Raw genomic sequence first — 121,896 nt, 5'->3', positions numbered from 1 at the left:
GCTGTTTTTGTGGGGGGGCGGTTCCTACAATATGTCACAGAGTACACAACAAATATCATCATGTGACTGTGTGGCTGTTATTAACATTGTGGCTTTGGTTCTCCACTAGCTAGAGAGGACATTAAGAGTTTGGTTCTGACAGAGGCAAACAGGCATCCATCCAAACCACCCAACAGAAATCTGAACCTCCTGTACAAAACAAAACAGCTGCCATGTCCAAACTGCTTTCAGTGGCTGATTTACAGTGGACAAAATAGATTCCACCTCTATTTACAGAGCTACAAACCTTGTAACAGTGTTCCCAAACTGATGAACCCAAAAGGAAAATCCAACAGATGAGTTTTATAAAGCACATAGATCAAACAAAAAAATAAAATTCCTATAAAATCATGCAGGAAAAGGCTTTAGTATCAGTTTGGGAGTAGGTCGTTAAAGGGAACGAAGTCCAATTTTCCAGGAAGAAAAAAAGAAAAGAAATCAACAATAACGCATCAACGCGTGTCGGCAAAGTTCACATACTGATCTGCAAAATTACAATGTGATTGCAAAAGGATTCTGAGAGAAGCGAAATACCAATAGACTACAAACACAATCAAACTGGTTTGCATGAAATCACAATCTGTGACGACCGCGGTAATGTGGAAAAACAATCGTAGGACACGAGTTTCCCTTGTTTCAAAGGAGTCGATAGTGGTAGAGAACTTTTATTTCCCCTTAATTGGAAATGGAAATAAACAGCAACAGCAGAAACAAACCAACAGCCGACTGAATTTCCAATAAAAATGCAATTGCCTCAAACAATATTTCATTTGTCTCCAATGTGGTTAGATGCTTCCAATGGCTCTGGTGGCTGTTAAAAAACACTTTGCCTTCTTGAGCTTGCTTATTTTTTTGAAGACATTTTGTTCGTTGTTTTTACTCTTCTTCTTTTCTCCCCACTGTCTACCATCAGCAGGATGACTTGTGACCTGAAGGTCAACCAATCACATCTGTGGTATTCCACTAGATGAGAGGTCTGTAGCTGAGGGTCCAAAGAGGAGAATTTGATCCACAATTTTCCACTGCATTCTTGGAAAAAAAAGAAAAAGAAAAAAAAAGAAATCCCACACCTTGTTATTTTTACATTATAGTTGCATACGACCTGTATGCATTTCTTGTCTGTGGATATTGCTGTGCAATGCTGCCAGTTCTCAGTGTTCTCCTAGATGTTACAGTGATTCAGAAAAGAAGAAAATATCCGGGACGGACGTACAGTATTTTGGCTGGACATGCCGGTGGTGACTTTGCAGACGGGGGGGTTCTGATTCAGTACAATGTTATGAGGCATAGAAGTACTGCCCTCAGGGGAAGGGGGGAGGTTAAAAAGTCCAGTCCACATGAAGTCAAGGATCTGTTGGGCTTTTTTTTCCCTCTTCTTTTGTTTTACTGCGAGGGTTGTGGCGCCGTGCTCTCGGGCTTGCTATCCTGGGCGGCGGGGGCTTTGCTGCTCCAAGGGGCGTTGTTGCCCAGAGCTGGGGAACTATTAAAGTCGTCTTCGTCATCCAGGCCATTGGTGGCATCGTACTGTGTGTTCTCCAGACGGGTGATCAAACGCTCATCCTCGTCCCCAAACTCGCCGCCCATCAGGGTCGGCTCGCCTACCACCATCACGTCCTTAAGAAAGAGAGAGAAGAAGAGAGGAAGGTATATGATATTTTTTATTCTGAAAACAGAAAAACACATAATTTGTCTTTTTTTCCTCCTGGCTTTTCCAAAGGTAACAACATATTTAAACTGTCCCGTCAGCTGGGTCACTTTATCAGTCACTTTTTAATTGCGTGCTTCCTTTCACGCCCTGAATATTCACATTACCATACAATGGGTTCACTGCTGTATATAAGCAGGGGTGCATTTTGGCTAGACCACTGTAAAATTTGTAGCTTATCCAATGGGAGTTTGAACAGGTTTATCACAGAGATAAGAGATACATGCATACAAATATAAAGCAAGCCCTAAATACACTTATAGTACATGCAAATATTATTGCAAAAAGCCACAAAATTCACTGCATCATCCTTCCGTCAACTGTTTTATTTTTTTTTATTATTGCTGTGTGTAATTTTTGTCCTCTTTTTGTTCTTCTTCTTTTTTCTTTTTATTAACTAACTCATCCATTTGTTAATTTCACTCATTTACATTCTTTAAAGCAGTCTCTAACTAGTTTTGAAGTCTGGCTTACAAATATAATTAACTTTTACACAGGGAGCCGTGGAATGTTTTTGGTTTTGTGCAGGGCCAGCTGTATTTAGCCTTGGGGTGATTCAGAATTAATATGCTAAAGTGAGTGAGAAATCACCAGAGAAGAAATTAATGCATATCTGTTTCATCTAATTCTCAGACCAAAGCACCATCTGAATATCAAATGAACGCAGATCCAACCGAAAAGACCTTATAATAACATTTTCATTACTTCAAATAAATGATTATGTATGTTGTCTGTTTCCCATAATTAGAATTTAATCAATGACATTTTAAAACAGAGGGTTAAAAAAAGCAAGAGGTCATAAAAATAAATATTTAGTTGTACTCTAGACCAGACTTTATCATAATTTTTGTTTGAAGAAGGTATGCCCGGTTGCTCTATGATGGTAGAGGTACAGTGTGTGTTTTTCTGCTTCAATTATCATCCCTTTCTTCCGATCTAAAGACAGTACATGTGTGCTCTTCAGTGGGGGTTTTTGGACAGACGCTGGCATATTAAGTGATCTAATTTCTCTAAGCACCCCATGCAAAGGAAACATTCCCATCCAGATAGGAGATTCCTCCAGTGCCTAAGCATCTGTACCCATCCCAATCAATGCTCATCATGTAAGACATATTTCACAGAGATGGCCCTCCCACGGGGGGTCAAGGAATTAAAGGAGAAAGATTTATCTATTATCCACTGATATCGGTGACTGTTGTGATGTGAAGGAATCCTGATGGAGGGGGATGCCCCATGTGTGAGCTTGCATTTTGTCACGTTGCTAAGTTCATCCTCACTTTGACTAAACATAATCACTGGAGTGGAATCTGTGAATCACTGTGAATACTGATCAGTAGGTTCTGAATCAATCACAGGTTTATTTATTTGTGCATCTTTCTAAGTCTTTGTGTCTCGCTTTGGCTGCCTAAGCATCCCCCGACTGGCGAGCCCCAACAACATCCATCGTAACCTGGGAAAAAGCTGTTCAGTTAAATGGAGCACATGCTTCACTGGCCATGTGTGTCAACGTTGCCCTGCTTAAGAGATCTCGCTCTCCTCAGCCATCTCCTCTGCAGCACACATACAAAGGACAAACAGTACACTGGCACACAAACCTAGATAAGCTTACGTGGCGATCGTGGCTTAAGAGTTGGGAGTTCGCCTTGTAATCGGAAGGTTGCCGGTTCGAGCCCCGGCTTGGACAGTCTCGGTCGTTGTGTCCTTGGGCAAGACACTTCACCCGTTGCCTACTGGTGGTGGTCAGAGGGCCCGGTGGCGCCAGTGTCCGGCAGCCTCGCCTCTGTCAGTGCGCCCCAGGGTGGCTGTGGCTACAATGTAGCTGCCATCACCAGTGTATGAATGTGTGCGTGAATGGGTGGGTGACTGGATATGTAAAGCGCTTTGGGGTCCTTAGGGACTAGTAAAGCGCTATATAAATACAGGCCATTTACCATTTACCATACAATCGCACACCTGAACATAAACACAGTCAGTCGGATGCAGATTAGTCCTGTAGGTGAAGTACACAACACACACACAAGCCTCTGGCTACAGACCCGAATCACACAGAGCAGAGAGCACCCATATGGAAAAGATATATATAAATCTTATAAAGTTTGTATCTGTCTTGTGTGAAACTTGTATGAAAAGCATATAAGTGTGAAAACAGATATAAGATCCCTTGAAAAATTATATAATGAAACTTGTATGTTTTGGATACTTACTAAAACAATGTATGAAAGTAATGCGAAAGTGGCCACTTTCATGAGTAAATCATGTAAGCCTTATATGATTTACTCATGAAAGTGGCCACTTTCATGAGTAATCACATATAAGTTTTTACTATTTCTTTTCTGTATGGGCAAACACACGATCACACGCAGCAATCATTGATGTAAACATACAAATAAAACTAGACAACTTAGCACACCCTACAACTACCCACGTAAAACACACGCAATCTTTGATGGGAAGCACCAATGAGGAGAGGCAGTTTATTTATCCAAGACATCCCCAAAACCCCCCCAGCGACCACTTCTACACCCCACTATGCCTTAATCAGGCTAATTAATTTAGGTGAGCTTTTCAACTAAATGACAATATCCACACTGATTTGTCAATTTGCATAGCTAATTAAGTCATTAGCTAAAAACGTGCTGATTGCCAACAAGCCTTGCATTCACCATCTGTTCCTGTGAGGAGGCCTGTCAACCTACCTCTGGCCAATTTTGGGCACCCCCCCTCAAAAAAAAGAAAAAAATCCCTCGGGTGATAACAGCTGGTGGCTAGTCTGAGACTGGGGAGCACTAATTGTGAGCTAATTAATAGTGTCTACTTGTCTACTCATCTCGTTAAGAGTTAGCTTTCGCAGTAGCTAAGCGGTGAGGTTTTGAATAGGCCGACTCAGGGATGAACGCCTCCCTGCTCCCTTCATTCACTGAGCAGTGTCATTACCATATTTTTACAGAGATTAGCTGTGTGGAGCGTAGAGAACATATTTTCTCCACAGGCCTCCGAAACAACAAGTGTGATTTAGATGGGATAGTGATGCCAACAACAGGATAAGAAGACACAACTGTCCCTTAAAGCAACAAAGATAAGAACACAGCATGAAGTAAGACAATAATGTTACCAGATCCCTGTTCCTTCTCTATTTAAATATAACGTACGTTTCATGACTATATTTATTTTCCCTGATGCTACATTAAAAAAGGGGGAAAAAGACGAAAGCCTTTAATTCCCTCTAAAGCATTGAGATCATTTACTGTTATTAAAAACATGCATGACATAAATAAGTCACAAATGTATTGTTATGTTAAAAAAAAACCTTAAGTTTTAGCTTTATTATTATTATTATTTTCAGTGGTGGATAAATACACATTGGGTAGGTGCGTGAATATAAGAAGTATTTATTATAATTAAATAGGGCTGACCCAAGCTTTGGATTCATAGATACTTTTGAATGTTCACTGTAGATTTTCTCATGTGTACAATTCTGCCGTCAGACAAATGGATTTATTAAACAACATACTCAAATTCCAAATTATCAGTAAAGATGTGTATAAAACACTCATCAGAGTTACTTCTGTTATGTCTCACGTCTATGGCACTTCAAATTCCTTTCTCATTGCAGAACTTTGAATGTTATGCTCAAATTCTCTTCAGTTACAGCTCTGTTGTTTATATACATTGGACAGACTTCGCATTAAGGCTTTACTCTACGATATGTCTTCTATAATATGCTCCCTATGTGACAATCTTACAATGAGAACTAACTGGGGATTGCTGTTTGAGATGCCTGCTGGGCAAAGAAGGAACATGTGCGCAAAACTTAATTTAAACCACTAGAGGTCAGTGTTGCTCATTCCATGAACACACCACCCCAACACGCCACCACCTTCCTTCCCCCACACCTCCTCTTCTCCAGCCACTGGTAACCCCCCTTCCCCTTGTGAGGGTCCACTCCTTATTGTTATTGGGCTCACGTAGGCTTGTGTTCAGCCACAAACGAACAACTTCTCAGACAAAGACAGCAGGCGCACAACATATGTAACCAGCATGTTACCAGCCACGCTGCCAGTCTTTAAGAGGCGTGTGAATGCACGACATGAGTGGTACGGATGGTGTATGCGTGTGTGCGCGTCTGTGTGTGTTTATGTGTGTACGTGTGGGTGGGAAGGAGGTGGTGGGGGCAGTAGTGATGGAGTAGAGAGTGTGCATGAGAGGGAGGATGGGGTTGGGGGGGTGGAGGGTGTATACAGATATCGGTAATAATGAGAGCTGGCACAGAGCCACGCTGCCTTCTAGAGAGAAAACAATTTGCGTGTGCTTTGTGTATATGTGTGTGAGTTGTACATTATGTATGTGCGAGATGGAGGGAAGGAGGTAAAAGAGGAGAGCGAGGGCAACAAAACTAAAAAGACGGCTAACCACAGGACAGAATATAGAGGGTCAATACAGCGTGAGCGTGTGTAGAGGTGACCCAGAGTTTGTTCCTTATACAAGAGTAAAATTAGAATAACAAGAAAAACAAGAAAAGCAGCATTAAAAAAAAACACAACAACCCTGCATAAACTGAGAGGCAGCCAGTCGATCCGGCATTGAAATCATTCAACCTAATGGGATGTAAAGTTTCTACAAGTTCTATAATGTCCCTTTATTCAACCCTGTATCCTAGAAATGACTTGCATTTACTTCAAATAGTTTTTAATTAGTGAATTTGCCATTGTGCAAAGAATGTTTATGGAGGACCTTTCATTTGCTTTTTTTCCCTTTACAATATGCAACCGTGGAATAATACATGTCTCTACTTGTAGTTTGAAAGGACCCTTGAACTTTTTTGTGGTTATATTTTGCCGACTTAAAGGTCTTGGTAAAAGTCAGAAAAAGATTACGATCTTTGTCAAATACTGAAAAAGCCAAAAGAAACACCACGTTTACTGCATGTTTACTTTATTAAAATTACACTGAAACGATTTTATTTCTGAAGTGTTTTTGTTGCTTAAACTTAACCACAGACACTCTCCAGTGTCCTGCACTTTATACACCACTTTGTGTGTAGTGCTTACATGCATGAGTTTCCTACACTGCAAAAAAACATCCCTAAGAAGCATAATAAAGATTTTTATGGTTTCTTTCGAAGCAAGCAGCAGTATATAAACATCTTTTCTGGGAGATCTGGTTGTTGTTCCGCACATGCTGTATAGAAAAGCATTAGAACCTCAAATTTCCCATTAAGCAGTATTAGTCCTACGTACAAGACAGCCACACATTAATGGTAACCGGCGACACTTTAATGTCAATAAATTCCTTTTATGTTTGGAATTGGCGCATTCTCAACGGCACTGAAATGTGTGTTGAAAAACAGTGCACCAGTGTGGCTACAGAACAGTAAATTGGATGCTGTAGTGTAAATATAATACAGTGTGTGCATAATAAGCAGTGTATGGAATGACAGTGCAGCCTTTGCAGACTCTCACAATGGCATTGAATCCTCGAGGGGAGTGCCAAGCATGTGGTGTGATACTCAGCTGTTTAAGAGGCTATTTAACCTCTAACTGTGTCAAGTGGCCTTTTATGGAAACCTGTAGCTAAATCAGGCATTCATACACAATTGTAATTAGTTTCACACTGAGTAAAGGTGTTCAAAGTTGATCTGAAAGCTGTTTTCTTTTTAAGTTTTGGACATAAGTTTTATATCTGTAGTGTAAAAACGATTAAATGTATATGTAATGTAATGTGTTAATAACACATATTTGAATATGCAGCATGTTTGTTATTGGTTACATTGTTTCTTTTCATTTTAGATGCTTCTTGTTTTAATTGTGTTAATTTAATTTACATTGGCTTATCAATATTTCTGATATTTTCCATTTACTGGTGCTTAAAGTTTATTGTTTAACAAAAAGGTGAAAAAGTTAGTAAGTCAAGAGTATGTATTAAAAAATAACTGTTCTAAAGCAGCTACAGTATAGTTCTATAGTATATGGATGTTGGCATCAGCTTCAGTAATCCCACATCTGCTGGACTTCAGGGATTTAAACAAGAAACCTCATTCAAAGGAGAGCAATCAGTATCCTTAAGTTTTTTCTTGGTTCTTGTTTGTTTATGTCTTCGTTACATTTATGTGAAAGCAAGTACAGCTAGCCACCAGTCCTCTGGACAGCTGTGAGTTCAGGTTCTTGCTCAAGGGCATTTCAAGCGTGGTGGCTGAGAGAGGGCAAAGTGTCACCTACCCCACCCACATTTTCCCATTTGGTCCTGATATTCAAGCCTTTTTTTTTCCTTTTTAAACCTCCAGGCTTCAGCCACTTGGTTAAGCAACAGGGTCAGCTGGGTCTTTTCGAACATGCGTATTCTGACAAGAATAAAGTTTACTCTGAGATACTGAATACTCAAGAAAAATTAAGTATGCAGCTACAAAACATGATACAACCCACGGCAAAAAAAAAAAAAGCAGCAGAAGAGTGTCATTCACCTTTTTTACTTGTTTTTCATAAACCTGCTCTTGTACTGTATTTTATGTATTTTCTCTTTATCTTTTGGGGCCACATGTTTTCATTCACGTCCCACAGGGTTTCTTTGTCTCAGAACCGAGACTTTAGTTCCTTTGTTACCCTCATTTGCGCAAATAATCTAAGCTTAATAGCTGCACTAGCATTCAGAATTTCCTGTTTGTTACCCTCTAAACTTGCATGTGAAGACTTCGCAACAAAAAAAAAAAAAAAAAGAGGAGGGAAAGTGGAGCTGATGCTTACAGGTACCTGACTGGAGAGGCTGAAGTTGGTGGCCGGGCTGCGTTTCTTGCTTGCAGTGGTGCCCACACTGCTATTGGCGCTGCTGGCTGAGTTCTTCCGTTTCCTCCTCTTCGTGGTTGTCTGTCGGGCAGGCTCAGCTTTGGCGCGACCAGCAAAGAGAAACAGAGGCCATGCCAAGAACATAATGCATACAGACGGAGACAAGGTGTAGGGGTGTGCGCAGTATGCAGTGTGCATGTATATATGTGTGTGGGGTCAAACAGTAGACGCTTTGACTGTCAGAGTTACATGCAGATACAGAAAAAACATGGACAGAAATGTTTAAAAGGCCAGAGTACATGCACGCATGCAGAAAGAACACATGCAAAAACGGGCTATGCAAATTCTACAGAACCCATGCTTTGTTTTCTTCTGAGGTGAAACCACACGAGTGTTAACATCTTCCAAGACATGCACTAGTAAGAAAGAACCCCTTTTTTATTTGCATAAATGCTCAACAATGGACCCTGATGCTCATCGTAATGTAAATTTGTTAATGATTTCGGCACAGCACCGACTGTGGTGTTCCTCAATCGCACGAACCAGATTAAAACTGCTCTAGTGAGGCAGAAAGCCCATCTGTGTTTGTCTCACTAAATATGCTTTTATGTATGCATTCTTGCACATTCGTCTGAATTGCTGAGCACGAGTGTGTATAGTTTTAATCACTCTGTTTTAGAATGGTTTAACATGCATCATCTAACCTGTATCTTTTTTTTTTAATTCAGTACAGGTATGAGGACTATTTTATTGACATGCAGTTGAGCATCCATGAAAAACTTGCACACAAAATATATTTCAGTGCATCCCGGTGAGCACCAGGGTGCTGTTTTCTTTTAAGGCTGCAGACAATAGACAATGTAAGAGAGAAGATACCTTTTTTGTGATTTGTGGGAAATATTTCCGTTTTGAAGTTCTGTGGGTGTCCAGCTGAAACCGGAGCCAAAATCAGTTTTATTTTACTCAGAAAGTTGGATCATTTCTTAAACAATTTAAGACAAAAGAAGACCAGACCAGAGATGACGACACAGAAAAGGGAGAGAAATAACTGAACATTCAATGCCACACAGATGCTATTGAACCACTGTGCACCACTGTGCAAACTAAATGAAATATATTATTCTACTAATGAGCCATACACGAGTCCTGAAAGTGCAATTAAATTATTAAACCATTATTATTAAAAAAGATATAAAGCACTGGCACAGGTTAAATAGAGATCTTAGTGTTTCTAGTATTAACAAAATAATTTATGTAGTGCATAATTTATGAATACAAGATTTTGCAAATCCTGCCAACATTTGTTAGAAAACATTATTCCTTTTAATCTCAAGAGAGAGAAGAAAACACTGCTATGATCTTCAAACAGATGTCTGAAAATGAAATACATTTTTTGAGGTTCTTACTAATCACACCAAGGGAGATGCTTTCATATTCAGTTATAACAACCAGCGACTCATGATACAAACAAAACTGAAACTATAAATCAGAGGCAAAACAAGAGGAATTTTTATCAGTCTTTCTTCTCTTTTGATTCCTGACTTTGACAGACGTGTGTGCAAAAAAACAGAAAGAAAGGAAAAGCGGGCCCATTGTCAGAGACAATCATTTCTGTTATCCGACTGGTTTCCTCCGATGCTGAACCAGTGACGCACTAAAATCGCTTCCATTTCCACCAAAAGGATTTATCAGAGCATAAATGCGCCCGTGGCTTCCTTCCTGGCTAAATCCCAACCAGTTTCCAAGCTGGAGAAGAATTGCAGGAAAAGGAGAATAACACGCAACCAATAAGGAAAACCCCAATTCCAGCTAAACTGCAAAGATCAGGCAACTGTGATGTCAAAATAAAGACAGATGGTGAAACGGACTCAGAGCCCTGACCTCAAGGAAGAATCAGACTTAATTTTTACACGGCGGTTCAGAGCCAGCACTCCCACATAAACGCTACCAAGCCAAATAACACAATAAACATATATAAATAACTCTATTTGGTATATGATGAATCTTTAGCAGCTACGGGGGATTTCATATTAAGCTGTATTTTTATACCATGAGCACAATTAACTATCAATACAGGAGTCTGTTTTTTTCCCTAAGACTTTATATTCATAAAATGCCTTCTGTTTTTTTCCCCTCTCTGTTTTCTTTTTTCTTTTCTTTGAAGAACGTCGTCGACGCTGGGGAGCCGCTGGCCAGGGAGCTGGATCTACTAGTTTGATTACACCCAGCACTCTTAATTAAAGTTACACAGGTCTGAGTCAAAGGCTTTTTGACTGGTGTTGGTTTTTAAAGACATCTCGTCACGCCTCGCTAAGCATTGCTGTAATTTGCAGCCACTCCGATGTGTCCAAACCCCCCCCCCCCCCTTCCCAAAAAAACCTCGGCTTACTCCTTCTCTCCAGCTTAAGAACCACACAGCCAATTTAAGCCTGGTACTTTTCAGAAACCACCCTGCAAACATCAATCATAGAAAGCTAAGAGGCTCGTTAAGATTGGCAAGGCTGAGATTCAAGAGGCAACCCTGAATTCTGATTAATTTCATATACCTGACAGGCAAAACATATTTATGGGATTAAGACATATAATGGCAAATTTGGGAACATAAATGATGCAATGAAAACACATTCTGAGTGAAAATATTCAGATTCCCACACAGAGAGTGACGGGCTGGAATTAAAAGCTGTTAAAAGGAAGAATCTTAAAAGCTCAGTAGAGGAAACAATTAGATCTTGGGCTTGGATCTGAACATTTAAGAAGATGTTGTCATTATCCAATCTAGTTAATGCCACTTGGAACATCAAATGTTCACTTTCAATTAATTATTATTACATGAACTGCACAGTAAAACAGCTTTAACTGAAAACACATTCTTCTAAATCTGTGTATAAGGTAATGGGTAGTTACCTGGTGGGGCTACCATTCTCTGCCATTTTTGGAATAGGCATGTCTTGAGACAGTCCCGGGGGCTGAGGTTGTAGGTCTTGTGCCTTGACATGAGCTCCTGCATGGGCTCCAGGATGACACACAACTGCAAACACAATAGCACAAGCCACACACTTCGTTAGAGGAGACAGACACTGTCATCTTAATGCCGCTGCTGTTCTTATTAAGGTAAAAAGAACAAACAAACATAAAAATTATGAGTTTGTTGTCTAATTAATCATGCACATACAGATTGGGAGTTATTCATTAGGCAGTAAATCTAGGTTTTATGGATACTATTAATATAGTACCTTTAGAAAACAGGTTACTATTAGAAAGTGTTTCACAGAGAAACAGAATGATGTGCAGGGTAAGGCTTTTAAATATAAGCAGTCTTTGTTGAGCTGTTTATAATTCATAGAAAATTCAAATTCATGCACACAAACTTGGACATGTGTGTGTCTGAGTGTTTCTGCTTTAGACACAGCCAACTCAGACTGGCCTCATCGTTCCCACACTGTCCTCCAACAATATTCTGCTCTTAAGGAGACTTTAAGTACAGTATTCATCTAGGGGAAAACTGTAAATCTCTGGTGATATCTTGTAGGAGGAATCAGGGGTCGTCTTGTCATTTTAAATACATCAGGATAAGCTTATCCAGATAACATCTGGATAGCATTACAAGTTGGTCAGCCCAACTTGTTCAGCAGCAGTAACCATCCAGATGCTTGTTGGTGTAGCTGGAGGACAGCCATTGGCCAGTTGCAGGCCTGCCTGCATTAAACCAATCACAGGAAAATACTAGGATCAAACTCCAGTCAGCTAGCCTGGTTCATATCCTCTAACTGAATAAAACGGTTCTGTTTTTCTGACTCACTTTTGTCTGTCTAGGAAAAATTGAGCATTAAACGTTCTGCAACATCCATCCATCTATTTTTGTAAACTGCTTATCAAACTTGGGGTCACAGGGAGGCTGAAAGGCAGGTAAACCCTGGTAAGGTCACCAGTTAATCACAGGGCTAACAAAGAGAGATAGAGAGCCATTCAAGCTCACGTTCACACTGACGGCCAAATTAAAATTATCAGTTAATCTAACAAACTAGTCAAAATGTTAAAACTGGTTAATTTCTACATGGAATATTTTTGTTCTTTACTTCTCAGGACTAGCTGACTCTGGAGGTTGCACATGCAGGTGCTATGTGGAATAGATCCCCTCTGGTGGTGTTGCAATTTGCAGCCACGGAGTGCACTGCTTATAAGAACTTGAAATTGTCTTAAGTGAAATAGATGTTCTCCTGACACAGGCTACAATTAGATTCTGACCTTATATTACATTCTGGTCTGAAAAATCTACCCCGCAGAACAACTTGAGGCTGATTCAAAAACACAATACTTAATTGCCATCTTTAACACGTTCACATAAGCACTTTCCGATCAAGGCCTGCATCAACACAGTGGCACAATTTGCTTTTGAAAACTGATAAATGAAAAGAATTTTTGTCCCTCCTAGGGAAAAAGGGTTTTGTTTGAGTTAGGGCATCACAAAGTTTGACTACAATAACTACAATAACTTTTTGGTTAAAGTTAGAGAACAATGATGAACGTTGTTAACAAAAAACAGAGTAAGCAGGAAATAGAAAATACATTAAAAGTGAGCGACATGGCAATAAAAGTATAATAATTAAAAAAAATAACCTGTTTTCTATGCCAGTTGTGTTGTTGGTGGAATACAGAAGAAGAAAAAAAATCACAATTACAGTGCTTTGGTAATTGGGTAGAGCAATTTGGAGACAAAGCTAGAGAGGTGAGGCTGAGGTGGAGTGGACATGTGTACAGGAGAGATAGTGGCTATATTTGGAAAAGGATGTTGAAGACAGAGATATCATGTAGAAAAGAGAGAAGGCTGGTAAATATAGTGAAATGCAGAAGGTGGTGTGACCGACAAGGATGCTAGGGATAGGATGAGATGGAGACAGATCATGAAAGAAGGGAAAAAAGAATTAAGTATTGAAGTATTTTGGTTAATATTATAATCTTGATCGCTCACATTATTCTCGACAAACGTGTGTTTACTGGACATTGAAAAATGGGTGTTTTTACATGGTACTTTCATAAACTTAACTTTAAATGTAAGAGATAAATGAAAAAAAGAGGTGGATGTGGGGGTGTACACAAGGTTTTCACTGGGATTTAGGAGCAGACAAGGGGGTGTTTTTGAGCTTAAAACCTGTCTTGTAAGCTGGCCTGCAGACCTTCACTTTGGAGACAGACCGGGGCTAGACAAAAGCAGAATACTTAATAAACAAGTAACATAATATTTACTCATATGCTTTGATATCAACGTGTTTCATGCCTTACTTCCACGTATGGTTTGACTTGTACACATGACTTATTACACATTCATATTTTCAGACACGTGTTTTTAAAATGCAGGGAATTCCGTTCTGAGCATAATGAAGTCCTTGCCAAAGAGACAGGATGTGCAGAGCTGTCAGCACAGCAGTCACAAGTAGAGCTGAAGTAACAACCAACCAAAAGTAGACGCCAGAGAGAGACGCCAAATGAACTTTTTCAAGATATTTCTTGTTGATCAAAAGCTCATGTTGGCTTGAGCTAAACTAAACAGTGAAACAGCTTGGACTTTCAGGGAGAGTTGAAAAGTGCCCCAGGGTATGCTCAATCTAAAACAAAAAAAAAACCAAAGCAAAATGAGAGCATCATAGGAAAATATTTTATCTCTTGTTTTATCTAATTTATTTTGTTTTCAATATCACAATCAAACATCCAAATTATATATTAGAGCCAATTAATTGCTCGGTTATAACTGATGCTGTAGAGAATGAATTCACACTGGCTACCACGCAGGTAGCTAGTGTATCCACTTCTTACTTTAACAGAGATGTACATAAAATGTATCCATTTTCTTGTAGTATGAATTGTCATTTTTTCAGCCACAATGATCAGTTGGCACTCTGAACTCTTTTAATGAAACTATACAGCTAAAGTTAAAACTCAAACATAAAAGCATAACTTTCATGGATTCAAGCTTTTAAAACTTATTTTGTGTAAAGTTACCAAACTTTAAAGCATTTTTAAATCAAATTTTACTGTTGATCCTACAAGTGTTTTTTATGTCCTGAAGACCGATGAAGTGCCCATCTCCCAATTTATTTAGATAGCAACTTTAAAGTAATTGCCCACATAACTGCTTAGAGGTGTTAGCAAGATGGCTACGGAGTGGCGAAAACTGCCTCTAGGACTCTACTGCTGGAGTTATATACCATAAAATTGCTTCTACAGGTTCTAATTCCTATCAATGTTCATAGCTAGATGGTTTTATCTATATAACACAATCATATGCTGCCACTGGACATTTACTGAAACAACTGCTGCTAGCTTTTGTTCCAAGATGCATTTAGGAAGACTGAAGTAACACATTTCACAACATGCTAGAATCATACAACAAATAATGTCTTCAGTCTGGTGTCAGTCATTTGGGCCACTGCAGCTTCATAACTATAGTGCTGCCAACCGGAAAACGAATAGTTGTTTCTACTGTATCCCAATAAGATTGTGATACAAGGTGAAAACTGCTGCAGTCAAAGTAGGCGTGGCCTAGTAGGTTGCTCAAGGGCACTCTAACAGTCATTACTGAGAGAAAGGAGACTGTTAATCATTCACTGCATGCTCAAATGATCTCATGTGACCTTCAGCATCACACCATTCCTGCTATTCTGATGTCAATTCTAATCAACATGCTCATCCCATCTTCAGATGTACTGTACAGCAACACAGAATAAAAAAAGAAGAAGAAAAACTAAGAAAAGTTTAAAGTTTGAAGGAGATTTTTATCACGGGCTGTATGTGTTATCTACACTGCTCCTTTGATTACAATAGCTTTGGAGGCTTTTATTCAAGTCGACAGCAATACCAGGAATCATGTTTTACCATGATGGATATTCAAACCACTGACCAGACAGGGGCTTTAAACTTAGTCATTCTAACAACCATAGACTCAGCTGCTAACGCCAAATTATCCTACATAAACATAACCACGTCTGTTGCTTTTCCCTCTGTTAGGACGGCAGTGTTTTGATGCCATGCCGCTCGAGGTAAAGTGAACATCCCTGTAGCAGACTAATCCCATGTTCTCCTCTGATAGTTCCCTTCTGACACAGTAATATCCCTCCCCAGCTCAGCCAACAAGCCCTGGCTCTCAGCCTGAAAACAAGGGCTATTTTCAGGCTGAATAGTAGGAAGTCGGCAGCTCCAATACATGGAAAGGCTTAAATACTCCAAATGAAAAAAAAAGAAAGTGTGTGTGTGTGCCTCTGTGAGTAAGAGAAAGGCCGGTTGTAACCCCTAAGCCAGGAAACTGTCAGTCTCTTTAGAAGGACTGATAAACACTGGGAAAGGTCTTTTCCAGACACACATTATTGCTAGTTTAATGTGAGGAAAGGGTGTATTTTACCTTGACACCTTCAGATAACAGTAAGGGGAAAATATCATTTGCAAAGTGAAAAATAGTGACTACACAGCAGTGATTCCCAACCTGAATATCAGGACTGCTACAAGAGGTCAGACAATGAATCTAAAGGGATCGTAAGACGGTTAATTGGGTGTTGGAAAGAAAGGAAATCAGTTGGCAGTTGTTCTTGTGAAAAATAAGAAATGAAACTGTCTAATAAAAGCAACCTAAAAATCACATTTATCAGCTGAAATGGGATCATAAATCTATGCACCTATAGAAAACAGACAGATTCACCGCTACAGGATAAATGAGTCTTCAGCCTTCCTGACGCCCCTTTAAACCGAAAATTTCTCGCAAATATTACTATTTAACACATGAAATAATGTGCAGCTTGTTTTCATTATTACTGAAATTCAATTAAACCTCAAAACAACGCTAAATCATTTGTTGTGTTTCACATTTTCTGTTCCATTTGAAATAAAACCACACTGTATTCTGAAATACATCTGAGGTTCGGAGGGCTGACACAGTTCGAGTCAAGCTGTGACTGTTTAGACACAAACAGCTTAACCTCTTCCATGAAATGCATGGTGTCAGCAAACAGAAAGCAAGACACAATCGTTGTTTCATTTGCCAAGCACTGACCAAATGAATCAACAAAACAGAGAAAGACCAGAAACTAAAGCTTTAGCAACTAATTACAGATACTTGATTTTTTTTTTCTTTTTCAGCCACATAGCAGCTACTTTCTGTATCGACAATCATTGTTATAGAAAAACAAAAACAGTCACCCTGCTCCCTCTCACCCCCTCTGTGTGTCTTTCTTCACTCAGTTATTATAAGCAGCGGAGGTGCCGTTCCCTGATTCGCGCGCCATTTCACAATTATGAGTCTCAACAAGGAGCGTTCATTAACGTTATGCTAATTTTCTGTATCCAATTAATTCTTCCCTCTCCCCGTCTCTCTCCCGCTCGCTCTTGTTCTCCCATTTGGAAATCGTAGCTGTCAGTCAACTGTGGTGTCGAAAAACACAAACAGAGCGTTGTGAAATAATCACTAATGTATTCAGTCGGCTTATACTTCCCATTTCCGTAAATTATATTGCTGCGGTCAGGTACAAAAACACGTATATGCAGACAGTAAAGAATAAATAAGTACTTCTTTTTGTTTTGATGCCATGCACTTTTGAAATTATACGCTTAAGTTTCACTGTGTTCAGCACATAAATAACAGCAGCAGCTAGTAAAAAAAAGAGAAAATAGGTACATTTGCACTAACAGTATAACTGAGGAGTGGAAACAATGTCTAGAAATGATGTTCAAGTCAAACTTATATATTCAAACAGTCAATATATCTGCAAATAGAAAAGATTAATCGTAGCCCGTATAATGTAATAGTGCCAAAAGATCACATTAACGATGACAAAACATGAATATATAAGTTTATTCAGTCTAAGCATACAAGATACTTAGAAATTATGAGAAACATGAATTACTGTGTTTAAATATGGACAAGAATTGCTCCTCAGTGCGCATCAAGTGTGACAAGATGAGAAGAAAAACAAAAAGCAGAATGACAGTCATAGACATTGTCAGACAGACACACATTCATACACACACACACACACACACACACACACACAGTACTTACCCTGAGGTAGTTGAGGGTGAAGTTGGTCAAGCCCATGCGAGTGATGTTTTTGGACAGTTGTTCCAGCACCTGAGGGTCTTGTGCCTAAAGTTAGCAACAGAGAAATGAAAAGTAAAAACGAGTTATATAAAGTATAGTTTTACTTTATATCTATACACACACACACACACACACACACACACACACACACACACACACACACACACACACACACACACTTAATTTTTATGTTTGTAATCCACAAAACGAATTATCTACAACCAATTAGGCTAATTGGCATTCACTGGTTATGCACAATCGACACCCTCCAGTCATAAATACACCTACTTAACACTGTTACTACAGTTGTGCCCTGAACCTGAATAGAAGCTTTTTTTGGATTTCATTTCACACTCTTGTCAATTTGTGAGCTAATTAATCAGTATTACTTTGTCATTTCATTAAAATTTAGACACCGTTCCGTTTTATTCTATCTTGAGTGGGTTTGATGATGTTCCTCGACGTATGTATAACGGCCCGGCCTGGAGAGAACATTTACAAAAATAATGAGAACTGTCTGAAAGCTATAGCCAAAATCTGCAGATGCAATCCATAATTTATACTTTTATGAACTGCGTATATGTACAGAGTGATCAAGATGTCAATACGTGCACAAAAGATTAAGGACTGACCCCATACAAATCATTAGAAAAACTGAAATACAGCTATAATGTTACAGTATGAGTAGGAGGGAAGAAAAGATCTTAAATGAGAAGAAAGTTAAAAACAAAAAGCCAAACAGCAATTATATGAGGGCGTCTAAAAACACACGATTATTCGCTAAGCTTGTTTGCCACACCACGAGTGAGCATTCAAATCATAAAAAGCTGAAGGTATCGACAGAGCAAAATATAGCCCAGCCTGAGCAGAAGCAGTGAGCATAGTTGCATTTGGAGCCTCATGAAAAATGCATAATTCTATCTCCAGTCACATCTCTGTGTGGAGCAAGTCAAGAGGGAAGCGAGGGAGTCCTTTTGTACCATCAGCAGACCAACATGAGTGACAGGGGGACTGAACTAGTGCACATTATTGGCAGCCAGCGGATTGCCATCTGAATTACTTCACTCATCAAGCAGAATTAGGCTGAGTGTACTGTATACAAGTTTGTCTTGGCATCTCTTGTGCAGAGATGTTTCAACAATTTGTGTAGTAGTTAAATGCTGGCACATATGGTGCAGGGATGACAGAGGCACTCAGTTCAAGAGGCCACACAAACAACAGAGTACAAATTCGGAGCCACATACTCAGAATTTAAAATGCGTGGCAGTGGTCCAAATATAAAAGTTTAAACAATGAAGAAAATGTCAGTGGGTATGTGCAGCAAACTTAAAGTGAGAGGACACAGGACGCTGCTCAGCAGTGGGGAAACCTAATCTACTGAAGCACTTAAAATGCTAAAATACTCCTTGTAGATTAAGACAAATGATGACCTCATAAAATATCACACGACCAGGCCGTGCTTGCTGTGCTTAAATCTATCTTTGATGCAACTTCCATAATTATTATGATGCTTCACTGTACTATAAGTTTTGTTATTTTGCCTTTTAAAAAACTGTTTGCGTTCTTCCTATCGTGTATATGTCCCAGGTTTATGTTATTTAAAGGCATATCTAGGAAAGGCCATTGCAAATAAACTTTTAGACTCTCTAAATAACACAACAATAAATAACAAACAGTAAAAAAGACAAAGTGTGCACACATTGAAGCAAAATCTTTTAGGTAACAGCCCAAATTTGTTAAAAATAAAAGGAAAAAGAAGAAAAAGAAAATCATAATATGTATTCAAAGACGGGAAACTCTTCACAGTATTTGGATCCAATTTAAGACAGGTATGTGTGCCTGAAGAAAATACGACTGATTGAGACGTTGCCTTTGTAGGAATGCTTTAAGAATTAAAATTATTAAATAGGAGCCAAATGGTGTGCAAATGTTTTTTTTCCCCTTTTGAAACCAGGGATTGAGTAAAGGGGGGGACCTGGGGTGACAGTGTCCCACTATTTAATCTTAAATAATATTACATGCAGTGAAAGCCTATTAGTTACCAGCAGTATGGACTCCCTCCATGCACATCACAGTGGGTTAGTCTACTGCTTGACATGTTCTAACTCCATTGCTTTGCAAACCCTCAACAAAGGATATTTACTTCTACTAAAATTACAATTCTTTACTTTTGTAACCAAAAATATATTTAAATAGTTCATTCTTTTTGCTTGGTTTTTATTTCTAGTAAAAATGTCAAATGTACAAAAAACCTCCCAGAAACACCCCTGCTTGTAATGCCACAGTGTAATTGTGTATTCTGACTATGTATAGTCTTACTTAAGATCCAAATACTTTTTCTACCATGCTCTCTCCAGTTGCAGAAGATATTAGGACTGTCTCTATTAATTTTACTCAAACAATGCACTGTATCAAAACACACAGTGCATATAGTATATGTCTCCTTATGCACTATAGATTCTGCAATAGCCATTTCATGGGAGTTACTGTGCATTTATGAGTTGTCCCCACAATATTTGCATTATTGTATATTTGTCATACTCCCACAACATGGACATTTACTTTCCACCAGTGATGCAAGTCCATTTATTCATTGATTGTAATTAGTTATGAGTTGCCTTTATTTTAAAAGAACATTTCCATTTTTATCGTCCCTTATTTCTTCAGCAAAAAAAAACATTTATCAGACAAATATTTGCTGATTTCACTGATAAAATTGCAAGCTACTGTAGATTAATGTATTACAATTAAAGATCAATCCAAAAAAGCTGATGCAAATTATTATAATAGAACTCAAAAGTTTCCAGATGTAGTTTTAAACACAGTGGCCATACATAAATCTGTCCTTGACGAGGCATAACAACAAAATGATGTTTTGATTATTTATAATACAGCACTGTTTATAGGGTCCGCTTGGTATGATGGGTACAATTACTCCTAACTCTGTATGAATATGTGTCTGTCCCGAGTATTTCAACAGTGGAGATGGAACATATTGAAAACTAAATGATCAGGATACGACGGTGCTTTTTAAAACATACATTTCAATCTAAACTAGAAACAAACAACTTCATCAACCAGTTTCTGAAGATTTAGTTTCACTGCTGGCAGTCACGATGGCGGAACAAGACCTGAATAATAAGCTGATACATCTGTCACTCAAGTAAATGAGTGCCCTCTGTAATGGCACTCCTAAAAGCCATCATTAAAACAAACACATGAATAAAAGTACAAGTAAAATTTAAGCAAAAAGAAACAGAAAAAAGAGAAAGGTTTGCTTCTGATAGCTTCTGCATTGAGTGGACTTTGCAGGAACTTTAAATTACAGCTTTAAAGATTTTGCAGAAGAATTGAGGGGAATTTTGTTGGCTTCATTATTATCATCTTTCTGAACTGCACGCACGAAAACTGAGACACACCTGGGTCCCAGTGATTACTGGTGTACCCACCTTTATCCTGCTAAATTCTAGCAAACTATTAATTCAGGTTTTAAAAGCCTTTAGTGTACTTCTTTGTGCTTGTCTGCACTGGTTAACTTAAGTTGAAATACACCTTTTAGATGTTGCTGAACTTGATCTTATTTCTACGTAAACACATTTAGATGTACAGCCTGTACATACTTATAGTTATAGAATATTCATAACATACTTCATACTGTGTACACTATAACATACCATAATAGACCCATTTCTGTAATATCTATATTATTGCGAATATATATTGTAATATATCTATATCATGGCTAAAGCCCTTCTGGATGGATGCAAACTGTACGTTTCCCTGTACCTGTGACATGTGCAATGACAATAAAGTTGAATTCTATTCTATTCTATATTTGATTTGATCAGTTGGTGGGGAATGGTTAATATTAATTGCTGGCCAACTTCTAAAAATTACGCTAAGAACAAACTTTATTTCTTTTCCAAATTCTTCCTCACGAGAAATGAGAGAAAAAAGCAGCAGTAGCTCAGCTCACTTCGAAACATGGTTCTACTACATCTGTACTAGTATCTACAGTTTCAGCTTTCCTATTCTGACTCCCATGTGCCTGTATCTGCTTTCATTAGTCCAGGCAGTGATCAAAAGAGCGAACTCACACTCACACACAAATCACCAAAGATCTGGCCAGAACCCACAATACCCCACAATATCCCACTCTCCAGGAATTAAAGTGAATACCCAGAGGGGCCAATTTATTGGTGAGTGAAATTCATATGAAGATTTGGCCAAAAAAAAAAAAAAGAGTTTGCCGCTTACGTACACCTTTAGCTCCAATGTGTAAAAAGAGAATGTTAAAGTAATGAATCCCATTTTACTTATCAAACAAATGGGAGATGGCCAATGTATCACAAATGTAAATATCACTGATGAAAAGGAAAATCCGCAAATACCCACTATAACTTTTGCTTTAATAACAATTTTCTTTAAGAGGAAACACGAAACCTTTAAACACCCCTGACTTCATCCATTAATGGTGGCTTTTATCATTAAGACATGCTCCTTACAACCTTTTTTCAGACATGACATTAACAGAAAGAGCAACATGCGCGTGTGATATTTAGTATTTCATATGTGTATGGAGGCAGCATCACTGATGTTAAGACAGCGGGGATTGAAAACTTTAATGATCTGAAGGAAAACAGTGCACTCTGTTCCCTCACAGCTAGATTTTAAAACTTGTTTTGCCACTGAAGATGTCATTAATGACCACAGTGGGTGCGATGGATGCTCGGCTCACAATTCTCTCATCAATTAGGTGGAAAACTATGCTGTCTGTTGTTAAGTCCAGAATGAAAATGGCTTTTTTTTCCTTAGCGAAAGTAAGAAAAAAATCAAGGGACTTTTTAAGATTAAAGTCATAAACTTTCTAGAAAACACTTGCCAGTTTACAAGAAAGCAAAGGGAAATTTATGAGGGAAAAAGGGAACATTTGTATCTGTTCATGGTTAATATGGAAAGAAACTCATAAGAAAAAAGCAAAGAGAAGTTATACACACACACACACACACACACACACACATATACATATATATATATATATATATATACATATATACACATATATACACATATATATCTATATGTGTATATACATATATACACATATACACACATATATATCTATATGTGTATATATATCTATATGTGTATATACATATATACACATATACACACATATACATACATATATATACACATATATATACACATATATATACACATATATATATACACACATATATACACATATATACATACACATATATACACATATATACATACACATATATACACATATATACATACACATATATACATATACACATATATATATACACATATATACATATACATATATATATATATACATATACATATATACATATACATATATACATATATACATATACATATATACATATACATATATACATATACATATATACATATACATATATACATATATACATATACATATATACATATATATACATATATCAGAATCAGAATCAGAATACTTTATTGATCCCTGGGGGAAATTATTTTTTGTTACAGTGCTCCATTTTAAACCAACATTAAGACAAGACAGACAATACGCTAACTAAGAATAGTACAATATATACATATATATACATACATACATACATACATACATAAGTCACTTATAAATAAATATTTGGAAAAGAAACATGTGTAGCTGTAGCAGCAAACAGTGTGTTAAGTGGATGCGTTGTACAGGGAGATGGCCACAGGCAGGAATGATTTCCTGTGTCGTTCAGTGGTGCTTTTCGGTAATTTCAGTCTCTCACTGAACGAGCTCCTGTGGCTGACCAACATGTCATGGAGTGGGTGGGAGGTGTTATCCAACATTGTCTTTATCTTGGACAGCATCCGCCTCTCCGACACCACCTTGAGGGAGTCCAGCTCCATCCCCACAACATTGCTGGCCTTACGGATCAGTTTATTAAGTCTGTTGGCATCTGCGACCCTCAGCCTGCTCCCCCAGCATGCAACAGCATAGAGGATCGCACTGGCCACAACAGACTCATAGAAAATATATATATATACATATATATACACATATATATATACATATATATACATAAAAAAACACCCAGCACGCCCCTGCGGGCGGTTTATCCTTCAAGCTCGGGTCCTCTACCAGAGGCCTGGGAGCTTGAGGGTCCTGCGCAGTATCTTAGCTGTTCCCAGGACTGCGCTCTTCTGGACAGAGATCTCCGATGTTATTCCCGGGATCTGCTGGAGCCACTCGCCTAGCTTGGGAGTCACCGCACCTAGTGCTCCGATTACCACGGGGACCACCGTTACCTTCACCCTCCACATCCTCTCGAGCTCTTCTCTGAGCCCTTGGTATTTCTCCAGCTTCTCGTGTTCCTTCTTCCTGATATTGCTGTCATTCGGAACCGCTACATCGATCACTACGGCCGTCTGCTTCTGTTTGTCTACCACCACTATGTCCGGTTGGTTAGCCACCACCATTTTGTCCGTCTGTATCTGGAAGTCCCACAGGATCTTAGCTCGGTCATTCTCCACCACCCTTGGGGGCATCTCCCATTTTGACCTCGGGACTTCCAGGTTATACTCGGCACAGATGTTCCTGTACACTATGCCGGCCACTTGGTTATGGCGTTCCATGTATGCCTTGCCTGCTAGCATCTTGCACCCTCCTGTTATGTGCTGGATTGTCTCTGGGGCATCTTTACACAGCCTGCACCTGGGGTCTTGCCTGGTGTGATAGACCCCAGCCTCTATGGATCTTGTACTCAGAGCTTGTTCTTGTGCTGCCATGATTAGTGCCTCTGTGCTGTCTTTCAGTCCAGCTTTGTCCAGCCACTGGTAGGATTTCTGGATATCAGCCACCTCCTCTATCTGCCGGTGGTACATACCGTGCAGGGGCCTGTCCTTCCATGATGGTTCCTCGTCTCCCTCCTCTTTCTTGGGTTTCTGCTGCCTGAAGTATTCACTGAGCACTCGGTCAGTTGGGGCCATCTTCCCAATGTATTCTTGGATGTTCCTTGTCTCATCCTGGACTGTGGTGCTGACACTCACCAGTCCCCGGCCCCCTTCCTTCCGCTTAGCGTACAGCCTCAGGGTGCTGGACTTGGGGTGAAACCCTCCATGCATGGTAAGGAGCTATCTTGTCTTTATGTCAGTGGCTTCTATTTCCTCCTTTGGCCAGCCTATTACCCCAGCAGGGTACCTGATCACGGGCAGGGCGTACGTGTTGATGGCCCGGATCTTGTTCTTACCATTCAGCTGACTCCTCAGGACTTGCCTGACCCTCTGCAGGTACTTGGTGGTTGCAGCCTTTCTAGCGGCCTCTTCATGGTTCCCATTTGCCTGCGGGATCCCCAGGTACTTGTAACTGTCCTCTATGTCTGCAATGTTGCCTTCTGGTAGTTCAATCCCCTCAGTTCTGACTACCTTCCCTCTCTTTGATACCATCCGACTACACTTCTCCAGTCCGAACGACATTCCAATGTCATTGCTGTATAGCCTGGTAGTGTGGATCAGTGAATCGATGTCTCGTTCACTCTTGGCATACAGCTTGATGTCATCCATGTACAGGAGGTGGCTGACAACTGCTCCGTTCCGTAGTCGGTATCCGTAGCCAGTCTTGTTAATGATCTCACTGAGGGGGTTCAGGCCTATGCAGAACAGCAGTGGGGACAGAGCATCTCCTTGGTAGATCCCGCACTTGATGGTGACTTGTGCTATGGGCTTGGAGTTGGCCTCTAGTGTTGTACGCCACATCCCCATTGAGTTCCTGATGAAGGCTCTTAGGGTCCCATTGATCTTGTATAATTCTAGGCATTCCAGTATCCAGCTGTGGGGCATTGAGTCATAGGCCTTCTTGTAATCAATCCAGGCAGTGCACAGGTTTGTCAGTCTGGTCTTGCAGTCTCGGCTGATTGTTCTGTCTACCAGTAGCTGGTGTTTTGCGCCTCTGGTATTCTTGCCAATTCCTTTCTGTGTCCCGCTCATGTATTGACCCATGTGCCTGTTCATCTTAGCCGATATGATGCCTGACAGGAGCTTCCATGTAGTACTGAGGCAGGTTATTGGTCGGTAGTTGGAGGGGACCGGTCCCTTCTTGGGGTCCTTGGGGATCAGGACCGTCCGGCCTTCAGTTAGCCATTCCGGGTGTCTCTCGTTAACTAGCAGCTGGTTCATTTGTGCTGCCAGACGCTCGTGGAGTGCAGTCAGCTTCTTCAGCCAGTAGGCGTGAACCATGTCGGGCCCTGGTGCTGTCCAACTCTTCATACTGGAGACCCTTTCTTGGATATCTGCCACTGTGATGGTTACTGGACCCTGTTCAGGGAGGTCGCTGTGGTCTGCCCTCAGATCCTCTAGCCACTGAGCATTGCCGTTATGGGTTGCATCCTTCTCCCATATGCTCTTCCAGTATTGCTCCGTCTCCAGCCTTGGTGGTGCTGTTCTCTTATTGTTCCCTTGCCACTGAGAGTACACCTTTGCTACACACACACACACACACACACACACACACACACACACACACACACACACATATATACATATATATATATATATATATATACATATACATATACATATATATATATATACATATATATATATATATATATATATATATATATATATATATATATATATTTTTTTTTTTTTTTTAATATATGTTTATATGTATATAAAAATTAGTTTTTTTTCTCTGACTTTTTTCTGCTTTTTGCCCAATTTTTCTTTCCTTTTGTGCCTCTAATACACAGTTGTCAGTCTGAAATGCATTTTCTTCACCTTTTTTCCCCTGCTTTCAAAATGCTGGAAAAAACACAGACTTATCTAATGTTATAAGCAAAAGATGGAATAAAATGGAACACATTATGACACTGACCTTTAATTCCTCTTTCAATGTTCAACCTTGCCCTGCTGTGTTCAAATTAAACATGTGGAGCGTTTTCGTTAATGTTAGTTTGTAAGACTTCTACTATAACTCTGACCTGAAATTGACCAGGTGTGTCTTCCTATGGAGATAAATATGTAGAATCACATTCATGTAAAGATGAGCATGTCTGGGAGGTGCCTAAGAGAGCTTTACAAATCTTGGGCCCTTAAAACATATAAAAGCCTCATTGTATAACGCTGAAGCTAGTATTCAGGCGTACATCATTTGGCTTTGTTTATTTGTGAAATCTCTTGTTTTTACGCTGCTAAGTACAATTTCAGTTCAAATTCATTTGGCAACAGAAGACCTTCTGCTCGCTCCAGCTATACTCCACAGCTCCAGTTACTAAATGTGTGTTACACTTAGTGGAATTAAGCAGATTATTCATTCGACCTTGTTTTTTTTTTCCCTCTCTCTCTCTCTCTCTCTCCTTTTTCAGACAAGGGCCCTTTTTTTTTTATCCTTGGTGGCCTTTGATGTCTGCAAATAAATTGGTTTGCAAAAATCCTTCCAAACTGCTTTGTTGGCGTTTAAATTTCATATGCTCATGAACAGCTTCTAAAAAGTGTCTCAGCAGAGTGCAGGGACCCTCGTTAGTATTCAAAAAGTGACACCTAAAACGGGCACATGTGGGGGGTTTTGTCGCGTGTTAATGATGTCAAACTCACATGCATGGCCAGGATACTGCGGGGGATGAGCTCTCGGTACTGCCGGATGGTAAAGTGCCACGTCTTGATCCTCATCAGATCATCAAAGGCAAACTCCAGTATCAAGCGACCCTCTGTACAAACCTGGAAAAAGATCACATAGTTAGTGTTACTTTATATTTTTCCTCAGCCTGATATCTCTTTCAATAATCTTGAACAGGTTGGCAGGCAACAACCAGCCGATTTGGACACGAACGAAAAACAGGAATCGATGTTTATTGGCCAGGAATGATTTTGATTTAACAAAAAAATTAAAAAAAATTAAATGCTGGAAGTGTTTTGTCTCATTTTTGGAATTCGTTCAAGGACTTTGTAGTATGTTGCGAGCCATTATGCGTCCAACATTTACTCAGCTCGCTTCCCTCATTCACAGCATCTGTCCTTGGGCCTCTCAACCATCCAGCTATTTCTAAAATGTGAAAATAAACGTAATCTGGAGAGGGGTGTGTTTACGCCAGAGACAAAAGAACTTCAGGTCAGAGAGAGTTGCCAATTAGGAGGAGACAGAGAGAGAGCGAGAGAGAGAGCGGGGGAAAAAAACATTTTTTCGCCCCTTTAGCTGAATTCAGCGCTTGCCGGGGCCCTTGCGCTTCTCCCGTATTTTGTTGCTGTGACAACCAGGCAAAGAGAGGAGAGAGAGAGAGAAATGGAGAGACAGACAGAGCGAGGGGGGGGGGGGGGAATCAGCTGATTAGTTGGCATGGCAACAGCAAAGATGTAATCCCACCAGACACACTCTAATCAATGCCCCCAGCGCAGATGGTCTCCTGAGGATCAACAAGAAAGAGGCTAGCGGCCATACTGCACCCCCAGCCCTTCACTACCACCACCACAACCTCCCCTTCCAGTTCCCACCCACCCACCCACCTCTGCTGGTCACGTGCCAACACACTCAGTTAAAGAAGCATAAATAGAAGCTCAATTGCACAAAAAACAATAAGAAAACTCCCTGAATGCAGAGCTGCTTCTCTGCTGTCTTAACTAAACATGTGGCTAATGCATAATGTGCAACCAACCCAACCAAAGGGGATTACAATATTCCAGTTTAGAAAAAGTTTCATTTTAGATTGAAAGACCCATAATGCATGTGTGATGGGAATAAATGAAAAATATGTACAACATACACTATTGTGGCGAATCTGCTTAGCCAAAAAAATGGATCGGACATCAATTGTAGAAACGATAGTCTTTATATAAGGCTTCAAAAAGGGGAATGTACAACAAATAAACTGCTCGACATCAGAGCAACATATAATGGCTTCCCGAAAACTTTCTTTTGCTAGCTAAACCCAGAGTAACTTTCGTCTACCACAAAGGATTCTGGGAAACACAGTTTTCTAATGAAAATACCTGTTAAATGCTCTCTTTTAGCAGAAAATTAAATCTATAATTAACAGCTCTCACTAAACATGTGGCTAACACTTAAATCACTTACAAAATAACCAAAATTCTGTTATCAAACAATAAACTGCAATAAAGTTACAGCATACACAATTTCTGAATATGGAAAAAAAAACACTCCACACTTTTGTCCCGGATTATAAACTTCTGGTATGCTTTCATTTCTGAAACTGTACATTAATATGCATGTTGAACTACAGTTTTGTTTTCATATTTGGCTTGACCCCTGACTTTAAAAAAAAAACATTTTTCTCTAACTTTATACTCTTTTTCTCCAATTTCATAAGAGCATAAACAACTGACAGAAACAAGCTTTTAGATCTTCATGCAGACTTTGGTTTGTGGATAGTTTGCACTTCAATCCACTTGTTAAGGGGCACAGTGCATGAAGTCAGACCTGCCATGATTAGTGTGTACTCAAGGAATAACTAAGATGAAGTATTTACTGGATTGTAAATATTCTTCTATTTACGCTTACTGGTTGCTGAGCTGCAATACTGGATTTCTTGATGTGTCTTCTTCTGCATAAAAAAGAAATTATTTATTTATTTCATTTTAAAATTTGGTTTTAATTTACTCAAACAAGACCAAACTCTTGGTCTGTGTCTATGCTCCAAATTGGTCTTAAACCTTATATAGTAAATGAAAAACTTGTGATTTTCTTTCAGTGATTGACACAACTGTCACAAAAATGCTGATACAGTGGTTTTATGTGTAAACGCGTTTAAGGGATCTGCATCGTTTGATAATAGGCTTGTCTGGGCTAGATAAGATTAGATTTGACTACAGAAATGTTTGGAAATAATCTGTGGTGTTTAATGGACAGTGACAACTCTCTTTATTTATTTAAGTTTAATTCCAACAGCAGTTTGTCCAGTGGCTGACCTTAGAGTTGAAAGGGAAAGCAGGGACACATCACAGCACGTAACAGACTGAAATAAAAATAGCTTCAAATAGAAGTAAAACTATGTATTTGCAAATTTAGGGATTATATTTACATTTTAGGATAAACTGATGTCTTCCATAAAGATTTAAAATAGACAGATTTAAAAAAAAAAACGTTCTTGATTACCTAAAAATGCAGTTATGTGACCAACTTTCCTAACTCATTTAACTTTTGACATATACTGTATCACATTTTATTTTACTTTAAAACTACAGACATTGAATAAGTGTTAAAAAAAAAGTATATCGAAAATACACTTCCTACCACATAAGTCCAAAGTAATTAATCACTGACCTCTAGGTACCCAGACCATTTGGCATTATGAGTATGACAGTTGTAAACTGCCTCTTTAAACTGCTGCTAAATGTTAAAAAAAGAACAAAAAACAAACAAAAAAAAAAAACCCCTCATAAATGTTACCTTTGGTCTTTTCTTTCTTTTCCTCCTTTGAAATAAAATGCATCATTGTCACTCTGTAGCATATAGGTTTTTACCCCCTGGGCTTATGAAACCTATTAAAAGCCCAAATATTATATATAATAGGCCAATTTGAGGGAAACGGGTATCTCTTTTACATCATTCCTGGGAGTCTGCTTTTAGTAGATTTGTGTAATTTACCCACCAGCAGTTAAATAACTTGAATTGTGTTTACTAGTGAGCTGGTATCTTCTGATGCGTTCCAGGTGCTGTAGCCTACAGTGAAATAACAATGCACTATTGATTCTTTTTTCCATAGTGCCAACAGTGAGTGTCCTTAGCACTGCATCTACTATTGCTCCTATTTCTCTCTGCAAGCTTTCTGCCTCCCTGAAACTGATAAATAAATTGGTAAGCTGCCTAAATCAGAACCAGAATAGGAATCCCGTTAATTGCCAAGCGCAATAAATGCGCAGGAATTTATCTTAGTGGCACTGGTGCAGAGACGCTATATTAACCACAAATGCAACCAAGGAAGGCTTTCTTTTTTCCCACAGATTCCAGAATAGATTCAATCATACAAAGCTATTTATTTCACCATAGTGAAAGTCAATCGGTTAAAATCTAATATTTCTCAGCATGGTTGTAACCATTTATTTTTAGCCAAAAAGTGTTCCCTTATGAAAACTAAAAGAAGGAAAATCCCCTTAAATTAAAAAGTGGTCCATTAAATGGTACGGCCCCTCGCAGAGAGTCCCCATTGATTTAAGAGCAGAGTCATAAATCTTCCACACAACGGGGCTGAGATCAGGGGATCTCCAGCTCAAAAGAGCAAGAAAGAATAACAACGTCCTGCTGCCGAGACAATATTCAATACTGTACCCTAACCTGGCAATCATTAATAACAGAGGAGCTGAAGGTCATTAAATCGATTAATATAAGACCTGATAACTACTTCTGGTGAATATGAACAAGATCAGAGCTGGCTAAAGTAAAATATATTTTAGCAACAAACTGCTGACATTGGTTATAGTTCTCTAACTCAACATGATTAGTAACTACTGAGAAGTCTGTAGAAATGCTGTTAGTAATAACGTACACGTGAATAAAGTGTGTTATATTATATGTTAAGTCTGCATAAGAAATAAATCAGTCACTCAGAAACTGCCTCCTATATAAATATCTACTGGGATTATTAATTTTCTACTACAGCTACTACAACATTTAGTCATTTTGTTGACATTTTAAAGACCGCGTGATTGATCAATTAATCAAAAACGAAAATGATCAGCAATTACAGCCTTAAAGTAAAACATATACTCTAATGTTGCCCCAGGATATTTTAATATTCTCCATGAAAATTATAATCACCTTCCAACTGTGGGCCTAATTTAATAGCTGAAATTAACTTTTAAATCAACAAACACATTTTATTTATGATAATTATGACATGTGTGCTGCAGATTATAGTTTAAACTTAAGAACAGCATTTCATTGGGATCTCTCAGTGGCTTTGCTATTAAGAGGTAACTGCAGTACTGTCAGTTTGACTGCTGGCTAGTTGTGATATCCCCTCCTATTCTATCCCCATGTTCCCTGACTGCCTCTTCTGGCTTTGAATAGAGGTTGAAATGTATATAATCTCATGGACCCTGGTGAAAAAAGTACAGAGGTGAATAAAATGTAATGGAAAAAAAACCTTTGCAAATTTATTATAGTAATCATCATGAAATTAAAACTTGAGATGTTAAATACTGTAAATGTAAAATCCCAGTTAAAGATGGCAGGTGCAAAAAATACCAACTAGTGCAAAAAAAAAAGGCTCTAAACCAACGCTGAAAGGGTAAAGATAGAGGAAATTGAAGAGAATTGAAGAAAAGATTATCCATCAAGCTAATGAGCAACATGCATTAGTGTGCATTACTGTACATACCACTGGTAATATAAACACCTGTGAAGGCACCATTAAGCCTCAGTGGTATACAATATATACATTTATAAATACATGCTGTCCCAAAGAAAACACTTTTTTCCAGGAAAGTCCTTGCTTATTATAGGAAGACCATCGCAAACCACATTCTACATATAACCTGCATAAAATCGACTTATATATATTTTATACAGCAGATTAATTCTGCCGTTCCACAAAAAGGTCAGTAGGTGGCACTACAACAAGCTAGTGTTTATGAACTTGAGTCTATCGTTTGAGCTCATGGTTGACGACATAAAGTTGAGTTTTACTCCTTTGCTTGTTGGGATAGAAGGATGCTTTTTGTTTTGATGCTGATGTACTTCTTTTTTGGATTATGAATCTCCAGTGAATTAACTAACTGGGTTAGCACAGCAAGCATTAGCAGTAATTTTGTGTGGTTCACAAAATTACACTCTATCACAAACCAATCGGAGATGTTTATCTTAAACTGTAGAAACTAGTTTTTGAGTTTTATTTTCTGTCCTAGTATAAGTGGTCTTTGGGTAAGTATCATCGCAAAACACATTTGTATTTTCCCTCTTTTTGCAATGAGATGCATTCTAACATTTCAGTGAGAACTGGATTATTGTGGCTATTGTTCACAAAAGTGTATATTATTTGCCTATGGATATGATTCTTAGTCCAGTTCACTGAATTCATTATAGACTGAATTACGTTGTTGCATATGAAGAGCAAGAGAAACATGGTCACTAATGGTGATGAAGTTGCTGTACAATACAAATACAATACAGGATATTTTCACTGCCTTGTTCAGGTTTCCTTTTTTAAATGGAGTCTGTTTCTAAGTGACGAGTTCATCCAATTGTAGCAAGCCAGGATTCAACATCCCCAGCCATGATGCACCCAACTTATTTGATAGTGACAGCTGCGTTGCCTCTGGACAAATAAGCTTATGAGATCTTAATACAACACACTACCCAAGTAGTACTAACAACAACATAACTGTCTACACACACACACCACACACTTGAACTGAAGAAACTGAAGATAACGCTGAACCTTAATGACTTGAGTATATGACTCTTGAACACCTTTAGTGTTATAGTGTATACAGTGTCACATATGCATATTTCAGCAGCATTGATCCATAATAGTGCATCCAATTGAAGCATTAAGTTGCATTAAAAAAGTTCCAATTTAGAATTTTTTTCCCGTTGAATTCAGAGTTAGCACTCACAAAGTTGTAGCATCCGTACCAAACCTGACTTTAAAGTCTACGATAGCAGCAGAACACATAAACTGTAAATAACTGTTGCATATTCATGACTTGCAAACCTGACCTCCCTCTCCCAAGTCACTTTCTCTAGCTCTTCCAAGGGGGAACACTGAGGGATTCCCAAGCCAGGAGGTCTCTTGGGTCAGCTCCAGGGTCTTTCTGGTACAACATACCCAAAACACCTTGACTAGATGTGCCTAGGAGGCATCCTAATCAGATACCTGAACCATCTCAATTGGTTCCCTTTGATGTGTAAGAGTAGTATTTTGTGACTGGCTGGGATCCTCACCCTATCTTTAAGGGAGACCCCAGCGACCCTTTGGATGAAGCTGTTCCTTCCACTTGAACAGATGCCCATAGGTATAGATAAGAAACTAGACCATTGTGTAAACAGACAATCTTACTTTTACTATACTCATCCATCCAGTACATTATTAGCACACAACTCAAAGCCAACATTAATGATATTATGGGGCTGCATGAGCGTACATGTCACTGGTAATAGGAACATTTGTGAAGGCACCAATAATGCTCTGTGATACACAGTACGTATATAAGATTTGGAATAATATGTGCTGTGTTCAGCTATGTTCTTGTCTACTATATCAAAACTACATTCTACATACATTTCAGCAGCATAAAGCCACAATAGTGCAATAATCAATTTGAAGTGAGAGGTCCTAAATCCTGAGTGCTCAATCACAATTTTCAACTGGGATGCTCCCATAAGTCAGATATACCACTCGGAGAGTCGCAGGAACCCTGACTTTGCAAACCATCTTGTCTGCGGGTAGAGACAAATTCAAGCCAACATTAAAATAATCACAGAAAAGCGTCTAAAGAGGCATTACCAACACATTTATATGTAAGTACATATTAGCCACCTAGCTTAATCATTTGGCATAGAAGCACCCTGAAATGTACCTTCCACGGTCACCAGCAACTTAAACATAAATATATCATCGCCCCCTGCTGGTACTGCAAATTCTGCATGCTTGTCAATTTCACGCATTGGAGAGGCAAAGCAAGCGTGTCTATGACACCCTTTGGCGTGATATCGTGTTGCACTGGATAACGATCAACATCTGATTCCTGAGATAAAAGGAATGTGACATTAGATAGTGCGGGTGCTTAAATAGTCCAGACCTGTAACACACTGAAAACATTTGATGCATTATGAAGCAGAACGCATGTTGAGCTGAAAATCTATATCAAGTAAGAATGAACAATACAAACCCTCATCAGTTCCCAAACCCTTACATAATCCAGTATTGTTAAAAGAAGCGGTGACACAGGGGTACACAAACTCCTGTCCCAACTATTTTAGGTAGGTTGCTGGAGTCGCATTAAAAATATTTATTTTTTACATGCAGTTGTTTGTTTTTATTTATGATTTACAAAATTTCAGATTTTTTGGGACATATTTTCAGAACCATAGTAACCATCAGTAACCATTAACTATTCATTCTGTTGTTTAACAACAACCATTATTAAATAAATAAATAAAGGCATCGATAAATGGATATTGATAGATATGCACAATTAATACATACAATTATAAGAAACGTGCGGTAGACACTGCTGGCCACATTCAAAGCAAAGCATATATCAGGAATAACACATCAGCTAGTCAATTTCTCACCAAGGAAAAAAAAAATCCACTCAGGGAATTAAATTTACTTCAGCTGAGATCACTGTGTCACGAACTCGCCTTTTCGCCTTTTGCTGTTCGCTCACCTCCCAGCATGCACAAACCCCCAGCTGGGCACCGGTAACAAGGGCCGTGCCCCCGGAGCTAACACAGACTGGTCAGGGAAAGCGAGGCCTGCAGAGAGTGAATAGAGGTGCTGGGATACCTGGGGTGGCTCGGAGGTTGGGAGTTCTTGGTCAAATTGGCACCCTGTGTCACCTTGTCAACACCTCGCTGCTTTGTGGGCCCGCCACAGAGTGTCCACCAGCCCCTGGAGAAAGCCACCCACTCTAGTGTCCTGCTAGCCCAACCCGTTCGTTAGTCTGTAGCACCACACGAGATTAGCAACAACACAAAGGTAAAGAAAAAAAAAAGAACACATGAATTCATTAAACTGTACTAAGCTTGTTCAAATACTGCTGCCTGCTCTTTTTTCATCACAGATTGTCCACATTATGATCAAATGTAATCATTAAACAATACGTAGTGAGTGTAATTGGTCATTTATTGCTGCAATAGTAAGTAATTTATCTAATATTTCAAAACAATATGTTAAGCAAAATACTACATTTAGGTTTCCATATAAATCCACTTGTAAGTTATACACAATGGGTTATGTCTCAGTTGATATCAGTGGTTTGACAGCCACACTAATACTCTATGGGTCATGTTGATGCAAAACAGTCACAGAAGTACTGGAGCGAACAATCAACAGTGTCTGAAACAAAATACAAACCATCTATGAGAACAAATTCCCATTTAGGAGCCGTGCACTTTAACCATCTTACCTGCGGGTAAAGCCAAATTTAGAACACATACAATCCTGGAAATGCTGCATGTACCTTAAGAATGAAGGAAAATGCAATTCAACCCGAGAAGCCTGTGTGCAACCTCAGTTCATAATTTTAATATTTAGGTTTTTAATAACAATAGGCATTAAACAGACCTGGAAGTTTATTTAATACAGTAACTGTCGGATTCACTGGGGCACAACAGAAACCCCAGGAGGCTAACCATGGACCACTACATCACTAGTTTTTGTTCAGCAAAGGATATTTGGTTTGTTTTTGTTGTTTGTTTATCCAATTTTCTGTTATCTATCTACTATTTAGTCTACAATGAAAAGAACGAAATGCCCCTGAAAGCATTCATTCTGATCATCTTACTCTTTCATTTTAGTGACTACTCATCAATTATATTTGTAACTACAGTGTTTTTATTTCTGTTTGGGAAGATGACCGAAACTATGAAAACAAGAAGAAATTTTTAATAAAGCAAAGCAAAATTATTCTTTCATTGTGCTCAAAATTAGAAATTTTGAAAGACAGAGAGAGGTAGCAGCAGGAAAGGAAAGAGACAGATATAGGCAGAGAGAGCGAGAGGGAGAGCAAGAGAGCGAGTTGGGAGCTGGGGATGATTTCTCTAGGGATGAGGGGTGTGTGTGTGTGTGTGGGGGGGGGGGGGGGGGGGGTGCAGGGGTAGGGGGGTGGTGGGTGAGTGAGAGAGAGAGAGATGTGGAGTAGAGAGCAAAAGGAGAATGAGCGAGCCAGCAAGCCAGGGAGGAGGATGAGAGACGGGGGGGAGGAGGAGGGTGGAGAGGGATGGTGGGGAGGAGGGTGGTTGTGGTAGAGGAAAGCGAGGCGAGGCAGAGCTGATTGAGATTCGGGCCTCCAGAGCTGCAGGCTTGCTGCTGCTGCTGCTGGGAGCTCAGGGAGAACACGCTCAGTTATTGGAATTTTTTTTCTAATGAATTAATTCTTCTCATCCAATTTAGGTGAAGATGAAAAGAGAGCAGCGCTGCAAGCATCAAATTTAGCTTTTTGTTGACCGGGCCGGGGCAGTTCTGTTCCCGTTCTGTATGGTTAATATTGGACACTTGTAATATATTTTGTTTTTGGGTGGGGTGGGGGGGTGTTGTTGGTGTTATTCTTTTTGAAAAGACTTGTTTACAGAACTGCAGAAAAACATTAAAAGATATTTCCTGTATGTGTTACTGGGATTGTTTACTCATTTACTAATATAATAACACAAAGAGACCCCCTCAACCTACACCCAACCTCCACTCAGCCACTAACCCCTACATGAATACAAAATTGACTGAAACACTGGGCTCATGTGCCCCCTCGCTACAAACTTAAATGCAGGCAGTCTTGCATGTTAATGTACTCCAACATAGCACACAAGCAATTAAACCAGGTTTCTTCATGCAATGTTTATACACTCTACCTATGCAAACATAACTTTTTTTATAGATAGGACATGTGTTTTTTTGCCCCCTTTCTTCCTGCAAAACACTAGTATGCTTAATAACTTGATCCTATCATTAAAGTTTTATTTATAAAATGATGTGCTGTAGATGTGAGCAGCTGTCAGTAGGGCTGGGCGATATGGCCTAAAATTCATATCGCGATATAATTTGAAGCATGTGCGGTAACGATATATATTGCGATATATTCTTTTCTTCTGTATAACGTATTTTCCACACTATAAAGCACACTTAAAATCCTTTAATTTTCTCAAAATCTCAAAAACATTTTGGCGTGCAGAAATCTGTTAAAAAATGTTTTAGTACAACTTTGGTAAGCCGCACTGCTTGATGGATTGTCAGAGCATTACGGCTGCCATAGTGAGGAGCTTTGCGGAGTAATCTGGGTCCAAAAAGGTCCCAAAGTCAAACGAACACAGAGTTAAGAACGGTCTAAATTCTTTAATTTTTAATAAAATCATCAGTGTTGCTGCTTTACCAGGTGTAACAATTACGTTTAACATCCAGGCATCCATGAAAACAGAAGTTATTAAATTTAACGGAGTTAGAAGTTAACAGGAAGTTAGCTCGCTAGTTTCCACCTAAACATGACATACCATGTTCTGACTGAGAGATTTTTGAAACTAAGTAAAACGTACAGCTCTGCTACCACTTCCAACATAAATGAAGACAGGAAACTAAACAGCAGTGGCGTTTGCAGGGTTACTGAAGTTGGACTACCTGGTATATAATGTTGTGCTACGTGATTGCTAGCAACACAGGTATGTTAGCATAACATTAGCACAGTGAAGCTGGAGGATGAACGCCAACTTTTTTCCACTTGATAAAAGTTAACGTGAGGGATTCTGGTGGTCAGGGACAAATGCAATCGCATAGCAGGATGCTATACACGGGGCAAACGTCAGTCAGGAGAACAACTGAGATCATTCATCCACAACACAAGGTTAGTTATTAAAATACTGCAACATAGAGCAGCTGCGAGAGAATTCAGCATTAATGTATCAATGTTACGGAAGTGGAGGAAGAGCAGTTTTTGGCTTTCCCCATATTTCAAAAGTGCTTCATCTCTTTGCTATGACTGTCTGCATAATTTGCAGATGATAATTGTTGTAGCCACTGCGATGCTTTCGACCAAAACAGGCGCAGCTTGATGACATCATGAAGCGGTATAGTCAAAATCTCTATTGTTGACCAAATTTATATAGTTTCTATCGTATATTGTTTCTATCGCCCACCCCTAGCTGTCAGCAATGAGACTATCCACGGTTTTTTAAATTATTGCTTTTTATGGCGCAGTGGCTGCTGGTTTACTTTACTTGAGGTATATGTTGAAGCACAGATAGAGCCAGTACTGGTGGGACTGCGATGGCCTCAGTGAAACAAGTGTAATCAAAAAAATGAGGCATGCCTTGGTTACATCAAACTACATCTGCCAGCGACACCCCACAAGAGTCTTTCTGCAGGATGGTGGAGTGATGTGAAAGTCAAGTGAATTCTGATTTGTCAGTTCACCGTGAGGTCGCACTGCAAAAAAAGAAAAAAGAAAGATTGTATCTGATTTGGGTGCGTACAGACTGTGGGGTTGCAGCAATCTTGTCAGTTCACTGCAAACCGCACAGTGCAACATGGATCTACTCGTGCAGGACGTCAAGTTTGATGTATGCAGACTCTATGATGATAATAAGTACTGAATGATAGCCAACACGCGCATCTGTTATTTCTCGGCTATTTGTTTCCAGGCTACATCCTTATTGTTGCAGTCACGATAACAGCTGGAGAACACATCATACAAACAAGGCTGCTGCTGCCACAACTCAACTAGAGTTTCTTCTTTGTTCGAGTCCAAACATTTTATTTTCTCCATTGTACTGCCATTTATTTAATATGGGTTTGTTCTGTTTTGTTTTTTTTCTTTTCTTTTTTTCTTCCCAAGTGCCTTGGGAAGTTGGCCAGTGCATCATATCCATATCGTACTAGATTCTTCCTGGTTGGTTAGTAGACGCAGGACTTGGCAGCAGTCACGCTATGAGGTGTTCATTTCTGGCACTGTCAGAGTTTAGGATTTTTTTAGTCACAAGACTGTTAAAACAGCCAACTTTGAACTTCTTTCTCTCCATGATGCAGGAGCATTGCTTTGGAGACACTACCAAAGATAAAATTATGATTCTTTCACATCCATCAGCTTTTGACTGAGCCAGCCCAAAATTGTAGTGTACACCTGGCTTAAGGATTGCATATGAAAGTGGGCCAAATCAAAACATCACTGTCATTGTGTTATTTGCACTGTCAGGAAAAACAGATCTGAGTCAAAATGAGCCAAAAAACCAGCTTTTAGGCCACAACTGTCAGCAATCTGAATATAGACCAAGATATGTCTGATGGCTTATTGGAAAAATACATTATTTATCCAATCCCATGTGATTTGGGGCTGCTAGCTAACCACCTGTTTGTTAGTGAAGAACCCCAGTAGTTCAGTGATATGAAAATCTGTATATTTGCTAATGTTCAGTAATTTCTCTTTACAAGTGAGAAAGGGAAGGTGGAAGTGGATGTTAGTAAAACTAAAAGCAGTTCAATCAACTTAAAAAAAATGTTTCTAACAGAGCATTCAATATTATTAAATGTTTTTGTGTAAACAATATCATAATGTAGAATCATAAATGTGATCATATTAGTTTATTCCTGACTCTCAGTCAACTTTCAGAGAGCCCTGGCAAATTATCTTGCTCAATCAAACTGACAGGATACTATCAAAGCAGTTTCTATAGGTTATACATTTATGCAAAAGTTGAAACTACTTGAAATTGAAATGACATAATACTATTGTATGTCACTTAGCATTAAAGAAAATCCATGTCAAACTATTTGAAGGGTTTTCTCAATTCAACTTAACAGCTAAATGCAAAACATCAAAAGATAAATCAATGCCTTATTATTAGGAAAAAGATTACCCAAAGCCAATAAAGTCTGTGAAATTGTGAAGTCTACTTGTTCTTAAAGCTAAAAGAAATCTATGCCCATTGGCAGATTATGTTTATTTCTTTTTAGAAAATAATTTGCTTAATTCACCCTTTAGCCTAACAGCCTCTGGCAGATCACAAAGCTTAATTTTGCGCTCTGCACAATACACACACTGACACACACACCCACGAGTGAGTGTATGCTGTCAAGTCCTGAAAACAAGAGGGCGTATAGCTGTTTAATGTCAGAACAATCCGGTCTGGTGCTTCAGCTCAGGGTTCATGGTACAGGGAACATGGAATCCCTTTAGCTCGGCTGCTCTGCGCTGACAAGCTATCTGGCCTCAGATTCATTTAGACAGTCAGCAGAAGAACACTAAGAGTCAGCGAGCCATCTAGATCAGACTGTGGTGAAGCAGATATTCACTCCAGCTCACAAGGGATTTCTCTCCCACAAGACAAAAGCAGCTGAGCTCATCTTTAGTGCTTTCAGAAGACCTTGGTGTCAGGTTGGGATTATTTCACCTGTGCAATTTGTGTTTCCTGTTACTGCGAACTAAACTTTACTCTTCAAAAGTCTTATTCATGTCCCCCTAGCAATATCTTCGGAGCATCTGGAGGATTAGGAATCCAGCATTAATATGAGCAATACCAGTAGATTTTGAGGTCTAGAAGTGAAAAGAGTAAATATGAGCATATTTGATATTTACAGTAGCTTGGAGATATCTGGCCTAAGAAAATTCATGTAAGGTGCATGTTTAGACAGGTATAAAATATGTCATATTATTAAAGCTGCACTTTTGAGTAATGAATGTGTAAGATTTAATATTCACATCTAAGCACATATCCACTAAAACAGGACACAACTGCAGGATTCCTCTAAAAAATTAAAGAAAAAGAAAAAAAGCTACGAATCGACTGACTGATAGTGAAAATAATTTGCTGACTCACTCAGACTGGCCCTTGGTGCGGCTCTGCTCACCCACCATCTAAAAAAAGCTGTTTTAATTCGTCTCCTTTTAAGGGCACCTTTCTTTTAGACCAAATTTCCTCAGTTGCACCTCATAAGCAAAACATATGAACAGCAGATATGTCTGCCTGAGATGACCACATTAGGATATCCACTTTTCTAGTCAATGTATGAAAACAAGAGTAGAAAAAAAACTGTTGATATCTTTAGAGTATTGGAGTGTTTAGAGCAGTTTCTACCTCACAGAATTGATGGTACCTGCAAATATAATTACTTCATGACTTGACACTTTTATCATGTTGAGTTTGGGCATCAACCATTCTGCCAGTTGCCATATGACAGAAAATAAGGACAAGCATATTAAGTTACTTCAATTTCAAGTTACTGTAACTAAAATGTCACACAATCTTTAATATTTTTCCCACAGATATCAGAGATGAACACTTGAAATCTATGCAAACTAAGTGGATAACCCATAAATTCATCATATAATTAATTCCACAGCATAAACAGTAAAGCCCCCAGATGTGACTTCAAAACCCATGTACAACATGAAAGTGGATAAAGGGGGAAAAAAAGACTCAAAGGGTGTAAATGAATTTGATCTTTAACCAGTTAAGTGGCTCGCCTGGGCCATTATCATAGCCTGTGATCAATTATTCATGTTGGGAGAAGCTCAGGGGTCAGGTGTTACCTTTGTAAACATTGGTTTCCCGTGCTGGGTGACCATGGTGCACTGATCACAGTCCAGGGTAATGCAGGAGTTGTGGAACGACTCCTTGGAGTGTTTAAGGATGTAGTGGAGCTCAGTGACCCCTCCCTCAAAGACTGTGCTGAAATAACGGGGGATCAACGTCCGGCCGATTGCTGCGAGGAAACAAAAGAGAGGACAGAGCTGAAAAATACAGTCAGAGCCCAAATATGAAATGCCGAGTGGTGGAGATAGGGAAAAATATACGGCTATTACTGTAGACTATAATGCTATTGCTACCATCACTCTGTCTATACTTGCAACTGCATAATTTATAGACTCCTACTCTTATACTGTATGCAGCATATAATGTACAGGCTATACATTATATGACTTTTCTGCTGCTAGTTTCAATGTATATGCATTATACAACAGCTTCTGTATAGATACTACCAGAACCACTCCCTTTTCTAAAAAGGGATAATTAGCTTGTTTGTTTCTTGCCATGAGGTAGATGAGAAGATTGATGCTACTCTTAAATCTGTCAGTTACTGAGCTGGAGCGGTGAGACAATTAGCTTAACTTAGCATAAATACTTGAACCAGCAGGAAGCAAGAATCCTGGCTGTGTGCAAAGTTCAAAAGCTCTTAAACCACAAATTAGGTTAACGTTTTATCTACACACTTGTGTTTGCATACAGATTAAACAAATCAGATACAGTCTATCAATTAATAAACTTTAGATGGGCATTAAGCATTGGTTTTGGGGACATCTTTGCTTTTACTTTGGCAGGAAAACTGGGGATGGAGACAAAAAATGTAGGAGAGAGTGCAGGAAAAGAACATGCAGCACATGGTGCCAGACTGACAGTCAAACTGGATCCAGTGCTCAGAGCATATGGAGGGCTGCTGTATGAACCCCAACCACTCGGCATTCGGGTCAATCCACCAGGCACTATGTTCGAACTTTGAACAGAGCCAGCTTGGATGATTTGCTTTTCTTCAAACCTCACAATAAGGTAATCTAATCAACTCCTGGCTGAACACATGTACAGCGGTATCAATTTTCTTAACTCATTTTCAGAGAGAAAGTGGGAAAACTGACAACTGTTCTTTTAATTTGATGACTATGAGCATGGATTCCTTCAAAACCATTTTATAATTTCACAAAAGAATGCAAACCTCTTGGATATCACATGCGTAAACCCAAGCAATCACCCAAAACCTTTGCTTTGTTGCTTTGTTTTAATTTGATACTATCTGATATCACCGCTCTGAATGCTATAAATACTCATACACCAGCAAAGAAGGTGTGATCAGACTGTGAGATAACTTCAAATTCAAATTCAAATTTTATTTGTCACACACACACAACCATACACAGTATGGCATGGGGGTGAAATGCTTGTAGCTGTACAATGCCCGACCATTAAATGACAGAAGAAAAGTTTTACAATATTTACAATTTACAGTTTACTACAAAAATTTACAAATTAACTTAAGAATTTACAGTAAAGAATGTGCAAATAGCAGAAGAAATTATAAAGATAAGGATTATAAATTATAGGAATTATGGATTATAGGAAATGTGTGGTGACGTGTGTGAGAGTCCAGTCTTATAGTGACGTGTTTGGGAGAGTCCAGTCCTACACCTGGTTCAGGCCCCGAATAGCCTGGGGGAAGAAGCTCCTCCTCATTCTCTCTGTTTTGGCCTTAAGGGAGCGGAAGCGCTTCCCAGACCTCAACAGTGAGAAGAGTCCATTGTTGGGATGGGAGAGATCCATCATAATCTTCCTAGCTTTGGACTTGGTGTAGATGGACAGCAGGTCAGGGAGCTCTGATTGAATGATGCGTTCGGCTGAGCGCACCACCCTTTGCAGATCTCGTCTGTCCTGCTTGGTGCTGTTCCCAAACCAGGTGCAGATGTTTGCCATCAGGACGCTCTCGATGGTGCAGGAGTAGAAGTTCTTGAGCACCTTCAGTGGCAGATGGAAGTCTCTAAGTCTTCTGAGGAAGAAGAGACGCTGACGGGCTTTCTTAACCAGGGTGTTGATGTGACAGGACCATGACAGGTCCTGAGTGATGTGGACACCCAGGTATCGGAAACTGTCCACTCTCTCCACTGGCGTGCCACTGATGATGAGGGGTTTGTAATTCCTCGCCTGCTTTGTAGTGAAGTCCACGATCAGCTCCTTAGTCTTGCTGATGTTTAGGAGGAGGTTATTCTCCTGGCACCAGGTCTCCAGGTTCCTAATCTCCTCCAGGTAGGCGGTCTCGATGTTGTCGGAGATCAGGCCCACAACAGCAGTGTCGTCAGCAAACTTGACAATGGAGGTGGTGTCTGATGTGGCTACTAGGGGTGCAACGATATTCGTATCGATATTGAACCGTTCGATACAGTGCTTTCGGTTCGGTACGCATATGTATCGAACAATACAACATTTGTAATTTCTTTTATCAATTTTCCTTCTGACGATGCTGTCTGTGTTGAGCGCTCAGTGAATCTGTGTTCGACTACTCCGCCTAGGCTGCACTGTCGAGCGCAGATCCACTGAGCGCTCAACACAGACAGCATAGTCAGAAGGAAGAGCGCAGGGCACCTCCCCCACCCTCATTCAGTTCTGGCGTTTGGAATTATTTTGGTTTTCATGTGACGTATGACCCTGAAGGTAAGCGAGTCATGGACTAAAGTAAAACAGTATGTTGGATGTGCCATGCAATGCTCAATTACATTGGTGTGAACTAGTGTGCTAGCACAGTTAGCTCGTTAACGTGTTGGCCGTCTAGCCCCATGCACGGAGCGATCGGCGGTAGCTCGTTAACGGAGATTTGCCGTGTTGTGGCGTTAAGGTCATTTCAACGAGATTAACCTGAAAGCACTAGCGGGAACACAACGAATATGACTGCACATTTACGCCGACATCATCCTAGTGCAAAGACAAGTGGAAGCAGACAAAAAAAAGCAAGCATGCTACTAACTTTAGCCGAGTCATTTAGACAGCTGTTAGCACATGATTCTCCTTATGCTGCTGAGAATATAGCCCAGAAGAAGCGGATAGTATAGCTTTTATTTTGGAAAGAGCCATTTCTCTGTAATAAACTCTCTTTTCCAAAGATGAGTGATTCCTCAATCAGATACAGGGCTTGCAATATCGCTAGCCCGACGTCCCGGAGCTAGCGATTTTTTCAGTCGGGCTACCAAAATCTATCTCATCCCTGCCCGTCGGGCTATTGTAGGAAAAATATATGTCAATGCTTTTGCATTCTTTCAGAAATGTAGCTGGGTAATTATGTCATTGGCATCGGTGAGCCACTGTCAATATGTGACATATTGAAATCGCATTTGAATTTGCGCTTGTTTTTTTGCTTTCACTTTGCAATCGTGTGAACTGTGTATAGAGAGCGACAGCACTGATCTGTGAGTGATGATAATTTGTGCACCAATTCCTCTGACATCGTCTTATTAATCGTTAGCTTACTATGCAAACATGACAAGTGAAATCTCCCGCAGCAAGCTTAAACATGTGAGAGGTTGATCGCGCAGAGAATCGCTGAGCTTATGTGAGTGAGTGTGTAAAAGCATTTCAGTTCTGCTGAGCCAAATAAGACAGGTCAGGGTGAAGAAGTGACAGCCAAAGAAAAGCTTACCACAAAACGGAGAAGTTATGACAAATCAGACTATAAGGCAAAAAGAAAGTGCAGCTTTATGGTTTCATGGACAAAAGAATTTCTGTGGCTGCAATATGACGAGCTAAATAACCAGGGCTGCACATAAGTGGTCCGCAGGTGCGCATTCGCTGTCAAAATAAAAAACACGCACAAGGGTTAGGGTTAAATTTAAAAACTGTACTTTTGAGTTAAAATATATATTTATAATTTTAATAAATGACAAATTAAAAATGCATGAACATTTTTTTGTATCGAAAAAATATCGAACCGTGACACCAAAGTATCGAACCGAACCGAACCGTGAATTTTGTGTATCGTTGCACCCCTAGTGGCTACACAGTCATAACTTTACTTATTAACAATATGAGTGTATTTTTGTGGGACCAAGCTACTAAAGATATATGTTTGTACTTATTTAAAGATAAATATAAGGTACAGATAGAAGACACTGGTTACATTACTTGTTACTGGGCTGAAATGTGATAAAGAAATTTTCTTTTTATCACAAAGTTCTGTGCAAAACTACGGACAACCTTACAGCTTCCGTAGGAATTAGTAGCAGACAGGTGCTGCTGGTCAACACGATTAATTGATTATCAGGAATTGTGACCAGCTCTGTAAAAGCAGAACTATTCCAAACCTTCTCGGATTACTTTTGTCTTTGATAAGAAGAAAGCATTTACTTATATTATATATTTAAAATTCTTATTGGTTGATGGTTTGGTGTTATTTGTCTTATCTAGTTCATAAATTTTTTTTCCAAAATTATACTTTCTGTCTTTTGACACAAAAAGGAAATAGGTTCATTAAACATGCACTAAAAATGCATCCAAACAGAGCATGCATTCGTTTATATGCAGTCTCGCTGTAGCTGAACGGCACTTGAACAATAATCCTACACAAATGATTTTCAATATTTTAGCAGTTCTGTAGTGTATGCACTCTTAAATATATGCGATTGAACATCAGCTAGGAATCGAGATAGGACATATAGTATATAGTTTAACACAAATTATTGATTGTCCTGAGATGTAACGATTCACTGCTTCTGGACTGGACAGACTTCTATTCTCTTTCGAAACAATATCAGAATCCTTCACTCCTCGATGGAGTCTGATTGATTGATCGACTCTGATCTTTCCTTTAAGCAAGTGTCAAATAAATCTTCCAGTGCATTGTGGTCAGTTCAATACTTCCAGCAATCCGAACACTGAAGACTATCTTCAAACAGCAGACAACACCATACATTTTCAGTTCACCTCTTCCGAGTACAGCACTTTATATAATACACTGAATTTTGAATATTCCTCATATGAGTGATACTGCTCAAGAGTTTCACAGACTTTTCAGAATAATAAGCTTCCATGACTTAGTTTGGTATTAAACTGAATTATTAAGATGGACAACTTCTGCGGTGCAAACTTTCCACAGAAGCCTAAAGAGACAATGAACAGGCTGCATGATGAAAACTGGAGGAGGAGTCACGGAGGGAGAAAGTGTCTTCAGTGTTTTATAGCCCTCAGGCTTTGTCTGTAGCTGAACGGCACTTGAACAATAATCCTACACAAATTATTTTCAATATTTTAGCAGTTCTGTAGTGTATGCACTCTTAAATATATGCGATTGAACATCAGCTAGGAATCGAGATAGGACATATAGTATACAGTGGGGCAAAAAAGTATTTAGTCAGCCACCGATTGTGCAAGTTCCCCCACTTAAAATGATGACAAGGGTCGGTAATTTGCACCAGAGGTACACTTCAACTGTGAGAGACAGAATGTGAAAAAAAAATCCATGAATCCACATGGTAGGATTTGTAAAGAATTTATTCGTAAATCAGGGTGGAAAATAAGTATTTGGTCAATAACAAAAATACAACTCAATACTTTGTAACATAACCTTTGTTGGCAATAACAGAGGTCAAACGTTTACTATAGGTCTTTACCAGGTTTGCACACACAGTAGCTGGTATTTTGGCCCATTCCTCCATGCAGATCTTCTCGAGAGCAGTGATGTTTTGGGGCTGTCGCCGAGCAACACGGACTTTCAACTCCCGCCACAGATTTTCTATGGGGTTGAGGTCTGGAGACTGGCTAGGCCACTCCAGGACTTTCAAATGCTTCTTACGGAGCCAATCCTTTGTTGCCCGGGCGGTGTGTTTTGGATCATTGTCATGTTGGAAGACCCAGCCTCGTTTCATCTTCAAAGTTCTCACTGATGGAAGGAGGTTTTGGCTCAAAATCTCACGATACATGGCCCCATTCATTCTGTCCTTAACACGGATCAGTCGTCCTGTCCCCTTGGCAGAAAAACAGCCCCATAGCATGATGTTTCCACCCCCATGCTTCACAGTAGGTATGGTGTTCTTGGGATGCAACTCAGTATTCTTCTTCCTCCAAACACGACGAGTTGAGTTTATACCAAAAAGTTCTACTTTGGTTTCATCTGACCACATGACATTCTCCCAATCCTCTGCTGTATCATCCATGCGCTCTCTGGCAAACTTCAGACGGGCCTGGACATGCACTGGCTTCAGCAGCGGAACACGTCTGGCACTGCGGGATTTGATTCCCTGCCGTTGTAGTGTGTTACTGATGGTGACCTTTGTTACTTTGGTCCCAGCTCTCTGCAGGTCATTCACCAGGTCCCCCCGTGTGGTTCTGGGATCTTTGCTCACCGTTCTCATGATCATTTTGACCCCACGGGATGAGATCTTGCGTGGAGCCCCAGATGGAGGGAGATTATCAGTGGTCTTGTATGTCTTCCATTTTCTGATGATTGCTCCCACAGTTGATTTTTTCACACCAAGCTGCTTGCCTATTGTAGATTCACTCTTCCCAGTCTGGTGCAGGTCTACAATACTTTTCCTGGTGTCCTTCGAAAGCTCTTTGGTCTTGGCCATGGCGGAGTTTGGAGTCTGACTGTTTGAGGCTGTGGACAGGTGTCTTTTATACAGATGATGAGTTCAAACAGGTGCCATTCATACAGGTAACGAGTGGGGGACAGAAAAGCTTCTTACAGAAGACGTTACAGGTCTGTGAGAGCCAGAGATTTTCCTTGTTTGAGGTGACCAAATACTTATTTTCCACCCTGATTTACGAATAAATTCTTTACAAATCCTACCATGTGAATTCATGGATTTTTTTTTCACATTCTGTCTCTCACAGTTGAAGTGTACCTCTGGTGCAAATTACTGACCTCTGTCATCATTTTAAGTGGGGGAACTTGCACAATCGGTGGCTGACTAAATACTTTTTTGCCCCACTGTATAGTTTAACACAAATTATTGATTGTCCTGAGATGTAACGATTCACTGCTTCTGGACTGGACAGACTTCTATTCTCTTTCGAAACAATATCAGAATCCTTCACTCCTCGATGGAGTCTGATTGATTGATCGACTCTGATCTTTCCTTTAAGCAAGTGTCAAATAAATCTTCCAGTGCATTGTGGTCAGTTCAATACTTCCAGCAATCCGAACACTGAAGACTATCTTCAAACAGCAGACAACACCATACATTTTCAGTTCACCTCTTCCGAGTACAGCACTTTATATAATACACTGAATTTTGAATATTCCTCATATGAGTGATACTGCTCAAGAGTTTCACAGACTTTTCAGAATAATAAGCTTCCATGACTTAGTTTGGTATTAAACTGAATTATTAAGATGGACAACTTCTGCGGTGCAAACTTTCCACAGAAGCCTAAAGAGACAATGAACAGGCTGCATGATGAAAACTGGAGGAGGAGTCACGGAGGGAGAAAGTGTCTTCAGTGTTTTATAGTCCTCAGGCTTTGTCTGGTTTCTATCTCCTCTGTGTTAGCTGGCTTCAAGGAGAAGACTGGATAATACAGTGCATGAGGCTTACATTTCCCATTGCATTACACATGCACTGTGAAAACATGCAAGATACAGATTCTTCAATACTTAGATGAATTTTATAGTTTGGAATCATGTAATGAAAAGCAATTACTTCTATGTTTTAACTCTTGATTGTGGAAATATTACCTATAATTTGTTAATTGCATAATCTTAGTTTATTTGAATGTAATAAACTTTAATTTCACAGGAGCATCTTTGGCAAAACAAACCATTCTTATCAGAAACACATTCACACCAAAACTTCTGCAGCTTAGACTTTCTTTTGTCTCAGAACTTCTACCTCTGCAACATCAGGAAAAATCCCACTCCACCTCCCCACTAAGAACCTAAAATCCTGCTACAGGTCTGTTTCCATCAAAATGCACTGCAATAAGTCAGGGTTTAAAAAAAAAAGGGTTCTCCTTCTCGTATCAGTGTTTAATAATTATGAGAAAGCCTTGACTCAACATTCAAAACAATCTTCACAATTTCACCAATTCAAAATCTCCATTTCAAAAATGGCAAACTCAAAGGCATCAATTTTAACGTCACATAAAATCAAAGTAGTTAATATTTACAATTTGACAAAGTAGAGCAACTTAATAATGTGGGAATTCTAAATCAAAACTAAAAAAGATTAATTAAAATTTTTGTTGATCCAGTAATCTTTAATAAACTAGTCTTTTACTTCTAAGAAAAGCACAATTACAGTCACAATTTCTTAGGATGGATACTTTGCAGGATGTGGAAAAACAGCTTTATTTTAGCACTTGGAAGAAATAATCTCAGTAAAAAAAGAGATATTAATAAATGGAATTTACTTAAAAAAAATAAAGCAAGACTGTCTTTAGTGGACAACTTGATATGCAGATCAGATATTCTGTATACCACCAGCAAAGAACAGCTGCATCTAACAGCCTTTACTTTCACTTGGGATAAAAATTACAGCCTCGTCTTGTAACTGCAGAGCTCAATATTGCAGTTTCAGTTACTTCTTGAGCAGCTGTGTAGACGCAATCTGCTGAACGACTCACACCATCTTCAAAACCACATCTTGGCAACACATTCCCTCTTAAAGAGCCTGCTTTTCTTTCTCTTATTTTTCTAGTTATAGATTTTCTGTTGAACACTGCTACTTAGTTTCAGCACTGCCCTCCTTCAAACGTATGTACACATACACACCTGAGAGCAGCTCTGCAACCACTGGCTTAATCCAAACATCGCCATGCAGTTCCACTTGAGCAACTTGACTTGCTCAAGGGCACAGCCAGTAGTTACTGGAGGGGAAAGTGATTCTCATCCACTCAAATGCACAGGGAATCTGAACCAGCAACCAGTCCTGAACTAACAACTGCACTTGAGGTGCTTTGTCCAAATATTCATGTCCCTTTTGGATTTTCTTTTCCTTAATATTTTTGTGAATTTTTCTTCATGTGCCACTTGTACTTGTACTGTAGCCCATCAGGTAAAGGCTAAATAGTTATACTGTTTAGAGTACAATACAGTTTCCCCTCATGGACAAAGACAGCTATGGCATATATGGAAGACAAAGTAGTTTTAGTGGGCTTCTGAAAACAGCCCTGATAGAAAAAATTACACATGCTAGTAAGACAATAAAACAATATCCCAGAGATCCAGTTTGCATGACATACTTTAAATATGCTTTTAAATGTTTTAATATCAGCCACGTTAACTTCCATCAGACTTTCAACAAATAAGATAGCATTTACTAAAAGCAGCTGCAGATGTTGTTCTTGCTAAATGTTCAAATATAGAAAAAAACACCAACAAAAGAAATTGTGAAAAATACATTACTGGTTTCTAACTTGAGAATTTGTCAGAGGATATTATTTCCACTGTGGTTTTTGTGGCAATAATCACCAGATTAACAGTAGAAATATTACTTACAATCTGCAAGTAATCTAACATTAGCAACATCTTGCTAAATGGTGCTGCACTTTATTCAGCTGAATTTGAAACAACTTCCACTTCCACGGCTTCACTGGACGACTATTGTTATTTTGCTGGAGCCTTCTGTACTTGCATCCCGCTGCGTCATTGGAATGGCCTCATTGAAATGAAAGATGAGGCTATGTTGTTTAAAGTAGGGCTGTATGTTGGCCCGAATGCTGCCTAAATTAGTGATTCCCAACCAGGAGTACTTGTACCCAGGGGACCACTTTTGGAGTTACCAGGGGGTACATGGAAAGATTGCACTGAAGGGAGGCTAATTTGAAAAAATGAGCATGATTTGGTTGTGGAAAAATACACCCACATATTGTATTTGCGTTCAAGAGGATGCAGAGGATGCAGCGAAGCTGACCTTAAGTGAGATTACTGTAACAAGTCCTAATAAAGTACCAACTGTTAATGTATTTTCCAAAAGCAGGGAGAAGTCCACTCTTTCTAGCTTACAGTAATGGATAAATGACTGAAACATCCAACTTCTGGCACTCCTAAGTTGTAGTTTTGAGATGGGCATGTCATATATAACTTCTAGATGTAAATCTGTGCAAATAAGCACCTGCATTTAAGGGTGCATGGGTTCTTCTGATGAGATATGTTAGATTAAAAAAATAACTAAATCAGACCTTAATGCATAAATCCATACTCTTTTATTTTGTTTTCTTTCTAGCATCATTGGTTTCAGCTCTCTAATCCTGGGAAGTGTTAGTGACCTGCTCTACCAGCTAAGCTATGCAGGACTGTTAAATAACAAAAAAATCCAAAACACACATAAATCCTGACTTTGGGATTATAAAAAGCAGGCATGTTGGGATTTTCTTCAGCCTCTCGTTCCTTGCCTAGTGGAACAAGTCTCTCTGTTCCTCCGCATTTTCCTGCCCGTCAAATCTCCATCATTAGAACACTGGAGGAAAAAAAAAATCGGGACAGCCACATTATCCAGCAGCACATGGCCTCTGATTTCAAGCAGAAATAATCCATCTTAGAGTCAACACTCTGTTGGCTAGAATTATGCTCTTTCTCTCCTTCCCCCAGGGCGGGTGGGTGGTCAGGAGGAGGTGGGGGTGTGGGGTAGGAGGAGGGGAGGTGAAGCCTGGGAATAAAACTTCATTTAGAAGTGAAATGTCCCTAAAGACAGTGGCTCAAGAGGCTCTTGAGGTCAGACCTGGATGGTGGAGTCTAAAACGAGAGACGGAGAAAGAGAGGGCGATGGGGATGATGTCGGCGGTTGGGTGTGTGTGTGTGGGTGGGGGGGTGCAGAAGGGGGGAGGAGACAGGGGGAGGGTGTACCCGTGACTGGCATGTTTTTCAAATTCGATAAAGTCAGGCATGACTAAATAACACATAAAATGTTTGGCATCGTGAGCAGTGGCTGAGGGAAGAGGAGGGAGGGAGAGCGAGCTGCTGGGTCCGCTCGGCGTGGATGACTGTGTAAATGATGCTCTCTCGCTCTCTCTCTTTCTATCACTCGCACTGCACCCTCTCTCACTTCTCTCTCTCTCTCCCTGTATCTCGCTCGCTCCCTCGCTCGGTCTCTACCACGGTTGAAAAACAAAGTACGTCTAGGAGTGGAGCTGACTGCTAATGCGGAGGAGCTCTGAGGAGACGAGGGGGAGAAGGGTAGAGGGGGTGTGGAGGGTGGGAGGGGTGCGTTGGGTAGAAGGATTGGGACAGAAAATGAGCAAGGGATGAAAGAGAGAGAGAGACAGAGAGAGAGAGAGAGAGCAAGAGGGAGAAGAAACTAGGAGGGAAGATGAAAAAATAAATGCTTGTCAATGAGGAAAAGAAGACCCACTGAGGGGTAATAGGAAGGATAGGCAGCAAGACAGGGTGAGACAGAGAAATAGACAGAGGGCTGGGGGAGTTGGGGGGTGGGGGGGTGCTCAGGTGATACGCAGATCTGCTTCTTGCACACCCCACCAAACCATGCAGGAGTTTTGGTTGCGTCTTCTCAACCAAAACTGTCCTAATAAAAACCAGCGTGCATAGCCTGGAGTGACAGAGTGATAGATAAGCATGTAATGGTAGTCATGCTAGCAAGTCTTGGATCATTTCAAGCACAACAGTCTTGTGTTTCTCCTCAGACAGGTTCTAGACTGAGGCTCAAATATTTTCTAGCCTCCCTTACTCAATATTTACATTGTAGGCAAACACTTTAGCCGAGCTGCTGTATGTCAACAGGCCTAATTGTTGAGCTTGAGGGTGCTTTCAAGGACATCGTAAAAGGACATGTCAGGTCCTTTTTGTAGTTCACAGAGTTTCCTTTAATCTACTATGTTTTTATGTACTTGTGTTGTTCTCCATCTCAAACACAAGTTTGGTAACAGGCATGAAATCAGATATAATGTTCATTTATGCCTTTTTACTCACTTTTTTTTCATTAAGTAATCAAACATCTAGCTGCTCTCCACCACTGTTCCTGTGTAGTCCTGCTACATTTGGATAGGTCCCTGGAAGTTCCCTTCTGACTACTTGTATATGCAGATTTGTGATTTCACTCTAAACCTCAAATGTGCAAACACTGAATTCTGCATCAGACGGATCAAACTTCAATGTCCTCTTCAATGGCTACGACTGCAGTGGTGAAGCCCGAAATTTAGGTGTAAGACGAGTTCTAGCAAACTATGTGATAGAGCAGGGCGATATGACCAAAAATATTTATCACGATATACATTTGAAAATTTGCGATAACGATATAACTGACGACATAATTGACACTAGAGAAAATACTTTACAACTCCACAACTTTATTAGTGCAAAAAAAACAAAACAAACATCAATGTATTTTCACTTAAACAAGCAGCTGTTTTTTATGTGCATTAAAGTTATATATAAATTTAACAGTGCAAATTCAAATTCCTCGCTGACAGTTTAACCAAAAGGCATTTCCAGTGGAAATTGGCCGACATATCTTCAGCATAACCATGTATAATATCCACAAAACTTAAAACGAGGTTATACACACAATACGGTAATATTATGTTGAAGCACAGTACGTATCACTCCGCGAGGCTCCTGCCTACGATAGCCGTAATGCTCCGACAATCCATCAAGTGGTGCGGGTTCGTAGCTTAGCAAAGTCGTACTAAAACATTTGACAGATTTTCGAGCGCCGTGTACGACATAAAATCGTTTCGAGGTCAGTAAACACAACCAGGATTCATACATAAGGTACACGGGATTATAAGGGGCCACTGTCGATTTTCAGAAAAATCAAAGGATTGATTTTTAAGTGTGCTGTATTTTCCAAAAAACACTGTAATAACAACGGCCCACTAGCACGCTCTACCAAAAATAGTGCTTTGTTGTGTATCTGACGGACGAAAGCTAAATCAGTTCCACACCACTGAAGTTGCAGCATTTTTACAAACCAATTCTAGTTCATCCGTTTCTTTCACCCTTCTCATTCTCCGTCGCCGCCATGCTTTTTCCGCCATGTGCGTATGAAAACAAAGGCTCTGCGCATGCGCGTTTTATGCATATCCTATCGTGATATTTCATTTTCTTATCGTTGCCCAACATTATAACGGTATTACCGTGAACTGTATGATATGGCCGAGCCCTACTATGTGAGCACTGTAAATTCATACTCCAGGGGGACTGAATTCTAGGTTAGGACAAAACAGGACAACCAATGACCAATCTAGGCATAGCAGAGAGACTGGTGCAGCAATTCACAACGAGATGACCTTGAAGAGGAGACTGGTCAAATAAGCAGGTTCCTTTTTTTTTAGTATTTTACTGCATATCAAATATTAATTCAATAAATATCCAACAAACTATAAACTGCCAGAATTTTCTTGGATTTTCATAGACTGTTACTTTAAAGACACCACCGTGAGCTTTGAGATATTTTGATTGACATTTTTAACTTTTTAATAAAAAATTAAAAAAGAGAACTATTATATAGCATAGGTATAGCATCGCCACAGATCAAGGCAATTTCTTTATCCAACACTCTTACATTATGTAAAGTTACAAAAGAAACAACATTCAAATTTGAATTAAATATATATAAGAAAAAAATCTTTGAGAAACTGGACCCCATAAATGTTTGTTTGTTTCACGTAATAAACACAAAAGGTCACAGCTGAAGAATCTGCACGAGCTTTGCTGAAACACAACCTGTAGAGGAGAAATTCATAAATAAAAAAAACATTAAGAAAAGAAAAACAATTAAAATATGTTAGTCAGAGGATGAAGGGGAAAGCCCACGGGGACACGAATGATAAAACTGTGAGCTCCAACATTCACTACTAGCCTCGTGTTCTAACCCCCTGTTGAAAACTCTAATATTTATCTTTTAACAGGCAGTCGCCAACAGAGCACAAGCTTTACAAACTTCAAATAACCGCAAAAGACGAGAAAAACTTTCATGGAGCCCAGATGAGATGAAATACATTTGCCAATCTTATTTATTTTCCCTTCCTCTTCACCTCTCCTTCTCTATTTCTCTCTCGTCTTCTCCTTCATGTGTTTTCTTTTTCCTGCACTGTGCTGATTGGCCCGTCTTCAGTCGCGGGGCACTCCAGAGATACAGATTAGCTGGCGCTTGTTTGGGCGAACACGAAAAGCAGCATATGTCTCTCAAGTAATGTGTACCCAAACATGCAATTTACAAATAATTAACGTGGTGTTAATTAGTCACATTAATTCATGCCACTTTGTTGGGATTGTTTCCCCCCGTTGGTCCCCAGGACTCCTGCCAGCACCATCAGCCAGCGAGCGCGAGTTCTCTGCTCCAAAGCGAGAGTGGGGCGTCAGAAGAAAGATCCACTGGCTCGAGTACACACACCGGCAAACGCATTCACACATAAACAGCACAAGAGGGCACCTGCACATTCAGAATCACACTCAACAATGAATAAAACTGTGACAAATTAAAAGAAAACAGCGAGGGGAACTGGTGACTTGGTTCTGCTGTAAGGGGCACTTTTTTTAAAGTTAATTTGGATCTACTTAGAGGGAAGGCTAACTGAAAATCACACCGAGCTGTTGGCACAAAGGGCTCACTGAATAAGTATGAAAATGATGTGAATCATATACTAAAGCTTTCACAATCATCAGACCTCAACCAAACCTAACACCTGTGGTAGATTTTGGCCCACTGTGTTAAAGAGGGCTCTCCACCACTATCATCGACACATCTTTTGTAAGCTCTTGTTCTGGGGTACCTTTAATTTGTTAGTTGTCTAATTTTGCAAACTAATATTCATCCTTTTTTAAGAGACATGTGCTGACTAATGAACCCACACAATGTGTGTTTTCTAAAATTTTATAATATATATATATATATATATATATTGTTATATACATATATTTCTATATATTTCCTAATTCTATATAATTCCTAATCGCTGCTTGAGAGAGCATTTCCAGCAGAGGGAAGGTGTACATATGACTGACTAGAAATTGTGTTTGTGTTAATGGTTAGTGACAGAGCACATCATCCACTGCAACAGTGTGGCTCAGCAATGTGTTTTTAACAGTTTTTGGACAACACTGGGGCTCTGTGGCACAGACAAATGAGATAGATCAGGCTTTGGACACTGATGATATTTGCTATTATAGGTTTTCTTTTTGTGAGAGTTGTTGACAAAAGAATCAAGAGTATCTATACCCCTTAAAATCTTTTAAGGCCAGGATTTTAAGACAATTTCCAATTCAGCAGTTTCAGCACAGACAGCAAAACGATTTTGGTTTTTTTTGATAGATTGCTGTGTCAAAAAATCTCTTTTTATTAAGTAATTGCATTTTGAGATTGTGACCTAAATAAATCTGACACCGTGGAATTATTTTAACATAGAAAAGTCAAACTAGAGCCTGAATGTGGTTGTGTGAACTTTTACTACATTTTTTTTGTTAGTTTTTCCTCAATTTAAGTTGATCTTTAAACAAAAGAACAGAGTTCTCGCATGCCCTTTGTTCCATCTCTGAGAAATAAAAAGTATCACATCTTGCAGAAAACTCCTTTTTGTATGAAATTTTACATGTTTAATTAATTAGGACAACATACACCTAACATCCATCTATTGTAAGTCACTTAAAGCTGGAATCAGCACCATGTAAAATGTTAAATATTAAATCAATAAAATTAAATCAAGCTAACAGATAGAGGTCTGTGTGTGAGATGGGAAAGAGCAAATATTGTCAAGTTTGAGTCAAAGCAGCCCCAGAATTTCATGCAGAACCAATCAACAAGTATCAATCCCATTTTTTCATCAAGTTGAGAGTAAAATGCTGGAACCGTGGTGGGCTGAAATAGTAATAACTACAAAAGAGAATGCGACAGACTGTCACTAAACACCCATCATGTGGCAGCGAACACAAGAGGAGTTCTCCTCTAAAAGAAAGTCATTACCTGGATGTCATTACCTAAAGTTCATTGTTCACTATCTGCAAAATACTGACAATCTACTGTTTTAGAGTGTGATCATTCATAGGATTTGAGCTACTTCTAACCTTTGAAAAGTACAATCATTTTATGTCTAATTTTGCGCTATCAATCATTTTTGCCAGAGGGGATGTCACTTTTTTTTTAGCAGGATTATACCCAGACCACTCAGACACGGCAGAGTTGTTTGTCCAACCTGTCCACTCTAGATGATGACTAAACGGCATATTGGTGGAGTACTGCTCACAGAATGAAGCCAAATTAAGAATTGGGGGAGGAGAAACACAAGAAAGTCGGGAGTACTCAGTGGGCGATTATGCAGCAAACGCAGCTCTCCGCAGTGCAGAAAAGAATGGAAATGAGAAGGGGAGAGCAGGGAGAAATTGTGGATGATCTATAATGTCTGTATCTTGCAAATATTCATCAGACAACCGCTTCCTTGTTTGAGTTGTGCTCAACGGACAGGGAAAGGTTCTTTATAGAATCAGAGGTTAGGGTTCAATTCTCTGTGTGGCTCAGTGGAGAGAGAAGGACTCAAACACTTACAGGGTGAAAAGTTCAGTTCCCTGTGTGACTTCATGCAAAGGCCAAAGGAATTAATACAGCAGAGATTTGGCCACTTTAAAGAATCATTTCTTTGTGCTACAGATATTATCTGTAATAACGAGAGGAAACGGCATATTAAACAGTATTACAATATTTATAGTATTTCATATATAGTACAAGTTTCTCATCCAATCCACTGCATTACTGCAAAATATTCTATGGACTGAGACATTTTTATTCATTCCATTTATTTAATTAGTTAAACTTTCTAATTTATCTGTTGTCACTTCTCTTATTCTGATGCCCCACACATCAGGGTAGCAAACTTAAGTACCTGAAAATGTGACATGAAAAGGTCCGGGCCATTAATAGTATTTTACAAAAGTCTACTTTATTTACCTAACATGCATTGTGTCATTTTTTTTTGCAGTTTATTTATTTTTACTTTATTTTACTGTTACCACAGGTATATGTCCAACACAGTATTATTTTGTCCTTTACACACATTCAAATTACACTGGGAGCTTTTCAGAAATAGGGTGTTTAATCTGCACAGGGGCTTTTATTGTGAAAACTGACCGGATTCTTAATGGTTCTCCTGTGTCTGACTTCTTTATCTGCTCTGAGCAGCTTTTGCTTTTCTTTTTTTAAGCTGTCTAATGCTATTTTTGTGGTCTGCTCATTAGGGAAAGATTGCAAGAATCAACAATCTGAATTAAAGTATCCAAAAGGGAAAAAAGAAAACAAGCTGCTGGACAAAGCCATGTATACAGCCTTCTAGGTGGCTTAGCTAAGACTGAAAGAGAAGGAAAAAAATGATACAAAATGATACAAAATGTAGCCAGTATGCAAATATTTAATAAAACAGTATAGCATAAAAGACCCCACTGGCTATAAGCATTTATGAACATGTAGCGCAAACATAAGCCGACATTAGGGATCACAGGCAGACGATAATTTATTGAAAGCACTGTACTGTTTGAAGCATGTGTTTTCCCAGTGGACTATCTTTACACTTCAGCTGCACATTTTTACATTTTAAGACACTCTCTCTCCTGAGTGATTCCAATCCCAAGTGGTTAAAATGACATGGATTTAATGTCTCTCTTGATAATCTCTGGCCTTTCAGTTACCCAATGATCTCGGTAACCTCGGCCAGACACATACCTCATAACCCATACATAAGGTTAAGCTAAAGCAAACAGATTATGGGACCTGAAAAACAGAGTAGATCAGCAGACTCACGTATCGATTTTCTTCAGCCTGTGACGTGTGTACAAACTAGTGCTTGCTTAGACCTAAGGTATGTGCTGTAATCAATAAGCTAAGCTAAAAATACTATTAAAATCGATTATTGCCCCTCAGTGTAAGCTACTGTTGATGATTGGTGAGGGAAAAAGATGCATGGATGAAAACCAAGCTGACATATTGATCCGTGAGCTTAATCGATGGTTGAGGAGAACCTACGCTACTTGCCAAACAAACGTCTGTCTTCATTGACTCATATTTCTATCTAAATGCCCATCATGAGCTACCATTACTGAGTCAACAAGGAGGGGTATTAGATCATTGGCAAACTGATTAAGTCAACTCAAGTTAACTGTATGTCAAACCTCTGACAAACAGCATTCTTGCAAAGTGCTTCAAAAAGGACAGGAACAGGGAGAAAAAGTGATAACATGCACAGCTGTTTAATACTCACATGCTGATAATACAGAGAAGTGACATTCATAAACAATGTTCTATCCGTAATGGGGGGGTTTCACTCCACTGTGAAAGATGCACAGAACAGTCCTTGTTTCCTGCATCCTAAAGTTTAGCTCCAGAGACTGACAAACAGCTCCTCAAGAAAGTTGAGCTACAGCTTTCAGTTTGTTTTGAGGGCATCAAATCCCCTAGTGAGACAGGTCTCATATCCAGCTTGTCACATGGAGTGACATTTAAATCCACTGGTTCAGCTTATTTTTTAATATGCAGGGTTAAAGTTGTATTTCTTTTCCCTAAACCTAACTAAATAGTTGGTATTACATAACTTAGGCAGATGGTGAAGGAAAGACTTCCTGGCTTACCAACATGCGAGTTACTCTCCCTTCTACTGATCACTGCTCAGGCAAACTGTGACATGAGCACAGCCCATAAGCACTATTCTCCTAAGTGATAGCTGCAACAACACAGAGAAAATTAATGCATCACAAGTGGTGGTATACAAATAGAAGAAATCAAAAGAGTTGTGTAGGTTCTCGGTCATCTAGGTCATGGTAGAAGGTAAAAGAAAGCAACTGGAGCCAACAGAAAAAAAGCAATTGTCGGCATTTCCCAAGTTTGCTCCAGAAGTATTGTAACAATCTCTGTCCGAATTATTTGAGAATGTTGGTGCTTCTGCATTGGGTTAAAAATGCCCATAATGAACAGTTAGCTTATGCACTCATGTCTCTGCCGCTGCCACTGAGTTACAAACCTAGAGAGGTGCATGATATGCCAAATCAATACCAAAGCATAGTGCATGCAAACATTGCAATAAGCATACATTGCCAGTAATGCAGACAGTAGATCTTTAAAACTGGACTCTCCTCTCTGTGCATCCAATATTGCAGTATATGAATTCTATCTTGTGTGTATCTCTGCAAGAGCAGCAGCCTCTGACACAGGAGCAATATTTGACGCCCTGCAATGACAACACTGAAATCCCAAGACTATTGGTCAATAAGGGCTGCTGAGGTTTTCTCCAGCAACACTTCAGTGAGATTCCAGATACTATAGAGCAGCGGTCCCCAACCTTTTTTGCGCCACGGACCGGTTTATGCCTGACAATATTTTCATGGACCGGCCTTTAAGGTGTCGCAGATAAATACAACAAAATAAAACTAGTACCAGTACCGAAAAAAAGAAAATTTATTCATAACACACCTGAAAAGGCCAAGGAAAACCGAGTAAACGATAAAAACGATAAAAACGATAACAAAATAACGCTGAAAACCGATAAAAACCCTGAAAACTATACATTTCACACCTGAGTCTCAACTCTCGCGGCCCGGTACCAAACGACTCACGGACCGGTACCGGTCCAAAGCCCGGGGGTTGGGGACCGCTGCTATAGAGAGTTTATAATGTCCATATCTTCTTGCATCTTGCAAAGTCAAAAATTTCCAGGGCCTTCAGATTACCATGAATGCCACTTTCAATTATGGTCTCAAACTTCAGATGGACACTTCTACCATTTCTTTGTATCGTAAGAAAATTAAAGGAATATAGTTCCTTTGCACTGGGAAGATAATTCAATGAAACCTGATCATGTGTGATACATATGTATCAGCCCCTATAGCAAATATAAGACCAGATTTAGCCAAATTAGCAGTTTCTATCAAAGTTGCTGATGTTTTCCTCTCTGTGTGCTCATGTTATCTTGATGAGCCACAACAGTTAGATACATCTTGATCCTTCAACCATGGTGTGAAATAAAATATGTGACTCTTTTTGAAATTACATTATAGCAGGAGGTTTTTTTTTAACCTCAAAGAGCATATGACTCCACCTTGCAGGTTGCGGAAGGACACCTTTTGATTTAAATTTGCTCACTGTGTGGTTAGAGATAGATAAATACAACATTTCATCATATTAAACCCAATTTTGTACCAAATTTTAACCCATCTTAAGGTGTAGACACCAGCACACATTCTGTATTCATTTATTCAGACAGGCACCAGACATTGATTAACTTAAATGTGACTAAAGGTAATAAAAACAGCTTGCTCAACCATTATATACATATCCATATATCTTGGATCCTGAGAAAGGACAGTCTCATCTTGGCAGTTGTACTCAGTTAAAAAAAACAGTTTATAGCACCAGAAAAAACTGTCATTGCTAAATATTCCCACTTACTTTTCTAACTCAGACCAAACCTTCTTTTAGCCTTGGCACAAGGATTTTTCTTTCCTGTCTAAGTCTTGTGAACCAAACAATTACTTTTAGAAGTCTGTTTCTGTCTGTTTATTACTACATATTTATGCTCCAAAGACCAAAACCTTTACAGCTTGAGCTTCACCCATAACATTTTGCCAGTAAACAAGTTGTTATTTATCAAATATAGTACCCTTCCAATGTTAGCCTTGAAAAATTGGCAGACACCCCACAAATTCTATTCACAATTTCAATTTTAAATCTCAGCATATTTTTGCAGCATCCCCAGAATCTGTGCACACCAGTACATTTGGTCACTCCCACTGACTGTAAATCCAAATCTCTGATTATTTTATCCAGTAATAAAGTTTTGAATTTTTTGTTTACTGAACAAAAAGGAATATAAAATAAAACGCTTTGCTGATTTTAAAGCTGACTTTAATATTAAGTTAACTTTTTAATGAATATGTTTCACTTTTCTTTCTTTTCTTTTATTTATTTTATCCCTCAGACTAAGTTAGCTAAGTCTTTTCTGACTGACAAGTATGCAGCGCTTGACTGCTGTAAATAAAGACAAATATTGTTGTCTTTTGTCGTCTGTCTTTGTTTTCTCTTGTGTACCAAAAGTACCGAACTGTGACTCAACAAGCCTTATACTGAAGTTGGTACATTGTTAGACCCTTCAATTACATACTTGCAAGAATAAAAGCAAAAATTCACTATGTTCTAAATACAGTAGAGAAAGGGTTAAAACACCAGCATATATTTGAGAGGAATACAGACACATACACATACTAAAGTGCATGAACACACACACACACACACACACACACACACACACACACACACACACACACACACACACACACGTGCGCACACACACGCTCATGCACAAACACACCAGAATGTGGGAATCACTGCCCAGAACATGAAATATTCATCAGTCATAAAACTTTAATTCTCTCCCTCTCTCTCTTTCTCTCTCTCGTCATTTTGGGGGCTGGTGTATTCTATTTTGTGAGGTAAACACTCACTCGGCTGCTACAGAAAAAAAAAAAAAAAAAAAAAAAATCATAATCATAATAATAGATTTCATTAAAATTGCCCAAATGCACAAGCCAAAGCACGTCATTAAGACACCGCTACATTTCAGATGCAGGAAACCACTGTTCACGCGGTTCAAAATTACATTTCAAAAGGGAAAGCTGCTGGTTGGCAAAGCAAGGAGCGGTCCTCGTTTAATACTGTGATGCTGAGTTTTAGAGGTCCCCTGTTATCAAAGATATTGTCACTCAAACCAAGCTTCTCAAACACAGATAAAGGGAAGTCCAACTTTACCAGTCCCTCAGTAACATTTATGAAAAGAAAATCAGTAGAATGTAAGTCACATTTTCACACTTCATCATTGGCTTTAGTTTTACTTTCAAGATTGTAGATATTTAACAACAAAGAGGCAGAACCACCAGGTGTCAAATTTTGATTTGATTGAGAAATATATGGGCTAATAAGAAAACTCCTGCATGTATTTCACATGCTTTTCACCAATACTGCAGGTCCATTACAGCACTCAGTGCAATCCAGTGCCTCTGTCTTTGCAATATTTGCATATTTGACCTTTTTTCTTATTATGTGCAGCCTGAAATCAAAAGAAAAGCATGACAATCAGTCCAATCCAACTGAAATTTGGCTACAATGTCCAGGGTCAAAACCCTTCCAGCTGCATAGAGCTCTGAAGCCCAAGGGTTTGAGAGGACAACAGAAAACCACTCGTTGGTGTGCTGCTCTTTTAAAAGCAGAGATGAAGTCAGTTTATCTAAAATCTATGTGAAGTGTTGCATTAACTATTTAACAAAGCCAAGACACCTAAAAATGCCTTATTATCTTTGCATCCTCAAGTTAACACAAACCTTTCCAAAGCAACAACATTTAAGTATTAAACACTTACCATGTTTACATGGCCAGCACACATGTGAGCTGCTTAAACATAAGCAATTATAAGGTAGACACAAGCCCAGCTTTGGATAATTGGGAGGGTTGTGTTGCAAAATTCTTGCCAAATCAAACATGTGGATCTATCCTCTGTAGTGGAAATAAGAGAGCAAGCAAAGGTACCTTACTGTTAAGTTGTCATTAAGGTACTGGTTAGCAGTTATTGCTAATAATAAAAGGATAAGTTTGATGTTGGAGCTAGGAACAAAATGTTATCGGTCCTGCCAGCCTGTGTATTGCTATAATGCTTGAAATTCAAGCATTGTCACAAACTCTGTTTACTACAACAAGTCTGTATGTTCAGCCTAAACACCACTAAAGCTTGAGCATATTCCTTTGACCAAAACAGGTCAAACTTCAACACTTTGCTCTGTTTATCAATGAAACATCTCAGACATAAAGCTCTTGGCATCTTGGCACCCATCTATTTGCAAGAGGCAGCCAATCAGAAGAAAGTTGGCTTAAAATGAGGGTGGAGTAAAAGAGAAAGGAGCTTAAACAGCTTGTTTCTGATAGAGGATGAACTAAGCGGCCCCACCAGCCCAGTATAAGATAAAAAATTATTACTTTGAACTGTGAATTATGCAAAGCTACTCCGGTGGTGTTCGAGAATAAAAATATAGAGTTGGAAATGAGCAAAACAGATCCTCACTAATATTTTTTTCATTCTGAATTAGCAAATAGCTTCAAATATTCAGTTGTTCATTAGTGCATAAACAGTATTTAAACAACAAAAAAGAGCAACAAAAAAAACTGTAACCCGTATATAAACACATTTGTTAGAAGACAAGGTTAGTGATTAACAATTTGCTTCAAAGATCCCAAAAGATACAAGTACACGCTGAGTTTGACATGCCATGTCAATACTATAATTGAGACTTTTACTAGCTAAAAAAAACAAACAAAAAACAACTTTCAACCATCTACACTTAAAATGCTATACAACTGGGCGAAGGTGGAACCACCTTTTTTCCCTTGCTCTTGTTGTAGCAAGCAGAGGGCTGAGTGCCCTTCTGCAAAAAAAAATCATCAACAGTAAACAGTCTCCTCTGTGCAGTTAACATTGCTGGAAAATGTCACAAATGTTATTATGTAACTTCAATGTCATAGTTGCAGCTTTCAAAGTTGGGAAACAACTTCACGGTGACTATATAGTGAAGTTCACCTACAGTACGTGATAATAAAAAAAAACAAAAAACTGACGACCAAATGACAACGAAACCGTGAAATATTCAAATTGAGCCATCTGAGAAAGACATAAACAATAATGGATGATGAATGTAACATATTAACCAAAACTGACATTATGATATCCAGATTTTTAGAGGAAGAAGGAGTAAAACAATAGCCATGAGAAGCTGTTTCACCAGCGGTTGAATGCCGCTGGTAATTTATAGTGGAGGAAAATCAAGATACTCTATGTCTTTGTCTCGTTTTCTCAACATCTGCAGACCATTTTCGGCTGAATGGACCTCTATCATTTTGACTTTACCAGCTCAAATCTGGGAGGGAGAGGAAGAGCGAGATAAGGACGAAAGTGTAACAAGAGAGAGAAAAAAACGGCAAAGCAGAAAGACAGAAAGAGAGCGCGAGACACATCTCCAGTCACCCTCATCCAACCTCACGCCACGCGTGGATAGCCACTGTTTGGGCAGAGAGGAAAGCAGGAGGGAAAGAGAGGGTGGGGGAGGGATGGGGGACAGTCGGAAGTGTTAGGGATGGAGGGGGGTATGTACCCTCGAGGCCAGCCCTCATCCCCTCTTCACCTCCATCCATAATTCAACAGGGTCCAAACCCCCCCCCAGCTGCACAGAGCCCCAGGGCACGGCACCGCAGGAAGGACACAACACGCAGAGGAGGGAGAGACAAAGACACCCCGCTACAACCACCCAAAACACCTCACACACCACAAACAGTGGGACAGAAAATGCCAGGAGTTAATAGTGAGATGCATTATTCCTCCCTCACCATAAGTTAAGTCAAACTCCAGTCACGCATATTCTGAAAGAACAAAATATCATCCTTAACTTGACACTATACACATGATCACAGGATCATCATATTGTACATTAAATACACACAAACCTATACAGACTTACACACATTTCATAAGTAACTCATATTCCTGGTTGGCCCAATTCAACTGAAATGAGTGAAAAAAAAGCACATAATAGTAGATGCTAGACTCTGAGCAACTCATTTAGAGATGGGTCAAGGTCAGAGGCGGTTCAAGGTTGAGGGGTGGGCAGCTCCTTAGAGTTAAAAAGAAAAAAATGGTTCCATGTAACACTTTCTGGTATTTCCAGGTGATGCATATGGCAGTAAGTAAAGCAGAGTTTCTTTAAGCCTCTGAAAAAATAGACTGAGAAAAACCGTGAGCTACCCAGTGAAACAATCCATCTGGTAATTTCCATAAAATAATCTTGACCCTGTCCTAAAGCATTGAAACTTTTCTGTATTCAACATACTTTTTAACTGAATCTGTTCTCATGAGATGCAAGAAACAATTGCAATATCCAACAAGTGCATTTATTCTTCTGGTGCAAAAAAATATTGTACAGATTTTTTTTTTTAATCAGAATACTCACTTATATGTTTATGGCACATAAATATATAAGCAAAAGCTGTCACTGAAACTGTTTTGAACTTTATTTCTCTTCTATATCTACGTGTAGCAATTAAAGTTTCATAATAAGCTTTCGACACATTGTAACTGTAGTAGTCTGAGAGGCAACTACACCTTCTCTAGGCTCCATTTTCTGTGTGGCCAACCACTGGTCTTTTTTTACAGAGATGAAGTATTACAAATAACAAAGTTCATGCATTTGTTAAACCATGGCGGTGCAAATGCACCTTAACTCAAAACTCAGTCTTCACTTACTTTTAGCATGTATAAAGCAGCGTTATGAAGTTAACTGATCACAGTGCTGGTTTCCAAAAGAGCCAACATTGAACCCAAAGATGAGATTAAAAGAATTAAAGAAGAAAATATGTATAACCCTCTTGCTTTTTTTTCTGGAAAATTACCTTCCAGGGCCTTCACCTTTTGAATGTAACAAATGAAATGTGTGAAGCAAACTGGCCTTGTACTGAAGATGAGGATTTTAAATAAGAAACACTTAATTTTAAGTAGTACTTTAACAAGATGCAGAGGTTCAGGACAACTACACTTTGAAATATCACAGAACTTTCTGTAAGTTACTCACCATTCACTATTTACTGCATGGACTGCATTTATAAGCAGTAGTTGGTTTGTTCAAAGCAATTTCCCTCTTATTCACAAAAACACACATCATACAATGTAACGGCCTTCAAGAGAAACTTTCATCTTTCCATTCACTTTCCCGCTGAAGGACATTTGAGCATGTTGATAGGAGGAACTGGGGATTAAAATGCCAATGCCACGATCACCGAACAACTTGCTCTACCTGCTGGGGATCAGCCGCCCTGCCAGCTGTATGAGAACAGAATTCATTGTTACAGTGTCTGCAGCTTGAGATACACCTGAGAATTGGTAACACAAGCAAATGTCATGGAAACTTTGTGCTACTTCTTGTCAAAAAGACATACACCAAAGACTGAGTCATCAGGATGAATATATCATTTTGAACTGGTGAATTTCTGCCAATGTGTGTGTGTGTGTGTGTGTGTGTGTGTGTGTGTGTGTGTGTGTGTGTGTGTGTGTGTGTGTGTGTGTGTGTGTAAAGAAGAGTTATTGAGGGATGAAAAAAGCGCCACATAAACATTTAATACCTTAAGTAAAGCAGTGCAGGCCCCTTTCACAGACTATGGAGACTGATGGGCCTCCACCACACTGTATTATATATAAATATGGATTTCTCCATGTGTCAATAACTCTGCACCGCTGATGTGCACAGGCACAACTGTTTGTGCGTGTGTGTGTTTATGATGTGTGTATGCGTGTTTTCTGTACAGATGCCAACACTTTTTTCCCCACTGTCTTTGAATCTAAGACCAGATGTGCCCTCTGTCTGTGACTGCGTATGTGTGTGTTACACTGTGCATACACTGCATGTTTTCCAGGTGGGGTTCTTCTTCTACTCTCCCGTGTGCAGATGGAAATTCTATTTATTATTAATAAATCTTCTCTTTCATTCTCTCTCAGAGCTCATCTTGTTGACCTTTCAGGAATGTTCTACTTTTAAAAGCTCATGTTGCATTTCACTCTTCACTTTTTCATGAGCTACACGTCTGTCGTCATTACTTGTAGCAAACATTTGCAAATTCCACTTTAGCAAAACAAATCGCAGAAGTGTAAAGTAAAAAGACCCCATGGGAAACTTTCCCAGGATCCTTGTAAATGTAATTTCATGTTTAATTCATATATTACAAAATGTAGGTTCAAAGTGATATGGAAACTAAATGCAGGGAGAGAGTGAATGCTGCAATTTCAAATTCTGAAGATGCTGAAATAGATCTTACTCTTTCAACAGAGTGATTCAAATTTTCCCCCAAAACACATTTTATCTTACAAAACATTCAGACTCTTTATCTTTACATGTTTATGTTCTTTCTGCTAAATATCTTTTTATTTGTTATAAGTTCCAGCTGTTACCGCCCACAACTCACTGTATTTTTCAAACCTTTTTTCTTTTAAAAAAAAAAACAACTCAAGACAATGATGTTTGAAACATACAAAGTAAATTGTAAGGCATTGTATAGACACTCACAGCTTAAATTAAAATGTATGCAAGACCAACATAAAATACAGAACTAGGGAGGAAGAAGAGGTAAAAAGAAGGTGTGAATGAAGCAGAGGAAAAAGATGGCGAAAATCATTAGCGTAAAGAAAATGTGGAGGAAAAAGAGAAAAGAATAAGAGGGAGGAAGCAGAGTAAAATAAAGGATGGAAATAAGCAGGGGGAAAAGAACAGATGAGAATGTGAGCTGAAGGAGAGCAGGAGATGATAAAGGAGAAGGACAATGCAGCAGAAAAACAGGCAGATGATAAGATGGAGAAAGAACAAGGAAGAAGGAAAAGAGGGCGAGAGGAGGACAGAAGCAGATGAGGGCTATGTGTGTGTGTGACATGTATTGTTTCTCAAACTGGAAGGGGAAGCTGGTTTTGTTTTGCTCCGGGGCGCACAGAGTGTTGAGAAACAGGAAGCCAAGGGACCTGCCCATCCTCGCGGACAGCTGGTGCCCTCCGATAGCTGTTCCCCCTTCCTGTTAGCTTCATACAATGGTTCCCACCCTGGCTCAGACCATCTGGAAACCAACATGAGTGACCACTCTCTAAGCAGTATACGAAGCTCTTCAAACTAGAAATAGTACCATACTGTAAAACTGTTGTGTTTTGTTTTTTGTTTTTTCTCTTTAGAGCCTTCACAGCAAACCGATGTGCCAACTTCACCATATCAAAGAATATTTTATCAGTGATTAAAGTGATTCCAAGTAAACAATTGATAATATTATTTTCATCTCTGTTTTGCACTGTAAACACAGTAGATCTATGCTTCCTGGGTCTATCTTTCAGCTCATTTTTATAGCAACCAGCATAAATTCCCTGCAACCATGGAGAAAGAAAGATTCATTCAGTCTCTCCCGCCTAATTGCTCTCTGTGCATGTGCCAAAATCAAGAAAACTAGGGTGCACCACAGCCCTACTGCCCAAAGACCTTGGCAAAGATGTCTGCAAATTAGCAGACTTATGCAAAAAATAAATAAATAAACATTTTAACTCCAAAATGAAGAATTATTACTCCCTCCATAGCCACATACTGCTCCTGTATATGGGGGAAAAAAGCAAAGCAAATGAACTGTAAACCTTCCCAGGAAATATCCAAAATAAAAAAACTGAACTCATGAAAGTGTAATATATGCTTTTTCTAAAATAAAATAAATGTAACAGACCAGAATTCCCAGCTGGCGCGGTTTATTCTGATGATAGACAAACAGTGGAGTCACCGATGTTTTTAGAACATGGATCGCTGGTAATGACAACACTAGAAATATAGAAACACAGCTTGGTACTTGGCAACATAACCTATGCCCCATTGTTTGTAGAACACATGTAGTGAATATGCAATTTTACAGTTATACAAAAGCTTTTTCTGCGTGGTGAAGTTCAAACTGAGCATCAGAATGGGAAAGAAAGGTGATTTAAGTGACTTTGAATGCGGCAGCAGAAGATCACACCAGGCGCCACTTCTGTCAGCTAAGAAGACGAAATTCAAGCTAGAAGAAAAAAACCACTGTCTGCTTTGATGAGTCACGATTTCTTCTGCAACATCGGATGGTATGGTTAGAATTTGGCATAGACAAAGGATGGATCCATCCTGCCTTGTATAAATGGTTTAGGCTGGTGGTACTGGTATTTTCTTTGTATACTTGAACCCCTTACTGCCAGTTTAAACACCACAGCCTGCTTGAGCATTGTTGTTGACCACATCCATCCCACTGTATCCTTGATGGTTGCTTCCATCAGGATAAAGTTTCATATAACAAATATCAGATGATCTCAAACTGGTTTCATGAACATGATGATGAGTTCACTGTACTAGAATGGCCTACACAATCACCATATCTCAATACAATAGAACACCTTTGGGAAGTGCCGCCACAGAAGATTTGCATCATGGATGAGAAACCAGCAAATTTGCAGCAGCTGCGTGAAGCCGTCATGTCAATATGAACCAAAATCTCTGAGGAATGTTTTGAACACCTTCTCGATTCTGTGCCATGAAGAAGTAAGTAATTTCTAAAGGCAAAAAAGGATCCAACCCACTAACATGTAACTAAGGTGTATAGATTACCAATTAATCACATAAAAAAATAGTAGAAAACATATTGGACACTTGTTTTGGGCACGTATGAAATATAGCAGAAATGTGAAACATGCCCTTCAAAATTAAAGTATTTGACACTGTTAATGCTCTTTCCTACAGTAAATTAAATTAAATAGTGCCTAAGAGTGAGACAGCAATGTAATGCAGAATCTTTACAATTCCAACTGCTTGTATTTGTCATTTCTCACTCGCTATATGCCAGTTTTCAGAATGTGCTCAAATAAATAAAAGGCTGCCTTTGGAAATCGAGTTTCACTTTTAGAAAGTCTAACAGTCTGATGACTAGTTGCCGTTTGTGATTGTAATCCAGGAGCGATGCCATGTGTTAGTGTGAAGAGAAGCTTTATCTATTCATGAACTGCTGAAAAAAAGGAAAGGCTTTCTCACATATAAATGCTATGGAAACAGAGTCATTTTAAGTCCTTACGAAATAAACTTGAAAATAAAACTTGAAAATTGGGAAAAAAATACGAACTTAATACATTCGCCTCCCCCCCAAAAAAATAAAAAATAAAAAAATAGAGTAATTGCTTATTTTAATGAACATGCAAACAAATGTAGGTGTTACTGCTAAGAAATAAAACAGTTTCTAAAGTCTGTCGCTTTTATTGTTTTATTTGTCCTTCAAGTCCTTTGGTGTTTGTAGTCTGCTGTCAATAAACAACAATGACCAAGTGCAAGCAGACAGAAAAGAATAATGGCACACAATAATATTTCTAAGTCTTATGTGTTGTTTTGCTAAAAAAAAAAAAAAAAAAAAAAAAAAAAAAGTAAAATGAACTGCAGGTGCCTCCTAATGTGCTTTACTTTCATGCCAGCGGGCTTTTTGTGTGAGAGTAGGCGTCAATTATTTTAGATATTGGATATTGTTTTAGAATGAAAAGGCTACAATTCCCAGCAGCCTCAGAAGAACCACATTATGTCTTTACAAAGGCTCGTCTCTTTCTTGTCTGGTCAAACATCGCAACAAAATCCACTGCTCACATCTGCTGCTGTATATTTTCATCCGGCTCTCACATAAAGTGAACACTGTGCAAACACCCACGGATTCTCACATACTGCATTAAAAATCGTCTATCAGAAATCAAAACCGGAATCACATCAATTCTGGCGGTTTTATTTTTTTGTGTTTTTTTTTTATTGATTGGTTTTACTGCAAAAGGTTGATTAAGAGCAGCGAACAATCAGGATTATAGAGTTTCACTTCTGTATCATTTTGTCTTTGTCTCCGGCTTTGTCTGAGTTCACTTTGACTGCGTTTTAATTGCAGCAGTTTTTCAGTTACAATGGCAATTTGAAGTTAAAGTTAAATTATATCAGCGCGCTCTGACTCGGGCTCTGGTGTGCTTTTATAAACTCTGCATGCATAAATGGAATTGACTCATTTAAAATATTTATTTTCATAAAATGTGTAATGTGCTGCACAACAAATTAAACCATGAAATAAATTTAATTATTGATGATGAATGCACTTAAAACAATTCCATAAATCTATTCTATGAAACTTCCAAATTAAGGTACGTTGCCGTAGTGTTCTTAGCTCGATATAGCCATTTCATTAAAACAAATTTTATGCAAGATCAAAGGGAGGCATGAAAAAAAAACAAAAACGGGTAAGCCAAAGGGAAATTTACATAACAGGGGCATGTCTTTTTCCACATATCTTGCCAATATATTAATGGCATCTGATAAGGGGTTGTCAGCTGCAGACAGACAAGGTGCTACTGCCTCTTGTCATGGAAATCGAGTGACTGTTTCTGATAATTGCCGGTGCCTTCGAAATGTGCCAGCTTGATCCACCGCAGTCAAAATGTGGCTGAATTATCATTTTCCACTCAAAGAAACTTGCTTCCCTGTTACTGTACAATAAATTTTCTTTCATTTCTTTGCTTTAGAATGTGAAGTAGCCACCGCCGTTTTCACCTCACTCAACTCTAACCCAGAATGCAGGCTGCCTGATCTGATTGGCCACACAAACCACACACAGAAAGGGGAGATGGCCAGTTGCCAGAGAGCGGCCAATAACAGGCCTGTAGTGAATGAAAAAATAAACACTAAAACTCTTTCTGTTCTGCCAACTAAACAATCAGCTATGTCTTAATTGCCATCGGGCGGCCACTGGGAATAAAAATGAAAATACAACCTGCAATTAGACTTTGAAATTGATTCCATTAATAATTATTTTGTAACAGACATTTTCTAGCTGTTATAAGGGTGTTAACAGACAATTTAGGCAAAATTCCAGAAAGAAGAGTTTTAATGGGACTGGAATTGAGCAGGCCTTGCTATACCTAACATAAACAGATGAATTTATACAGGCAGAGCAAACCAGCAGCAGTGACTGCATGAAGATACAAGATGGTAGGTAGACCTTTATTTAATGAATGAATATGTAGCTGCCTATACAGTATGAACACTTAAAGATTTCCTGTTCATACCTGACATTACTGCAGGGAAAAAAATTAACAAAACAATAGTTTCTATGAGTGTTTTTGACAGCTTGATCCACTTTAAGTTCACAGAAGAGAATAACGGATCCCTCAGGAGCTTCGGGGCTCATCAGATTCCTTTATGAATCAGAGTCAGAATGTGAGCTTACTAGCCTGTAGACAAAACTCCTGATCCCAACTGCCTGCAGAGTCTGCAGAGACTTGCTTCTAGAGTTTGGTGAAGTTACAAAACTTTTACGGTTTCTTTAAGCATTTATTTGACTGTAGCAGTGGAGAAAGAGAGGAATAGATAAAGAGGCTAAGGGAACGGCACGCAGCAGTGTTTCTGACCGGGAATTACACCAGCTCGGGGTTCAGTTGCTTAGGGCAAACGCATCTATGTGGTACCTTACATGCTGTTTGGTTGCCTCTTTATTGAAGCAATTCATGTAAAAAACATAATCTTCATGTAGTGTACTTTTTTTTTTTTATTTCCACTTGACACTGAGGGGGAAAGCGCTGAAACATCCAAAAAAAACAAAGTGTTCCTCAAAAGTGTTTTAGAAAACGATCTTTCTTTGAAAAGAAGCAATGAACACAGCTAGGAAAACCTATTTCAGTGTACACATGGGCACCTGGCTGTTGCTCAAGACAGACTCGACCAAACCTGTCATGCTTGTTTTATCCTCCTTTTATTTTCACGTGTTTAATGTGTGGCTGAATTTATAGTTTACATCTTACACCGATTTTGTCTTGGCTTGAATCAAAAACAGACAGAGCTGGTGTTTCTGATGGAGAAAGTGTGGCTCAAGTGCAATCAGAAAACAGACTGCAAAGGGGAAAAGAGGTGGCACACAACAAATAAAAGCTTTCTCTTAAGTCATCATTAGATTCAATAAAGAGTTGAAATAAGGTGATAATATCGGACAAAAAGGCATAAGATGATTTTCAAAAATGTGAAGCTACTTCCGTCAAAACAGTACCTTAAAATAAAACATATTAAAGAATGAATTAATAATTACTGTAATTTATCCTATTGGTTAGAGTTAGCTTCTATGAGTAAGTTATGTTATTCATATTTTCACTTAATCAAGATCTCTTTCACTCTAATAGGTTTGATTTTCGATTATAATTTGCAAATGTACTAATGCAATACTTTCTGGGTTATTTGAATCTAATAGAATCTGCAAGCTAGGCACAAGGAAATAGTCACAAAATACATTTCCTTCCTGTAGAGTCGACTGATATCTAATAATGTTTCATTTCAATTCTTTTTTGCTTTTTGGGGGTTTTGAATCATTAATGCTAATCTGCATGTCCTTTAATATGCCAGCCTGTTGACTGTATGTGAAACAACATAAGGCATCAGCGAAGCAGGATCCATAGCGCCACATTTAAAGGAAAGGTTCACTCTAAATGTATGTATTCTGCAAGTGTCTTTTTAAAAGCAACAGTAGCTTTTCTTTAGATTGTGAAAATCTGTCTGAGCCACATGCATCCTATTTTCTTTATGGGGCAGGGCACACAGGCTTTCAGAAGATCGTCTGGCTGCAGGTGCAGGCAGCAGAGGGATCGTGGATCTGCTGGAGTGGGAGGTAATGGTCGGAAAATACGGCAGAAGCAAAGAGACGCTGGACCTCCAGGTCAAAACTTACTAACGGAGAGAGACAAGGGTGTTTTTGTTTCACAGCTGAATAGAATGACCACTGCATACCATCATGCATGCTTATCAAACTATGCGCTGTAAATATCACAAAGCTGCCATCTGCAGATCAACTGCCATCAGAAATTGGCCATCTCCAAGGCCAGAGCACAAAGTCTAACAATGCGGGGCTAGAGACGTCAAATTTAGATCAGCAAGCAAAGGAAAAATGTAATTAACTTATTAAAAAGAACATGAACACAAGCATCAAGTCAATGCTTTGCACAGCCTTAGCAATCAGTATCTCTAAACTACTTCGAGATTCCTCCACATTAAAGGTCTTTCTTTAAAAAAGGGCCACAATTATAACTGCATACACTTTGGAAATTGAATGAGAGTATTTTAACAAAGTTTGAGGGCTTGCTATAATAATTTGATTGATAAGTTGATTAAGACAAAATCAGCTACAATTATTTTGATGAGTGTTTAATTAGGTTAGTTACTTATCGAGCAAAACTGCCAAACACTCATCAGTTTTGGGATCTCAATTTATGAGCATGCCCCATTATCTCAGCTTTTTTTGCAATTACAAATGACATATTTGGGAGTTTGGGGCTGCTGGTTAGAAAAAAAACACAAATAACTTCAACCTTATTTTCTGACATTTAATATACCAAAAAAACCCCAAAAAATCAATTAATGAAAATAAAACAGTCTCTGCAGCCTTAGGCTAAAGCTGTTGTCAAGGACAAAAGTTGTCCTCTCTACATTATATGTTTTTTATTCAGATATATAAGGGCCCCTTATATGACTTTGCCTCCTCATGTCGACTGCACTGCACATAGACACACAGATGCACATTTAGCACAATGTCAGCTGTCAGAAATATCATGAAAATGCCATCAGCATAGTTTACAATAGATGGCAGTGTCGAACTATCCAGGAACAGAATATACAGCAAAATGTTAAGGGTACATTTTTTATGTTTAAATCTATCTTTTCTCTCTCTCCTCTCTTGCACTTTCTCCCTCCGTCTTTCTTTGTGGCCAATCCAGCGCTGCGGTTCCCAGGCGCAGCTCGACTGTCAATCAGCAGCAGCCTACATCTCAGCGCTGCAGCTGAGCCAGGGCCGCATCATCCCGCCTGCCAATCACCGCTCTACACCTTCAATCCATCCTATCCATCTCTCTGTAAAGCAGATTCGCACACCGTCCCCCGTCCCCCCCCACCATCGCCATCCCCGCACCACCACCACCTCCACCTCCTCCTTTCAAAACAACTGCCACCACAGAAGAATTGAGATCCCTTTAACTCTCCAACCAGCACATTCACGCACAAACATTTACCGTCGCTTGAACGGGGAAAACACACAAAAAGATACATAGTTTGTGTTTGTGCATGTGTTCATACAAGCATGAACACATGCACAAACAGAGGGAAAGGCCAACACTGGACAAATAAATGATTTATGTTATGTAATTATACACAAAGGACACAGTGCACACCAATGACATTATAGTTTCTTGCAAGCTGAATATAAATTTGGCATTCCTGAAGACAAGATAGAGTCTGGCTTCTGAACTGGGGGTCTTGATGCATTAATGCAAACACATGTTACATTGTAGCATTCAGTTTTTTATGACTATACATTGTGTAAGCGGTTATTTGTACTGATGAAACTACAGAGAATTTTCATGCAGCTCGGCAGCTCGATGCAGCTGTTACCCTCTTTCACTATTTTCATTTGACGGCACATTTACTCTATGGTTCAGTCCATCCTGTTTCCAGCAGTCGCTGGCAGGCAGCTGTTTTTACCTAACAAGTTCTCATAAACCCACTGTATTCTACTTGGCTGGTAGCAAACAAAAGACAGGCAAAGTCAGTAATAACTTGCTTAACATAGTGGAGCTTTTAGTGGTTAAACAGCATTTTTTTTTACTTTTCTTTCGATGAAAAACACCCTGGAGGGTTTTTTTGGGGGGTTGTTTGTTTTAAATAAAAACCTTATAAATTATAAACCTTATAAAAACCTTATTTTTGTTTAATGGTTTCAAAATTTACATCTGTTGCTAAAGTTGTATAGCTTTGAGCTAAAATGCTTTGTAAATGCTTCATTTAAAAGTAGCTACATACAGGGAAATGGTCATTACTGCTGAGTAAACCTGTGGTACATTATGAAGTTTTCTGAGGACAAGACAAAAATGAAACTCTTATTTCACTGTATAAAACAAATGTTTTATTGTATGTTTAAGTCAGACATTTTTACCAATACAATAACACTGGCCTTATATGGCTAAAAACACTCATTATGGTCTTGTTGCCAAATGCAAGACTGGTCCAAGAAAAGATCTGATCATTATCACATTTCCAACCGTACGCAATCTGGTTATTGATTAAAAGTTTGCCACTTTTAATTCATAGCACCAAGTGAGCTCCTTGTTAAGCTTACTTCACGGCAGAGGCAAGAGTATTAAAACAGTTTCCCCGTGTTTTCTTCCTCCTCATTATGTCCTCATGCTTGCTTAAAGATTATTAGCTGTGGTCATTTTATCGCTGCAATTATTGCGTGCTGCAATGCAAGAATAACTAGATGAATTGTAAATGCGTTGTGAATCACTTTTGCAGTTTGCCTTGAACCAACCCACTAAACATGCAGACTTTTCCCTCTCTTGTTTGAACTACTTCTAAAATGAGCCTTGCTCTTTGATTGCATCATGGAGTGCAGCTTTCATCAGATGCCTCATAGATTGCAGAGCCAGACAAGGTACTGGGGCGAATGTTAAGGCCACAGCAATTGAGAGTATAATTAGATAGAGGTTCTGAATATTCGGTGTACTGTAGAAAACAGTAATTGGCCTGCACCGGTTGAGAATTGTTTTACACACATACAAGGGTGCACAAATGTGCACCAAAACGCTCAGTCCAAAGATAAAATACGACGCCAAGAAGAACATATTAAAAATATTAACTTATATCAAAAGCAATATGCTGTCATGGCAATACAAGATGTTGTTAAGTTTTATGTCCAAACTATAAACTATAATGGCATATCCGAGGCTGCGAATTCTCACTCCTCACATTTAGTGCTCTTCAGATCTTTGCAAGAACAAGGCGAGGGAAGAAATAATGCAATCTGTCTGGATAAGCTGCTTATGTTGTCGTCTGTCATGCTTATTGTTCCTGATACATGTAGATCACAATTAGAAGCAACAGACAATCCTGTTTGCTTTTCGTTAATGACACAAAGTGGGGAATAATTTTTAAGAAAACAGCCACATATTGTGACTTTAAATTCTCCACCATTTCACCAGCAAGCAAACCATTAGTTTAAGGTTTTCTAGGTCAGTCTCTAGATATGGTTTGGTTAAGAAACTACTAGTTAAATCTGGGAATTGACCAGCCAACCAGCTGGTTAAATGAACATTCATTGACTTGCAGCTGATTTAACCTGTTGATCTGCTGCTGATGCTACCACGCTGGATCCTATTTTTTCTTTTTTCTCTTTTTTTGGTTACAGCTTGGAAAAAAGTGGGGGATTGCTGAAAAAGCTTGCGAACCACTGCTCAAAAGTGTCAAAAAATACTCAAAAACGCATCTTCAAATTGCTTGCTTGAATTGCTGACTGTTGTTAGTAATAAAGGCATTCGATTTACAATGAAATCCAACGGGGGGAGAAAACAAATCCTCAAAACACTTCAGTGAAAACCCAATCAAAGAGCAGCAATGGCAATGGACAGCACCATAAAAGTGTAAAAAAATCTATAAGAGATATATTAGCAGGCAAAATAACTCTGGATGTTCTATACTGTTTAAATAACACATGCCTAACACAGACTGAGGCTACTTTTTCCTTTAATGATAGAACCAGTCGAAGATGGTTTGTGACCTTTTAAGCAGAAATGTGGAGAAAACTGTGCCCTTCACAAGTTCGTACAGCCAAAGGTAAAAACTGTAAATGTTTGGAATTTTTGGATCATGGTTTCAACTGCCGATTACTTTTTTGTTTTTATTATTAATCCATAAAATATGTCTATATTTCTGCTTTGTCCTATCAGCAGTCCCAAACCACCCAAAATGTATATTTTTACAAAGATAATTAACAGAAAAGTAAATTAAGAAGCAGGGAGGTGCAAATGTTTATTTTTTATTTTTATTTTTTTTTATAATAAATGACTAATTAATTACCAAACTGACAAAGTTGAAGATCAATTTTCTTTAGATTGAGTACTTAATCAATAACTAATTGTTTCAATTCCAGTTAAAGGTCAGAACTGATTTTGGAGCATCGCATAGAGCAGAGAGGGCTCAAGGAGGATACAAATCTATTACCGTTTGTCCTCCAACAATTAACACGCAAGCACATCCAATATGAGCCATTTCCTCTGAGAAGCCACAATGAACACCAGCTGGAGACGAGTTACAAAACACCTGAACGCAGGTCCATGCAATAATAAAAAACAGATTAGGTAAATTAGCTTTTCTAATTTTTCCTCCGCTGAACGTTATGAAATTAGAGCACCCCAGAATGGAGTGAAATGATTGTTTCCTTGTAATTATCGCATAAGCTATTGCATGACTCAAACAAATATGATTCCATTTCAACGAGGACGGGAGTTTTTGTGTTTATACCTCCATACGTTACGCAGAAAATGAAAAATAAACATATTGGGACTGTTTTAATGGAATAATACATAAACAGTTTAATGAACGTCATCTCAAACATAAGCATGTGTGCTTTACAAGCAGAAGCTGTTTAATAAAACACAAATGTCAAGACTTGTCCTTTTCATTTGCTTAACATGTTTAATCTTTATAGGTCCATATATTCTCGTTTCATTGTATAAATGTCATGAGGGGAAAAAAGATAAGATCTCTAGCCTTATGATTTAAATCTATCAAAGATAATGCTAAGAACTTAGCTTAAAAACATTTTGTTCTACTCAGAATATTTCTGTCAGAGGAGATGCTGTTCCACTGTGCTAAATGTTATAACCTTTTGTGTCTCTCTCACTCTTGCAACATGTATGCATGGCCCCTTTAACCACCGCTAACCGTTCTCCACTTCCTACACACTCGCATCTCCACTGGTCAGTGTTGTTCTGACCTGCATGACAATAACATCAGCGCTTTCTCACATTGCTGGAAGCTGGGAGAGGATTTCAGAGTAAGGCCACATCGGGGGTCACATTTACATTTTATATGTTAGGCAGTTAGCTGACGCGCTTGTGCTGAATGACTAACAATGAGCCCAACAGCACGTTGAGCTTCAATTTCTGAGATGCCAACAGTACAATCTAAAAGCAAAAGGATGGAGGATGTAGCTGTACTGGCAGCTGAAAGATAATGGCACCGGTTCAGAGACACAGAAAGTCGGCAGCACAAAGTTAGAGCGACAGTAGTGGCACTGTAAGTTTTTCAGGCAGTAGACTGAGGTTAATGTGCCATTGGGTCTTTTTTTTCACTTGCAGATGTGTTTGATTTTCACTTGGTTTCATTTTAACCCACTTTCACAGGTTTTGGCACCAAAATCTACTTGGTTACAGTAAGGAAATGATTGTGGTTTTTGGGTTAAATATGATCCTTCATAGTAGTAATCCCTTGCACTGAAAACAGACAAGGTGGGAGTACGATCTCAATCATGCCAAAACCTGGTGCATCAAGCTACAGACACCAAAGAACACTTTGCATATAAACGAGCCACGCCGGCAGCTTTGACAAAATGGGTGAGTCACCCAGCCAAGCAATATCAGTCACTGGTTCCCAGTGTCTGAAACAGCCCATTGAAGGTTTCATGAAAAGAAGTAGGTGGCATAAACTGACCTTATTTTAGACCTGATTTTTGTGTGGGCCATTTAAAGTTCCTCTTTTAATGGCTACCTAATTTTGTTTTCACTTGAATGTTTGGTTAGATTTAAGCATCAAAACTACTTGGTTTGTGTCAAGAAAATATCACAGTTTAGGTTAAAATATAGCTTTTCACAAAATTGAATGCAAATGGCGATCTGGTGAGAAAAGTGTAAGTCAGCTGCAAAGAAAAATCTAGGACAGCAGCTTAATGAAAAAAAACAAGGGTGCTTTAAGTACGAAACAGACAGCTAGCTTAAAGTTTAGCTAGCCAAAAGCTGTACAGAGACATCAATATGCACAAAAAATTGCAAATTTGTAGACGTTTTTGGTAATGCAAAAAGGAAACAGTGTAACTTTTAAACAGCAGTCATTATATAAAGTAACAAGTTACTGCAGTTTTCAAGTTATCCAACAGGAACTTCTCCCCAAACAAATATTTAAGTTGCCTTAAGCAAGGCACTTCCGTCCTCCTACCTGCTGAGTCATTGTAAGCAGTTCAAGAGCTGTTGCTAAAAATAACTACAGTACTGAGCAGTGGACAAAATAGCTAACTGGAATATATATGACTACAAGTATTGCTATATGATGCATTATGCTGTGTTTTTATGTATACAATGCATAGGTGCCAGTGCAAAGCTGAGCGAGACAGCCACATCTCTTTCAGATTCATTGTTATTCTTTAGAATCGGATCTGTTGCTTGGTACGTGTAAGGTTGGTGGATTGTTCCTCGATGATGTATTTCGCTGTGTGTAACTTAGAGCACCTGAATGTGAATCGAGGAAGGCTTGAAACGGACGGTGAGTCATCATCGCCATGGTGTTAAGCCTCCCGTTCCCGGGGGAACAAGGTTACCGTCTCTACACCAATGGGGATTTTTATTTTTACATTTGAAAAGCAAACCAGGGCCCAGCTCACAACAATCCTCCATTGCCCGTCTCTCCTCTCCCCTCCTCCTCTTCCATAACTAAGCTGCATCACACACACAAACCCAGCAGACGCTACACACACATCGCCTCATTTTAGAGCACCACGTCCTTATCTATGTCTGTGTGATATTCAATATGTTTCAGATATCAAAATACAAACCTATGCAGATGAGATGGAGGGGACAATATCACAAACTCAGTAAAAGCCTGTGCTCTGTCATTTGCTGCAGAAAACCACATACTACAGCAGCGGTCTATTTTCAGGAGTTGAAAGCGTACAATACAATACCAACTATTTAGAAACCCAAAGCCCTGCAAACCTTAAAGGAGCAGTTGGGGAATGCACTAACTGGCCTTCTTTACAAAAAAGGAGATGGCTGATATCACACTCCTGTCTTTATTGTCTGTGCTGGAGTTTAAACTTGGCTCAGCTATGCAAAAGTGTAAGCAAAATGTGTAATTAAACACATTATTTGCTTGTACAACCCAAGGTAAAAAAATATTTCCATTAGAAATCAACCCTCTCATCAAATTTTCAGTCACCAGATTAATTAAAATGTTTAAAAAATGGCCCAAAATTGTCAAAAGTGCTATTTATAACTTCTCACTAACAGGGTCCTTATTCGTTGAGTTCTGCCTTCATGAAAAGTCAAAAATATTCATATTTTCTTCTCAAAGGATTACTCACATTATTTTTTAAATCTTTAATTATCAAAATAGTGAGATAGTGATGACCTGAGATTTCCTTTTTGTTGATCAACTAATCACTGCAGCTCTTTCTGTATCTCTGGATGAATAACTACAGAAGGGATGCTACCGAGATATTCTTGGCACTGACTTACAAAAAAGAAATGAAAAACAGGGGGAAGCAGCAAGGCTGGCTCTCTCTTAAGTTATGAAATATTCCTCCTAGCACCTCTACAGCTCAGTCTTTAGCCATTTTCTTTTAACTGATTTGCTAAACTACTTCTTGAGAAACAGTTTTAACCAACCATAACTTCTATGCGGCACCTCCACTAGCTGGCAATTTGTTCATTCTAATAGCCGCTCCTAAAATGGCAATTTCTTCATTTCGTTTTGTGTGTGGATTAAACAAACTAGATTCAACATGTTGCTAACTTTGCTTTAGAGTCAATCTACCTGTTCCATATTAGATAATACCCTCTGGCCTCCATCTTCATACTAAACGCCCATGAGATTGGTATTGCTCTTTCTATCTACCTCTCAGTGCGAACGTGTATGTCTGCATTTGTTAAACTCTTCTTTGAAACCTGATTGATTTCCCTTACAGGAATAATATGTAATCAACTCAATGAGCAGCCTACAGCATGCAAACAGCTCTAAGAGTATAAGGCATCAAAGTGGTGCCAAAGGTGTTTTTTTCTCTGTGTTAATTCATAAGTTTTCTTTAAAAGATGTCCTCAGTGTTCTTTTAATAAAGAAACAAGGGATTCTCCTTGATATTCTGAGGACAGTTGTAATTATGTTTTCAAGAAATCCTGTTTTATTCTGGTATAGTGGTTGACTACATGCATAGCAACACCTACTGGCTTCCAGCAGCCATGGCTTCAGAGAAGAAGCAAATCAGAGGGGTAATTTGTCAAATTAACAACCTACTGTGTTTCTATTTAGGCCAAACCTTTAGTTTAAGCTCACTGTCAGTAAGGTAAAAAAAACTGTAATTTAAACTCCACGACTGGATATTTTTTTTAATCTACTTATGTTTTTTCCCCCTTAAGCACCAAGTATTTTCCAGAGAGATGTGTGTCCACCGAAACCTTGAAGTGCACAAAATACTGGTCCTCTAACACTGCAGTAAATGAACAAGACATTTTCTATCTGAAGACCAATATGACTCCTTTAACTTCTCAAACCTATTGGAAGTAAAGCAGACATGGTATCATTTTCTTCTGCATCCTTCTAGGTAAAAAGTACCAAGCTGTCACAAAGCCCCACGACTATGATCTTATACAAAAGCAGCTGTTTTGTGTCTTCACAAGACAGACATGACCATTATTTGTCTATTTTCGAGACTGCGGTTTATGCTTGCATCTTTATTTAAAAAGTGCAACCCACAACGCAAGCCTGTGATGAAAGTTTCAGAAAGAGGTTACCAGTAGTTACATGTGATGTTGCACCAATGTTCGGCAATCACATGCAGAGAAAAACCTATTGTTAGAAGAAGAAGAGATACCAATTTTCTTGCTGTCAGTGCCTCGGTGTAGCCGAATGCAGAAATGGTTGACTCAGGGGTTACAAAGCTTTACTGGAAATGTCTGACTCGCTAACTGAAGAAGTTCACACATTTTTTTTCCCTAAGAGCTGTTATGAAGGCATTTTGGGAAATTCAGGAAATCAATAACTTAACTGAAAGAAGATGTAGTAGGTTAAAGCAAAGTGGAAGTAGTCTACAACTTTTTTTCCCATTTGAGCACAAAGTCAGTCCCAGAAATGACGAACAATGTCTGAGTATGTGTCTGAGTATGTGTAGGTGGAAGTTTTCAATAAAAAAAAAAGAAGAAAAAAAAAAAAAGAAATGGCAAGTTGTGTTGCTCAGCCACTTACAAACATGCCTTGAGTCTTACTGTGCCACCAACATCCCCATAAGAGGACACAGAGTGGTGGTTTAAGACCCTTGAAAACAGGTTGTTTTAAGAGAATGCCCCTTATGAATTTAATGGTTTTGAACATACAGCAAGATAGTTACAGATGTAGATATCTAAAGAGGAAGCCAGTAATAAATAGGCTTATATACGCATTCTTTCTTATAGCCAGTAGGGGGTGACTCTTGCTGATCTTTATAGTCTGATCCTATAAAGATTTACAACAAACTGCCCCACTTCTCATTTGTGTAAATATCTCAATAAACACTTTGCTGATGAGTTATAGGTCTTAATCACTAGGTTTGAGTATATAGAATCTTTAGCTCTTTAATTACACTCCCATTTAAGCTCAACATAAACAATAAATCAGGGTAGCCATTCCCAAACTTCACAATGTAAAGGTCCATTTTGAACTCTTCCTGAAAATATTTTGTGGTCCTACTTAATTACATCATTAATCAAGACACAAAACTATTTGGTGTTCTGGACCCACACTTGAAAAATTCCAGCAATACATATAAACTTAGGCTTCTTCAGCAGCACGTGTTAGCCACCATAATTGCGAATAACACATTTCATGTGACTTTTTAAAAAATATATTTTTAATATTTTTTTTACTTTAAACATTTTATTGTGATTTCAATTAGATGTTACTGCAGTGCCGTCAAGGACCACTAGAGGGCTGTGGTCTGCATTTTTGGCATCATTGTTTTAGGGCAGCGGTCCCCAACCTTTTTTGCGCCACGGACCGGTTTAATGTCAAACAAAATTTTCACAGACCAGCCTTTAAGGTGTCGCAGATAAATACAACAAATAAAATGATACTACCAAGACAAAAACTGTGGTATTTTGTAAATATAATAACAAACACAAATTCACTGTGTAATTGTGTAACTTTATTAGCAGCGTCCTCCTGAAATGCGCCAAAAACATTGAGAGTAACGTCCTCCTCTCTGCCCCTTAATGTGCTCTGGTCGCTATGGTAACGCTTAAATATTTCTTTCAAAATAAGACACACCACTACAACACAGGAAAAGACCCAGGGAAACAGAGTTAACGATAAAAACCCTGAAAACCAGAAATTTCACACCCGAGCCTCAACTCGGGCCAATACCAAACGATTCACGGACCCATACCGGTCCGTGGCCCGGGGGTTGGGGACCATTGTTTTAGGGCATGACTATGTTGTGACTGCCCACCTTACTGTATAACCAAGGACTAACCTTGGTTTCTTATTCAGATCCACTCCTCAGTTGTGATGTCCAATTTAAAAAAAAAAAATCCACAGCGCCAACATGGTTATGAAAAAAAAAAAGTTCAACTTCAAAACAAAATTTCACAAAATCACTGATGATGGGTGATGTCACAGTAGCTAAGCCATACATTGAGTTTATGGGTTTTCCCAAAGAACACTGCGTATTATTTCTTTTATTCCATGAACATTGTATTTATATCCAGATTTCTAGTCTGAAAATGTGATAAAAATTATGATTTTTAGTACCTTAAATGTCATTTTAGCATAATAGACTACAGTGTTGCTCAGAGAATAGTGAGTGACTTCAGAAAAGGCTGTTCACTTAAAAATGACCTAACAAGTTAAAAAAAAAAAACCCAATGTGCAGACAGAACTGTCACAAATAAATGCTTTTTACTTAAAATACAACATAATTAAAATATTCAGTTGGCACCTACTAATTGAGGTATGTGGATAATCAGTGGTTATTAACAAAGGAGTTTTTGAATAGAAGAAATGAGATGATTGTGTGTGTTCTTACTGTATCTCTTTGGTCCATCTTCGAGGCAGAAGGAAAGCGTGAGAGTGGCATCCTCTTCAAAAAACTCTGTCGCAAAGGCATCCCACCACAAACTGTCGCTTTCCTGAATAAACAAAGTCAAAGGTCATAAAGACAGGTATACCACTTCCTGCCCATTTGAAAATACTGTTTAACAGTTTTTAACAACAGCCACAGATTTAAGGTCATCACCACCTGATGTACTGTGTGAAATCTTGTGTTTTCAATGGCCCACGTGTTGCTTCAGTTGGGTATGAAATTCTTCATTTTCTTCTACTATTTAATAACCCAGTGAATTTCCTTTATCCCGGTTGTTGTGCTTGTGCTATTGCATTTTTTTACATAAATTCAATATTGATTTATTCTGATAAGACAAAGATATTGTGACAATGCGGGCTTTTCCATGAGACAAGATAAACACGAATCTAGTTTGTTTTTTATCACATGTGAATTCATGAGAGTTCCCCTTACTGTATTCATTCAAATGAAACTCAGAAGCTTTATGAAAGTTTACAGTTTGGGCTGTAAAATGGTTTAAATACAACACATTACCGTGTGGATCAAGAATGGAAAAGTTAAAAATATGGGAATAAAATAGAAGTCAGGAATGCTTCTTTACCAAAACAAAAGACAATTCTAAAAGATGAGATGTGATGGCCTGAGAATTTAACACAAGTTGATGTGAAGCCAAAATATGGTAACACTCTTTGCTTTTCTTAAGCAAGCACTTTGGGAGAGCCCTGCCTGAGGCTTCTCCAAGTCTGAATTACAAGCTGAAGTGTAACAGCTTTAAGATCAACTTCTCTTTTCAACTTTCACAGCAGGTCACGATAAGTTGGCCATAAGAACACTGCTGACAATATTAATATATTAGGTGGATATTTTAAATTACTCTTTTAAATATATGAATAAACAAACGTAAGTGATTTACTTAAAACAGTTAACCTCTTAGTATTAAGTAACAGTAACAGTAATGGATACAGTAGCAGCAGGCCAACAATCATAATAACAGTATCACTAGTAATTACAATCACATAATGATTGTTTAAAAAAGTACTATTAGTAGTGGCTTAAGCAGTGATGCTTTTTTTAAAAAAGCATTAATATTAATATACTAATAGAAGCATTGAAAGGTGCAAATGGAGTTTGCAAAGTCAATATTTTGTATGACTACCTATATTTGTCAACGCAGCCTTAATTCGCTTTGGCAGGTTTTCTTGTAATTTTTCAAGGTATTCCTTAGGGACAGTTTTCCAGGCTTCTTGAGCATCCCAAGGCTTTTCTTTGGATGCCAGATGCCTTTAGTTAAATGGTCTGGATTTGTATAGCGCTTTACTTGGTCCTAAGGACCCCTATACTATACACAATCATTCACACACTGGTGAGTGCAAGCTTCAGTGTAGCCACAGCCGCCCTGGGGTGCACTGACAGAGGCGAGGCTGCCGGACACTGGCACCACCAGGCCCTCTGACCACCACCAGTAGGCAACGGGTAAAGTGTCTTGCCCAAGGATACAACGGCAGAGACTATCGGAGCCGGGGCTCGAACCGGCAACCTTCCGATTCCAAGACGAACGCCCAACTCTTGAGCCACGATCGCCCCATAGTTCTATTCCCTATTGACGTGATGCCACGCTGCTTCAATAATGTTGAGGGCCAGGTTCTGGGAAGGCCAATCCATGACTGATAGTGTTCCATTTTATAGTTTTAATCAGGTATGTTTTTACTGCACCTGCAGTGTGTTTGGAATCATTGTCATATTGAAAAACGAAGCCAGTGCCAGTCAAACGCTTTCTAAATCATATTCAAAATCTTTTCCGTGTTTATAGTTCCATCAGTCTTGACCCCCAACACCGCTGGCGGAAACCATGATAAAGCCTCCAACGTGTTAGACACTCCATGTTGTACATACTGACGACAATTAGACACAAAAAATTTCACATTTGAATTCATCGCTCCCTAGGATCTGTTCCCACCGATTTTCAGTACAGTTCTTGTGAAATTTGGCATACCTCAGGCTTTTCTCCCCGTTTCCTTTCTTAGCAATTCTTGCTTGCCAGCCACCCTTGTTTGGTGCATTTTTTAAGAAATTGGAACAAAATTAATATAAAAATTAATATAAAATATATTATAACCTTGGAAGGACCTTCAGAAAGTCTGGAGAGCTATTGCTCAAGACCACGTTAAAAAAATACAATAAAGTCAGGCTCCTTGGAAGCAAAATATAAAAGACTTATGCTTAGTAGTGTACTTGTATTAGAATTAGAATAACTATTAGTGTTAGTATTAATATTACAATCATTAGTAACAGCAGTAGTGTTATCCATTTCTGTTGTAACTGCAATAGAATTTATTTTCCCACAGTGAATCTGTGAAGAAACACAATCATGCAAATCTCTTTGCCCTGAAATTACTCCTCTAACAGCCATTTGCCCTGTTCCCCCTCCTCACAAAAAGCCCTGATAATGTCGGCTGGGCATCCTCCACTCCTGTCCCCCTCCCTCTTCCACATACCGACGTCCAATTGATGCTAATTTCCTCTGACACGTTATGACAGATCACCACGTTTCATTCTGCGCCGGGCTGAGGGATGGCAAGCACTTCCCAGATGTTGACAATTAGCGTTGTCACCATCGAGCAGTGTCAAGCCCAATAAGAGGTGACTGGAGCGCCCCACAGGTCAGCGCTGCTCATACGCAGTGTATCTGATGCAAAGAGAGAGACATGTGGTGTGGAGGACCTGAAGCTAACCCTCATGCAGCAGGTCAATCAATAGGTGATCATGAGTTTGTGGGGAGGTCTTTTGGATGGCCAACCAATCAGCTGAGCTGGCTACAGGCTGAACTGAGACTACACAATAAAATACTTTCAGTGGAGTGGAGTACTAACACTTATGAGCCATGCATTTTGGAACACTAAGACTTACCACTTATCAAAGGTTAAGAAAAGCTGAACTCTTAAGTAGTAGGTTTGAAAGGAAATATTTTTTAATAAATTATTGCAAACTATACCCCAGTGAACCTGATTTATACACGAAAAAAGACCTAACATTACTGTAATAATTAAATCTTCTTTGTATGCTATCATATGCTTTTTCTAGACCCACTAAGACACAGTGCAACTCATCCTGACCTTCTCTATACTTCTCCATCAACACTCTCAAAGCAAAAATCGCATCTGTGGTGCTCTTTCTCTGCATGAAGCCAAGCTGCTCGCTGATCGTCACCTCTCTCCTTAACGTAACTTCAACAACTCTTTCCCATATCTTCATCAACTTTATCCCTCCATTTCTCAGAGTCCTCTCAGTCTCATAGATTGTGTTAAACAATCCACTGCTCTTACTCCTGGACATCTTCATACCTCCACCTGGACCAACCGCCTTTCCCCTCTTCACCTTCTTCTATAATTCAACAGTTTTTCAAGGAGAAGCCTCCACTTTTGTTCAAATAACAACATCACTAACAGATATTGGTGGAAACACTGATAAAATATAATTAATCCTTTATGGTCTTAAACCATCTAAAATTTGTTCCATTAAGAGTGAATTAACAATCCCAGTTTCTCAGCATCCACTATTAAGTCTTCAAACGCAAAAATCAGGCACCAGGTGACACATAAAAGAAAACTGAATTTACAGTAATCCTGTAAGGCTTTCCACATTCTTCTGGAATATTTACTCCCTAGACAATTTTTTATGTGCTGAATCAACAGGCATGCCTTACTTTTCATGTCATGTTGTGTGTGTTTAACTTGGGAATGTTATCTTTAATTCCATAAATAGTATCTGCTTGCCTTAATAAAATGTCTATTACTTTGATTTATTAACCCTATTAATAAATCAAGTGAGCTTGAAGTTAACAATCTAGCTAACACCACCACATCCAACCACGTCTTTACTGAGAATACGTTAGAGAATGAGAGGCCAAGTCCTGGACCTCCTTTTCCCTTCAGACTCTTACTATCTTACTTTCATATATTTTCAGAGGTATAGAAAGACCCACTGCTGCAGAATAAATATCTGCCCCTGTTGGGGGCATCATAATGTTTCAGAGTAACATCATAACCACAAATAAAAGTCCTCTACTTTTGTCATGCATTTATTGGGGGCATACCTACTACTGCTTATTCCCCAAAATCTAAATCTATGCAAGTCCCAAATGTCTTTCTTTACACTGAAAAGCTGGAGGCTGCAAATATTTTGCCTTTTTTTTAAAATAATTAGAAAAAAGTTAATTGAATTATTTTAAAAATGAAAGGAACATTTTAATGTAAGTTTTACAAGGACCTCTCAACATTGATACAAATGTACTAAATGTTAGTGCTGCAGGTTTCATTAAAAACTGCACCAGCTGTGCCAGAACCATCAACTTTGACAGGAAACCATTGACTTGTAATTACAGCTCTCCCATTGGGTCAATCAGAGTAATTGTTTACACTCGGCCAGTGCTAAAATACATCAGTCACTTTCAACGTAAAACTGTAAGACAAAGTGATATATGAATAAAGTCCATGATTTTTCCTGAGTGCATCACTGGGATAGAATGTGTTGCATGGAAGCTAATGTGTGTATTTTACATTGGCGAGAATGAGCAGACAACACTGAGTCTTCTCTTTCAAAAAAAAAAAGAAGCCTTTGCTTGAACTGGAAGATATGGTGGTCAAACACGCACCGCTGACTAGCCACTGGGAATGAAGTGCATGAGCTGTTGTGTGCATCTGTGCGTGTGTCTGCCTGACTGTGTCATACTGTGCGAATCAGCAGGTGTGAACAGCCGGCATGTTTGTGGTGTCATGTGAATACATCTATTTCAGAGGGCCAGACGGAGAAGAGTGACACACACCAGGCAGAAAAAGACAAAGAGAGAAGGAGACCGCCTTTCGTGCTACTCAGCATTCAGATTGAGTTCAACCCATAATCCAGTATCATGAGGGGGCGGGCACTCCTGGGATTGACAGTCAAGTGAAGGGTGAACAATATGCTCACTCTCAACACTTGCTCACCACTTCTCAAAGATCCTGCTCTGCACATTCATTTTTTACACTTTTACAAAAAAATTAAAAAAAATGATAATGTTATTCAGAGAACAAGCTGCCATTGTGGCAGATTTACAGCAGCTATATGTAGTATTAAAGCATAATGATGCATTCACTTTTGTTTTATCCGAGTTAAAATAGAGTGCACTATTTTAGTTCAGGTTTAGTTTTGTAATTTACTGGGCAAAAACTCGACTAAATTTAGTTCAGTTTAATGGTATTTAGGCACTTTAGTATTGAGAGAGTTCCCCCAACAATCACACAGTCCCCTATGAACAACCACTTGGCAAAAGCAGGGAGGAAAAACTCACTTTTATTGGGAAGAGCCCCCTGCCCCTTTGTGGGCAAAAAAACCCATCCTAAAACTACAGTACACGCTTATGAAACTAACTAAAACAAACTGTAAAAAAGCAACATAAGGGTGCATATGTGTTTTGACACTGAATTAACTGCCTCCATATATCCCTATATCTTACTATAACAAGGTGTAACAGGTCTGTCTGTGTCTTTGTGTGTTTATTTGTTTCTCTGTCCACAAACTCCTCCTAGACCATTAGGTGTTGAGCAACCAAACTTTGTTTACAGGTACATGTAAGGCCCCTGAACATCCTTAACTACACTCAACAAAAATATAAACGCAACACCTTTGTTACTGCTCCCATTCCCCATGGGATGGACGTAGAGACCTAAAATTCATTCCAGATACACAATATAACCATCCCTCCCAAACAGTGGTCACAAATCAGTCCAAATGTGTGGTAGTGGGCACATCTGCTATATTGAGATAATCCATCCCACCTCACAGGTGTGCCACATCAGGATGCTGATCTGACATCACGAGTAGTGCACAGGTGTACCTCAGACTGCCCACAACAAAAGGCCACCCTGGAATGTGCAGTTTTGTCTCACAGCAAAATGCCACAGATGCCACAAGCAATGAGGGAGCGTGCAATTGGCATGCTGACAGCAGGAATGTCAACCAGATCTGTCGCCCGTGCATTGAATGTTCATTTCTCAACCATAAGCCGTCTCCACAGGCGTTTCAGAGAATATGGCAGCACATCCAACCGGCCTCACAACCGCAGACCTCGTGTAACCACACCAGCCCAGGACCTCCACATCCAGCAGGTTCACCTCCAAGATCGTCTGAGACCAGCCACCCAGACAGCTGCTGGAACAATTGGTTTGCACAACCAAACAACTTCTGCACAAACTGTCAGAAACCGTCTCAGGGACGCTCAACTGCATGCCCGTCGTCCTCATCGGGGTCTTGACCTGACTCCAGCTCGTCGCCGTAACAGACTTGTGTGGGCAAATGCTCACATTTGATGGCGTCTGGCACGTTGGAGAGGTGTGCGCTTCACAAATGAATCATGGTTCACATTGTTCAGGGCAGATGGCAGCTGAGAATGTCCCAGTTCTTGCATGGCCAGCATACTCACCGGACATGTCACCCATTGAGCATGTTCGGGATGTGCTTGACCGGCGTATACGACAGCGTGTACCAGTTCCCACGAATATCCAACAACCTCGCACAGCCATTGAAGTGGAGTGGACCAACATTCCACAGGCCACAATTGACAATCTGATAGACTCCATGCGACGGTGTGTTGCACTGCATGAGGCAAATGGTGGTCACACCAGATACTGACCGGTTCTGGGTCCCCAGACCCCCAATAGCGCAAAAAACTGCACATTCCAGGGTGGCCTTTTGTTGTGGGCAGTCTGAGGTACACCTGTGCACTACTCATGATGTCAGATCAGCATCCTGATGTGGCACACCTGTGAGGTGGGATGGATTATCTCAATATAGCAGATGTGCCCACTACCACACATTTGGACTGATGTGTGACCACTGTTTGGGAGGGATGGTTATATTGTGTATCTGGAATGAATTTTAGGTCTCTACGTCCATCCCATGGGGAATGGGAGCAGTAACAAAGGTGTTGCGTTTATATTTTTGTTGAGTGTATATCATATATCATGAGGTCATTTTATTGCATAGCAATCTCCTAGCAACAAGGTAAAATTGATGATTCTTTTAGCATTCATGCACATATAATAACTTATAAAAGCATTGCATCCTTGTTTTTTCACAACTGTAACGTTACTTTATATCCACTAAAGTTGAATTATGCAAGATATATTATGATGCCCTCATGTTGCCTTGCACCAACCTAGCAACAGGCTAAAATTACCTGTTTTTAGCCTTTATGTATCTAAAACACCTTATGAAAGCCTCCTATAAATGTCTAGCAATGGTTTACATTTTTATGTATATATGTATTTTATGTATATAGTTTCTAGTTTATAAAATCTTAGACAGCCCAGTGATTCTTTTCTGGAGCTGTAAGCCATGAGCTCAAGGACTATACTGTACACTGTTTTTAAGAACTTAGCTTAAAGACATGCTAGATATGAGAAGCTCTAGTAAAATACCATAAAAGCAAAATTAAAGTTTTTAATCGCTCAGTATATATTCAAAAAATAAAGGACACATAACTGCAGCATTTTAAAAAGATGGCAGTCTCATTCATTGCAATTCCGAGACACAGGGTTGTTTAGATATCACTTGAAATTAAATAGCAGCACAACTAAGGGATGCTTCGGGGGCAACTTGATTCTCTTATCCTGTTCTATGTTCTGTTCTATTCTGTCAGTTTAGCAATATTTAAATAGTGAAACAAATGTGAGTGATATATAGCTCAATTTCTTAGAAACAATATTAATAAACAGAACAGAATTTATGTAAACATTATCAAATCAATAATCTCTTTTTATGTGTGGAAGGCAGCAGGAAGTTATATTTAAGAGTGACAAAAAAAAAAAAAACCAAAGAGGTCTGTGTTCATCATAATAAAGGAAATGTCAACCAGTGCAGTGGTGTGTCTCATGTATATTAAGGCACTGCTGCCTGAATGATGGTCTAACTCTTGCGATGGTTCACAAAAGCCTTAGTGATGAATAAAACACGATGCACGTGTAACTCAATGAGCATAAACTTACCATAATATCTGAGACTCAAAGATCTCACATCAGTCAGCAAGTCAGCGTTTAAGAAGCTGGGACCGTAAAATGTTTGGTGCTTTTACTTTGGAAATGATGAATTAATGGCTACCTATTCATTTTCTGTCACCTGACTTTTGAATTGCACTAAATGAAATCTTAAATAAATTTATATAATATAGCATAGTTTATTAAGAATGAAGGTAGCATAAATTAGCATTATGCTATGCAGCTACTTTAATAAATGTATATTTATCATCAAATGCAGAGCTGATTTTTTTTAAATAAAACTTAACGCTAAATAAAAATCCTTTATCCAAAATGAATAAAACCATAAAGAAATGTGTGATGTCACTCACCTGACAGGGAATACTGTTAACTCTTGATATTAGCCAAGCAAATATAGTAGGCCATGTTTTAAACATGCTATTCCATTTCATCCTGCTGTTTACCTGTGCATGTCAAAATAAAAACTTCAAGTACTGCTCATATTTCCTTAATAACTTGCTAGTAACGTACTTACAGAACCCACGAAGAGTTCATGTAATCAATGAACTTATCCAAAACACAGTTGGAACAAAACAGCAGAAAGAAAATTAATCAGCAGTTATCCTGATAATTCTGATCGTAATGTACGCTTTTTTTTTTCCATGCAAAACGTTTTAATATCAGCTTCTCAGATGTGAAGTTTTGTTACTTTTTTCTTTTAATAACTGTTCATTTGGGGAAGTTGGATTAATTGTTAAACAAAACAGTCTGACTAAATTCTGAATTTTAACTGAGTGAACAATCATCATTATTATTGTAAAAAACAATCACCAGTTGCACTCCACCACAAAAACAAATCTGATAAATCACAGAACTATAACCGTAAAAATATAACAATATAACAAATAATACTATTTTAGTGGCAGGAGGTATGATAAGTTTTTTTATGCTTCTACACTTTAGCTAAATTAATATGGGGTTTTTTTTTGTATTTGTATTATAAGAGTTGGCATTTTTAGAAGGTAAATGTAGCAGTATCAATAACATTGCTTTCAGTGGCACTACAACAGTGTGCTGGTCTTACATTAGTATTACATCATTTGCACCATAAAGCAGATGTACGAAAACAACCAAAGTTGAATTGTAAGGACATTACAGTTGGTACTTTACAACATTTTAGCTATAAATACTTTGTAAATTCAGATTTTACACAAATATTTTGGACAGCTTCCAAAATACCGTGCACCATTAAACAAACCAGAAGTGTACATTTTTTCTAAATGATCTCACCTTAAAACCAAATGCAGCATTAAAATAGAACTTACAAAGCATTGCATCAGTGCCTTCTACTGCCTGCAGAGTAATTTACTTAAGTACCTTTGGTACTGGAGTGTTGGAATGGAGTATTTTAAAGTCTTCTTTCACACCACTGTCAGTGGCACAGATGATCAAGCTTTAAGCCAAATTCAATGCTGATTTTGGTTCGCATTATGAAAAAATGGGGAACATCATACGCCTTACCCTTTAATTTCCACAAATTAATGTTTTCTAGTGGCAGACAATAAGCAGCATCGCATCTGAACAGACTCTGTTGAACTTTGAACTGTTGAACCACGGCTAAAAGAGGATTTTAATATAAAAGCATGATCCCCATTTTGACATAAACTGCCTGGATTTAGTGTTGGAGATAATTTTTCGAGTGTTGTCATCCTGAGGGCTCCCATCACTCTGTGTTAGAGACTCGATATTCATTAAGCCTCCTCTCACTGTTTTAATGAAGAGTGTTTCACTTAAGCTTCCCCTGTTTTACAGAACGTCTTTCTTAAAATCCCCCTTACACAGGTTTGCAAAGGAAGGTTAGTTCACTTCTCTTTCTGAGTTAAAACTGCAATTCACTCACAATGGCTTAAATTTTGCGTTTCACAATGGTGAACTCACTTTTACTTTTAATATTTTCAAACAATTCCCTTGCCATTCTGTTTTCAAGATTTCCCTCAAACTGAACCTTTTTAAAAAATAATATTTTCTGCTCTAACTCAATATAGTTCATTTTGGCAGTCGACTGATATTTGGCTCAGCCCTGCAACCACGCTAAAAAAAAAGAGCATTTATTTCACAAAGAGCAGAGTTGACAGCGGTGTGTCTATTGTCTTGTCTCCATTAGCTCTGCTCTGCCCAGCAGGGTTCAGCCATAGATGATATGGTTTAGCTTGTGTCTCTGTTGAAAAGCCTCCCACCCAGACAACAGAGGAATCTGAAAATAACAAGCATATTTCATGTGCATGACCAGCATTTAGTTTCGGAATTCACAACAATACAACCCATGGGACTTGGCAGTTTCATTGCTCTTCCCCAACTCACTTATTTTCTAAATTAAATACACTTTTAGTAGTGCTAGCTAATAAAGCTAAATGTAGCTCAAACTTTTCCATTATATCCATGAGAAGTTCTATTTAGACTCAGTAACCATTAATCCTCCAAACTGGAGCTTTTGGGCAGCTTTTGGCCAGTGCACTGCCAAATTGTGAAACGTGGCTGGCTAAGCTGTGGACCGTCCAGGTTTGGCTCGGATCTAAAGACAGAGGAGAAGTTGGACCGAAGCCAGGCAGGCTGGAGAACAGCTAAAGCCTGGCCAGTGGACACAAACCATATGAATCCTCTGGCTCAAGCAAAACCGTACACAGAGGAGCTTTTCAGTGTTGTACAGCAAGAAATGTCAGGAGCTTTTTTTTTTAGGCTGTGATTGGTAGCAGGTTATAAAATTGTAAATGACATATATTTACTATGAAAAAAGAAGCCCGCACTGTTCCGTCTTGTAATATCCTATCAGTCTTTTTTTTTTTATTATCTCCACCAGTTTCTTTCATATCCACCTCCCTCTCACTGTCTGTCTCCTGTCTGATGCGGTTTGCTGACAGACGGCGTTCTGCCTTCATTATGCCCGTGGACTCTCTGACAAACCACGTGGCGTGACGATGTTTGTTGTCAAATGGTACAAATCAGGCCCACTCCGAGGGACCCGTGGTGAACTGACACGGATGCGGCCGTGACGGCCGTCAGCCGATAAGGCTCTATTGATTCAAACGGATCGCACCTCATCTGCGGGGGATTTATCAATGTGTCAATTGCCCATTAGCCAACCACAAATCACCAGCACGGGCCAGAACCTCGGGGATTTGTGGGATATCCAGAGGATTGGAGGGACAGCATAGGGAGGATCCTCAGTAAATAGCAACAGAGCTGTGGGTTAAGTGCTCGCATAAAGAAATGTCCATACAGGATTGATAGGCAGATGACACTAAGTTTTACTGTCTGTGGAAACACTCAACAATACGCCAAGTATGAGTATACAAAACGCAAATAAACGAATATATTTAGAACATTTTTGCTTACCATAAAGTACATAGAGATTTACACACATGGCATGACCTCATTTTCTTTCCCTCTGTATCGTTCGGTCCTCACACCCTTAACATCTGTAAGTTTAACATGAACCATTCTCCCAGGAAGCTTTTGTTAGTCTCTATTTCTTCATTGTTGCTTCCAGCCTCTTGTGACAGAAAAGCCTCCAAGAGTGTAGGCGTGTCTGGGACCTGACCTTGGAGAATTGCCGATGTCTAAAACCCCATTCAACTCCTGAATACCACGTAGCGCAGCTGACTGGTGGGCCAAGAAAGTTTTGTTGTGAAAGACTCAAACAGCTTCAAGGTATCGAGGAGCATAACAACATAAAAGAAGCAAAAACTCACTGGGTGTCTGAGAATGATCTTTAGCAAGGTAGTGTTTGTTTTCATTGTACGGTGAAGGCCACTGACAAGTAACACATGTCAAAGTCTAATAAAAAATGCTTCTGGTGAATGATTGTCATTTTCACGAGTTCTGAGGCAATACCTTGACTGAAAATATCTATATAAATTTAGCTTCCTCCCGAAATGTCCATACTAGAATCCAACTAAGTGTTAATCTGGTAGATAATTTAATCACAAGGTTGATTGATCATCTAAGTTATTTAACAAGCATGCAAATATAAAACCTTTGCTGGAATAACTTGCAAAATATGAGGATTTCCTACTTCTAATCCCATTTAATTTAACTATAAACTGGAAATTTGGGGGGTTGGTCAGATGGACAAAAAAGGAACCTAATGATGCCGATACAGACTTGAATGTTTTGATGATTTCTATATTCTTTCATCAGCAAATCAAATAAACTGTAACCTAAATGCATTTCTACATTGAAAAAATCAGACTTCAAGAGCCTAAAGTGCAATAAAATTAAATATAAAATTTAATTTCCCGGTTTTGCAAATCATTGCCATTTGAACTGAAAGCGCAACAAAACCAAAGTCACAGCTTCCCCTGGAGCACAGGGCTGTATCTTTCAGGGAGTCCTCAGTGTGACGACGGAAAAACTCTCTTTTAGATTGCATAAACAACACCACTTTAATCATGTCAAGAGTGTCATCACACACCGATGTTTGATATCAATGCAGGCTTACCCTCCCGGGTTCTAAGTGTTTTTATATAATGCAGACCTAACATGTTGCTGCATTTGGCCACCGTACAGCCACCAGCAGAGCATTATGCAAATTAAGAGAAATGAGTGCAGTGGGAGAGAAGTCATTGCCCTTGAACAGCCGGCGCACATTCCCGAGGAATGACCTTTCTACCCATATATGAAATAAGCAAAGATATTCCCATGTTGGGTTGCATGTCTGCCACTTTACTTAGGTATCTTTTCTAGTCTTCATTTTTCAGCGTTAGACATCACAGGCAGCAGTCAGAGGCATAGCTCAGATACCACTTATTGTGTTAAAGTGTCAGTTTAAGGTCAGGGTTAATACACAGAACTTATTTGTCTGCTGTTTTAAAGCAGGAAACATGAATGAATCAGAATTACTTCAACGCTTCTGGCTTTCACCCCAAAGGTGAAGGGGCAGGACTGATCCCCACAGCAGCAGTAATACAACTCTCCTGCTCAACCCTCCTGTTACCTCCTCCTCCTGAAACCTGCTAAAGACATTGGCAAAATCTTTAAAAATCAAGTTCTACACAACTGTGCTTTGAAAATGCCACACAGACAGAGTTTAAATGAGTAAAAGCACTGTGATCGTTTTTGTGGGACCTGTTGGTAACCACCTCAGCAATAGTTGTATTCTGGTTGCTTTCCCATATAACAGCAAAATTGTTGAACACCTATGTCATTTGCAGTTAAATTACCATGCTGTAACAACTACATCACTATTCACGGAGGAATTTCTGACACTCTGTTTCAAATCTATGAGGGTCTGGCTAGACTCTGGATATAAGACATTTATGTAAATTTTTGGGATTTTTTTTTTCAGTTAACCACCATGTTATCACAAACACAGGGCATGCAACTGACTTCATCTTATTGCCGTTTTATTGCTGTCTTAACACACTATTAACTGTTAACAGCAGCTGTGTCTGAATGGTTCAAGCCCCGGTCCCCATCTTTGAAGGAACCATTTCAAAGGCAGCAATATTTTAAGTTAATTGTGCACAATGGCAATATTTCTCCTACTACTGTTTTCCCTGTTGTCACTGTACAATGACCAGTGTTGGGTAAGTTACTTTAAAATAGTAACTTAGTTACATTACTAGTTACTTCTCTCAAAAGTAACTCAGTTACTTCAAGTTACTCGTTACTTTCAAAGTAACTAGTTACTAGGGAAAGTAACTTTGGTTTTACTCAGAATTCTCTTGTTAATGTGTTGCTTCCATAACTTTGCCAATCTTCTAGCTTGCTTACTTGCCACAAGTGCACTGTGCCACCTACCAATAGAAAGAAAAAGATAATGTGCATATTTCCACGAGAGAAATCCCACGCCTGGACCGTCATTGACTGCTGCCATGATTCTAGCCTACGTCACAGAGTCATCTGCGCCTTTTACATCCAACACAAAAACTGCAGTTGTGGTGCTTTCGATTGTACTCAGAACTCGGAAATTCTGCCTTCCGAATAGGAAGATGTAGGCAACACCAGACTGCAGATGAGCTGCATACAGAGCTGGACTGGGACAAAAAAATCATCCCGGGCATTTTGACTAGAGACTGGCCCACCATTATAGGAAAAATCATAAAGCCTTTGAATGAAAATAAACACTGTTGTGACAGTGATGTACACTGTCTGATGGTATATATGCATCAATCTATCAATCGTTTGTTGTAAGATTCAGATAATTATTTTTTAAAAGCTAGACATTTTAAATGAGAATAAGAAAGAAAAGTATTTCTTTGTGCCCCCCTTTCCCTGTTAATGCCCTACCTGCCCCCCTGGCAACACTTTGCTAGACCCGCCCCTGCACAGTTACCAGCTGTCAGCTACTTAGAAAAGGATCCTGGTGTTATTTGTCTCTCAGAAACAGTTCATAACTTCCCTTCAACTCATTCATGTCACCTAAAAGGTAAACCTGTTTCTCCATCACCTGTTCAGCTCTGATGATCCAGTAAGGACATCCTGGTTTCATCTTCATGTTTCCCTCTCACCACATAACCAAACCATATCATGACCAGCAGCTTTTTTGCAGCTGTGGCTCCAGCAAACATCAGCTGATACTAGAAATTAATATTAAATAAATTCTAACAACAGCTGATCAAGCTTAAACGTGCTGCTGTTGTTTAGCGCGACATCCGCTGGTTTCCTCTTTCGGCGCAAAGTGGGCAATAAACACACAAGAGAGAAAAGACGATCAGCTGATCACTGATCAGTTTTCATGATTGAAGTAGAAACGGGAGAGGGAGGGGAGAGAATGAGAGAAGAAGAGGCAGCTGTGCAACGTAAAGACACAGAATAACTCCAGCTTTGTGCCTTTTCCATTGTAGCTGAATTACGGGACAAACTGTCACCTCAATAAGAAACGCGTAATATTTTCTCTGAATACCAGACGGGACGGTTGGCAACTCTAATAACTTATGAACAAAATAAAGTTTAACATCGTTAACATCATAGCACCACCCAGCTGTATAGAAACTCCGTCATGCTAGCTAGCACGCAGTACGGAAAAAGTCAGAATAACGAAAATAAACTCCACCTAAACTTGGTTCATATCTGACCCAGAGAGACTGCAGGTCATAACTTCTTACCTGAAGTTCAGTTCACACTTGGACCGGCGGCCGCCTCGGTCTCTTTTCCGTCTGCGTCCCTTTTCCTTCATCCACCTGCTGGCCTCACCACTTGCTAATGTTACTGAATCTGTGGAAGCTCCGCGATAGCCACCACACGAAGTAACGAGTAACGACCCTATCTAAATCCCAGTAACGAGTAACGCGTTCCTGATTTTGGCATAATAACTAGTTACCGTGCTCGTTACCACAATAATAACGTAGTTACTGTAACGCGTTACTTAATAACGCGTTAGTCCCAACACTGACAATGACAAACAGATTCAAAAAGATCCAATGGTCCTTTCACCATTTTTGCTTGTATCAGAAGTATTGTTTCCCTTCTTTTTACAAGACAGAAAATAAACTTCACTTATCATCTTGTGTATCTGCCATGAGATTTAAGACCTTTACAAGAAATAAGTAGAAGCAGGCATAAGCTGAAAAATATGTCCCAACTTGGCAATTATACAGTGACACGTCAGATTTACCTTTGAGACCCCCCGTGGGGATCACAAACTAAAACCAGTTTCGAAAATACTAAATTAAAGGATTTCCTTAACTTTGGTTTTATTCGTTATAAGCATCTTGGATGTTTTATATATCCTTGGATTATTGATTATTTAAAAACACATGGTAATTAAAGATATTTCTTTGGAATCCTTGAATTTGTCATATAAAATGAACAAGCAAATATTCACAATCATTAGCTGTAGGTTTGCACATAAAAAATGCTGAAATGTGCTCGTAAAACCTGAACAGCTGCCATGTTTAGTAACAACAAACATCAATATCGATGGAAAATGTTGAAACAACAAGATGCATGAATAAATGAGAAAGCACAAAAAGAAAATGATTCTTTACAACCATAAGAAATTAAAATAAACAAGAAAGTGCGGTTCCAGGTTCTGGTTTGGACGCACCAACACGGAGCTACCCATGCAGCCTTTCTTTCTCTCCACTGTGCTAATTAGACTAATAAACAAACAACAGGGAATAGTTCCTCAACACTGTGGAGCGAGACGCTTGATCGATACTGGATTTCATCAAATCCACTGGTATTGTTAAGTTTGTGCGTGTGCCCTCCTGCTGTTGTTAGTGCTCGCTTTGCAATCTCACCTGTTGCTCGTTCGGCTGATGAAACGAGCGCAATGACTGACGTGCTGCACTTGAAACAGGAACTTAGAGAACATAAGAAGTTTTTACAGGTCTTCACAAAACATATTAAGCTTTAATTCACTTAAATTTAATTAAAAGAAAAGACATTTTAAACTGTGAAATGAGCAAGGGAACGCTAAATAGGCTAAGTGATAGACTAAAATGAATTGAGTTAAATTAATTGTAGCTGTAAACTATAGGGATAGTGCAAAGTTTTATATTTGCTTTTATTTTCTTAATCACCTTTTCATAGACACACTCATAAATTTATCAAAAGAGATCTCAGGAAAAGCATTTCTAAACAAAAAAATGATAAAACACACAAATGTTTTAAGCACAAATTTCTATTTAAACTGGATATACAGTGCACATATTCATAACACTGTCCTTATTGTGTTAAAGCCTGAGCTCTTGTCACATTTCAAGCTAGATCGACAGTGAATGCGACTTCATTGGATTAGAAATGAGTCTGATGTTCTATGACTGAGAGCATAATCTGTAATAATCACTCAAAACCAACATTTTGTGTGTGCCAGCATAAGAAGGACGATGATAAATTTCTTGAAAATCAAATCTTCCTTTTGCAAGATCAGAGACCAGTGTAATACTCTTAGAGGCATATACATTCAGTGTCTTGCTTAGTGACACTTCCGGAGGGCTGGGGGCTTGTTTACATGCAATGTGTGAGCTTTAGTATCTGAAGGATGTTGTTTCATATTCATGCCTGGGAGATATAGAAGCTGAAGAAAAGGCATGCATGCCCAGGCATGTTCTCTGGCTAAATGAGCATATAAAAAAATATATAAATGAAAACAGTATGCAATCCAGAATAAGTCAGTAAATTCATCTCAAAGGAAAAACTACATCAGAGCGAACAGCTGATCAGCAAAATGACGAAACGCCCAGAAACTGGCGCAGAGCAGAAGCTGAAGTACAGTGTGCCTCCCTGAGTTCACTGTACCCACTGTTGAACCTTTTTCTTCTGTGGAGCCACTCAAACATTATGCAGCTAGAATTGCAGTGCTTTCAATAACACAACACTGCAAATCAGTGTTAGAGGACTAAGGAGCTCATTATTAGGTTTCAGTGTAAATAAAGACAGTGAATAATATTCTTATCAGCTTGTTTAATCAGTAATTACTATTCGTTTTTATATATTTCAGTAATTTTGTATATATTTCATTTGTAAACCTGTAGCTTATACAGCAAAATTTGTTCTAACTGTCAAATTTAAATATCCTTACATTGCCAAGACTCTGCTGTCTCTGCTGTCTTGAATCAAATTTAACATTAAACTTTAACACTGGAGTGTAACTACTTGGACATGGTCTTAAAAAAAGAAAAAAGAAAAGTGCTTCAAACAGACAACATTTTCATTCATTGCATTCTTTCTCAGGAAACATGACTAATTTTAAGCCCGTCAACTGAAAGTTATTCAAGTTCAAAATTTCAACCTGTGACCTTTCCGTTTCAGGACAGCCTGCCTAACTACATCAGGGAGGCAGAACAACAGGACACGAACAGACTACAGACCCGTCTGTCTTCCCTGTTATCTGAGCAACACTGCAGCCTGGAAGGAACCATGGGAAAGGGCCAGGAAAAAGGTGGGTCTATTGTCTCAGCATCCTGCTGGATGTGACTGACGCTTGCGATTTGACCAGAGGTCTTTTTTTTTTTCGCTTTATATGATTTTCTGGAAACATCCTCTGAGAGCATCCCATTTGCAGTATAGCATTACTCATACACACACATCATATCCAAATTTGTCTACTTTAACAACTTACATTAAAAAAATTATGTTAAAATCAACATGTAAATAAACATATATATATGTAATATATGTAAAAATGAAATGCGGAGTCACATAAAGTACTTTATTATTAATTCATTGATATGTTTGATTTTAAGGCAGATAACCTTATGAAATGTCAGTTGCATCAGCTATACTACTTTTTCCACAACCCACAAATATAACCCCACTGCTTTACCCCAAAAGAAAAGAGGGAGATTATTACAAATATGAATGTCACATTTTAAATAAATACAATATTTTCCTCTTGTTCAAAGTTCAGCTTGACTTATGATTCAGTAGAAATATTTTTCAAGGAAAAGGACCAAAGGGAGAGTTCAACCCATAGTTCAGTCTTGGTGATTTAGTGATCTAAAAAGTTTGATGAGTGAATATCACTGTGTTCTTAAATGAGATTTGTGCTTTTTACAAATTGAAGTCCATATCTCTTACTTTAAAAGCACTTCACTTTAGAGGTTTAACGTCTTATGTTCATTTGAGTGGGTTTCAGTTTTCTTCTAGAGCCCAAAGTCATGTTTAAGTGGTGATTCTAAGGTGGCTGTGTGTGTGTGACTGTTTCTACTGTTAGCCCTACGAATGAGTGTCAACCCCTTTGGGAGTACCCCCCATCTTGACCTGTGTCACATGTGATAGGCTTCAGACCCCATGGGTAACACACTTTTGGCTACGCTATTAATAAAATGGATGGACATATTAAACCTAAAAAACCTGTATTTGTTGTTGTTGTTTTGACCACTTGTGTCAGTTGAAACAGACTGTGACATACAGACAGGTGATAAATTAAAAAACTTGATCCGGTGGCTCTGTTATGCTGTCAGAGGCATCGGGCTCTCATGTTTTGAGTCCACTTGTCCCCTTGGAGAGACAAACCACTGCAAATCAATACTGAGACGTTCTGAGTTATCTCCCTTAGCTTATGATGAAACATTCCTGATGGGAGTGGTCTCTTCGAGAAAAAATAATGCCACCATCCACAGGGCCCAAGTGGTCATTGATGTGTTTGACGTGTGTGAAAATAATGTGAGTCATAAGCTATGACCTTTGCAGTCACCAGATTACAACCCAATTTGACATCTATGGGAGACTTTGGACCAACATATTGAGAGCACTCTTCACCATCATCACACAAATGCCAAATCAGGGAATAATGGATTTACAGATGTGGAGATTTGTAGACTTAGTTTCATTATGTTTAGGGTTTTTTGGGTTGTTGTTTATTTTATTTTTTTACATTTTCCACTGGTCTTTACTCTCTGCTTAGTATTTCTGCCTGCTACTTGGTGCTGAGCAGGTGCAGTGGGTTGGTGGATATTGGCAAAAACTGCATTATAAAAACAGAAGAGTTGCAGGCTAGATAACTAAACAATGAGCCGGATCTCACCGTAGAACTCTCTAAAGCCAGGGGACCTAGAAACCCAATCCAATAATTAATTATTAATAACAATTGATCACTGAGACTAAACAACTGACATGTACTGTAATACGGTCTTAGCATAACAATCTTGATAATTCCTATTTTTATAGACATTATTTAATGGCAGGAGAAATCATGAAGACTTAAGATGCAGTAGTTTGTATGTTGTTGAGTTACTACAGTTACTTTGGTGTTATGCATTGTCTCCTGTGATCTTGCGTCCATTTCGTTATTAATAAAAAAAAAAAAGTTTCTCCTCCAAGGATTCATAAATGTATCTTAATATCTAAGATAAATAACATTATGATTAGATTTAATTAATAAATAATTAATGTGTTTTTACACTGCAGGCTGTATAAAAAAAAAAACCACATTAATTACTCTCATCCTTAACGTTGTATAAAAGTGGACAGTGGACATCTCAAGAAAGTCCTTTTGTGTCTCTATTCAATGTTTTCACACCAGACAGCAGCTTTCTAAGGAATGAAATAATAAATAGACAAATGGTATTCAGCTATGACCAGTTTTCTGAGGAAGAGGTTACCATTTCTTTTCAAAACTATCACCCTGGCTGCTTCACCTTTTAGCAGTATTATTCTTTAATTAACCTAAGGGGATGTTAGCGGGGCATTAACTAAGGGAAGCAGAAGCTAATGTGATTCAGTCCTTTCAGTGACTGGCAACATTATGAAAATCCAAAATGTTTTTGTTTTTAATGTTAAGAGCTCCGCAGCATTTTACGAATCCACAAAAGCAGATGTCTGTTCGTTGTCAATAAGGCATTGAATCACAATAACAACACATATTAGAGATTTGGTTGATAGAGGAATAAATAATAATGCTGTTTATTCCAAGTAAATAACAAATGGTGCACACTTATTTGAGCTATTTAGCTTTTTCTCCTTTGTTTTCCTTTTTCATGTGTAGGAGGAAGCATAAATGCAGCATAATGTGTTTATCTAGCTAAAAATGATCTTTAATTTGCCATGTATTTGATAATTGAATCATTAAAATCAACACTGTCAATCAGTGCTTTACATCTCATTAACTGAGATGCGACGCTTCACTGAGGGTGGTTTCAGCTGCAAAAGAGAATAAACATCTAAACATTTACAATGTAAGAAGAAGACGCAGATTTCACCAAACCAAATGACCAGATGTGGAACAAATTTCTAACAATTGATTTTACAGACTGTCCAGCAGTTTAAATAATTTAAAAAAGTGATTAAAACTCAGCTGTGTCACATTTAAAGTCTTGAAGTGACACTGGCTTGTTTTTCCCGATGGTAGATAAATCCAGCAGTAATGGTTCAGATAAGGGCAACACGATGTTCGACACTTCTCTGGTAATTACTCTCTGCTGGTTTCACACACATGCACTGCAAAAATGTTACCAAGTATTTATCGCTTCATTTTTGGTAAAGAACTTCTTTTTGTCTCCAATGGTGACCATAATTTACAAAAATAAACATCATGTTTTATTGACTATGATTTTAAACAGACAGAGCGATTTAAGTCATCACAAAAGTGTTAAGCGAGGGCACGCAGGAAGAGCTGTTTTCCCATAGACTTCGGTACAACAGAAAGACTTTTTGCAAGCGAAAGAGTCTCCCCCTGCTGGTCATTAGAAAGAATTCAGGTTTAATTCTGTCTAATTAATTCTCTCTTTCATTAAAAAAATGTGTGAGGTTAGAAACTACTTAGTAACCCTCCAATATCCCAACAAAGAAAGAGAAAAGAAACTGGGAATTTTCACAATTACCAACCTGGACTACTTAAAGTTGGACAAAGTTTTTAATATTGTAATAATTTGGATGATTAAAGAATGAAAGTTAGATGATTTTCAGCTGCCAGTGGAATAAAGCTTTCTGCTGTGGTGAAGGGGTTATGTATACTTTTGTGAATCTATCAATAACACTAAAAGAAAAAAGGGGCCTTATGTTATTATTAATGATCAATAAAGCTTGAAAATACATTTCAAGATAACTTGAAGACAATGTAAACAACTGAATGAGATTATTGGGAAACTGCATTGTAGAAACAAAGTGCGGTTTGGCCCAAAATTGCCAAATCTATTTGATTTTGCTCCTCAAATATGATGACTCGCTACTTTGGCCTAAATTATAATACATTAAATATCAGTGGAAGACCTGGATGAATAAATAAATTGAAGGTCTTCCCATGTCCATTTTCACAAGTTTCTGATATTTTTATTTACCAAATGGTCGTATAAGGAGCGCGATCTGTGCTGAAAACAATCATTATATGCAATTTATGTCTTTTTTCTGTGAAAGCAACATGTGAAAGCCAATTTTCACTAAAAGAAATCATCAAGTGTGTTCTTGGTGGCTCATCTCTAATCCTTCTATGTGAACCTTACAGCTCAGTGCCAACTTGACCTCTACATCATAAACCTATTCATGTCAATCTGACACGTCGAGCTGATGGGAACAGATCCACTTTGCTCCTAACAGGAACAAGGGATTTGGCCATAATGAACACTCCAGTTCCTCCAGTTCCAAAGTCGAGCCAATGAGTCAGGTCTGTGGGGCCATTTGAATAATGAGAATGAGACTAACTATGTGCAATAGACACAAGAACCCAATGAATGGCCTGCCAATCACTGTTACTGATTGCTTGTCTATGTGCTGAGGAAGAGTGTGACCAACAGAGCCAATGTCAGCAGCAGCGGCAGCAGCAGAGAGGTCTCTGAACGCAGCCCTGTAGCTACTATTATCGCACCTCCATTAAAATGCTTTTGTTTTCCTTCTGTTTCACTCTCTGTGTTGTAGTTTTACTTACAGTGTTATTTTGTGTCTCCGCTCTCCGCCGCTGAATATTAATGTCCTCTATGCTAATGGCCTTACAGCAGCTGAGGTCGACCAAGCTCCTCCTCTGAATGTTAATCCGCTGCCTCATTTGCATACGCTTAAGTGTCAAATTCCCCCACAAATCACTGCAGCTGCCTCCGTACGACGAGGTCTGCGGCCCCCCCGAGCGACAGCACAGAAACAATGTGGTCACACCGTATGCATAGCATCAAATCCACATCAAAGACTGTTTAGATTGCCAGGTCACAGCGGGTTCACATTGTGTAAAATGAAGGTAATGGGATAGCAGTCAGCCCCGTGCAGAAATACAGCCAGGCAGGTAATAAGTATGAATGGAGCAGGTAATAAGGTTGGGATAGAAGCAGACCCCGAGTCATCTGAGCAGCAGGACTGTTTTAGCTGCAGCACAGTTATCAGTTCAAAGGTGAGCCCTGATCCGAGACAAACACACAGGACAGGTTGTGTCGTTAGCGTTTATTCCTCCTTATTTCCATGTGTGCCTCTGGGTGCATGGCAGGTGAAACGGCTGCTACTGAGAGGGGGGATAAAAAAGTTCCTCGGGATTACAAAGATAAAAGTATTTGCTGTGTTAACAAGCCTAATGCTGACAACATGACATATCTGTTATCAGCATTCATGTTACAAATCAGAATTCACGGGGAACTGTTTTGATAATCAATCATTTTCCACATTCTCAATTCAGCTTTGTTGCTTTTGTTCACACTTCACTTAATCCAACTGCTTTTTTTCTTTTTTAGTTAAAATAATCGATTTAAATAGATTACCTTTGTTGCAAATTTCCCCTCTCCTTTTGGTGTTTTCAGACAGTTTATAAACTAGAAATCATCATTAATTAATCAAAGAGAACAGTTTGCATTGCCAGTTGCAGGTCTGACATTATCATCACTGTAGTACAGCTGAAAAGATTAGTTTAATGATTTGTGATTATCAAAAATGAATCCAGCAAATATTCTGATAATAGATGAATTTTTAGCTTTCAAATCAGAGGCGACATGCTGCTTTTCTTTAAATATGTGACGATAAACAGAACAGCGTTTGGTTCTGAAGCGCTGTTTGAATAAAAAAAAAAGTGATTTATGTCATACGAATTTAGCAGAGATTCATTATTTAAACTTAAAATGTTCTCCAGTATAATAGTTACTGGCACTACATCCATGATCACTACAGCAAAGATGAAAGGATTAGCTCAGTATTGAAAAACTTCTACATAGTATTTAGTTACTACTTAGCTAATTAATTATTCATTTTTAAAGCAAACTGAAGCTGAAACAATACACCGATGGGACGATTTCCTTTTCTGAATTACAGTAAACTAAAGAAAAGACATTGGATGGAAATTTTTCTAATCAACTGACTGAATAATTGAGAAAGAAAACAAATGTCATGCATATATATCTGTGTGTGTGTTCTCTACCTAAAAGTGCACCTTGAAGCCAAACTAAACAAATCAATGCATATGGTTTCATTTAAGGGGTTGCAGGTAACAAACCCATAAATATGGAAATATGTACAGCCTAGAGTAAACTACAAAACAGAAGAAGAGAAACTGATAACAAACACTCTAATGCACTAAACACAACCAAAGCTGATAAAAGACGCTGCTGTACCTTTGCAGTCCATGAGGCAATACTGCATGTTAGACAGTAATCCCAAGGAATAAAAATAGTCCGTGTAATTTTATCAATTTGCTTTTCTTCCCTTGCATGAAGGTTTTTTCTATAGATTTCACTAAGTCGTACAGACTTCCTCTCAAGGTAAGTAAGTCTCCTCTAAGTGTCAAGTCCTTGAGTCCTGCGCCTGCCAGTGGGAGCTGCAGTTGCACCACGAGCCAAGCAAATTCAAACGCACACTCATGAATAGGACAACTGGAAGTATTTCTGACAGAAGACTAACTTCAGACGAATCCTTCAACACTTTTTAAAGGTGATGCCACACTGAGGCTTAGTCAGCTCCCCTATTAAAACCCTACTTAAAACGGCAGGAATGCAAACTATAGTGAGTCATTTTGGCTCGACGGTCTGCCAGCAAGCGCGATATTAAGTACGCTCGGAGCTATTCTTATTCTTAACAATGGCAGTTCTTTCACGATATTAAGCATCTTTACTCGGGTGATAATTCTGACAAGACTGCTGTTTGCAAGCTTGAAATCGTTTTGACAGGATCAACAAAATATAGCAGCAGCCCCAGTCAAATAATGTCACTTCATACTAAAATCCAGCAGAAGTAGCCAATATCGTATGTTCTTTTGGGTGATTTTACATGTTCGGTGTCATATGCTGTACATCAAAACAACAACAATAAACCCCTTCTACTTCTCACGACAGGTTAAGAAGGGTTTTCATCCTGGAGACAGTGGCCACAGACATAAAATGCAAATATGCAGTGCATAAACTGACACATTACATCTGTTCAAATCTCTCTAGCAGGTTGAAAACAAGAGATTTCATGTATACTCTATATCAGTGATCAGTGCTGACGGTAAGTTAATTTAGTTTTATTACGATTTGTTAAAAAGTCTAACTACTGATCCCATACAAATAATGTAAAAATGCGGGAAGACACAGTGTCCATTTCTTTGCCTGTGATGACTTTTTGGCAGCAAAATAATGACATATTTCTGTTCATGCATGGCTCATATAACACATGAATATTTCTTTAATTGGTGTAGTAGGATTCCCTTATGCAAAGGGAACAGTTCATTCTTTTTTTATATAGTTTTAATAAGGTCAGAAGAAGACAAAGACGCATATTTAAAGGAAGAAATAACACATTTTTGGCAATTATTCTTAGAACAGTGTCATCTGTGGGCTTCCAACCAATACATTTTCAAAACTAAAAAACTCCCTCCATAAAACAGCAGTTAACTATTCGCAGTTTGGCTATTAAACTCTGAAGGACATGGATCCGCAAAATCTGCTAGCAGCAAAATCTCGATAAAATATTCCTTAAACTATCCAGCAGGACAATTTGGCTGTATTCTTTTAAGAGGGAGAGCGACATCCCAAACTTCCTGTTTTGTAACAACACCAGCATGACCCTGCACTGCTCTTGTTTCTAAATGTGTTCTGACTTTTAAAGTTGTCTTGGAGGAGATGGACTGAGTAGCAAGCAGCCCAGTGATAAAACAAGCAATAGAATGACCCTTCAGGCACGCATCATCATCATTAGGACACCAGCACCGGCTAACCGCGCTTTACAGGAAGTAAAAGGCTCCAGTGAGTCTGCTTGATGAAGAATGTATAATATTTCCACTCTCAGTCTTAGTTAAGGCAAAATAGACATTATGCTGTATATGTAGATTTGTAGAGGGAGATTTCTTTTACAACCTTTTTCCTTTACCACGTATACAATAAGTTTTTTTTTCTTCTTAAATGACAGCGGCTACTTTGCATTCATAAGGATAATTACTATATAATTTTGTTAAAAGCCTGAGCTGAGCTGCGTTACACATCTGGATGCAAACAAATTGCAAAACTCGAAGCATTTATTTCGCTTCTATAAGACACTACTCCTTCCTCATTACATTCACCACCTGCATTTTAATTGAACAATAAGAACATCGCAAAAGAGAAGACATATGATACACCCTCACCATGGAGTGAAGTGAGAAAAAAGATGAAGTAGGAAGCGAACATACAATGAACACCGGCAGAAAAAAAAAGCAACTAATTATGTTATCATGCAATTATATAATTTAGTCTGAGGAGAGGTAATGGTGTAAATTGCTATGTGCCTGTACAGTGTGTCTATATTCTCAATGCCATGTTTGTCCGGGCTGTATACGAGTCCGGCGTTGCTTTAAAATAAATGTCTTGTAATGTCTGTGTATGAATCTGAGATTGCTCATGTGTAAGTGCGTGTGCCGTTTGGTGCGTGTGCATATGTGTAGTACAGGAGTTGAGGTCCACTGGGGTTTGGACCACTTCGTATGAATAATGCATCAGACTGGGCCATTGCATCTCAGCAACATTGCCTTGGTCTGCTTAAAGTTGCAAGTTCCTCTTTAGGAAAGTCAGCACCATTCTGCAAGCTGCTGCAGTAACTCAGCCGGCTTTGAAGGTTTTTCTAAAATAACAGTAAAAACATCACATGAAATAATTTAATGGGCATGTTTCTCAGTTTAAAATGTCTCGTGGGATTCAAATTCTAGTCTAAAAGCTTCAAAAGGCAACAAGAAGTCAAATTATTTGAAACAGTAAATATTTAGAGGTAAAACTATTAGTTGCTTGGTTGACAAATAGCAATTAATTGCTTTAAATGTCTTCCAGCTTCTCAAATGTTGTTTGTCTGTTTTTTCTTAACATTTTGTGATAGTAAACTGAAGATCTTTGGGGTATTAGACTGTGGATCAAAAAAAAAACATGGCATTTTTAAGAGGTTCCTTTGAGCTCTGGGGAACTGTAATGAGAGTTTTTTTTCTAAATTCTAACATACCACTGACGGAATTATTCAGTCAACTAAAAAGTACTGGTAAAAAAAAAAGTATATTTATGACAATTTTTTTTTGCTTGAGCCGTAATATTTATATTTACAAATGTGTAGCCAGGCTATTAAAAGATGATATTTATCATATTTAGCTTTTTTGTTGTCCTCTAATGATTGTTTGCGAGGAGAACTTGACATGTTGGATGAACTTTTTATCTGCAGATTTACACATTTGTGATTACAGAACAGATGCTGAAGACAGCTGCTCCCAATACAGTACAACTCAGAAAGGAATCACCAAAAGTTCAGTCTGAATGACACTGTATGCCACACACACTTAGCACCCAATGAGATGAAGCATCAGCAGACTGACATGAAAGGAATTCACCCCATGCAATCATAAATGTGCAATCAGGGCCACTTTCATTCACAAAATCTAATCCGCAGTGATGAATCTGTGTCCTGAACAGGCAGACCAGAAACGCTCCACTTCAGTGGACAAACTCTACTCCACTCCACATGGAAGAAACATATGCAAATATGCAAACACCAGGCAAAATGTAAATGTATGCAAATTAATTAAATCCAATGAAAAGGCTACTTTGCCTCAGTCTGCATAGCCTATTTGCATAGTCTTTGTGGACTTCTTATATTTTCTGGGATTTTTTTTTCAAACTTTGTTATGATTAGCCTTTACGTAACTTTCTCTTAGAAATGTGCCACATTTTAGAACCACAATCACAGCCGTGATTTAGCTTGGTGCCCTGATTAAAATATTTAAACTGGAGACCTCAAATGTTTAAAGTCTACTTTTGCTGATTTTCTTACTTTTATTATTACAGCTCATCCCAACCTCAGGTGACTTACTTGGATGACAGTAAAGCCGCGAATTTTTAACAGGTTAATTGGCCACGTGAAAGCAAAAGGACCTCCTCCACAAATCAGCATTTCCCAACTTCAAATTAAAATTTTAGGACTAGAACAATTTACTTCTGAGGACGTCTATTTCTTGTAACGTAGACTACAGACAGAGCCTGTTTACTTTCACCTTAGGAATGTTTGGTACTTTGGCATTATATCCGTATCTCCTGCCTGACGGACCTTCTCGGCTCATCTTTCTCTCCCGGACCGGCATCTCGTCCCTCCTCTCCAACCCGCCACCCTCTTACCGGTACCTCGACCTAAACGGGACCGTGTAGCGGTTACGTCCGGTCGGCTCACCTCTGTGCGCGCCTGCAGCCGCTTGTTCATCTCGTAGATCCGATACTCGGGCTGGATCATGTAGGGCGAGTGTCTCCTGTAAAAGGGTCCGAAGGGAGAAGAGTAGAACGGGTCGTGGGTTGGGTTGGACATGGTGGCTCCTGGCGAGGCGCACGGCGCGATTTCAACATCCAGCGGGCACAGCAGCGCACATGGGAGTGCGATGCTCTCCGAAGACCCCCAGTTGGAAGCAGCCGCTGTCGAGGCTGAGCTGCACTCTGCAAGTTGGCCTGCCTAGTTCGCTGCTATAGCGTGGTGCTGGAGGAGGGAGGAGGGAGGAAGGGGAGCAGGAGAGGAGGGGGAGGAACGGTGGGTAGGGGGGGGGGGCAGGATTGAAGGGGGAGGAGGGAAGTCGTTTCCTGTTCCCTCAAGACCTACACTCAGTTTTGCACTCTTGCAAAGTTCAAGTAAGATCTCTATGTTCATGTGTGTATGTGTTTCGTTATTTCCTCTCGTAAGTAATTCTGCGCATGTTATTAACAAAAAAGCTCTATTCTTTACCTAATATTAAAATATTTCTTCAAAGTATTTCCCAACGTATCAGATTTTAAGTATGCCTGCCAACACTGGCTGAATAAAGCCTAGTGCTGGTAGGATTCAGATGCATGAAGCAATGCATGGGCATCAGTTGCAACAACAGTGCAAAGGCAGGGCATTTAAAGCATGCTTCACACACAGAGGTAGTAAAGAGAAATCTAAAGAATATAAGACACTAAATTTAAAGCAAAAACGAGCGAAATTTAGAGTTAAAACACCAATGCCTGCTCTTTCACATATAATATATTGACTAGAATAACAATGCTGTCTGTTGACAGAGGTGCAATATCGATTGCAAATATAGCTCTTGGTCATGTTTTGACTGAAAAAGAGGTGAGAGTCTGTTGCAGCATAGGGTCAAGCATCTTCATTTTTAACAGTATCATCTCATATTATATTCTTTGCAGCAAGCTGCCTCTTGCAGTAAAAGCCGCAGATTTTATAAAAAATACAGTTAACTCTTTTTTTTAAAGCATTCAGTTCATATTAATTTATGTAGAGCCAGTTCAAGACTACAGATGTCTCCAGGTACGTTATTGTACGATAAAGACCCTACAATATTAGGTAAAAGGCTAAAATATCCCTACAGAAAATGTGTGAAGAGATTATATTTAAATCAGCCAGTTTTATTTCTGAAATTAAAAATACATTTTATATTGACCTTGGCTGGAACTAAAATGTATCTTTTAAAAATCCTAAGCCATAATTTGTCTGAGCTCCAAGAACTGAAGGTGTGAAGCCTCACGGTAATTGATGACAGCATACAAATGCTGATGAGGCTGCACACTAAACAGTCCATTTTATGTGTAGCATGATTTCATAACATTGTATTGACTGTGTTGCCTCTGGCCAGTGCTGCTAATGACAGAATCTCCCCGACTAGTTATGTACCAAGTGGCATCATTTGTGATTAAAGGAAGGTAGGAAAGTGTTTTCTTTTTCCCTGCTGCTTCAATGTCCCTCCAATTCTTAATGAAGCAAAAGCTGAACTTATGAACATGTCAGGATTGTCTTTTCTTTCAGTAACTATGTGAACAGTGGCTTGCTAATCCATCTGGTTTAAAGACACAGTGTGTAGGATATTTTGATGGATGAAATTTCCAGTTTAATAGCCTTCAGTGTTTGTACTGTGAGAGACAGCTAATATGAGTAATTAGAATATGAGTATAGACTATGGTGTTTTTTTTAATCAATTAACTTCACACAATGTGCAGAAAACAGAGAAATCTAAATCAAATGAATATTTGACATGACCACCCGTTGGCTTTAAACTGGCAGTAGTACAAAACAGCAGTTTGGAGAACTTGCCACAGTGACGATGGGAATGGATTTAGGCTACTGGCAAAAGACAAAGAGGAACAAGAGATGGCCCTGGTGTCTTCTATGTCTTCATCTAATCCCAATCTGAATCCATAATGTTGAGATCGGAACTCTTTGGGGGTCAGACCATCTGCTCCAGCACATCTTGTTCTACTTGTGGCTCAAGCTAGCTCCTTGTGATTTCAGAGTTCCTCATTTAGCCAGGAAATGGATTTGGGAGTAATCAGACAACTTCTTTTTTTGCATAAAGAACCTACGCTCTTAAAACAGGGATTTGAACACACTTGTTACAACCACGATTTATATATAACCTATCCAAGTTCCCATTAAATTTAGCAAAGCCAGCTGGTTTATGCTAAATTAATACTTGCAGAATTTGCACGTTATGAATGCTATTATAAGATTTTTACACAGAATTAGCTGATAATGAGGAACTTGCTTTACTTAAAGTGGTGGTTTAGTGGTGCAAATATGCAGCTGCTTGCTTAGCTTTTATAGCCCCGCCTTATTTCCCTGCTTATGCCTTAACATAAAAAAGCAAATTCTGCACATATAGTTTGTGTTTAATGTTTTTTGTAAAGAACATCCAGAATAAATGGCACTGTTGTTAGATGTTATGTTGTGTTTTCAATATGTAGTTTCAATGCAAAGATTCCAGCTGATGCATGCAACGAAGGAGTTAAAAACATCTGAACTTTAATCAACACTTTTTCTTGACTCTGTGTTCAAAAGCCCGTCAGCTGTCTGACTTCCATAGACCGTGGATTCCCCTTAAAATGTTATTAAAAGATCTTCTAAAAAGCTTTTAGAAAATCATCAGAGTTATTTTGGGCGTGTGTGTGTGTGTTCACAATCACTTTTGCCTGTTTTATCATTTCTCTGAGTTGGTGACTTCTAAAATATCCCAGATGAAGGTAGTACAATAATTGGTTACATCTCTGCTGGTTTGAATTGGCATGGAAATGTATAATCCCAATTAGGCATTGTCTATCTTATATATTTATTATTCAGGGAATACAACTAGAGTTTAATGGTGATCGCTATATGCACAGGATCTATTTATAATTCACAACATAACTAGTTAGCAAATTATGACACAGGGACGGTCAATATCATATGGCAAGGAGCACTATATGCAAACAGCAAAACACAGATGGGCTCTAATTTATTTCAACATTTTCACAGTACAATCCATGCAACACATTTCAATAATATCGTTTACTGTGACAGTATGTGTTACTAACATGTTGAATTTCCAAACCAGGCACACCAGTGCTTTGACGATCTTTTCTTGGCACACTGATTAAGATTTCCTCCATGTTCGCCTGTGTGACAGATTAGGCCTGTGCTGCAAAGTAGCCACAAGAATCTAAAAATAAACAGACACTCAGGCCAGACATAACGTTGCAACCAAATCTCAAATTAACTGCCCACACTGGGAATTAATGAACAGCATTTATGAAGTCTGACTTTTAATCCAAAATGGCTGAATGGGGAGAGGCAGTCTGAATCGAGTGAGATAAAAGTTGTAATCCAAATGCCTCAGGCATCCGGTTGGGTAATTAAAAAAAAAGTTTGAAAAATCTATTAATAAACCTTTAATTAAAAACTACATTTTTAATATCTCAAGACCTTTTCAATTGACATTTCTAACAGGATTTGGTTGCCCGCCTAAAGCGCTTACCACTCGAGTGTGGCTGCAATACAGTACATTGAAGTGAACAGCTCATTTAACATATTTCAGTATTAATTTGGTTGTATAGTACATATGATAGTAAACACAACCTACACCAGTGGTGGTGTAGTGAGCAAAAGACTATTACTGAAAAAAGTACTAAACAGAATGAAAAAAACATTTTTGCTCTGACCTTTTTTTTTTGAAAATCCACAAGAACATCACAAAAAATAATTCAGTAAATTTAAATGACCTAATTCACCATAAAGGTCTTTGGAAACAGTGCCATCAAGCAGCCGCAGGTTGATATGATCCATTTAAATTTTTATTAATAGATAAATATTAAGGTTTAATCAGATTTCATTAAAAGCCATAAAACAATAACAATGCTATCCTATCAGACTAAAATCATGAAAAAGCAAATGAATGACATGACGAGTTATTACTACTTTTTTGTGTTTATTTTATTTATTGTTTTTCATTTTGTGCTATGACCGTCTCTCAGGCCCTATCACGAAATCTAAACTTTTTTAAAATGCATGTGGCTAACATCCATGTTGGTCATTAAAACAAAAGATCAAACAGGCAACTTTAGCCTACAAATGATCTAAAACACATTTGCAATTTGTGTTCACCAGCTCAAGTTATTCCAAATAAGGATGCGCAGTGTTTCCCAGCACACATCAGCTGATGGCTCAGCTGATACCACATATCTAGATAGTATGTGCTATTTAAGCTGCCTTAGCCTACCCACAGCAACTACAAGCAGCTTTGCAACCCACTTTCAGCTGAGGTCCTGCTTTCACATTGTGTCTAACTTAATCAGTGTAATAGTTATTATCATTGCTGCCTGTTTTGTTATCTGCTGGGTCCTTCCATACATCCACATAGTAGAAAGTGACACAGCTAAATGTAAAGTACTGAAATAGCAAAGGAAATAACAGAAAATAACAATCATCATTCAAAATAGTTTATATTTCTATTATTTACAGTATCTCAGCATGCGTGCTATAACTTATTTTGCATTAGTTGGATGCCATATTGTAGTAAATCTCTGTGTTGTGTGTATAGATCCCAATAGAAATGTAAACAACTTGGGACTGCAGAGTCACAGAGAGAGAAAGTAAAATGGAAAGTGTGACTTAACACAGTGCACCGATGCTGACTCAGAGCCTTTATTTTACGTTAAAGATGTTCAGATACTATTTTCAAAGACTGATCACATGGTTACAACAAGTCTAAATGGAGTTTTGAATCCATTATTTCTAAACAACCTCAGTGTAAATGAGCTGACGCCATATTTCTGTGACTGTATCTGTTATTTAATTTTATTTACAGCATATTACACTAAGAATCTAGAAGATAAATGCTGTTTTATGTGTAACCACTGACAACCTTTGACTCAACACAGAAGGATGACTGTTCAGAGGTGGGAATGTTTGAATGTTTGACCTTAAGCTCTACAGTTTCTTTGTTCTCCAGAAAGTTTAGTTCAAAATTAATCACGAGGGACTCTTTTATTTTCCAGCTATTAATTAACACAAGTGATGTATGTGTTGTCTTTGCGGAGGAGGACATATTTTAGTGCTGGTCAGTGAATTAAAACATTGTTAATACTGTATTTGACTTCTGTATCCTGTACTTTGTTTCACATACTTTTGTGTATTAACTTTTAATCCTATTCATGCCAAGTTTTTTTCACCTTCAGGGAAGTTGAATTGAATTAAATTGAACTTCACTGAAAGGAAACCGAATGTAACTTGAGAGTTTGTTGGATGTTTCAAGCCTCGGCCATTTGTTAAGTACAGCAGATGCATCAAGGATGTAGAAGGAGAGATGCTTTTAGTTGTGAAACAGCAAGTGAGGGAGACAAAACACTTGTGGATGAGAATGGAAATGGGTCAGGACACATACTGACACTGTGCTTCTGCTGGGTTCCCTCTTGGTGTTACTATGGTAACTCACCCTATCTCCCTACCTACCTACCTACCTGCCTTTAACGCACAAACTACACACCTTCGCAGCTGTGCTACAGGTTTTGCACCTGAACGCACCGACGCTGCTCCTGTTCGGAAGAACCCAGCACCACGTCTTATCCTGTTTCACAGCGAAGCGTGAAAATGTTAAGTTGTAGCTGTGTTTGATGAAGCTTCTGCTGGTGTAAACAGTCACACTCGTTTGAAACGTGAAACATGTGCCAACACGCACAATGTTTGGGAGTAATTTGAAGCCGGCGGGAAGAGTCTGATTGTGGTATTAATAAAAGGAGCTCACTAGTGATTGACAAGGTGTGATGAGACAAAAGACCTGATAAAAATAGAGCAGAATTTCATAGCGAAACACACAAATAAACTACTGTAACCAGCTAAGTAACACCACCTGAGGAAAATGCTTCTCCTATCTAACTGACCAGAATTAAGCTGTTCGTGGACCCCACTGAAAGTAAAACTCACAAACTCAACTGTGAACACTAGGAAGTGTGTCCCCTATTTTGAGCACACAACTGTTTTCCAAATATGGATGAAATATACCCCGGATGCTGGAGCAGCAACTTCTATGGTGGAATCTCATTAGCATCGTAATAGCTTCCAGGCTCATTTGCATTTTGCCGTGAGTGATTTTTCCCCCCCTCGCTCTCTTTCCTCTTCGCTGCTGGATGGAATAATAATAAAAAAAAGAAGTAAAACTTTAAAGCACCATATTTTATTTCATTATTTAAGTTAAACAAATTGTAATTGAAAAGCACTTTTCAATTATGCTATTTCCTCATACTGGTGACAAATGAGTCTTACAGTTGTGTCAAGCAATTATAGGAAGACACACAAATCTACAAACTAATATTTGCATACAGGGATGACAAATTAGTGTAAATAGATTAATACATGAAGTAAATGGTTTTAGTTCTATTTCAGAAGAAGCCAATATGTGCATAGGTGCAGGGTAGAAATATGTTTGCAGTAGCATCCTGAGCTACGGTGCTGAAGTGGCATGACAGGAAACCATTATGAAGTCTGTTGCCACCAAAAACTGAAAAAAATACTGAAGAAAACATGCTTAGCTGATAAAATGATATACTTTCCAGGTCAGAAAATGTCAAACTACATATTTAAAGTGATTAACTAGGTTTTTGTGATGCCCACAGCCTTATTTAACAAGGCGGTAACATGTCCTCGTGCTGAATACAAGGATACAAACACATAGTGCAGCTTGTTAGACATCCACACTCTTCTTCTCTCATGCTGAATTTTTGCAGCGAAGCAGTTCAGCGAGCAAAGAGTTAAAATTTTCAACCAGTTCTGCCTCTGACACACACACACACACACACACACACACACACACACACACACACACACACGCGCGCGTGCTCGTATCCCCACAGCCCATCACCCCTGATCACACTCAGACGCACGCACACTCCCACGCGCACACACATGCACACACAAACCCATAATTCCCAACACCACCTCCCCCTTTCCCTCCTCACCCACCGCCTCCTCCACCTCCTACCTCCCTGGGCTCCCCCGCTCCCCCCACAACCTCCTCCTCCATTCTCCATCTCTGCCCCCCCACCACCACAACTCCCCACTCACTCCCTCCCTCCTCCACCACCGCCCCCCTCAGGTCAGTTAATAAGCGAGCCTGAGCCTGTGCCTCAGCTTGGCTGTCTGGAGGACATGCAGAGCAGTGTCTCCTGGGAATTGGCTCATGCAGAATGCTGCTCCACCGAGAGAATGGAATTTTACCCTCGCTAGGGCTCCCAGCCGCGCCGCGCAGCAGGAAACCTGACAGACACACGCACACACACAAACACACACACGCAGAGCTACAGTGGTGCACGTGCATGCACGCTAACACGTGCTGCAAATCAACACACATCCTACATCCTCACACACATAGTAGGTCCCAAGAGTGCATTTCTTGAGACATTTCCCCATCCCTTAAAATAAAGTGACCACTACCTAAGAAAAACACTTATTTTCCCCCTGAATCATCAAGAAGCCATCATTAAGTTAATTGCGACACAGTCTTTGGGGACACACTGTGATAGTCTGTGATGCACAAAAGCCTCCATTTCACTCCAGCTAATGTAAACACACACGGTTATGAATACA

General features: G+C 38.9%; 1 protein-coding gene across 1 annotated transcript; it reads right to left on the bottom strand.

Annotated features, from left to right (window-relative positions):
- Positions 1-683: 683 nt before the first annotated feature.
- Positions 684-114,458, bottom strand: ldb2a (LIM domain binding 2a). Its single transcript, XM_085366350.1, has 9 exons — positions 114,214-114,458; positions 86,165-86,267; positions 41,810-41,982; positions 27,218-27,340; positions 17,564-17,647; positions 11,425-11,548; positions 9,397-9,450; positions 8,488-8,618; positions 684-1,653 (listed from the first exon to the last, which is right to left on the bottom strand). Exons 1-9 carry the CDS (start codon positions 114,343-114,345, stop codon positions 1,423-1,425), a joined length of 1,155 nt encoding a protein of 384 aa, XP_085222476.1. The 5' UTR covers positions 114,346-114,458; the 3' UTR covers positions 684-1,422.
- Between the last annotated feature and the right edge of the window lie 7,438 nt (positions 114,459-121,896).

The sequence above is a fragment of the Diplotaxodon limnothrissa genome, linkage group LG2 (genome assembly GCF_057381915.1).
Source record: "Diplotaxodon limnothrissa isolate DT_005_m linkage group LG2, D_limnothrissa_male_GT1.1, whole genome shotgun sequence".
Classification (NCBI taxonomy): Eukaryota; Metazoa; Chordata; class Actinopteri; order Cichliformes; family Cichlidae; genus Diplotaxodon; species Diplotaxodon limnothrissa.
Note: the sequence above shows the minus strand (reverse complement) of the source record. Positions and strands in the feature narration are given on the sequence as shown.

Bases quoted from the DNA above. Each gene is read 5' to 3' on its own strand.
- ldb2a (XM_085366350.1), bottom strand. From the start codon at position 114,345: ATGTCCAACCCAACCCACGACCCGTTCTACTCTTCTCCCTTCGGACCC. The intron at 17,648-27,217 runs GTGAGTTTGACA...TGCTAACTTTAG, and splicing joins GCAGTATCCTGGCCATGCAT to GCACAAGACCCTCAGGTGCT. The intron at 1,654-8,487 runs GTACCTGTAAGC...CTCTTTCTTAAG, and splicing joins ACTTCAGCCTCTCCAGTCAG to GACGTGATGGTGGTAGGCGA.